Genomic DNA, 122500 nt, shown 5'->3' on the forward strand with positions numbered 1-122500 from the left:
ACTTTGGCTATTCAAAAATAGCAGATCTACAAGCTCATAGCGTGTCACTTCTATGAGCTTGTAGATCAAATATATATATCAATTTGGGGGTCCTTGACACGAAAGAGTTTGAGAACCATTGCTTTACAGGTCTGTAACTCTGGGGAGTTATATCATATGGGGGGTCCTTGAAATTTAAAAGTTTGAAAACCACTGATAAAGCCTATGGATAAAATCATCATGACATCACCACAACCAATAATGTATTTTTGGGTAGATAACTCCGGCAGCGTGGCATTGGAGCGGTATTCTTCATTAACCTAATTTCTGGAAGAACACAACACGACACTTGATGATATTGCTATTGACTCTTAGAAACATATATATTCTTTATATTTTGTTCTAAAAAGACAAACTAGACATTTTTTTCTTCACCCCAATGTTAAAAATGTAATTTAGATAGCATGCTATCCTATAGTTTCAATGGACAGATTATTATTTCGATAGTACATTGTTTTTAGACTGATGCTAGGTTCTTGGGTTTACCTGGGATCCTAGTTTCTTGAGGCACCTACTACACGGTTTCTCTGCAACCTACGTATGCGATCACCTTGCTTAATGTAAGTCACTCTGGATAAGAGTGTCTGCTAAATGCCTAAATTGTCAATTGTGAAATGTAACACTGGCACGCTGCATGCAGCCTTCCCTGGCACGCACGACAGACCATGCACAACGGTTCCATAGCACCACAATGTAGACAAGTCGGTAGCTGATATATTGCACTTTTACCTCACCCCATAGGTATGCTCTTAGTTGCTTGTTTGAGAAGAGAATGCACTTAAGACTTCTGGTGATTAGTTTTTTGTCTTGCCTACCTTTGTTGAATGCACTTATTGTAAGTCGCTTTGGATAAAATGACTGTAATGTAATGTAACGTAAGTCCCCAGGACTTTTTTGAGTTATAAAAAATTGTTCACCCCCAAAATGATTTTCTTTCTATCGATTAGTCACCCCATGGAAACTTGAATTCATGGATTTTTTGTTTGTTTTTGTCGCATTCCTAAGCCAATAATTTGATGACCAGCGACCCGGTAGGCAGCGGTTCCGGTAGGAGACACAAAGGAGACTCTTTGTGTCTCCTACCGGAACCGCTGCCGGTCATCAAATTATTGGCTTAGGAATGCGACAAAAACTAAAAACTATCCATGAAGTCAAGTCTCTATGGGGTGACTAATCGATAGGAAAAAAAAGTCATTTTGGGGGGTGAACTATCCCTTTAGTGTCTGGCTGTACCACGTGCTGTTTATATTTTTGACTAATAAAGTATTCGATCAATCAATCGATCAAAAGCGACTGACCTGTTGGTAGTGTGCGTGGGAGCTGAAGGGCTTGTAGCGGTGGGGGTTGAAGCCAGAGGAGGCCGCCCCCCCCCTGCCCGTGTCCGCTGCCACCGCCACCCGCCCTCCGGGGGGGTCGAGCTGCTGCTCATGGCGGCCGCTGCCGCCTGGCTGCCGTGCTGTCGGCCGCGGCGCGTCGTCACCGCGTCGTCGCCATGACGCCGGCGGTGGCCCCCCTGCCCCCGCCGCCTGAGGGGGGGGGTCCGGGGGCAGGGGGGCCCGCCGAGGGGGGGGCCGGGGGGGACAGGTGGAGGAGGGGACGAGGGGGACGCCGCGGCGGGAGAGGAGGGAGGGGGAGGAGGAGGAGAGAGGGGAGAGGAGGAGGAGGAGGGGAGAGGCGGATTCACACACCGGGTCCAGGGTCCCGGGGGAGAGGAGTCTGATGCATCCAGAGAGGGGCTGGGAGAGACCACCGCCTATGCACCGCTGCAGAGACACAACATGGGGGGGGGGGGCATTGCATTAGAGCAGGGTCTTTTTTTTTCAGGCCAAGGACCCCCTAGCTGAGAGAGAGATGAAGCAGGGACCCCCTCTATAAATGCCAAAAATAGCCGACACACAAGCTCACAACGCCTCGCAGTGTGTGAGCTTGTAGATCTGCTATTTTTGGCTAAAGTTCTCCTCAGAAAAGGGATGCTAGGGTTCAAGTCGTTAATGTAATTGTAAAAAAAAATCATATCACACAAAGATTTGGCGGCCCCCCCTGTAGTAACTCTGAGGACCCCCTAGGGGTCCCGGACCCCCTGTTGAAGACCCCTGCATTAGAGCAGTGGTTCTCAACCTTTTCAGGCCCCCCCAAATAATCCTATTTGAACTGGGGACCACCCCCCCCCCCCCCCCCCCCCCCTGACAAACACTTGGAATTGTAGGAGTTGAGGCATTACATTTAGTTTGACTCTGTTCCACAGATAAACACTGTGAATATAGCCGATCTTCAAAGCGTTGTGAGCTTGTAGATCGGCTATTTACACAATGTTTGCCTCTTTCTTGTATTTGAACAGTTTTTTTGGTATAGTTTGCTGATTATACTTTTGATGCAGTAATGGTCTTATTTCTTTTCTTTCTTTCTTTTTTTTTCAGGTATTAAAAAGGTCTTAAAGGTCCTTAAATTGTCACTTCACTGTCATCTCCCCCAAAATCATGTGGAGACCCCCCCTGCGGGGGTCCCGAGTCCCGACCCACAGGTTGAGAACCACTGCATTAGAGCAGTGGTTGTGGGGTTCCAGGGGGGTCCCCAGTTACATTTGTTAATATAGCATCACAACCACTTTAAACCTATTGTATAGGCCTACTTAAGGCTGTTCAAAAATAGCAGATATACAAGCTGCCATTTTTGAAAATAAAAGTACATTTTAATTTAATTAAAAAAATGTTTTTAACATAAATCTTCTCTTCTGGGGGTCCCACCCCTTCCTCCCGGGCACACATATTTTCATATTTGTTCAGGCTTAAAGAGGTCAAAACAGCCAGCTCAAAGCTACATGAGCAAACATGACTGTGTAGACCACGAAATGTGTGACATCTAATATGCATTGTAGCCTATCTCTCAGATGGTGTGTAGGCTATAAGCACTGATTACAAACAGGACTTTTGTGTTTATTTAGCCTTCTGGCTGGACTTTAAACCAACATGGCAACGCTTCTAGGCTATGGTTTCTCTCTCTCTCTCTCTCTCTCTCTCTCTCTCTCTCTCTCTCTCTCTCTCTCTCTCTCTCTCTCTCTCTCTCTCTCTCTCTCCCTCTCTCAGCATAATTCATCATTCATGTGAAGTGCAATTATCTCAATGATGATGAATGCACACACGGCCGGTAAAGCGAGCGAGCTGGTGGCGGGGGTTATATTAAGATATAGCTAATTTAAACAAATTCTTCATGGTTCATGGTCTGGGGTCTGGTGGTGGTGGCGTGTGCCTGTAAAGTAACTAAGTATATTTACTCAAGTATTTCCAATTTTCAATACTTTTACATCTACTCCACTACATCTCGGATCCAAATATTGTACTTTTACTCCACTACATTTATTTGAACACTTTAGTTACTGGTTACTTTGTAGATTTTGATTATTATTACAAAACATACATTACCCACTTCAGCCCTATATACATTTCGGCCATTTGAAAACAGCAGATCTACAAGCTCACAATGCGTGCGATGCAAGGCATTGTGAGCTTGTAGATCTGCTATTTTACATTAAAAAACTTGAAATGGGACATTCTGCATAATGAGTACTTTCTACTTTTGGTACTTTAAGTAGGCTACATTTTTATACCAAATACTTTTGCACTTTTACTCAAGTACATTTTTGTATTTGACTTGTATAGAGTATTTCTAAATTGTAGTATTGATAGTTTGATACTTTTACTTTAAATAAAAAAAATTGAGTATTTTTTTCCACCACTGCCTGTCCCGTCCTGCAGCCCGGATTGGAGCAGGCACTGAGCAGCCAGACAGCAACTAGATCCTGATTGCTTTCAATTGTCTTCGATCGCACGTCCCGCAAGGGAATTCTGGAACGGGGTCATTGTGAATGAGTCCAGCGCGCTTTTTCCCCCTCTCCTCTCCTCTCCTCTCTCTCTCTCTCTCTCTCTCTCTCTCTCTCTCTCTCTCTCTCTCTCTCTCCCCTCTCTCTCTCTCCTCTTTCAATAAATAACCCCCATTCCCATTCACTCCCGTCACAGAGCAGAGGCCCCGGGTCTCCAGTTTCATTCTGTATAGCATGTCCCGTCCTGCTCTGCATACTAGTCTACGGTCGAATACCAAAAACACTCGCCCCAAAATACAGTCGCCCCGGGTCAGATCCGTCGACCTCGGAACGGTCGCCACCAGGTATTCCTGAACCGTAACCTCAGTAAGACTATGCCTAAACTTAACCTTATTCCTAAACCTAACCTCAGTAAAACTATGCCTAAACCTAACCTTATTCCTAAACCTAACCTCAGTAAAACTATGCCTAAACCTAATCTTATTCCTAAACCTAACCTCAGTAAAACTATGCCTAAACCTAACCTTATTCCTAAACCTAACTTCAGTAAAACTATGCCTAAACCTAATCTTATTCCTAAGTAAACTCAGTAAAACTATGCCTATTAAACTTAACCTTATTCCTAAACTTAACCTCGGTAAAACTATGCCCAACACTAAACTTATTCCTAACCTTATCCTCAGTAAAACAAATAGAGAAGAGAATACAAGAACCGCTGGGCTGGGGGCAACCGGTCCGCGGAAAAAAATGGGGGCGAGTGTGTTTTGGGGCGAGGCTTCCGGATACCGTCTGGGTCTAATCGCCTCGAGTCGCTGTTGCTCCAACAGGCTACACACACACACACACACACACACACACACACACACACACAGCTAAATCCTCAGCGTTATTATTACGTGTCCATTTATATAACTCGCTACTAATGTAGCCTAAAATGTAATCAAATAGCCCACGGGTCCATTTGGTGACATTGTAGCCTACATTCTCGTAGTTAAACCAACCGTACATGCAGCCTATATATATATACAGAAGCGGGGCTTAGGCTCCGTTCACACTGGCAGCTACAAAGATACAAAAGCATACACAGCATAATTTGTAGATTTGTATCTTTGTAGCTGAAGTTGAAACCAGCTCAACTTTTTTTTTGTAGCTGCTGTAAAACGTCGGATGTATCTTTGTATCTTCATGTCGCTGCATGGCTTCTGTTGAAAACGAATGGTATAGCCTGTAGCTTTGTAGCTGCCGGTGTGAACGCGGTTACGCGAGGCGCCATAATAATAATAATAATAATAATAACGGGACTCTCAATGCCGCGCGGGCATTCGCCTCCTGTTGACGCCATTCTTCTGTTCTATCTCTATTCTCTAGGGTCTAACATTGTATATCATACGCGTATAGACCATTAACTACCTACTGTCTATATACGGACCAATGCAAAGGCTGTAGAGTGTGTTTGAATCGGTTTGAACACATGCACACCGACCGTGGCTATGGTAATATATACATATTTAAATATTTACAAATATCTAGGGTCTGAAATTGTATATCATATAATATATACACGTATGTATGCCATTAGCCTACTTTCTAGGACCAATGCAAAGGTTCAAGGCTGTGTGTGTGTGTGTAGAGTGTGTTTGAACCGGTTTGAACACATGCACACCGACCGTGGCTGCACTGCGCCGCAGCCAAGCGCACACACACACTCAACACTAAAATAATATATTCTCCACAAAAAAATATATATTTTTAAACCTGAACCAACATTTCACCATCAATGCACACATTCATTAACAATTTGTCTTGAATTGATGATGCGATCCATACGGTCTAAAAAAATATACCGATCCTCTGCAATGCCTTCATGATTTTTGCATGCATTTGTATTGTATTAAAAGCGGGCTTTATTTGCTCCTTATTATAACGCTTACCTTGTAGAATGTGGCCCCTATCCTGTGTCCTGTGGACGGGGGGGATAAGGTGTCCGAACTCCCCACAAGTAGCACCAGGCCTGTATAGATGATTAAGTCAGTCATTAAAAAATCCAGAATGTGGGTCCCTGGCGTGGGCTTTCTGTTCCTGTGTGTGTGTGTCCTGTGGAATGTGTGGCTGATATTGTGTTCCTCTCCTTCTCTCCGTGTGTGTGTGTGTGTGTGTGTGTGTGTGTGTGTGTGCGTGCGTGCGTGCGTGCGTGTGTGTGTGTGTGTGTGTGTGTGTGTGTGTGTGTGTGTGTGTGTGTGTGTGTGTGTGTGCGTGTGTGTGTGTGCGTATGTGTTGTTGGCTTTACGGTAGGCTGTTCCTCCGGCCAGTATAAAAACCCCGATGTTCGTAAGAGCTCCGCCTTTCCCCGCTCAGAAGGCTCTTCCAGTAAACACACACACACGCACGCACACACGCACGCACGCACACACACACGCATGCTCTCTCTCTCTCTCTCTCTCTCTCTCTCTCTCTCTCACACACACACACACACACACACACACACACACACACACACACACACACACACACACACACGCGCACGCACGCACACGCACGCTCTTGGCAGATTGCCAATAAATAATCAGTGTGACCTTTAGCGGACTGTTTCCTGGTATTGGTGGGTTGTGGGTTCCCTTCTCTTCTCGACAAGGTGAAAAAGTTAAAAGCAGAACATCATTATTCATGGCAGAAATACAGAATATAATTTATCGACGACATCATGGGGGCTGAATAGATGACGGCATACCACGTTTACACGCAAACCACACGAATATGGGGCCAAATGCAACTATAATAGCTAGTATGGAAGTCCATATAGGTCCAAAAAATTACAAATAAATACCACAATTAAATAAATAGAAAACGCAATGAAATAAAACACATAATGCAATAAATAAATACATGTCTTTTATTTATTTTTATATTTAATTGCATTTTTTTTTAAATATCATCATTATTTATTTCATTGTGGATTTTATTTATTTCATTGTGGTATTTATTTTTTTATTTTTGGACCTATTGACTTCCATAAGCTAGTGCAAGCAGCCCACTTTATTACACTTTATACTCATTTATTATGCCAGTAGGTTTGGGTGACAAGAAAGCCACCATTGACTTATAATCATACTATTCAAAATACACTTTAATGATAGAGGTAACTACTCTAAGTTGCTTAATGCTTTTTTTTATGTTAAACTGCACTTTTCATTTGTTCACGTTTTGGCACATATTGTCTTGTTTTTGTTCTGTTATTTCATTCGATTTGTTTGTATATATAAAGCATATAATAATAATAATGGGCTAATAATAATAATAATAATAATAATAATGTAATAATATTAATAATTATAGTAGCTGACTTGACCGCAGAATTTTTAGATATGATCATTTACTTCAGAATTCAGCCACGAGAGGTCGCACTTAACTCCTTTCGATCAACGAGTTTTCATTATAAACTATAGATTAAAAAGAGGAAACTTATTTGTTAATAATAATAATAATAATATTAATAATAATAAAAATAATAATAATAACAGTAATAACAATAATAATATCAATAATAATAATAATAGTAATAATAATAATAATAATAAAGTGTACATGTTCACAGAATCAGAGTTAAATATTCAGTGGTGGAAAAAGCACTCACATTTTTTCCTTAAGTAAAGTATTGATTGATTGATTGATTGACTGAATACTTTATTTAGAAGTTTGCAGAGAAACAAAGCACATGGAAGTACAGTTCACAATACAAGGTCAACTTAATAGGATTGAAAAAGCCCAGAAAAGCTGCAAGGGCTCGTTTCAAATGGGGTCCTCAAAAACAGACTGGCCATTGTGTGGGTCGAACCCACGACCTTGGCGTTATTAGCACCACGCTCTAACCAACTGAGCTAAACGGCCATACAGTATTGACGATGCAATTTAGAATTACAACGTTACAAGTAAAAATCGAGAATCCTTAATGTAGTTGAGTAAAAGTACAAAAGTATTTTACTCAAGCACGTTTTCAATTCCTGACTTTTACTTGTAACAGAGTATTTCTACATTGCAGTATTGATACTTTTACTTAAGTAAAAAATGTGAGTACTTTTTCCACCACTGACCTGTTGATAAAGTTGTGTATTCAAACTGCTGCCTGACTGCTGCTGCTGGTCAGCGTTGCCATGTTGACTTATTATAAGCGATTTTGGGCTATTTTCAAATAGCTGATTGCGTCTTTTGGGCTTGTTTTCCTAGACCTGGTTGCTTATCTCTCTCACAAAACCTGGCAACACTGCGCTGCTGATAGCAGCAACAATGGCGGCTCCCATGTCGTGGAGGAGGCTGGTGTCCTCCGTGTACACACCGGCCATCGCCGGGGTCTTCACCCGAATATCTGACAGGTTATTCGGGTTACGGGACAGGAGGAGAGGGTAAGGAATGACTTAGATCCAGAGCAGGCCAGAGAAACACCACATAAATGGCGTCCATGGGCTTGTTTACTGTGTCTAGCCCTGAAACATGGCTGTCATATCATGACAGTCATGACGAAACTTCAACCTGTTCTTTTCAGTTTCTCCATTTACGGCCCGTACATCTACATAAACGTTCAGATTACAAATATAAAGTATTGACCCCATGGCCACGGATGTTACAATTATGTACGGGTCCTCAGAAGTACACGTATCATGCCGTATTGTTCAATAAAAAGCATTTTAACCCGATTGGTGGCCATTTTCTCAACGTTATAATGTATCAGAGTGCAATACCCCTCCCAACCAATAGGGTCGCGTAGTTGAATGTATATGGGGAAAAAAATGGAAGAAAATGGCCACCGATCGGATTAAAATGCTTTTTATTGAACAATACGGACGATACGGGTACTTCTGTGGTCCCGAGTAGAATTTTAACATCTGTGGCCGTGGGGTAAGCACTTTATATTTTAAATCTGAACGTTATTGTAGATGTACGGGCTGTAAATGGAGAAAGTGCAAACACCAAGTTGAAGTTCAGCCATGACGTGACGGACTAGCGTCGTGTGATCCATGGCTAGTCTGTCACCCTGCATCTCTCCTCTCCTGTTTACGAAACAAGAGTCAAAGTAATTAATTACACAGTACCTCAACAACCATATCTATTATATACATTTTTATATTTTAGGCTCAGTTCATGTCATATCTGGATGCTATGTCGGTGTAATTAATGTTTTTCCCCCATTCATTTTGCAGCAGTTGGCCTGGTTCATCATGTTACATAATTGCTGTAACATTGTGTCCTGACTGCAAGGCATGTTCCCATAGTAGTACACTACACACCTTGCAGTGGTGGGAAAAGTACTCAAATCATTTCTTAAGTAAAACTATCAATACTGCAATGTAGAAGTACTCTTGTTACAAGTAAAAGTCTGGAATTCAAAATGTACTTGAGTAAAAGTACAAAAGTATTGGCATCAAAATGTACGCAAAGTACCAAAAGTAAAACTATGCAGACTGTCCCATTTCAAGTTTTCAAATCTCTTGAAAATAGAAGATCTATCAGGTAATGTATGTTTTGTAATAATAATCGAAATCTACAATGTAACTAGTATCTAAAGTTTTCTTATAATTGTTGTGGGAGTAAAAAGCACAATATATATATTTTGTAATAATATTTTTTATTTACTTTTTCTTTTTTCACAGAAAGCTGTGGCATAATTGTATTCAAATAAACAAACTGGAATGATATACATTAAAGACATAATACAAAGAGAACAAACAAAAACACAAAAAACAAAACGCAAAACAATAACAAATAAAAGGGAGGGCAAGCGGCATACTACAATGACCATACGACTATAGATACACACGCAGTTAAACATTCATATACAAAGAAACACACAAGAGCACATCAAAAGGCAAATTGTAAGAGTACAACCGGGGCTTTCCAATCCAAAGAATCACTTTCCAATCCAAAGAATCACTTCCCTTACAAATCAAAAAGCACAATATTTGACTCTGTGGTGTTTCTCAAGTAAAAGTAAAAGGTATAAACATTTTGAAACACTCCAGTAAATTAAAAGTACCTCAAAATTGTACTTAAGTAAATGTGCTCAGTTACTTTCCACCTCTGACACCTTAAGCCCTAGCTCTCTCCCCAGTGCACTTATTATTATGATATAACTTGTCCTTTTCAAACCCTTCTCAATATGCCAATTATCTTCCCTTTATATGATCTCCCAAGCTTATTATCTCTAAAGAACAGAACACTGTGTTATAGTACTCACCTGAGCTTAATTTGATCTGGGAATAGCCTACTTGTATGGCATCATGTAACATGGAAATTGACTGTTGTGCGTTGGTAGATTCGCCTCTGGCATGGCTGGTTTATAGCGACACAGATCACTTAACCACAGATTTAAGTTTCATATATCCGCTCAATTAACGTGGACAAACTTTAGACATATAAATGACAGCCCTGCAGGCAAATCTGGCTGTGATTCTGTAGTGGTTGGTGGTGGATATATGGAATACAAATGACGCTCGTCCCAAAACAAGCTCGCCCTGGTTCAAATCCGATAACCTCGGAACGGTCGCCAACAGGTATTCCTAAACGTAAACTCAGTAAAACTATGCCTAATCCTAACCTTAACCTCAGCAAAACAAATACAAGAGTACAAGAACCGCTGGGGGGCGAGTGTGTTTTGGGGCGAGTCTTCCGGTTACCGATGTATGTAAAGGGTGATTGATACCAAAAATAGCAGATCTTTAAAGGTATCATGACATTCATTTTCACTTTTTTTATTTTCAATGTTTTATTTGGGGTTTTATGACCTCAATTACACCCAAAAAACCTGAACTTAAAACATTCAGTGGATTTTCTGTGGTCTGGGGTTTTCTGAATAATTAGGCTGAAAAGTAATCTGAGCTTGGCCCTTCGACAGTGAGGTCACTGTCGAATAATCCCGCCCACTCTCCTCCTCGCCCCTCCCCTCCCCTATCCTTTCCTTTGGGGGGGGCGGAGCAGAGGCGATGATTGACAGGCAAAATCCCTCACCAGCGACACCCGCAGGCAAAGATTTCTTTTTTCATTGCAGTTGAAAAGGCTTTAGAAATGTGAGAGAAAAACACCTGCCATGGATCACTGGAATGGAATTTTCACTTAATACTTTTTGTACACTTTTGAAGGACCAGGACAAAGACTTTGAATGTGGTGTAAAAGTGAATGTCATTAAACCTTTAAGCTCACAAGTTCACAACGCGTGAAAATCAGCCATTAAGTGAGATGCAATGCCTTTTATAGGAAGTGCAATTAGAGATGTTATGTCCATCACATGGTTTAAATCAAATCATCAGACCAATGGAATCCGGTGCACACACACACACACACACACACACACACACACACACACACACACACACACACACACACACACACACACAGATTACAATGACGTACTGAATAGTTCTTCTGTTATAAACACATCTAGCCTTACTTTATTCACTTTAGTCTCCATTTCTCTGCAAAATTCCCTTTTCTTGGCACCCTAGAACAGTGGTTCTCAACCTGTGGGTCGGAACCTCCAGGGGGGTCCCCACATGATTTAGGGGGGGGGGTCCCTAGATGACAGTAAAGTGACAATTGAATGACTTTTAAGACCTTTTCAATACCTAAAAAAAATTAAGAAAAAAGACCACTACTGCATCAAAGGTAATCAACAGACTTGTAACAGAGAGAGGTCCTCTGTTACTTCTGCTTGCACATGTAACCCTTACTTATTGAATGACATTTGCACTTTTATTAATTTGCACAGTTTACCTTAGTGCAATAGGGAGAGAGCAATATATTTGTAGTGTGATGTTGTTATTGAGTTTTGATTGAATGCTTAACATTACCGGTTGTGAGTTTCAGTAGATTGGGCTGGACCATAGTCAGGATGTCGGTGGGGGGGGGGGGGGGGGTTGTGATGTGCGTTTGCAATTGCTAATATTTATGTTGTAGTATAGTGCGAAGGATGAAGAATCATTATTTTTGTAGTTCATAGAGATTTGTCATGTATTTATGTGGGTTAAATGTATAGGTATATTACTGTATTTATTAAGGTTTTAGATTTAGAATACACCCCTTGTAATGGCGCAGTCCAGGCTCATTAGCTGCAGCTTGGTTTAATATTTTATTTGGACTCATAACTGGCCAGCCTGCGTTTTGTAAACGGTGCTCTTATCATTCTACCATCAATCACCCTCTATCTTTGGCTAGTTAATAGCCAGTAACTCTTTGACCCTTTGGGGTCAGGTAGGAAGCCTAGTACCTTGCATAAGGTTGCCGTCATTGAGCCAACCTTTGTAGTTTGCAATGATGACTGCAATAAAACTCATGATGGGGTTTAGCCCAAGCTATGAACACAAGGAAGCCATGGTGCAACAGTTAATTATTTAATTGGTTATAAAAACGTATCGATTATCGCTCATTTAATACAATAATTGATTAATAATCAACGCCTGTTTTTGGCATGTCATCATTATAGGTGAAAAGTTTCAATAATGTAAAAAAAAAAAATCCATTTGTATATTGGCTTTCTTGGCCTATTGTTGCACAACACAGTTGCACGACAAAGTATAAAACAACACTTAAGTGGTTATTAATTTGTTTATGTATATATAAATAAAAATAAAACATGCTTCTCGGCGCCAGCGATCCAGGCACCTAGGCTGAATGTAGCCTGACAGCGTGTCACAGGTTCGAGTCCCGATCCCGACGGCCATTGCGGCATGTCACTCCTCATCTCTCTCTCCCCATTTCAATAAAGGCATAAAAACCATAGACGTATAAAGGTAGACGCCTCCTCCGCCTCTGAGGCGTCTTGTATCTCGGGCGGCATTTTGGAGAAGGCAAGCTTCCTGTCTGACTACTGGCCAATCACAGCACGTCTTTTCCAGGACTTGTCAGAATCTAGTTGTATAAAAATATATCGGGATGTTTTTATACGACTAGATTCTGACAAGTCCCGGAAAAGACGCGAACAATGAATTGCAGAGGCCAATGAAGTATCTAGGTTTCTATATCTATGATAAAAAAAAACACGCTTCTTGATTATAAGATTAATTGGAAAAGTAATGCATAGAATAATCACTAAGAAGATGAAAATCGATGGTTGCAGCCCAATAAGAAAGTCGTCTTTGCAGCAGTTATAAAACGATGCGTCGTCACATTAAACTGCATGTGATTTGATTGGAAAAGAGCCCTTAAAACCGCCGTGAAATCCCCCTTCCTTCCACATGTCGATGCAAGAGCTCCAGCGAGGCATCGTCTCATTGTCCTAGACTAGAGCCTCCAGGGGCGTTGTGTGCGTTGTGTGTTGTTTGAACTGGGTTCAATGTTTTTTGTCTCTCCCCTGATGGTTTCACTCAGACAGTTTCTTTAAGCTGTTGTTTTGCTCCTATTGTTCTCTCCTCGAACCCGAACTCTGTGTCCCCAGACTGTCAACAGCAGCCAGCCAGCCCAGTGATGGAAGAAGTACTTAAGTAAACATTATCAATACCCTATTGTGGAAATAGTCTGTTACAAGGACAAGTTCGGGCATTCAAAAATGTTCCTTGAGTAAAAGTACAAAACGTCCTATTTCATACGTTTTCAAATGGATAAAATTATTTAAAAAAATCCGTTGAAAATAGCAGATCTACAAGCTCAGCATGTGAGCTTGTAGATCGGCTATTTGAAGTATATAGGTCTGAAGTGGTTTTGTAATAATAATCTAAATCTACTACTAAAGTTTTCAAATCATTGTAGTGGAGTAAAAAGTACAATTATTTGCCTCTGAGATGTAGTGGAGTAAAAGTACTGAAAACTGAAAATACTCCAGTAAAGTAAAAGTTACTTTCCGCCACTGACGGCAGCGCCTATGAAGACAAAATAATGCAGCGAAATGACTTCTGACTGCATGTGTGTGTGTGTGTGTGTACTTATTTTATTTGACTATACTTGTGAGGGCCAGATGTCCTCACAAGTATAGTAGAATTTGAGAAAGAGACATTGTGAGGATAAGTTTCCTGGTCCTCCTCACTAGAGAAATGTTATTTTTATGCTTGCAAATATTTGTGGAGTTAGGCTTTAACACATTTAGGAAAAGAGTCAGGTTAGGAATAGCTCTTTTGCGTGTTCGGTTTAAGGGTTCGAGGAGGCTCTGGTGTGGTCACCCCCGAAAATAGCCGATCTACGAGCTTGTGAGCTTGTAGATCGGCTATTTTGTGTGTGCGACACAGGAGCGCAACTGAGTTATAACTCAGGCTTTTAGGGTTAAACATGTTGATGTCCTCCTCAAGTACAGTAATACAAAGTGTGTGTGTGTGTGTGTGTGTGTGTGTGTGTGTGTGTGTGTGTGTGTGTGTGTGTGTGTGTGTGTGTGTGTGAGAGCAATCTGGGAACCCATTGGCAAAAAAATCACAGTCTCGCCTGAGGTTCCAGCTCCATCCTACTTCATTTAATGTGGTGGCAGAGTCAGACTTGTGACGGATGCGGCAGAGAGAAAGGGGAAGAAATTGGGGTGAATTGAAGGTCACTAGACAGAAGCCACACACACACACACACACACACACACACACACACACACACACACACACACACACACACACACACACACACACACACACACACACAGACAGTAATCATCAAAACCATATGTATTTTGTGGTCGTTGGCCTGGGTTTCTTTTGTTTTTCACTTGATAGATTAATCGATTATGAAAGTAATTAGTTAGTTCCTTACTCTGTTGCTTGATTAAATAACCACTGAAGAGACCTACGGTATTTTATTTCACCATTGTACAATGAAGTATATTCTTCATCGTGCAATGGTGTTGTGTGGTGAAAGTTGAAGAGCTCACAAGCTCACAATGTGTAGCAATTAGGAGACGCGTTGAACAACATTTTCCACAGTTTTTGTACGTTTTAGAATATTTTTGGGAGCTTGTAGATCTTCATTTAAAAATCCTTTTGGAAAATATTTTCCTATATTGACATGCTCAAAATAGGGATGCCACGTTGTAAATGGTTTAAAAAGAAATCCAACGACTGTGTGAGTGGGGTGACTGAGGTAGCGCTTCGTTTCCCCTTCATCCCGCTGGCTCTGCCGGCTGGGGCGCATGCCATTGTTGGACTGCGATGTTGCGGGATCAAATCTGCATCACAAGCTGTTGTCTCACGTGCATCTCATGCCACTTTTACGATCTCTAGTCTCGTGACAGTGTTCTATTTGAAGACTCAAATCTGCGTGCTCAGCAGGTGTGCTGTCAGGTAACAGGAGTGTATTCTTTACTCTGTGCCAATAGGATACAGAAATAACATAAAAAAAACAATTGTGTCAAGGTTCCCACGGTCATGACATTCCTGGAAATATTTTTAGAATTTGAAAAAAAAAAATCCAGGCCTGGAAAAGGTTTGGAATGAATCAAATGTTTTGGAAAATGTTTGGATATATATGGTTTTGGTCAAAATTTTATATATGTAACATGGTACAATTTAGTGCTGTGCTGCACGAGCTGAGCGGCCTAATTTATACAGGACGTCACGTGACAAAAATAATAGATCGACAAGCTAACAACGCGTTGCACTGTGATATGTTGTGAGCTTGTAGATCTGTTATGTTTTTTCACGTGTCCCTTTCACTAGAGTCTATCTTGGGGCATTGATAACACACTGGAGTAAGAGCCTCATTATTGCACCATATGAGTGAACCAATCTACAAGCTCACAACGCGTCGTGAACCAAGGTGAACACGACGCGTTGTGAGCTTGTAGATCGTCTATTTTCAAATAGCAGTATATACTGTATGTTGAAGTGCTCTTGGCAGGGTCCCCACGGTCATGAAATTCCTGGAAATATTTTGAAATAGAAAAAAAAATAATCCAGTACTGGAAAAGTTTGGGAATTGATCAAAGGTCCTGGAATTTATCAAGGGTCCTGGAAAAATATTTGGCTATGCATTGTTTTTGGCTATTGATTTTGTTAATACAAAACATTTTCATAAACATGTATAACATTACACGAAATATGTAACATAAGTAGTTTTTCGCCGAACGGGCTGTGTGATGGCATATATTATTTAAATAAAATAAGTCATACGGTTGCCATAATGAGTCTTCCAGTGAGCTATGCCCTAATTTTGCACGAAGTTTTTAATGAAATTGTACTATTCTATATTCTATGCTTTATTTTTGCTACACTGCCTATCTTTGGGCATTCTACATAGGAGTAAGAGACACATTATTGCGCTGAATGATTGTTATATAGGCCTGGAAATTGGGCTAAATATTCTGGAAAAGTTTTGGAAAAGTTTTGGAAATTCATTGCTAAAAATGTGTGGGGACCCTGTCTTGGTCTTGGCCCCTTCTTTTGGGCTCGTTTTCATGAACCAGGTTGCTTATTTCTCACTGGCCACTGATCTCTTACAGGTCCTCAGTGCTGCTGCTGGCCCCCCTCCTGGCGGAGTCGGACCCGGCCCCTCTTCACATCTCCAGGCCCACCGGGACCCAGGGAGCGGATGGCAGCCTCCACGCCCGCTTCAGCTGGATGGCGGAGCACGTCCCCGCCTTCAGGGTGCCAGGCAACCACGTGCACATCCTCACCTCTCCTGACCAGTTCTACCAGGCTATGAAGGTCTGGTGTACAGTATATATAATTCAAATTGTCTTGTGTACTGCCTAGAGTGATAGAAATGTATTTGTTTTACACATGTCGAGGCCTTAACAACAGCAATTAGGCAGGAAGTCAACATTTGCTTCACACCTCATAGGTCATGTGTGTCCTCGACCATGGCATTGTAGCAAACAGTTCCAGAGTGTCTGTGACAGATAAAAGTGTCTTGTTAAAACAAGCTCCCCCAAAGCTCGGTCTCTGGTCACTTAATTGAGTCGTGGGTGGGGTGAGAGAGTGACACAGTAATTGATTTGGGGGGGATTTGTTTTTCCAAAATAGCAGAAATAGCAGATGCCCACAGTGCGAAAAAGTAATCTATATAATAATCTCTAAGACAATACTTGATTGTTCTTGTAGCCTTAAAGGCCACTCCACACCAATGATTTGCCATGCAACTCCTTGCAACCATTATCCCCGATGGCAGTTGCAAGGAGTTGCATTGGTGCGGTTGACCTTAAAACTGTTTTGTTGCGACTAGTTGCATTGGTGCTGTTTGGCCTTAAGAAAGAGAAGGGAGAGAGGGATAGAGAGAGACAAAAGCTGACAGCACAATAACCCCAGCAACACTGGGAAAGCTGATAACGCAGAGCTTGGCGGCTTATTGTTCTGCTTGTAAATGTATAAAAATGATATGGTTGTCAGAGAGAGAGAGAGAGGGTAGGGTGACATAAGGGTGACAAGCTGTTAAGGGTGGGGGTGATGCGTGCTTTTAAAAGAAGTCATTCATAGTCACTGCAGAGTGCAGACTGTGCTCTCGCAAAATCGTCTCTGTGCATAACTGTAGTCCCAGACTAACAGTTATGCAGTTACAGAGCCTAGCTATTTGTGACAAAGTGAAGTGACAGCTGAGACAGCTGTGTCACATGTGATGCATGTGACAACAAGCTCGTCAAACTATCCCACATAGGCAGTGGCAGTGCTGATCAAATGTGAATCAAGATTCTGTTATTGCCTTTCCTATTTTTCAGATGTTTTCAGAAACATTTACGTTTGGCTGTAAAATGAGATTGTTTGTTACTTGGCCATGTTGAATACGGCAGAGCAAGATCCAAGCATCACCGTGGCTGGATATGATCCAGGTGCTCGGTCTATTAATCAGAACTTGCGACCGTCTGTTATTCGTAACGGCAGTGGTTTGCTATCACGAAATAACAGCCCGCAGAATCGAACATTCAACCAAGCCATGTGATGGCATGCACACATCACCTGAACAAAGGCACCTCAAATTGTGCATTCGCTTTTGTATTTTGTATTTTTAGTGCCATTGTTACTGCTGTTTTTTATAGATTTTTAATGTTGTTTTTTGCAATGTCTGTTGTTGCTGCAATGTTGAGTCAAAACCCAAGATGTTTTACTCTCTTATACTTGTGTAATAGGATACAGCCATGTATAATGGGAGGATGTAACAATAAAAGAATGTTGAATCAATGAGCCAACCCTCAACAACCAAAAACATGACTGCAGTCATGCTAAGTATGCTTTTAAAGTGTCTTGTTACATTGGCGGTGGTTTGATTTGAGTTTTCTATTTCTTTTTTATTCTCCTCTGATGTTATGACATGTTGTTTGTTTTCTCAGGCACGTATAAAAACAGCCAAGAGGAGAGTGGTGATGGCCTCGCTATATCTGGGAACAGGCCCCCTGGAGCAAGACCTGGTGAGAGAGAGAGTGTGTGTGTGTGTGTGTGTGTGTGTGTGTGTGTGTGTGTGTGTGACTGTGTGTGAGTGTGTGCACACTTTGGTTTCAGTTTTAGAACTTCACAACTAAGGTGTAGTTAATGGAGCTCTTCACCCAATTTTCTGTTTTCTATATGTTCATATATCTGGTTGACGATTCATTGTCACACAAAAAAAATGTATTAACGATTTAATTGTGTTTTGGCATTGAACATTGGAACATATGAACACAATTTTTATTTCCGTTTGGTTTTTAGGCTTCATGATCGCAAATTGCACTGGGCAGATATGACATAACTTGAATACAAAGAAATGACTGACACATTTATATTTTTATACTTTCCAAAAACATGTAATAGTAGTGGAAATACAGTAGCTGGTCTACAAGGTTACAACACGTTCGTGACGTGTTGTAAGCTTGTAGATCTGCTATTTTTTTTAGTTATTTTTTTTACTTTGTTTATTGGATTTTCCACAGAAGCATTCAGCATCAAAAGTTGGCACTTGAACAGACACATAAAAGCTTCCTCCAGTGCGATCCATCAAATACAAAAAATGTCAGTAAACAGATTGAATTATCACCCCAAAACATACAGGAAATACAGGTAATATAAAATATTATAAAACAGATAATCACAGACAGAACAAAACAACAAATCAGTCAAACGGTACATATCCATGACACATTTAAAATCCACATCACAACACTCCTGCCACAGCAAGCCCATCATATCAGCGTTCCACCAGACCTCACGTATCCGTATCCCCAATCAGAGACGGATTCAAATTCCGGACAAATTGAAAGAATGGACCTCATTACCTTCCCAAACTTACTGGAGGAGCCAATCAATGAGAATCTTATCTTTTCTAGTTTTAGACAGTGCAAGATGTCTCTTCTTATCCAATGAGTGTGAGAGGGGGAAGTAGGTGATTTCCAAATATTTAAAACAAGTCTCCTAGCCAATAGTGACAAAAGCCAAAACATCCTTTTCCAATTTAGAGAGCGAGGGCAGTAAGGGGGAAAACCCCAAACAGAATGATTTTTTCTTTTTACATGGAAACAAGTATGACGATTATGCAAAAATAATTGTGATTATCTCAAATAATTGCGATTATGTAATAATTGTGACAGGCCTAATGCTCATTATAAGATGCCACAATCTCTGCCAACTCACTCCGTCTCTCACTGGTGGGCTGTTGGACCGGTCTTAATTAATGGATTAAGTAAAAATGTTTAGTACTTTTTTCACCACTACCTGTGGTGGTGGTTATTCACGCTGTCATAAGATAAGTGGGTGTGTGTGTGTGTGTGTGTGTGTACATGCACCTGTAATGACGGTTCCTCACCTGTTGGTGTGCAGGTGGACTGTATGGAGGAGGCACTGCAACGCTCACAGGAAGACGGGGACGCCCCTGACCTCAAAGTCTCCGTCTTGTTGGACTACACACGTGGCTCGCGAGGTACGTGCGTGCGTGGCACCAAGTATGCGTTTTGCACGAGGCTGATTTGACGTGTCATGCCGCTAAAGATAAACGTCTACTGAATCTGTCTGGGAAAAACCCTGGGCCCTGGCATCAGGAAAGAAACGGGTTAGATTAAAAAGAGAGATTAAACACATACGAAACTAGCCGAAAGTTGGCTATTGACCAATTTCTCAACCTCTTAACTCATTCAGTGCCAAGTAAATAAAAAAATTATCGATTTTCTTACCTTTTTCAAGTAGTCACAGAATATTTATCTCCAGTATGACTGGATCTTTAAGTAATAAGTTAACCAAGAAGTGAATGGAGCAGCAAATCTTCGGATCACGTTATCTTGGGTTCTGGACGTTTTTCCCGTTTTGTTTTTTGGACGTCTTTGACGTCAATGGCACTGAATGAGTTGAGAATAAAAAAAAAAATTAAACTATATTTTTCAATTATATAATACATGACAACAGTATGGCTCTTGTGTAAATAAAATGCCCATAAACAAAAACAGAGCAGACAGACATCACATACAAAACATACACATACACAATAGCATTATTAAAAAGAAAAACAAAACTAAAATTAAAAAACAGCGGAAAAAAAAGACCGACATGGTCATATTAAACAATACAATTACCGGTCATTTGGTAAATGTTACTGTTTTGTTTAGGATACTAAATCAGTCATTGTTAAATGTAACTGTATTGTTTAGGATATTAAACAGGGTCATTGTTAAAGGTAGCCGTAGTGTTCAGGGGGTAACCCCCAGGAAAAGGAAACCTGCTTTGATTGTTTACATGACATTTCTATAAATCAGCATATTGTAGGGAGTAACCAGGATACAAAACTAAAACACACTGATTCTTATGCCTTTGTCTGGGTTTGTGGTGTGTATGTGTGTGTGTGTGTGTGTGCAGGCCAGGTGAACTCGAGGACCATGCTGCTGCCTCTTTTGAAGCGCTTCACCAGTCAGATGCGCGTCTCTCTGTACCACACGCCCGACCTGAGGGGTCTGCTGAAGCTCCTAGTCCCCCAGCGTTTCAACGAGACCATCGGCGTCCAGCACATCAAAGTCTACCTGTTTGACGACAGCATCATCATCAGCGGGTACGTGGCGGACGGTCCACTGTTTGGAGGCCTTTTTACTGCATTCAGAGGCGGGGAGTATAAGAAAGAAAGTTTTTTTTTTACTGCTGTACCTCAAAAATCTATGGTCTTTTAAGATTTAAAAACTTTAAACTTCCCACTCATAACATTTTCAAAAAAGATTTACTTAGAATTAATTTAACAGTTATTCTTCGGGAATTAATCAGCTGATGCAAGTGCATTGCCTTTTAATAGGGATGAACTTCAAACTTCCACTTTATTGTCACATCACAGGCTCCCATCATTTATAGTTTCCAGGAAAATAGCGGTATGAGTAGAGTAAGATAGAAACATACATAGACATATGGTTAGAAGAAGTAAATATACAGTATAAAATATCAGCAGATACTGTGTATATACAGGCATACTTGAGATTAAAAATGTGTGGGAACCCTGTATATACATATGGTGAAGCAATAGAACCGATATGGAACATAGACTTTGTGTGTATAGTCTTATACAGTATGCAGTTGAGATATCATTTAGCAGCATATACTGTATCAGGCATGTCAGTGTACAGTAAACATAGGTTTCAGTTTGAATACAACAGCAGCAGAATGCTCCTTACAGTTTTATACATACATTAAAGAAATCCTGTGTGGCAGCCAAACAGAGAAAAGCAACATAGAACAATACAAGTGATAGTGAACCTGCTGTGGAGATGATTATCAAAGGCTCTTTTCGAAGCTGGCTTGACAAAAGCTGTTGTGAACAGACTGATTGTATTGAGTACATGTTAGTTTCTCTCAATCTCATGTCAAATCGTATTTTCCTATTTGATCTACGTACTTTGAATTGTCAATAGCCTTCAAAAACACACATTAATGCTCAACAGAGAACACTGCGTTTTAAAAAGTGCATTAGAAATGCAGTTTTAGACTTTTACCGTTATACCAGTGGTGTAGTCTAGGTTTTTTTCTGAGGATAGGCTGTGATTATTCCCTCCCACACACACACGAGCACAGTCGCCGATTGAAATAACCTTTTAATAGGCCTGCGTAGTCATTTTGATTATTAACCCACAGTATCAAATTGCATTCTCTTTACTTGCATACTGGGGATACTTTCTAGTGTTGCCATCTGTACAGTACAAAATAATTATCCCTGCAGAGCTCTGTAGTGTACATTTAGTTAATTCATAAATCCATCATCAGCCACTGTGTTGTTATCCAAGTGTTCATATCCTTGGACTGCTTCAGAAAATCTTTCTTTTAAAAGTAGCCTACTTAACCGGTCACACACACTACCATGTTATGTTAATTTGCGGTGTTGCCATGTGATGTGTGTGTGAATGGTTGTTTCTGATCAATGCATTTGATCGTGTATGTACTTAACGGTCCCTGGCAGACTTACCAAACTGTAGATACATATTTTAAAAGAGTACATACTGTGTGTAAAGTGTCTTTTCCTAGACTACACCACTGCGTTATACTTAAAAGTACATTTAAGGCAGTTCCTTTTATGCTTGGAAATGGTACTTCAAGTAGTAATACCAGGAGTATTTCATTTTTTTTTCACAAGCAATTTCCTAGTACGATAAGACTGCTGCAGATGAGAGGAGATGACGTGATTCATTTGAACTGGAATATTGACCGAAAGCTCTGTGATGCTTGTGTTGTCCTCGTAATGTTTGTGTATTTATCATTTCCCCTGTCTAACCTCGATCTCTGCGCTGTCCCCACTGTGTCCAGGGCCAACTTGAGCGACTCGTACTTCACCAACCGACAGGACCGCTACGTGCTGCTGGAGAACTGCGCCGAAGTGGCCGACTTCTTCGAGGAGCTGGTGGAGGCCGTGGGAGACGTGTCCCTGCAGCTTCAGCCGGACGACTCGGTCAGCATGCTGGACGGCATGGTGCACCCGTACAAAGGTAGACGCTCGGCCAGCATGCTGGACACTAGGGCTGTCCCCGACTCAGTATTCACAGCATCTAGTCCAGTGGTTCTCAACCAGTGGTCCGGGGACCACCAGTGGTCCTTGAGGGGGTTCCAGCTATTGGAGAGTTGGTAAACAAATGGACCCTTATCAGATCCTTAACTCTTGAGTAAAATGAAACCAAATGGACCCGTAAGGGTCATTTTACGCTCTCAAGAGTTACATTACTGTTAAACATCTGCATTACTTAATTTACAAGAAGTCTACACAATTAAAGAATGTAGAAGAATTGTTATTTTGACAAAATCTTATCCAACGATAAGTTTTGGGTCTGAGAGTCTAAATCTCATCAAATGGTGGTGTGTGGCTCAAATGACGAATAAATAATGGACCTTGATATGAAATGGGTTGAAAACCACTGATCTAGTCGAATCAGAGTCGGGAGTTTCATGCGACTCGTCGACAAATCGATGATTCGTTTTTATATAGAAAATAGGTCTTAATGACCTTATTGAAGGCTACAATTGCAAGTTATTTTTTTAACATTTAAAAGCAATGAATCCGTTAACTGCATGACGGCAGACTGCTTATTTTGATTGACAACAATCCTGTGTAGGACTACATACAGTCCTGAGCACAACGCTACTGTATCAAAGAGCTATGTGCACATCCACTGGTGCAAGACCAAATAAATGACAGTAAAGAGAGAAGACCAAAATGTTGTGTACCTGATAATTGCACTGCTAACCTTTTATCAGAGCTACAGCTGTGTGGATGTCTCTTTACCGCAGCGCTACTTTATCCAGCATGAGATAATTAACACCACTCACCTATTATGATTACTAAACTGGTTTTATTTTTAAGTCTACTTTCAGGAAGTAGATGGACTAAATTAGAAGTACATGACACATCAGAGCTCCGCACCGCACAGCCTACACTAGTAACTGACGCTATGAAAATAATAGACTCAAATCAAATAATTTGCGTCGGCAGAATAGCAGCAACATAGGTTTTTAGAATGATAATACCTAAACATCGTCATCGTAACATGCTGTGTACATTTATGTGTTTAGGAAATAGAGCACTAGTCGTCACAAATCACAAATTGGGACCAAGTGCTTCAGTCATGAGATTTTATTTTGCTTTATTCGATGCATGGTGAATATGAGGTCACACGGACACACTGACTGACTAGGTCACGCACGCCTGTCACAGTTTAAAATGTATTTTGACAGTTCATGGTCGGTTACGCTCTCGTCAGCCAGTGGAACTGACAGATGGGTCTCATGATGGAGTCAGATGTTGCTAATGGAGCGTGAAAGTGCTGACAAATAAGTGTTCTTCACAGAATGAGTGCGTACAGTGTGTGTGTGTGTGTGTGAGAGAGAAGCTAAATGTTGGAGCAAGTTGGAGTTACTGGATTCTTGCGGTTGGCTAGCAGTGTAACTGAATGTGAAATTGTCATAGTTTTGTGTTTTCAACACTCTGCGTGTTTGTCTAGAGCCTGGCCGGCGATATATCAGTCTGGCAGATGTATCAGCCATTATTTTACTTTTTCAACGACAGCTCTGCAATTATAATAATAATAATAATAATAATAGTAATAATAATACTACATCACACTTATTATGCTTATTATCAGCATCTCTGCAGCTAATTTGTCCAAATTGTAACCACTTTCAACCTGGCGTCTATTTTGGGCATGTCATTTTACTATAACGACATGCCCAACCAGTTTGTACTTTTGACATGCCTATAATAATTAATTATAGGCATGTCAAAACAAGTACAAACTGGTTGCGTCTGCTATTTTTTGATAGATTTATTGCATAAGGCCTAAGTGGTTCAGTTTAAAGTTCACTTTATGTGTGCATTTTATTCACTTGTTTGCTTGTTGTTTGCTTGTTCATTTTATAATTCAAATTTATAATATCAAAAATGTATTTGTGTTTATTATTTTATTTCTGTGTGTGCTCTTAGGTTAAATGTTCTCAAATAGAAACTTGTATCAGATCCAAGTTTTTATAGTTTTGAGAAAATATCATCCAAAGCATTTGTAATCGGTCGTCTAGCCCATTGGTTCCCAAAGTGGAACCCCCTCAAGGACCCCCAGGGGTCTTTCGTTAGATATTCAATAAGTCTGCGGCCAAATAGACATAGATTTGGGGGTCCCCGACATGAAGAAGTTTGAGAACCACTTTGGGATTGGGATCGTCATCGGACCCAAAAAAAACATCGGTCGGGCTCGTGTGTGTGTGTGTGTGTGTGTGTGTGTGTGTGTGTGTGTCTAACTGGATCACAGACTGCCAGGATGTTGGACAGCGGGTTGAATGACATCATGTCTGCAGTTGAAACGGACACCAGAAATAGAGTAGTGATGTCACAATGTTTCTGGGAGACGGTTTGGACTGGGAAGTAGCGCGCGTGCACACACACACACTGGAAGACGTGCACTTAGTCCTGTGTAATGATTCTCTCACACACACACACACACACACACACACACACACACACACACACACACACACACACACACACATACACACACTGGGAGTCCTGTGTAATGATTCTGAAAGACACACGCACACACACAGTGAATTTGATAATGAATGGTGGTCGGAAAGGTGATGGAGAAGACTCGGCTTACAGTAAAATAAAGGCTGACTCTGCATTTCCACTGCTTCCCAATCCTGCTCTGTGACTCACAGCGGGAAGTGGCTGCAGGCGCCTCTATGATACACACACACACACACACACACACACACACACACACACACACACACACACACACACGATAGCCGATCTTCAAGCTTGTGGATATGAACCTATTTTGCATAATCGTCACAATCGTTTCCATGTTGAAAAATGATGTTCATACATGTTCAAACATTTTCCAAAAATAGCAGAAATAGCAGATCTACAAGCTTACAAGAGGTTAGGGTTGTAAGCTATTTCTGCTAGTTAAAAAAAAAAGTCTTTGTATATATATTATTATATATTTATAAGTTATTTGTCATATCCCATATATTCCCTGAAAGGGCCTAAAATGCAAACTGAAATTAAGTTCCAATGTTCAATGCCAAAAACACAATGAAATCGTTAATCGCAATTATTTGTGTGACATAATTAATCATCAACATACATTTGTAATCGTGACGGCCCTACGGCCATACAGTACTTTTTTCATCCTGTTTGGTGACATTAGGTTAAATTGTGCGTCTCCTTTATCTCTCTCGCTCCCTCTCTTTCCCAGGCAACCGGGCGGATTTCTCGTCGTCGGCCAACGAGCGGATCATGGAGGTGGTCAACTCGGCTCGAACGCGGCAACAGATCCTGAACGTGGCGGACGAGGACTCCGAGGACGAAGGAGGGGCAGGGGAGCGAGGCGGCGAGGGGGAGGAAGACGACACCTGGGTGTTCCCGCTGGTGCAGATGAAGCCTCTGGGGATCCAGGTGGACGAGCAGATCACACAGGTGTGGATGACGGTCATCTGTGATGTGTATCTTTGATTTATCACTCCATGATTGGGCAAGGTTTCAGCCAGTTAAATTACTCAAACCAAAAAAAATATGTTAAAGTCAATTTGTGGAGTTACTTCCTTGGCCTACTGACCTTGCGCACACACACACACACACACACACACACACACACACACACACACACACACACACACACACACACACACACACACACACACTTCTAGGCAGCTTGGTGACTGTGGCAGGTGCTATATATGTAACTATACGGGAGAAGGGACTTCCCATCGCCATTGGGCGGGGCTTTCACTCTATAGGACTTGGGAAACCCCTTCGGTGGGGGCGTTGTCACATTCTAATACAGCACGAAAACCCCATTGCAGCACCTGCCTCTCGGTGGCTTGCCTCGCTAATCATTGGACTGCCAACCCCAACCTCCTGGGATCGAATCCCGCTGCCGGCACTATTTTTCCAACAACCACAGATTTTTTTTCCCGGACGATAAAGTATAGTTTTTGACCGCCGCACCGTCTCAAGCGAACTTGAACCGTGAAGAGGCACCGCCGAGCGAGCTGTAGCGAGCGATTCGCCGTGCCGAACGCTGCGAAGTTCACTTGAGGCACAGAATCGTAAATCATGTTTTTGGGGAGAGCGTTTGGCCCCAACTGCCATTCAAAGTGACTACTGGCCAATCACAGCGCGTCTTTTCCGGGACTTTCCCAACTCCTGTGCACTCAAATAGCTTGCGTGGCAGATAGAATGATGTTCCATAGTCGTTTTATTTGTAGGTTGGTGAATGATGTCCCATAGGGTTTCTCAGAAGCTGAGCCAAGGTGCTGCAAGTGTTGACAGGAGCTGACATGTGCTACACACGGCGTGTCGTATACTTGCACATGATCTATGGACTGTGGAACCGGTCGGACGTATACTGTCAAAATGATCCATTTGCTTCTTCCCCTATATTCCTATTTGGCCGTGATGCTCTTGAATAGGCCTTGTCTATAAGCAACCTATGCAGTCAGTATTTTGTGAAATAAAGAGCCAGCAAATACATTATGAAGTGAATTTTGTAACTTTAACCTATTGAGATCGTGAAAGCATCTGTGTAATTTTAGATTTCTGCGGCTATTAAAAAATAGCAGATATTCAAGCACATAGCCGCGCTACGAGCTTGTAGATCTGCCATTTCTACAAATCTTTGAATATATATATATTGTTTTTCACTCAAATCTTTGCTTCCGGGGGGGTCCCTGGAACAACATATTTTGAGATGGGGGTCTGCGGCCAAATACATATCATTTTGGGGGTCCTTGACATGAAAAAGTTGATATAGCAACATTTTTTCAAAGTTTTTTCAAAAAACTGTTTGAGATTTGCACAAATTGTCATGATTTTTCAAAAAGATACTATGAGCTTGTATATCTGCTATTTTTTGAATAGCCAAAGCAAACTAAAATGACACAGATGCGTTCCCGGATTGAATTTTTGACAACTGAGTGGGTTATATGACTTCAGCATGCTCTTCTTATTTGGAAGAACAGCTTTTATGTCTCTCAGTGAAGGAAAATGCTTCAGTATACCAGAGCTTCATTGGGGAGACGGGGAGTGACACGCAGCAAAGGTTGTCGGGATCGGGATTCGAACCCGCGACACTAGCAGCCTAGGTGACCTGGACCGCCACGCCAGCCGTCCGGCCCGTAGGCTATAGTTTTAAATGTGTAGAATCTACGACAGCTGCTGTCACGTGCCGTTGTGTAACACATCACACCTCCGATTCCGCAAGCCCAGCAGCATGCAATGTACAAGCACACACACAAACACACACAAACACACACACACACACACACACACTCAAGCACACACACACACACTCAAGCACACACAATCAGGGGAGGCTTTACTGCGGCTCTGCTTCTGTGTAGAAAGGCAAAGCCGGCATTAATTGCAGCTTTTCATCACGCCAGTGTTGCACAATGACACATCTCTGTGTAAAAGTCACCACAGACTGACATGCAAGGTGAACGCAATACCAGCCGCTCTGTTGTGGCTGCTTGTAATAAGCATTTTACATGCTTGTGTAATGATTGTGAGATTGTTTCTTAGAAAGCCACACCTGTCAGTGTCAGGTGCCTTAATTACATCAAAAGGAAATGAATGCTCGCCGATACGAATGGAAAGGAAACTTGAGAGAACTTGAGAGAGTTTCCATTAGGACAGATTGAAAATAACTTTATACTTGACATTTAAAGGGATACTTCACTTTAGGGCCGGGGACACATTTAAAAAATATATTAAAAATAAATGAAAAAAGTTATGGAAAATTCATGGCCCCCTCACGCATTAGAGTGTCCTACTAATGTGTGAGGGGGCCATGAATTTTCCATAACTTTTTTCATTTATTTTTAATATTTTTTTTAAATGTGTCCCCGGCCCGAGAGTGAAGTATCCCTTTAACATTTAACCATTGAACCCCAGCATCCCTATATGCCCGGGGGAAAATTTGACAAAAATAGCCGATCTGCAAGCTCACAACATGTCACGCTGTGAGCTTGTAGATCTGCTATTTTTAGGCGATGAGATTTGGTGTGCGTAAAAAGAAAAAGAACGCACCAAGCACAGTGCAACTCGGGTTATAGGGGCCTAAGTGGTTAAACTGAAGTGTTATTGATAAATTCCAAATATTATCACAGTATTCTGTGACTTCCCTGGACCAGCATCACAGCACCCTTGGGCATTGGTTCTCAAAGTGGGGTCCCGGGGACCCCCAGGGGTCCTTGGGGTGGGGTTCAACTTCCAGGGGGTCCCTAACAAAACTAGTTAACATAGCCTCACAATCATTTTAACCACCGTATCTATCCATTTATATGTTGGCTGTTCAAAAATAGCAGTTCTACAAGCTCACAGCGCGTCACTTCGTGGCGCGCTGCCAGCTTGTACATCTGCTATTTTTGAAAATATTAGAAAAATATCAAAAATTTAAAATAATTTAGTTTTTTTTTTAACAAGTCTCCTCTTATGAGGGTCCCTGGAACAAAACCTTTTCAGATGGGGGGGGGGGGGGGCTGCAGTCAAATACAGATCAATTTGGGGGTCCTTGACATGAAAAGAAATTGAGAACCACTGCCCTAGGGTGCCACGGCACCCACTTTGGTTCAAGAGGTTTAACCCATTTAAACCTGAGACCAATTCTAAAAACGCCTCTTAACTCTTTTCCTGACAAAAACGCTTATAAACGTTTTTGAGAATTAAGCTATTGCCTGCCAAAAACGTTTATAAACGTTTTTAATATATAGTTTTTTTTCTAAAATTCTTTATTTTTCTTCACAAAGAACCAGGAGATAGATTTGCTGCTCCATTCACTTAAATGTTAAAAAATAAACTGAGAAAAAGGTATGAAATCGTAAAAAAATGCTGGCAGAGGCTGCAAACTGTTTTAGAAAACCCCTGGCAGTTTAAGTGTTAAATCCTGACCTAAGTTTTCTGAAAAACTTCAAATATTTATTAAAGAATTGCAAAAAACCTACGTCGCAATATACTGTACATTGCAACAACAACCCCAAAAGAGGTTCCCGTCTTGAAAGGTATAGTTACAAATAGGGGTTCCCGCCGTAAATGGGTTAATAATAACGTTTTTCCACAGCGTCTGCTGACGGACGCGGGTCCGGACGCCACGGTGTTCCTCACGTCGGGCTACTTCAACCTGACGCGGGCCTACATGAGCCTGGTGCTCGGCGCCGGGGCCGACTACCGCATCCTCACCGCCTCGCCGGAGGTCAACGGCTTCTTCGGCGCCAAGGGCGTGGCGGGCGCCATCCCCGCCGCCTACGTGCACATCGCCCGGCAGTTCTACAGCAAAGTGTGCCAGCTGGGGCAGCAGGAGCGGGTGCACCTCCACGAGTACCACAGGCCACAGTGGACCTTCCACGCCAAGGGTGACCCCACACACACACACACACACACACACACACGGTTGTATTACTATACTTTGGCTATACAAAAATAGCAGATATACAAGCTCATAGCGCGGCACCGAGTGCCGCGCTATGAGCTTGTAGATCTGCTATTTTAGAAAAATCGTGAACATTTGTGCAAATCTTTTAACATATATTTTTTTAAGCGAAGATTTCTAACTCAAATCTTCGCTTCTGGGGGGTTCCCTGGAACAAAATATTTTGAGATGGGTGGTCGGTGGCCAAATACATATAATTTTGGGTGGTCCTTGACATGGAAAAAGTTTGAGAACCACTGATATAGCAACATAACGTTTTTCGAAAACCCGTTAGGATTTAGAAGACATTTGTAGATGCGTTCCCACGTTGAATGGGTTAATTACGCCAAGAAGAAGCGATTTTATGAATACCATTTTTTTTTTTTTTTTTTTTTTTCCCCCCCCTCAATTTAGTCGTTATGCCAATTGATTCCTGCCCCCCACACATTTCTGTGTTGTCACTACTGTTGTTATCCTACTGACTCACACACCAGTGAGGAGGAGCCCCCACCGAGAGGACATAGAGCCTTCGTCCTACTCCTCCCGCCCAACACTCCCTGACATGACAGCCCTGCTAGAGGTGGGGCTTTAATCCATTAAGACCGGGAACGCATCTGTGTCATTTTAAGATTTATTTGGCTATTTTCTTTGCAGATCTACAAGCACCGAGAGCCGCGCTACGAGCTTGTAGATCTGCTATTTTTTGTCTCAACAAATGTCTACATTTTTCTGAGAGACTATTGTTGCTATATCAGTGGTGCTCAAACCTTTTCTTGTCAAGGACCCCCCCAAAATTATATGTTTTTGGCAGCCGACCCCGTCAAAATATGATGTTCCAGGGACCCCCCAGAAGCAAAGATTTGAGTTAAAAACGTTGTTAAAAAAATAGATGTATTCAAAGATTTGCACAAAAATGTTCAAGATTTTTTTTAAATGGCAGATCTACAAGCTCGTAGCGCGGCTATTTTTGAATAGCCAAAGTATAATATGTGTTCCCGGATTAATGCTATTTAAGGATAGCTATGTTGTTCAGTCGGTCGGGTTCACCACCCGAACAACATTTCTCCAAAAAGACTGTCTGGGTTGCCGTGGCAGTTGCTGTTGCACTTTCATTCTCCCCAGACAATCTTTGGTGACGCAATGGCCTTTCCTCTAGCGCCACCATTAGGCCAAAGGTTCCAATTGCACAATAAAGTCTAATGGGACAGATTGCGTGCTGAATGCATTCATGCTCCCTCGATGACGAACCCTAACTATTTGAGTGATCCCGTGACCTATCCTCTAGTACATTTTGGGAGTTTCCTTCCTGCAAGCTGCTGACTTTCACTCCACTACGATTTAAATAGAAATATTGTATTTTTGACTCTGAATTTCTAGGAAGGCACTCTTGGGAGCCAAACTTACACAAAAATATATTACGAAGTAACCACTTAAAGGGATAGTTCACCCCTAAAATGACCTTTTTTCTATCGATTAGTCACCCCATGGAGACTTGAATTCATGGATTATTATTTTTTGTCTCATTCCTAAGCCAATAATTTGAGGACCCTCCTTTGTCTCCTTTGTGTCTCCTACCGGAACCGCTGCCTGTCCTCTGGTCATCAAATTATTGGCCCTAGGAATGCGACAAAAACCAACTAAATACTAAGCCCCTATTTCAAAATATATTGAAAGGGTTGCTTTTTAATTTGTACCTGAATACTTGAGTATTTACTTATACTTTGTCACGCTACTGCTTGCGGGCTCCAGCAGTGTGTAGCGTGAGAGAGAGGCTGGCTTTGTACAGTCATCCTGTCGTAGCCTCAGGACAAGGATGCACACACACACACACACACACACACACACACACACACACACACACACACACACACACACACACACACACACGCACCCTCTCATACTTTGGTTTTGGACAGACTCCGGGGATTTCTGCATGTGCTTCCTTTTTAGCTGTGGTTTTTGGCCGACTTAACCCATTAAGACCGGGAACGCATGCCGCGCTATGAGCTTGTAGATCTGCTATTTTTGAAAAATTGTGAAAATGTGTGCAAAACATTTTTGACTCTCTTACAACTTCTGGGGGTCCCTGGAACAAAATATTTTAAGATGGGGGTCCACGGCCATATTATTTTGGAGAACCACTGTCCACTGATATTATAGCAAATATGTTTTGTTTTTTAAAACTAGACATTTGTAGAATCCCCAGAAGCAAAGATTTGAGTTACAAATGTTCGCTTTAAAAATACATATAGCCAAAGATTAGCAAAAAAAAATCACGATAAAAAAAAAATAGCAGATCTACAAGCTCATAGTGCGGCACTCGGTGGCGCGCTATGAGCTTGTATATCTGCTATTCTTGAATAGCCAAAGAAATCTTAAAATGACACAGATGCGTTCCCGGTCTTAATGGGTTAAAAATCCCTACTGGAAAACGTGGCTTCAGATTATTATTTTTTTTTTTTAACATTACCTCCTTTTTTTATTCCCCCTCTTTGTTCCAGGTCTGTGGTATTACCTGCAGGGCCAGGAGCGGCCTTGCCTGACTCTAATTGGCTCCCCTAATTTCGGTTACCGCTCCGTTCACCGCGACCTGGAGGCGCAGATCGCCATAGTAACGAAGAACCAGGAACTGCAGGCCCAGTTGCAGGAGGTACTAACTCTGTTTCTTTCCAGAAGTGATGACTCATCAGTCCTCCTGACTTTGATGCATTCACAGACACACAGTCACACACATACTGTACATGCTTATTACTTTATGACTCGTTTGAATTTGTTCATTTGTTTAACCCTTAACCTCAACCCTCTCTGCTACATGCCAAGCCTTAACCTTTAAAGGGGTAGTTCACCCCCAAAAAATAATTCTATCGATTAGTCACCCCACGGAGACTTGAATTCATGGATATTTTTTGTTTTTTTGTCGCATTGCTAAGCCAATAATTTGATGACCAGCGGACCGGTAGGTTCCGGTAGGAGACACAAAGGAGACTCTTTGCGGAATTGCTGCTGGTCATCAAATTATTGGCTTAGGAATGCGAATGCGAAAAAAATAATATCCATGAATTCAAGTCTCCATGGGGTGACTAATTGATAGAAAAACGTGGTTAAATATCTGAAAATACACATTAACACATTGAATGGCAGAGTTATTTCAGATTTTTTAGCTGTTTTATGCCAGAGGTTTTTCATTGAGAAAAAAAAAGTACTCAGGAGCCGAGATACAGAATTTTTAAGTTTTAAGTTAACAAGGAAGTGGATGGGAGTCTAAATCTTCAACAAATCATATCTCCTTGGTCTTTGGGCCAAATTAAATTTTTTTTTTTTAAATGTTTTTTGTTTTTTTTCAAAAAACGCATATATGCGTTCTTGGCACTCAAGTGATGGATTCAAAAGAACGCAAAGAACGCATATATGCGTTCTTGCCTGGCACTCAATGTGTTAACATGAATCCAAAATACACTGAAGATTGTGCTGTCAAACCAATGAAACTATATGGAATCTATGAAAAAGCTGTGGGGGGTCCCTGCTTCATCTGTCTCTCAGCTAAGGGGTCCTTGGGCTGAAAAACGTTGAAGACCCCTGTGGTAAAGAATGTAAACACACACATGCTGACATGTGTGTGTTTGCATTGTTTGTACAGTGTACAGGAGGTCCGCTTGGTCCCCACAAAGCTGGAAAACAATGTAAACACATTGTGTTTGACTCTGTGTGTCCTGTGTGTCTGGAACAGAACATGTTATACATCAGTGGTTCTCAACCTGTAGGTCGGGATCCCCAGGGGGGTCCCCACATGATTTTTGGGGGGTCCACTGATAGTAAAGTGACAATTTAATGACTTTTAAGACCTTACAACAAACTATACTATTAAAAACTGGTAAAACATTAGCCAAATTTATAAGAAAGAGGCAAAAAGTCCCCAGTTCAAATATGATAGTGGCCTGAAAAGGTTGAGAACCACTGTTATACATGAGGTCTGCATGGTCCCCACAAAGCTGTACAAACAGTGTAAACTAAACACACTGTCCTTTATACTCTGTCCTGTCAGGAACAGGAGATGTTGTACATGAGATCCACAGAGGTGTCCAGCTCCACGTTCGAGCGCGCCGACCGCCACGTCAAGCTGTGGGTTAAACTGGTGACGCCCCTCATCAAGAACTTCTTCTGAGATCCCAGCAAGGTACACAACACCATTCCCACGCACGCGTACACGTACACAGAGTAACCAGTGTTGCCAGATTCTGTGAGAGAAACAAGCAACCAGGTCTAGGAAAACCAGCCCAAAAGAAGCCACTATGGGCCACATGAGCACTTTAACATATATCAGCTATTTGAAAATAGCAGATCTAAAAACTCACAACGCGTCGCAATGCGACGCGTTGTGAGCTTGTAGATCAGCTATTTTCAAATAAAATCTTGCAGGGAAATTATAATAAGAAGATCTGGCAACCCTGAGAGTAACCCGGGGCAGAGCGGCCAGTGGTTAAGAGAGGCCGTCTGGTAAGCAGAACTTCTGGTCACTGGTTCACCTCTTGGCCCCCGGTCTATGTGGCAAAAGCTGAATTCCAATTCTCAAATTTCTGCCTCCGTCATCTGTCCTCCAGCATGGCGGTGTTACGGTGAAATTGGTGACCTGCCGAAATATGTGACCATCGTGTAGACATCACATAACGTCAGTGTCTGAACGTAAATCATTGCGATTTGTTACACAAATCTTGTCTTCTGGGGTTCCCTGGCATTTTCAGATGGGGGTCAAAAAATACATAACATTTCGGGGGTCCTGGGCACAAAACAGTTTGAGAACTACTGATTTAGAAGGCTTTTTGTCTCCGCCAGGACGAAAGGCATGGCGAGAGTGTATGTTTTGCACCTTGTCCGTCCGTCCGTCCGTGTGTCCGTCCGTCTGTGAACAGCTAATCTCTGTTGGCTTGATCGCAGCGAAACTGTGCACACACACTCCCTGGCTGCCAATTCAGAACCTCTGCACCAAAATCTTCACATGGGCCTGTTATATATTTTTGGTAGACTCGGCCTCAGGTTTAAATGGGATAAGCAGATTGTGGCTGGGGTGGTGAGTGTCCTTGATGTTCCGTTCAGCCTTGACTACACAGCGCTTCTCGTATATTCCCCTGGCGGGAGCAGAACTCACCTCTGACGATGCACTGGGCCGTCCTCACCGCCATCTGGTCTGACGATGCACTGGGCCATCCACACTGCCTTCTGGAGTGCTTTGTGTTAGAGGGCGGTGCACAGTGTTGCCAGATTTTGCGAGAGAAACAAGCAACCAGATCTATGAAAACAAGCCCAAAAGAAGCGACTAGGTCACATGATCACACATGTGCCCTATAGGTCCTGACACAAAATATTTTCAGATGTGGGCCCGCGGACAAATTCATATTAATTTGGGGGTCCTTGTCATGAAAATGTTTGAGTACCCCTGGTTTAAACAACATGTAGAAAGCACGCCCAAATAACCAACTGAACTTTAGAAACAAGCCCAAAAAAACGCAACGACTAACAATATTTACAAGCAACTTTACAGAAAGACAGACCCAAAGTTGCTTATAATAAGCAGAAATGGCAACACTGGCGGTGCAGTTCCCATACCAGATGGCGACGCAGCTCGTCAGGACAACCTCTGTTGTAGCTGGTGCTGTTTGTTGACATTCATTTACATTAATGCATTCATCAGTGGACACTGTACTGAAAGTGCGATGGCGAGACCGTTTGAACCACTTAACCCCCTCTAGATGTAGTAAACTGAACCTGAGTTGGCTCGGGTTCAAGTGATTTAGAACTGGGGTCTTCAACGTTTTTCAGTCCAAGGGCCCCTTAGGTGAGAGAGAGATGAAGCAGGGACCCCCCCCACTACATATTGTATAAAATTGTGTTGCAGATCTTTTTCATAGATTTCATAGATGGCTTCATAGACTTGCTTGACAACACTGTCAATGTGTAGCGTTGTGCTGGCTTCATGTTAATATATTTCCCCTACACCAAACCTCTTTGCTGAAAATAGCAGATCTACAAGCTCACAACGTTGTGAGCTTGTAGATCGGCTATTTTCGGCTAATGTTCCCCCCAGAATAGAGGGATGCTAGGGTTCAAGTGGTTAATGTACAAAAAAAAGTTCCTATCACACAAAGATTTGGTGGCCCCCCCTGTAGTAACTGTTGAAGACTTGAAGAAAATGGAATCGCTGCTTCCGGTTCCTTGATCACACAGAACACAGGAGCAACAGATAAAAAGTTGACGGGACAATTAGGGGTGTGCCGATATATCGTCCCGCAATTTTTTTTTTTTGTTTTTTTTTTACAATAATAATAATCAGGCATGCAAACAGCCCCGAGGTGAAAAGGGTGACAACATGTTTTTTTTCGGGTCAGGTGTCACACTATTGCCCTATTTGGATTCAAAACGGCTATTGTAGCTGAAAAGCTACAAGTTTGCATGTCTGAATAATGCAAAAACAGAATTATTTGTTTGCATTTGCTTTTTTTCTCCCCCATATATTTTCATTATAAAAAAAGTGCGTATCGTATCGAAATCGTATCGAAGTTGTGAGCCCAATATCGTATCGTATCGTTTCGTGAAATTAGTGTATCGGCACACCCCTAGGGACAATACATTTGGGTTTCATTTAGGATATCGTGGCCACTACAGAAGCTCTTGTCTACACAACCCAAGCTTTGACCCAAGTTCAACATCACTTTAAGTACATGTTTTTACATATCCACTAAAAACTACTGGTGACTGTGTGATGAGTTGGTTGTCAGAACTCATTGACTCCCTCGCAGCCACTTGGGTTTTCCTTCACATGCTGTTCCTCTAAACACAAACAGAAAGGCAGACCTTGTGTCAAGCAGTCTGTGGTTTCTTAGAAAATGTCTACAGTCATTGTGGTGCGTCCCGGTTCCAGTGTTGGAAGAAGTACTCTGTTTTTTTGTAAAAAGTAAAAGCAGAAATACCACAATGTCAAAATAATCTGTTATAAACCCATTAAGAACTAAAGGCTGATTCTACGAATGCCCTCTAAATCAGTAGTTGTCACACTTTCAAGATGTTTTAAAAAACTGAAAAAAGAGATGAAGGAGCGCATCTGTTTGACTAGAGTAGAAATCCCCAACAAGGTGCTCTTTGGTACAACTGGGTGACAGAATTGATGCAAAAAAAGGCACTCTAACAGGAAAAGTTAAAAAGTCTTTAATAGTTTGGCTAATGCATAGCAAATGTATTCTTGCTATGCATTAGCCAAACTTTTAAAGGCTTTTTAACTTTTCCTGTTAGAGTGCTTTTGTCTAATCCCTTTTTTTTTTTGCATGTTTTCAAAAATGTTCAAAAAAAGCAGATGTACAAGCTTGCAGAGCGGCACGAAGTGACGCACTGTGAGCTTGTATATCTGCTATTTTTGAATAGCCAACGTAAGAATCTAAAATGACACTTGATGCTCTCCCGGTTTTAATGGGTTAAAAAGGCCTATATTTAAAAGTGTGCTTGAGTAAAAGTGCTGACATCAAGATGTACTTACAGTACTCATTATGCAGAATGTCCAATTTCACAATTCTTTTTCAACATTTTATCCAAACGTTTCAATGTGTCACTGGTCAGAAGAACTGCAATAAATAAATAAGGGATCAAAGTGTTCCCTTAAATTCTTTTGAGCAGTACATGTTCAAAAGAATTACATCTGCAAAGAAACTAATAACTAAAGTTTAATCATTGTAGTGGAGTCAAAAGTACAATCTTTGCCTCTGAGAAGTATCGGAAAATGGAAATACTCAAGTGAATTAAAAGTACCCCAAAGTTGTACTTGAGTACAGTACTTGAGTAAATGTCCAGCACTGACCTTTTCCTGCACTTCCCAGAAGATTGGGCTGATTCACTTCCATCATGGACTGAGTCATTCTGGTAAAAGATGTACCGATACCATGTTTTCCGTCCTGATACCGATTCCGATGCCCATAAATTGCGTATTGGTCGATACCGAGTACCGATCCGATACAGATTGTGTAATTAAAAACATTTCTAGGACAGTGGTTCTCAAAGTGAGGTCAAGGGACTCTCAGGGTTCCTTGGGGGGGGGGGGTTCCAAATGGACCCTTACAGGTCTGAGAGTGTACAAATGGAACCAAATGGACCCTTACAGGTCTCTAACTCTGAGATTGTACAAATGGAGCCAAATGGACCCTTACAGGTCTCTAACTCTGAGAGTGTACAAATGGAACCAAATGGTCCATTTGGTTCCGTTTGTACACTCTCAGATAACTCTTTATGGAGGTCCTTCAAATGTAAAAGTTTGAGAACCACTGATATAGGAATATATAAAAATTCCATGAATAATTGTTCAGCTACAAGTTAAAATAATAATTTAGATGTAGTGCAGCTGTATAAAATAGTCGTGCAACATCAACTGAATCGTTCAAAATATTACTGTAAATGAAACCATCATGTGATAAATTAAGAAGAGGGTAGCTCTGGGTGCTTCATGCTCTGGGTGAGCAACTTCATTGAAATGAAAGGTGGGGGTTATACTGTATAACTCCGGACAAGACCAGAGAAGCAGTGGTGGAAGTACTCAGGGTTTTTTTAAACTTAAAGTTGCACTATGTAACTTTCCACTTCTACCCCGGATTTAAACCCGGTTTGAACCACCGCTGCCAGGGAGCGGCTGGCACGGCGTGGCAAGGTTAGAATAAGGTCACACTTTAGAGGAAGCCGGCGGCATGATTAAGACAGTTTCTGGTAATCCTTGGCGGTTGACTTGAAGTTTGAGTGACTGTCATAGTTCCTAGCTACCTACCGTATCATCAATCAAGCTCTGTTCTGCTTCACTGATTGGCCAAAAGCAAACAATGTTTGTTTGAGCGTTTTGCTCCCACACCTGTTTGTTTTATCAGACAAACGGCGCATCCAAACTTTGTTTTCTAGTCGCACACCGCCACCTTTCCCATGCCATTGTTTGGCCAAATGGGACACTCACAAGTAAATATCCCTTTTATTAATACATTTTATAATGTAAAAAAAAATTCCTTTTTTGAAAATTATTATACTTTTACTTAAGTAAACAGTCAGAGTACTTCTTCTCCACCACTGAGGTGTGACTATACGGTCCAGATAGGGCTGTTTGTTTCTTTCACAGCAGGAAGTGTTTGGGGCTCAGATAGAGCAGGAAGCACTCGGCTATGGGGGAGAGATAGTGACGGTAATCTGGCGGTGGCTGATTGCCACCTGAGACTATGGGTGTCGCAAAGACAAAGGCTCAAAGTGAATGATCCTCTGCCAGAGAGGAACAATAGCTAAAGCAACAGCCATTCAACACTCGTACGCACACGCAGACACTTCTATTTGTGGTGCTGTGTTGGGAAATGTTAAGGAAGTGCATTGTTTTACCGGCAAGATGACACAAACAAGACGGGAAAAGGGTTGTGCTAGTTCCTTGACCTTTGAACTTGACCCTGAATTTTATTTTGTTTACACCAGGGGTCTTCAACGTTTTTTTCAGGACCCCCTAGCTGAGAGACAGATGAAGCAGGGACCCCCCACTACATATTGTATAAAACTGTGTTGCAGATTAAACGTTTTCATAGATTTCATAGATCGTTGGATTCATGCTAATGTGTATTTTCAGGTAGTTAACCTTTAATATTTAGTCAACTTGACCATTGGCTCTGTACTTGGTCTGCTCTTTTTTTCCCTCTACACCAACTCTCAGAAAATAGCCGATCTACCAGCTATCCAGGGGGTCCCCAGCAAAAGTAGTTAAAATAGCGTTTATATGTTGGCTATTCAAAAATAGCAAATCTGCAAGCTCACAGCTTGTAGATCTGCTATTTTTGGAAATAAATAGACAAACATCAAAACTGTTTGGACAATTTTGAATCATTTTGATTTTTTTTTACACAAATCCTCTCTTCTAGGCTTTCCATCCCTGGCACAAGTCATTTCGGGTGGGGGCCCGCGGCCAAATACATATCAATTTGGGGGTCCTCGACACAAAAAGCAGACTGACTGAAGTCACAGGCTTGTAGTGCTGCACGATTCTTGCTCAAATGTGAATCACGATTTTCCTCCATAAGAATTGAGATCACGATTCTCACACGATTCTCTTGTAAATATAAAAATATTAAGCAAAAAAAAAGAATCATGTGGATCTTGGAATCCACATGATTCTTTGGCGATGTTATGCTTTATTTCAGATAGTTCAGTGTAGAAAGACAGGAAGCCAAGGACAGAGACCCTGGGTCCTTGGCACTAGAGTTCTCCAATTCTGCCCGAAACCGACCCTACCCGACTCCACCCGACGTTTTCGGGCCGAGTCGAGAATGTATGACAATTAGTCGGGCCGAGCCAAGCCTCGGGTTCCGTGAAAAATGTAATAAAACCTTTTTGGGTTTTCACGCCTAAAAGTATGGTAATTGTTCGGTTAGGGCCGGGCCTTCATTTTCAGCCCCGTTGAGAACTCTGCTTGGCACCCACTAGGAGCATTATGGTCTGTGTGCTCAGGCTGAGCCAGCAGGCATATGTGACTGATGTGAAGGGTAACTCGATCTCCGCTTTGTATATATTCGGAGCGTAACACTATTGTCTGGTTGCTGTTTGGTATCGAATGATACTGTGACATTATGTAAGCTTGGGTGGCATCTTCTGTATTTAGTCCTGCCAAAAAAACGACAAAGAAGTCATTGTAGAATGTGTCACCTTGTCTAGCCGACAATGCTGTCTAATGTGCAGTTAACCTACTTTAGACAAGTGTCGCTGGGTTTCACCACGCGGTGAAACCCTGGCATCCCGATTCTGGGAACAGGCGAGAATTCCGAGAAAATAGCAGATATACCTTTCTTCTTGTAAAAACAACGAACATAAAACGTACGCATTGAAGCTTTAATAGGACTTGACATGTGTCAACACACCTGTGTTTTAAAGCCTCATGGATGATTTAATGTCTTAATGCGGTCTGCCTGTTGACTGTAACTGGGAGACATTTAGCTCACTACTAGCAATAGTATTCTACCTGCTTTCTTTTATTCTAAAAGTTGGGAGTGGAAATAATAATGGGTCAGTTTACTGTAATATCAGCTTTTTTTTGGTCCCATATTTTGGCCACCAGGGCGCCCAGAGCCGTTGACATAGGAGTTGTGCCATCTCCGTTCTCCATCGGCCCACAAACGTAGCGCTTGTGAGTTGTGACGCATCATTGAACGCAACTCTAGAATTGTATACGTGGCTCACCTGGATCCAGAACCTACTCATAATCATAATCAACACATTCTCTAATGGACTTCTGCTTTTCAAAAAATAAATCTACATTGCTGACTACATCTATACAATTTACACGATCAATATACAGTAGGGCAGTGGTTCAGGGAACATTCTGGGTTCCTTGGAGGCGGCATGTTTAAATGGACCCTTACAGTTCTGTAACTGTGAGATTGTACAAACGGAACCAAATAGACCAGGGGTCTTCAACAGGGGGTCCGGGACCCCTAGGGGGTCCTCAGAGTTACTACAGGGGGTCTGCCAAATCTTTGTGTGATATGATTTTTTTTTTCAAATATACCACTTGAACCCTAGCATCCCTTTTCTGACTTTAGCCAAAAATAGCAGATCTACAAGCTCACAACGCCTCGCAGCACGAGGCGTTGTGAGCTTGTAGATCGGCTATTTTTGGCAAAGAGTTATAGGTGTAGAGGGGGAAAAAGAGCAGCAAAGGTTTATCTGAAACACACTTTTATACAATATAGAGGGGGTCCCTGCTTCACCTCTCTCTCAGCTAGGGGGTCCATGGCCTGAAAACGTTGAAGACCCCTGAAATAGACTCTTACGGGACCATTTACGGGTCCATGTGGTTCCATTTGTGCACTCTCATAGTTATGAGGGGGGTCCTTGAAATTAAAACGTTTGAGAACCACTGCAATAATAGATTACAGTCAAAGTTGATGGGGACAGTTGGGAGGAAGCCCTGCAGTGTCTGGGGGGGGGCTTTAACATACAAGGAAGGGTCCAAAAAACGCCCGGTGGGGCGCTGCTTTTTTTTCTTTCTCTACTAGTTAGCTTAATTCCCCTTGTTGTTACCCTGAAGGATGATGCAAAAAGCCTCGTCAGCAGGTTTTTCACCACCACGTGTGGTTTTATGTTTTTCGTTGCGCTTGTCATATGCAATCACAAAGTACTGATGCAGCACCACAGGCCATGACGGTAAAGACAAGCCACAAAATCGCTAGCAGAGAACAGGCCAAGTGGTCCTCTAAAAAAAAGAAAGAAGTACTGTTTATTTGTTCCACACCAATCCAACCAAGGACTCCTTCACAGACCTGAATAGAAAGAACTAGAACCCGACCGATATATATATATATATATATACAGTACGGTATCTGTCTGGGTGATATATCCAACATTATTTGACAGACTTTGAGTGTTTTGTGTACTCTTACGCTTCATGACTTGTCAAATGTGCCATTCTAATCTATGCACTGCTCCTTTCATCTGTATCTGACGGAGGACAAAAACAATAATAATAATAATAATATTCTAATCTATGCACTGGTTCAAGGGTTCAAGGTTGTGCTTTATTGTTACAGGAACAACTTAATTTTAGTTTGGCTTCCTGGTCCTCTTTTCTCTATCTGACGGAGGACAAAAACAATAATAACATTCTAATCTATGCACTGCTCCTCATCTCTATCTGACGGAGGACAAAAACTATAATAATATAATTCTAATCTATATGCACTGGTCCTCTCATCTCTATCTGACGGAGAACAATTGTTGTTATTGTTGTTGGAGCGGCGCTCCGACAATAACAACAGCGTTGGCCGTTTCTGAGAAGGAAACGTCTGTATTGCCAGACGTCTATTGTTAGAAAACACTGACACCAGGTTGGAGCCCCTCCAAAACACTCTCACCAGCACTACTCCTCCACTGGTGGAAAGTAACTAGTACGTTTACTCGAGTACTGTACTAATTTTTAGGTACTTTTACTTAACCCATTAAGACCTTCTACTCAACTACATCTCGGGTCAGATATCGTACTTTTGACTCCGCTCCCCTTTATTGAAAAACATTCTAGTTACTTTGTAGATTTAGATTATTAATGCAAAACGTACCTTATCCACTTAAGCCCTATTTTATACTTCGGCTATTCAGGAAAAGCCGATCCAGAAGCTTGCAGCGTGTAGATCTGTTATTTTCTAAACTGACACATTTTGAAAGTCGATAATGTTTTACTTTGGTTCTGTAAGTAAGTATTGATGCCAATTCTTTTACTCAAGGTAAAATTATGAATGCAGGCCTTTTTTTCTTTTACTTGTAGCAGAGTATTGTGGTATTGCTACTTTTACTTAAGTAATACATCTGAGTACTTCCACTGAGCAGTAATATTTCTGTGTGTGTGTGTGTGTGTGTGTGTGTGTACTCATTCATTGAGTCTCACCCACCATGAAATGCTGAATGAATGAATGCTGCTGTTGTGGCAGCCAGCTGCTTCTAATCTGTACCAGGCTGCCCCCTAGAGGACGCACTGTGACTATACTCTACGACTTGACTATATGGCGGGCAGTGGTTGTTAAAAGTTTTTAATTTCAAGGACCCACGGTTTGGTATGCATTAGACCAAGACCATTAGACCTTTTTAAGGGTGATTTTAAACCTTGGTTGCATGCCACCGTCGCATAGGCTGGTAAACCATCCCGGTCACGTGAATTGAATTCACATTATCATGTGTCTTCTTCTGCAGACTGGTCTGGCGCTGGGTGGGTGTTTTGCAGAAACCAAAATGTTGGAATATCCAATCAGCCGTTTGTCAATCACAGGGCCCTGGGCACAGACGCTGATCGGGTCTTCCACTTTTTGTTTTGTTGCAAAAGACCCACCCAGCGCTTGGGGCCAGATCGGTCTGCAGAATGAAGACGCGTGATAATGTGAATTCATGCGACCGGGATGGTTTACCAGCCTAACCGTTGCACACCATAGATAGCCCCTCTACAAGCTCACAACGCATCGCAGCTTAAATCGTCTAGTTTTGGTGCTAGACGCAGCACGAAAACAAGGTATAAATTGTTTGCGGCCTCTGTGGATAGCTTTAAAGCACAGCTCAAGACCTAATTCTTCACTCTTTTAGTTGATTTTTAAATCTCTATGTTGTTATTCATGTCCTCACCGTTTTGCCTGATTCACTGTCTTTTTTGCTATTATTTTAATGTTTTATGCTTTTGCTTTTCTTTTTTTGCTTCGTTAAATTATTTTCACTTTTTCTGTAATTGTATTCTCGCGCTGTAAAGCACTTTGATGTCATGAAAGGTGCTATACAAAATAAAGTTCATTATTTGTATTATTAAATTAGGCATTAGCAAGTAAGGATGACCTTTTTAGTGGTTTTAAATGAGAAAAATGAAAACTCAAATAAGTCATAACATAATAGAAAACAAAAAGTTTGTTTGCTTGTTCATATTTTTGTGTTCTCTCTCTCTCTGTGTGTGTGTGTGTGTGTGTGTGTGTGTGTGTCCTAAAGCAGGAGGCAGACTCCAGCCGCCACCCACTGGGTGGGCTTCTCTCTGGTGATGGTGTTGATGGTCCAGGTGATGATGTACAGTACGGTGCCAGTCCTCTCATGCGGGTCTTGTAGACTGGACACTCGTACTGGCGGTACTGGTTCTCCTGGTGGCCCACGCTCACCGACCTGACGAGGACCACCGACATGTTGGGGCGCAGGGAGAGAGGGGGGGGGGGGGTGCAGCTCCTTCAGACGCGCCTCGGAGATCACTCCCGTCTGTGTGTCCCAGCGTACACACACACACACACACACACACACACACACATATACACACATATACACACGAAAATCCCTGTCATCATTCGAGGTCTTGCACCTGTTCATCTCCAGCATTGTCCCGTCTTTGTATCGGTTATGCTTGATTTATACATGATTGTGCGCCATTGTCATGCACAGCAGTGGTTTTCAACCTTTTTCATGCCCAGGACCCCCTAAATTGATATGTATTTGGCCGCGGACCCCCATCTGAAAATGTTTTGTGCCAGGGACCCCCCAGAAGCAGAGATTTGAGTTAAAAAAAAATTGCTTTAAAAATATATATATATTCAAACATATGCACACATTTTCAAGACTTTTCAAAAATAGCAGATCTACAAGCTCATAGCGCGGCACTCGGTGCCGCGCTATGAGCTTGTATATCTGCTATTTCTTAATAGCCAAAGCTAAGTGGTTAAAATGATTATGACGCTATGTTAACTAATTTCGCTGTGGACCCCCTGGTACCCCCTCAAGGACCACTGGTTGAAAACCGCTGATGTACAGGAAATGGCCGATCTACAGCACAACCAAGCTCACAATGCGGGCTTGTAGATCGGCAATTGTCATGGCGCGACACCGACGCACAACCAACTATATAAATCAAGCCTGAAGGGCCAGCAGTCACACTGAGCACGATAACGGATCACGGTAACTATAAATGTCATTTTAAAAGAAATCATCCTAACTCAAATGGATGGCAGCGTCCACCCCACAGCTTTAACGACAATGATAGTCGTGGACGATATCGTTTGGATCACTTTGAGCACGATTTTATGAACGATGGAAGCATTGGCGGTCATTGGAACTCCAATCAAAAGGACATCTGGAATGCGGTCGGCCTCACTGGCCTTCGGAAAGTTTTGTCATTAACGGAGATGAGGAGACTGTATTATGAATAGTCACCTCCTCCTTATAATTAATAAATAAAACCGATATCCCCGTCTTTCAGCACCACAGAGGCGGAGACATCCGTCTCCCCCTCTCTCCCTCCGTGTGAGTTCTGACAAACAGCTGGACATCTGGTGCACTGTTTACATAAAACACGTTTATTTATAGAGCACATTTTAAAAACAACTTTCGTTGTACCAAAGTGTTGTACAGAACAATATCAACAGCAGCACAACGGAACAAACGATAGTAAAACCACATAAACAGTCATCAGTAACGTCATCAGACGGCATATATTATAACCAGGGACCACGCATGAAACCAAAGCATCATCGGACAGAAACCATAAAATAAGAGCCAAAATAACATATCTTAACATTATCGTTCTTGAGTGTTGACGCTAACTTAACCAATTTAGACCTGAGGCCGATTCTAAAAACACCTTCTAAATCCTAACCTAAAGTTTTCTGGGTGAAAAAAACTTTAAAATTTCAAGTAGCTATATCCATAGCAAAAACTAAGCACATTGTGGGCCTGGCCATGCCCACCGTATGTATTTGTCCGCAGAGTCGCAGACCACCATCTGAAAATATGTGGTATTACTTTTTTCCCAATATTTTTGAGCTCACAACGTGTTGTGATGTGACACATTGTGAGCTTGTTGATCTGCTATTTTCAAATAGCCGATCAACAAGCTCACAATGTGTCACATTGTGCCTGGAAGTGGTAAAAGAGAATAACAAAGTATAGGCATTTCAGGTCTAAATGAGTTGATTATCGTTATAGTTATCATGCTCGGTGTGAATGGGCTGCACAAGTCAGTGGAACTGCTCTGTTTACTATACTTCTCAGCTGTTATAGCAGGTTTATACTGTAATAACGATAATGTCTATTGCACACGGTATGTATGTCCGGAAAACATTTCAACATTCAAGAGGGCTTTGTCACCCCACTCATATACAGGTTATAAGCAGCGAAAAAGTTGGGTGTGGCATGTTCCGCAAGACTGTGCTAAAGCAAAACACACAGTTTCTATTGCACATTATGTCTACTGGTGTGTGTGTGTGTGTGTGTGTGTGTGTGTGTGTGCATGCAATCTATAATAGCAGCGGTTCTCAACCCTTTCCGGATCAGGGGGGGCCCACTTTAAAATCTCAAAAAGTGTCTGCGACCCACCCATCTGACCACTTAACACGGCTGCCGTGTTAAGTGGTCAGATGGGTGGGCCGCGCGCTTTGTCTGAGCATGATTATTTTAATGAGCAATCAATCGATTGGGTTGGGATCAATGGAACTGACATAGTATTGTATAACGAATCTTAGTGTTTGACAATTATTTGGGGGCCCCTCTTGTGTTTATCCCCGCGGGAATCGCTGCTACGAAAGCAATAGGGTATAGTACAGTGGCGGCCATTTTCTGGTGCCACAGATAGAAAACCCCTTTAGGGATTTCCGAAAATATTTCTATAAATTATTTTAAGCCTGGAACCAAGCCATTCAGGCTCCTCCTGGTGAATCATAAAAAATATTTCAATATTTAATTACATTATATACTATATTGAATGAATACCCTATTTTTTGGCGGTTTTCAAATATCTTTTGACAGAATCAAATGATTCACCAGACTTGGTTCCAGGCCAGAAGAAAACCTCCAACACAGAGAAAAGACCCAGTTGGAGTATACTGCCGTATACGTCCACTGGGAGAGGATGTGGAATGTTGTATTGAGAGGATCGGTAGCACCACAATTCAACTGCATCCTCCTGATGGCCTCAAAGCAAACCGTAATGGGGAATTTAAAGAGACACATTAAAACCACTCAAATGGAATTGTTAGAAGATGTTAACATGCCGCTGGTTGAGGATCTCATTCGTTGTAAGAATGGTCTACTTTTTTACTGATAATAATTTATATAAATATTTTTCGGAAATCTCTATGGGAAAATAAAATGGGGTTTATATCTGCGGTACCACAAAATGGCCACCACTGCTTTGCCCTATAGACAACATGTCTTTTTTCTTTCTTTTTCTTTTTACCTCAGTAGCTCTCTCTCTTGGTCTGTCCCTCTTGAGTGAGTGAATAATCCTGTAATAATGTGTGTTGGGGCGTTTGTTTTTCTACTCAACCTACCACCTCATGACACTCATTAAAAGTGTGTATGTGCTACTGTAATCTTCTTTTTGTAAATTAGGGGAAGATGTCATTCGTGGATTTTTAAAAACTATTAAAAGGTGTGACTTGAGTTCTCTCGACTCTGATGTTTTTACTGTAAGTGTATAGTATAGTCTCATGAGACAGACCCGTTTTAAAAACGTCCCATAATATTCAAATGTTTCTGTCATAGTCATACATTTCAAACAGAAACTTTTAGAGAAAGAATAAGAAATATTGTACTTTTGACTCCATTACATTTCTTGGAAGGGACGCTTGGCACCCAAAACTACAAACTTATATTATGCATTTACCAGTAAAAGCTATATTTCAAATATAGTGAAGATGGCCAATCTACAAGCGCACAACGCTGAAAATCTGGTATTGGCACTATTTCCCAATTATATTCCAATGCAGCAATGCTTTGATATTAAAAAGAAAATGGACTTAGTAATTTGTACTTTTGAATACGCATTGTGAGGTTTTGTGAGGTTCTAGATCAGCTATTTTCTAATGGACAAAGTATAAAATGTGGCTTAATTGGTTAACGTATGCTTTGTAATAATCAAAATCTGCAAAGTAACTTGTAACTAAGTTTTCAAATAATTGTAGTGGAGTAAAATGTACAATATTTGTCACTGAGATGTAGTGGTAAGTATAAACTATCAAAAAGGTTTTAACCACATTAAACCCCAGCATCGAAAAAACAGCAGGAAAATAGCTTATCTACAAGCTCACAACCCGTTTACATTGTTTGTAACACGTTGTGAGCTTGTAGAGCTGCTATTTTCAGCAAAGATATTTAATGTAGAGTGAAAATGGAAAAGTCAATAGTATAGATCCCTGAGGATACAGGGTTATAGAGTGGCTAAATAATCCCGATATTGATTTGAGGAAGTCATGTCATGTTTATGAATTGAATACCAAGGACCTCAATGGAAACGAGGCCGCAAGGACTTTTTTGGACCGACCTTTTAGACAAAGTGTTTTAAGTGTACTTGTTTTACATTTCTGCCTAATAAAATATTCAATCAATCAATCATGTCGCCCAGGCCTACTGCTAAGACCAGTTCAAGATTTTCATCAGCGGACGCAGCTTCAGCCACCATTGCTCCCTGGGGATCCTGTGGACAAAGTCGGTCTGCTCCTTGAGCTCCGCGACGGGCTGGAAGACCAGGTCCCCGCGCATCCCCAGCACACAGCAGGAGTCCTCGGAGGTGGCGAGCACTCTGCCTCCTACCGACGTCTCCCGCAGCTTCTCGGAGATCCACTGCATCGCCCTCGCCGACATCTCGATGGCGAGGTTGCGGTCGAGCGGAGAAGGCGCTCCGCCCTGCTGCATGTGCCCCAGCACGTTCTTCCTGCAGTCGAACGCCCCCTTCCCTTCCTCGGAGTACAGCTGGTAGACGAAGTCCGTCGTGTAGTTCTCGTGACTGTTCTCGTTCCTGAGGACCAGTTCCCCGTGAACGCTGTTCTTCATCTTCTCCGCCAGGCGCTCGACGTTGGCCTGCAGGTCCCTGATGTCAAAGGGCTCTTCGTGGATGTAGGCGTCGGCGGCCCCCGCGGCCAAGCCTCCCACGCTGGTCAGGTAGCCACAGTAGCCCCCCATGGTCTCCACGATGAACACGCGGCGCTTGGTGCCGCTGGCCGACTGCTTGATGCGGTCACAGGTGGTGGTGACGGCGTTCATAGCCGTGTCGGCGCCGATGCTGAGGTCCGAGCCTGGCACGTTGTTGGACATCGTGGCGGGAACCATGACCATGGGCACGCAGAACTCCTCGTGTTGCCCGCGCGCCGCCGACAATTCCAGCAGTGAGACGTAGGCTTCGAATCCGCCAATAACTAGCAGCGCATTTATGTTATGCTTTCGCATTTGCTCAGCAATTTGCTCAATGTGTTTGGCAGGAAGTGTTCTTCTGGTTCCCAGCAGGGACCCACCTTTGACTGTCCATCCGCCCAGATCGGCCCATTTGACCTCCTTGATCCGTCCCTTGTAGAACCCCTCGAAGCCATCGCTGACGGCAAACACCTTGTGGCCCTCGGAGATGCCCACTCTGATGGCAGAGCACACCGCGGCGTTCATGCCCGCTGCGGGCGAGCCCACGTTCAACACGGCCACGTTGAAGTTGGTCGCTAGCTCTGATTCTGGTTTACGGTGAGACAGTAGCTTGTATGTCCTCAGCTTGTTTTCAAAACTTCTTCCACGGAGCTTGAGGGCGTCCTCGAACCTCCTCTCATCCATGGCCTTCTGCAAATCCTGAGTCATCTGAACGCACTCCATGAGAGGCCGACGTACTGTCTCGTTGCCAGACAGACACACCACACAGGCTGGAGTGTCGTCTTTTGTCTCAAGCAGCGCTAGGACCGCCTCCACACCCATGCGACTGGCCAGGATGCGGTCGAAAGCAGATGGGGTCCCTCCTCTTTGGACATAGCCGAGGACCGTCACCCGAGTGTCGAAGCCCAAGCATCTGACGACAAGATCCTTCACTACATTAGAGGTGATGGGCTTGCCGTGCCCGTCGACGGCTCCCTCGGCCACTATGATAATGTTCAGTCGTGTACCCGTGGAGCGATTCGCGGACAGCTTCTGACACATCATGTCCTCCCAGCCGTCCTTTGGGGGCATCTCGGGAATCAACACCCAGTCTGCCCCGCACGCCTGGGCACTCACCAAGGCGAGGTAGCCACAGTGCATGCCCATGACCTCCAAGACGAATGTCCTCTGGTGACTCTGCGCGGTGGTCATGATGGCATCCACCACCTCGATGATTCGGTGGAGTGCAGAGTCGGCACCGATGGTCATGTCGGTCCCGCAGAAGTCGTTGTCGATGGAGCCCACAACGCCCACGATGTGCAGAGAAGAGCACTTGCGAACGGTGTCCTCGTGGATTAGACCTTGGTCCGACAGTTCCGCCAGCAGCCCGCTCCACTCCTCCCTGAATATGTTGGCTCCGATCAGGCTGCCGTCTCCACCGATGACACACAGGTTGGTGATGCCGCGCTGCACCAGGTTGTGGGCGGCCTTCCGTCGGCCCTCGTGGGTACGGAACTCTTGGCAGCGGGAGCTCCCGATAACCGTGCCACCCAGTTGGAGCATGCCGGAAACACTTTCCTGCGTGGCCTCCTTTATATTGTCCCCACCGTCCACCATACCCTGATACCCCTCGTGAATAAAGTAAACTTTGGCACCTACATGTATTCCCATTCGAACCACGGCACGCAAAGCAGCATTCATCCCTTGAGCGTCCCCTCCGCTCGTCAGCACAGCGATGGCTTTTCCCTCTCCAGAGAGTTTCTTTCTGCTGTCCGACCAAGTCATGTTCACATGTTTTCAGTTTGTGCTTTGATATAATGAAACTGAATATCACAGCTGTTACCGTTTTGATTAACTCTAATTATGGTCACTACGCTACACATCTTTATACAGTAATGCCTTGGCATGGCTCATGGCGTAACGCAGAACGCAAACCGTTGCCCAAATATGGACTTTCAGGGAGATGAGAGCAGCACATCTGGGTGCTTTGCCCTGTGTCGTTCCCTATCGAGTAGATATCCCTTTTTTCCATTTCCTACAATTTTTCTAAACTATTTCAACAAAATAAATGGGTGAATCAGTGCCACCTGTCACTTCCACTGAAGTGTATGCCTCGCATCGAGCCCCAGAGGTGCCTTTTTCACACAGAATGTTCCTGAGTCTTCACAAGGCTGGAGCATGGGTCTTCAACATGGGGTCCGGGAGTCAGAGTTACTACAGAGGGGGCCACCAAATGTTTGTGTGATAGGAACTTCTTTTTTACAACTTGAACCCTAGAATCCCTATTCTGGTGTCAACAACAGTTGACAAACGGATGCACAAGACTGCCGTCTCTGCGTATTTTGGCAGCAACAGGAAACAGCCAGCCAATGGAGACTATCGGGGGCACGGTTTGGATTACAGCGGCGCTCCGGGGGGCGGGGTTTGCAAAAACCTCCGGTTAGTTACAAAATCATGCATCACTGTTACATATACAAAGACAAACGTAGTGATTGACTGATAAAGTTTTTGAAGTTAGTTGAATTGTCTCACATGCATTTGCTACATTTCATTTGATCAGATAATGTGCAAGTCCACACACAAACAGATGTACAGATGAACAGTGAGGACTGCGGATGAAAACTAGCATCTTTGCTAATTCCGGTGTATTTACGTCTTGACGTTCATTAATATGCATTGTCCTGTCCAAATAAACAAATGAATGAATGTAAATCGATGTGATGCGTTGTTTGCTTGTAGATCTGCAGGCTCTTGGACAATATAATATAATATTTTGCAGGCAATTCATACACCAGTGCTACCAGTGGAAAAGAAAGTGTGGACTGGAGCCCTGTCTGATCTGAAATGACTACTGACTGTTTTTTTTTATAACTCAATTTTTATTGAAACAAAGGGTTTTCAAAAGACATGTACACATACAAGAATACAAGACAGAACATAAAAGTGGGGGGGGAAACAAAAAATAAAAACATGACAGTACAAAAACAATAAAGATAGGAAAAAGGCTGCATTTTTCAATTGTTACTGTTATTTATTTTAGTTAGTCATAGTTATACATTGTCTGTGGGCTGAAAGAAAGATGACCACTTTTCCCAGTTTTTTTGTAATTTGTCCTCTAATTATTTGTAGTCTGAGTATGTAAGTTAGTCTTTCCATAATGTACAGTATATTTCCCCTATAATGTCCACCCAATTGTCTTTGGTTGGAGGATCCTGTTGGTACCAGCGACGCGTGATCGCTTTTTTGCTTGCTGCTAGAAAGATTTTGATTAAATATTTGTCATGTGTCAAAAAATCATCAGGAATATTTCCCAATAACAACAAGGAACAGGTCTGAGGTATCTCAAAACCTAGAACAGATTCTATGGTGGAGTGAATATCTTGCCAATATTTTTTAATTTTGGGACACCTCCAGAATATATGAGCGTGGCCCGCTTCCATGTGGCCACACTGTCTCCAGCATGGTTGATCTGTTTTTAGTTGCTTTGACTTAATTTTAGGTGTTATAAAAAAACGGGTTAAATTCTTCCAGCAGAACTCCCTCCACATTCTTGAGTTAGTTGATGTATACTGTGTTTTGCACATTTTCCCAATCATCTGTAGTAATATTGATCTCCAAATCTTTTCCCCATTTAGTTTTAATATATTCTGTGGAGTTAGTTCTGGCTGATACCAGGCTCTTATATAATTTAGACACTGTTCTTTTTGACTCCTTTTTATAGGCCTGGGTAAATACCTGTAAAAGATCCCCATTCGAGACCCCAGGTATCCGGTGGTCTCAGACTACTGACTGATTTGACACATTCAGTTTCTGCTATTGCTTTTACCTGTCCATGCCTCAAATTACTTAGGCTAATATTTAGAACCTGGAACCCAATTTATTTCTACAAATAAAAAAATTCATTTATGTAATATAGATAATAGTTTTTTGAAGAAACTCATTTAGTGTTTAACACACGATCAACAGGCAATGGATTTGTGATGTATATTGTGAGAGAAAAAAAAATATATTATATATATACCGTAATTTTCGCACTATAAGCCGCACCTGACTATAAGCCGCAGCAGCTAAATTGAATGTTTGGAACATATATAAGCCGCACTGGACTATAAGCCGCGGGTGTAAAATCCATAGATTTAGGAGGTCCCCTAGTGGCCGTTAGCTGTAAAAATCCATAGATAAGCCGCACCGTTATATAAGCCGCAGGGTCGAAAAATTGGGAAAAAATCGCGGCTTATAGTCCGAAATTTACGGTATATATATATATATATAAAATATCTGTTATACACACGCGTACCTTGTGTCTGTATTTGTAATGAATGCATAAAGAGTATGATGCCTTTCTTTTTTCTTACCTTGTCTGAACTCCACATTTTAAACGATGGTCCTCAGTTGAAAGCAGAACAATGTCCTTTTCTATTTCAGTGTCTGGTCGTCATTTATTTCCCACGCACTGTAGCCAATACCTGCTGCTCGTAGAGCTACATTTCGTTTTCACTTCGATTTGAAATTACGTCATTGCACCTGAAGTGTCTGAAGTCCACATTCACACACGGTTTCATCATCTGTGCTTAATGGGTTTACTAGTAGTTCAGCTATTTTCACTATCTGTGGAACAGTCCAAACTAAATGTAATGGCTACAATTCCATGTGCTTGTCAGGGTGGGGGTCCCCAGTTAAAATGTTGTTTTGGGGGGGAAGGTGAACAAGTAAAGCTTTGGAACCCTTGATTTACATTGATAGTGCTCTCAACTTGTGTCAAGTCTATGACGAAGCCATCTATAAAATTATGACAGTTTAATCTGCAACGCAATTTCATGTATCGGGGGTCTCTGCTTCATCTCTCTCAGCTATTAAAGGGCCTGAAAAACATTAAAGACCCCTGTTTTACAACATGGGCATATCTTTACTTTACTTTACTTTATTTGTTTATTTAGACAGGACAGAGCATATTAATGAACGTCACATGAACGTAAATATACCGGATTTAGCAAAGATGCTAATTTTCATCCGCAGTCCTCACACAAAACATAAAAACATAAAAACAATAACATCAGAAAACAGACAAACGGTGAAATACAATTACATTACATCACATAGCCTAAAAAAAACTAAAATATGATCACAAATGGTTGCAGCTTTGGTTTTCAAGCAACCATCTTTTCACATTGAATTTAAAAGATGGAAATGTAGCACAATCCCTTATATGTAGAGGAAGGCCATTCCATGCTACACAACCCTGTACTGAGAGGACATTTTGACCGAAGGTTGTTTGCCGGTGCGGCACTTCACAATCTCCTCGAGTGGTTGCTCTGGTACTGATTCCTCTTTCAGGCTTCCTTTTAATGAATTCCCTTAGGGGGGGCGGGCACAGACCATGTAAGGTCTTGTATATGACCCCAACCTATCTGAAGTTCAATCATTAGCACAGCCCATGGCTCTGAGTGGGCTAATCTTAACTAAAGCAAACTAGTATGCTACAAATTTAGGAATATCTCAATGTGAAGCTCACTTGAAAATTCTTTGTCGCACATGTCAAAACTAGATGCCGTGCTTATCGTAATAGGCTATCAATCAAAATGTATTCATGTCGAGTAGATTAGAAAATAAGGTGATTAGCAATGCATTAGAACAGAAGGTTTGAAGCCAAGTTAATTCTCCATTTAGATAAATTATGAAAACTAATTTGTTAATAAGGGCCATCGAGCTAATTAAGAATATTTATCAACTGTACTTTCCAAGCTATCAGACCAGTGGACCGCTTTCTGAACTGTTTACAACCACTGTATCAAGTCTGGAAAGTGAAACAGGTGAGCCTTTATTCTATTTGTTCAACTATAAATGCAACTGAGATACGTGGCTAATAATGGTAAACTGGTCTCCGAAAACCTCATTTGTTTGTTGAAAAGGAAAAACTTACCATTCAATATGTTCACCAAGATATTCTTTATTTGCTTGTGTCTAAATTTATGCAGCCATGGGTTGTCGCTAAGTTGCAGATGGATGGATCATAAATTCAGACAGTACAGTGAAAACTCGTTGCTTTTGCTGGATAAACTGGTAAGTGGCCTTTGGTTATAGCTGCTCACAGGATAATGACTGAAAACTGTATTCTGTTGACATCTCACACTAGTTGTCAAATATGCAAAATGTTTGTGTCAAACTATAGGGTGGAGCTTATACAGAGGAGGATTCTGCAGTTCCCTTCCCACATGGCATGTACTCTCATGCATTAAACGCATCGGTAAGTTCTGAGACATAAAATGTCTTAATTATTTTAACATGGGAAACGTGGGGTAAATATATCTCCATCCTTTTCATTCTGAGACTATGGCCTCAGTAAACCTTGAATGCCAACACTTTATTAATGGCATAGCAGTTATGCAGGGACAAATTAATAGTAGGCTACTACACCTCCAGGAGCTGTAGTAACCACCTCCAATCATACTTAATAATCAATAATTAATGATATTAATTATTGATTATATGTCTGATTGTTACTGTTCTGGAGCTGCCTAAATGACAGAATAGCCTGCCCTGTAGCTATTGAAGACCTACAGTATGCTGATGTAGGCTAGTCAGTAGTTCATTAGTAGTTGTTATAAAGGACACCGTGATTATGTCTCTGTCTGTGATCAATATTCATTAGATCTATATTTATTAGTTAATAGTGCTATCACCTATGAACTGTGGTGGAAAGTAACTAAGTACATTTACTTAAGTAATGTACTTAAGTACAATTTTGAGGTATTTGTACTTTATTTGAGTATTTACAATTTCCATTACTTTTACTTCTACTCCACTACATCTCAGAGGCAAATATTGTACTTTTACTCCACTACATATACTTGAAAACCTTAGTTACTAGTTACTTTTCAGATATAAATTATGATAAAATGAAACACACATTAACCACTTTAAACCTATTTTAAACCTAGGCTATTTGAAAATAGCAGATCTACAAGCTCACAACGCGTCGCATCGCGACGCGTTGTGAGCTTGTAGATCGGCTATTTTCAAATATTTAGTACTTTTACTTTTGGTACTTTAAGTACATGTTGATGCCAATACTTTTGTACTTTTACTCAAGTAAGTTTTTTATTCTGGACTTTTACTTGTAACAGAGTATTTTTATATTGCAGTATTGGTACTTTTACTTAAGTATGGAATTTGAGTACTTTTTCCACCACTGCTCCTCATACATAAATAGATGAAATGCTGTAGTAGCCTAATTATTGAGGCGTTAACGTAGGCTATGTTAATCATTTAATCAATCAAATCTACAAAGTAATAGTGTTATGTTACACTTTTAGCACTATTAACACTATTAGTTTGTCACTGCATTGTTACCTGCTATAGAACAGATAAGTGTTAACTTGAAGACAACATTTTGTATTATGTTCTCGGTATGCATACGTACGTAATGTAATAATATACCTCTACTGTAGTGGTTTATCAGCAGTTTCTTTCTGTTCACAGCCCGAGGACAAGCTTGCCTTCATTGTGCAGACTATAGAGGAGATGGCTGAGCTATTTGAGGAGGACCTGGACTCCGTGTCGTGGATCGACAGCAGGGTGGAGGACTTTGTTAATGTCTTAGTCCAGCAGGGAGAGGGCCTACACTCCTGTGTAAGCATTGTTGTTAACTTAAATCCTGTTTTATCATTTAAAAAATGGTCGAAAATAGCCTAGATCTACCTCGCCTTTGAATACATTCTAGGTACTAGGGGCCGTATTTTTTTTGTGAAATCCTGAAGAGATGTAAAATAGGATATTATACCACATATTATACCACAATTGTGTTATATATATATACGCCCTCTGGCTTCAGACTACAGCATGCCAGTGCCAATAACTCAGTCCTTAAGTGTATTATTATTTGAATGGAGAACTAATTAAGCGTTGGATTAGTGAGATGACCAATTATGGTCTTATTCTGTTGTAGATGGTGAATCGGAAGAAAAAGAGCAGGAAGCTGCACTTGTACTTCAAGAGGCTGTCACATCATGTCCTGGAACAGATGGTGAGAATAATCTAAGAATAACCTCCATTTTGTCTCTTTTGATTGAGGGTTATTAATATAGGCCTTGACATTTTGTTTATTAACCACGTTCAACCTGGCGTCTCTATTTTGATTATTATTCTCGGTGAGCATTTTCAAACGATTTCAAAAATGGCAGAAATAGCAGATCTGCAAGCTCACAACGCTTTGCAATGCAATGCGTTGTGAGCTTGTAGATCAGCTGTTTTCGCTATTCATTGTATGATGAAGTGCAATAACCAGTTAAGACCCCGGGGACCCCTAGGGGTCTTTGAGAGGGTTCCAATGAGCCCCCAGCGAAATTAGTTCATATACTGTAACATCAAAATTTGTTTAACCCATTTAGACCTGAGGCCGATTCTAAAAACGCCTTTTAAATCCTTCTAAAAGTTTTCTGAAAAACGTATAGTTATACCTTTCAAGCCGTTCCTGGCTTGAAAGTTATAACAACGTATAGGTGTAACAGGTCTAAATAGGTTAACAACGTTAACCCTATATAAATTAGCTATTTCAAATCTACAAGCTCACAACGTGTCGCATTGCAACACGTTACTTGTAGATCTTTTCTTTTTCAAAAAGTCTGAAAATTCTTGAATATATTTGTTTGGGGTCCACAGCTAAATACATATTCATTTGGGGGTCTTTTACATAAAGGTTTGTGAACAGCTGCTCAACACTATTTCCTGTGTGCAGGGTCACAGCGCTGAGGCCTGGGAGTTGATCAGGAAGGAGATCAGAAATCACCTGCTGAGACTTGACCTGCTGGCTTCTGCCACATTCAACGCAAACTGAAAACTCACATTGTTTGACACTCAACCTTTGCATTTCTCTTGAATTTTATGTATTATCTAATTTATTTATTTTTATATTCATTTATTTATTGGTCCATTTATAATTTATTTGTTGAATAGTGTTGGATTTACCAAAGTAAGGTAGATATATTTGCTAAATAATTTCTTGTAGTACTTGCTATCTTATTTATTTGTTGCATTTCAATATACAGATGCCACAAAATACATTTTGTATGTTTATTTTTATATGCTATTCATTTTAACCTGTTACAGCAATTAAAACGAGATGAAAAGGCAGTGACTATTACTATTCCTTTCATATAAAATCTTTATTGTTTTTCTATAATGCGAGAGTGGAGTGCATAGCTCGACCGGGCTGGGTGGCCTACCCAGGGTTGTGTAATAAGACCTAAAAGGCATGTATTATGTTGTATGCATTTACTTGCATAGTAAAAAAAATGTTTGGGTAAAATGACTGGGTATGTCATGGCAGGATTACGTCGATTAGAATCTCTTCTAGGTGTAAGCATATGTGTTGCTGTGTTTAAGATGGGATGTTGTAATATTGGAGAGTAAAGCTGTCAGCTTATGATAGTGGCATTGTTTGAGTAATTAAGTAAGTAGCCTTGGGAACCAAGGTTCCAGAGCCATGTGGCCCATAGGTCAGGAGCATATCTCCTGTTTCTATAGTGCAGCTTTATGTAGCCTACAAGTACATGGAAATGATGCTTGTATGTCACAGGCGGTACAATCCAACAACCCTTGATGTTGAGTGCCAAGCAGGGAGGCATTGGGTACCTTATAGTCTTCTTTGGCAAGACTCGGCCAGGGATTGAAACCCAGCATCCCAATCATTGTTTGAGTAACAGAGCTCAGAGTTAGAGTGGCGGAATTAATACAACTATTTGTCATAGCAGAATTGGATGGCATAGTTATACACTGCTCAAAATAATTAAGGGAACACTTTGACCCCTTAATTCTTTTGAGCAGTTTTTGTTAGCAGTATGTACACAGTTGCTTGATTGATTGAAATGTTTATTAGGCAAAAGAATGTAAAACAACACAGTTACATTTATAATACATTTGTCTAAAAGGTCCGACCAAAAAAGTCCTTGCGGACTTGTTTCCGTTGGGGTCCTTGAATTAATTTCATAGACATATATAGTAGCAACCAAACAGTTCAATCAACATAAGAAACAGAGAAAAAAATACCACTATGTACAAAAAAAGCATCATGAAAAATAAAATAAAAGTATGTACAAAAAAAGGGGGGGTCATCTGTCTACAGGGAAACTGGTACTACCTCCTCTTATGGCCTCCAGATAGATGAGTTTTTAGGGCTGTTTTGAATGAGCCCAACGAACTGCATTTTTTGAGGGATGGGGTTAGGCTATTCCATACCTCGGTGGCTGAGAATTTGCCCATGTTTGTTTTATGGGTGGGTGGTACCAGATTGTTGTTTACGCTCCCTCTAGTTTCGTGACTGTGGGTGTCACTAACTTTTTGGAGGTATTTTGACAGATAAGCGGGTATAGGGGGCATTTCGGGCAAATCTGCATTTACAATTTTGAAGACCAGTCCCATTTTTAGTTGTTTAACCTGGTCTTCCACCCTGAGCCAGCCTAGGCTGGTAAAGTGAGTGGGAGTGAGGTGGGTCATGGACCCCAGTCCGAGAAGTAGTCGAATCAGTTTGTTTTGGGATGTTTGAAGCTTAGTCTTCAGTGACACTGAGGTGTTGGAGTACCAAGAGGAGCAAGCATAGTCAAAAAGGGGCTGAATCAGGGCCCCTGAGAGGGTCCTGAGGGCCTGAGGGTTGACAAAAGGGGAAACTCTGCCCATAAATCTGGTTCTCTGGTTTACTCCTTTGACCACCTTTGTTGCCATGCTTTCTCCTGTGAGGTATTTGTCAAGAATACATCCCAAATAGGTAAACTCGAGAGATGATTGTGTCATCGACTTTGACCTTGAAGTCATTAACCTACAAGATAGTACAAACAGCAGAGGGCGCTGTTTTTCATTCTCATCTTGGCTCTGGGTTCCCAGATTGGCTGGCGAGTGACTGTGTAGAATCTCCAGACAGTTCATGTCCCTCCGCGTGGAAAACAGGGCCAGCAGGTAGATTAGGGTCCCGTGGGTTCGCTGCATTGTGCACCGTGTCCTGGGCAAGCTTCAGCCCGAACGGATCCGGCCGTGCGTCCTCATCTCCAACCGATCCAGCCCCGTAGCGCACCGATCCCCATGAGGCCGCCGCTCCGGTGAGGGCTGGCAGCCTACTGGCGTCTGCGTTCAGTTGCCCCACGTTCGGTCCACTCACTGGTGTTTGTTCCGGGACCAAGTTGGTTGAAGGGGCGGGGTTTAGGTGTACATCGCCGGATAGCAGAAGTAGAATCAGTAGTATTCTATAAGCATACCACCGACCTCTAATCCACGTCTTTTGTTTGTTGTTGTTTGGTTTACCGTGGCAGCATTCCTTTGGTCTGGTGGTGGAATGAATCATAAGGTATCCATACCCGAGGAAATTCAACCTCTGTGTTTCATTTAGAAGCGTAGAGTGGTCATCTGCTATTTTTTGCATTTGTTTTTCCGCATTGTTCATATAGAGCACCGAAGTCTGACGTAATTTACACATCCTTTGTTTGTCTACCTGGTTCGCGGTTTTCCACCCCCATTCTGAATCCCATAGACGTATTTAATATCGCGTCAAATAAGAACTGTGTTCCAAAAATAAACAAATGACCCCGGCGTTTTGACTCTTATGGACATGAAGCATCAACTGACGGTGAGAAAACGCCAATGTTACTTCCGCCGAATTAGTTAAATATTCGCCAGAAACAGACTGTATCAAATATAAGTGACTGACTATCATAAACGATACAGAGCCTCCTCCCTGACAATATCGCCGAGACAGTTTGTTTATTTTTGGACCACAATTCTTATATGAGACGATTCTATGATGACCCAATGTTATTCTCCATAGAGAAATGACTTTACGAACCTGGGGATGAACGAGTGACGTCAGGACTTCGGTGGTCTATTAAAGCATTGTCCCAGTGGGACCAGCAGAAACCAGCAGTAAAGCAGCAGTGCGCAAACATTTCGATTATTTCTGCGCTTACAGTTTAAAATGCTTCTTTGTTCTAAGCACCAAAACCATAAATAATTGCGGGATAAAGCAAATTAAAGGAATATGTGTGGAGCCTAACAAACCACACACCCTCGGCTGCCATGTTCCTAACACGTACCTAACATACCTAACACCATGCCAAAAGTGCATAATTTGTATGATTTTTTACATATTCCCTCCTAACTTATAGCCATTTATTTATTTATTTATTTATTTATTTATTTATTTAACAGGGACAATTCACATTGATCAACATGTCAGTTATTCACATCCATGTAAATGAGCCAGAGTTAGCCAGAGTTGGCTAATTTTCATCTGTAGTCCCTGAGCAGGCTGTTAAAAAGTGGTGGCATAGTTATCCATACAAAAACAGACATCATCAATACAGTACAAGACAAATAAACATAGTACAGGAGACAACAGTAAAATAAAATAAAAATTAAGCTCCCAGCAGCCATTGCGGATGCCACCTTGAAAAGAATGCCTTTCCACATCTTAGATTTTCCTACATTTTAGTATGCTTTTTAGCATACCCAATAGTAACAGAATCCATTGGAAAGCCTCCCGTTTGCAGTAAAAAATAAAAAATACGCTTTCTCTACTCAACAAAACAAAGACGGTTTTATGGAGTTGAAAGCCAACTCTACTAAGTGGGGACACTCTGAGCCCCCCGCCTCATGTCTAAAATATACTTTTTGGCCAGAGAAGAAAATATTTCACCGGAAGGAAAAATCTGGTCAATAACAAAAAATCCATTGACCAGATCTGTAGAGGGCGCAGTGGAGTAACAAAAACAATATTTTTCTTCCGGTGAAATATCAGTAGTTGGGGTCGAGTTGAGCCACGCACATATATCGGAGCGCCTGCATCCATGCGAGTATGAATAGTGCCAGCCAGGTCAACCGGTGTTGGTTCTCTGCTGGTTTCACCCTCAGCACCCTGTCCAGTGGCTCTATGGGCTGTGCAATCTGCTTGCTCCTCTGGATCCACCTGTGTTCCACAGGGTCCTCCTCTCCCTCTGCCACAATCCACTGTTCATCAGTGGGGGTTGGCAATGAAAAAAAAACATTTTGACAAAAAATATATCCTGTGATCCCACCACTGCCACCATATGTCAGGCACCAGAGTTGGTCTGCAAGAGAGACACCAGGACACACGTGTAGTTTCTTTAAAATGTATTATTTTTGTCTTTTATTTTCCCAATAACCAATAACCCAAAACAAAAGTGGACAAACAGAACTGAACTTCACATCAAGACTGACTTAACCAAAATGAGACATGAGGGGAACATATAATAGTGGGTGATCAAATACAAGACAAGACAAGACAATGAATAACATTTAAACACACTACAAATAACTACAACATAATCCACTACCACACTAACTCATATTCCATATTCATATTCAGATCCTATCTGTCGGACAGGACCTTCTCTGTCCAGTTGGGTGAATTCTCCTCATCCACAGCCCCCTCTTACCTGTGGGGTCCCCCAGCTCTATTCTGGCCCCCCCTAATTTTTTTATTAGATATACATCACCAAACCTAGTACTGTTTGTTTTTTAAATACAAATGTTTACTTCCTGTTGATTTCGCTATTTGTATTAAGAAGAAAACCCGGACTGGATCCACGGATCCGGATCCGGATCTTCAAATAGTAAAATCAGCAGGAAGTTGACATTTTTATTAAAAACATAAACAGTACTGGGTTTGGTGATGTTCTATATTGTCTGAATCAGCTTTGTTTGTGTTTATTGACGTGCTAAAAGAGTGACTTTGAGATCTGTTTCACCGTACAATGTAAGTCAATGAGTGAATTATCAATTTCTAATCAATGGAGCAATTATTTTAGATTTCTTGTCCACCTTTGGAGTTACATCATGGCAAGGTAACTACACAACCCAAACCTCTACCAAAGTGGTCTTTCCCTTTAAAATACTGCTATTTGCTTTTAAATCTATAAATGGTCTGGCCCCTATATATATGGCTGAACTTATAACGCCCCATAATCCACCCAGAGCTCTGAGGTCTGCTGACCAGTCGCTGTTGACAGTGCCTTCAAACCTAACCCTCAAAACCAGAGGCGCTTTTGCGGTGGCAGCCCCAGAGCTGTGGAACAACCCCCCCCCCCCCCCCCCCATCAGAACTGCTCAGTCCATTGATATTTTTAAGTCCTACTTAAAACTCACCTTTTCTCTCTGGCTTTTAACAACATCCAAAACTAAAATGTTCCTGTTTTTAACTCCTGTCGAACATTTCCTACCTTCTGTGTACATAGGTGTAAATATACTGTGTTTTATACATGATTATATTATATATTGATGTATTGCTTTTTTCTTTTCTTTTTTTTACCTGTGCAGCACTTTGGTCAACTAAGGTTCTGTAAAAATGTGCTCTATAAATAAAGTTTGATTGATTGATTGATATTAAATAAAGAAACTACATACAACTGAAACCTCTGCCCCTCACATTATGCATAGAGACATGGTGCAGTCCAATTACTCAATCAGCTCCTTATAAGGACATGTGAAGCAGCTGGTCCTTTCTTTGGTCAGCCATCTAAACTCCAGCCCTCATCCCATCTGATACTCAACAAAAACTAAACTAGAAAATGTGCTCCTCGGAGCACAGGTCTCCGCCAGTACTGTTCCTGATTAATCCCGTCTTACCTATTTATATTACATATTGTCACGTGTCACTTGACCAATTTTAGCTTGGCTGATGGAAGCTCACTTCAAAAAGCACATTTGCTATTTATAGGTTTCTATGTCATCATGCGTCTCGCTAGCCAATCGGAGCATTGGTGACAACAATATTGTCACGTGTCACGCGAAGCTGGACCAATGTTAGCTTGGCTGAGACGGACACACACACGGAAGGACAAGAACGAAAACATACTCTCCACCTCTGGCGGAGACAATAAACTTAAATACCAATTAAATGACTCCTGATAAAACAACTTGACCCTGACAAAAGAGAACTTAAAGGATGTACACTCCAGTCAGTAACTTTATCATCAAACTTTCAATAAACAGAATGTCATTTAAGCGGTTGTGTGTAGTCCTTTATGTTTGTAGTATGTTGTTAATAAAGTGTCCACCATGTTTTACCAACTTTGTGTGGCTGCTGGTGTGGCCGTCACACAACGATATAAAATACAATACCAATAGGTATTATTGAAGTGGAGAAATAATCAACCGAATTAAGTTTCCAAATGTACACTTTTTGTGTAAACATTTTAGACTTAGAGTATCCGTATTTGCTTTTTTTTCGATACTAACTTTCACTCCACTATATTTCAAAGACAAATATATTTTCTTTTGATTCCACTGCATTTCTAGGAAGGCTGTGACTCGTTACTTTTATGTCTTCTTTCTTTTCTTTAAAAAAAAATGCTGTGTTTCACGGGAGAAAACCAATCACAGAACCTGCTCTCAACTGGGATTGATGTAAAAGCAGAAATACGTCTTCCAGGTCTATCCATTGATGCTATCCCTCTTTCACTCACACAAAAGGCGGTAATGGCAGAGGCAGGAGCAGAACGCGCTAGTCTGACCAGCTCAATGAGTCTGACAAACCAGATCAACCAGAACACACATATCTCAAGTCAATGTTTGACATTTTGGGAATGAGAAAAGGTTCATTTATTTTCAAAAGTTGACTATGTTTACTGAATGTTTATTGAGTATTTTTAAAAGCATCTACTTTTGAATACTTCAAAAGTACATGCTTTTGTACTCTAGTGATGTTGAAAATGTGTGGTATTCCCCTTTACAGTAACTTGAAAAACATATTGTGTAGCTAATTACAATTTGAAAATATTTGGGCTCTCAGCCTCAGGTGATGTATAGCTGAAACCAACAATAGCCACACATTAACCAACAGAAACATGTTGGCTTTGACATGGTAATGTGTGTTTCACTTCCAATTGAATTGTTCTACAGTACTTTCAAATGGTTTATTGGGGATGAATATGAAGTAGTTCCGGTAGATTAGTAGATTTGGTGGGGGGCGCTCATTAAAAATAGATAAATAAAAAAACTAGCGTCATTTGTATTGTTGACCTATTTCTACCATATAGTGCAGGTTTCGTTCAACTTGGACCCCTCTGTCACATGGTACTATTGTTTGTGTCCAGAATCACTACGCCGCGGCAGCCTACTCACCCACAAAATACATGACACAAAAAATAGTACCATGTGACAGAGGGGTCGAAGTTGAACGAAACCTGCACTGTAGAAATAGGTCAACAATTCAAATGACGCTAGTTTTTATTTATTCGTTTATTTTTAATGAGCGGCCCCCACCAAATCTACTAATCTACCAGAACTACTTCATATTCATCAGAACCGGACCAGAACTCTGACCACGGGACTCGGGCAATCAATTAATACCTTTGCAACCACTAGATTCATGGCAAGTATTTCCTGCAGCTTTAAGTCCAAAAATGTGAACTAATCCTTTAAAGGAGGCTGCAGATACAAACAGAAACACAGGTAACATGCCTGAGGGAGAGCTGCAGGGCCATTGGTGATAAAGGTTTAGCCTGTTGGAGTTCTTCACTGGTGTAAAGTAACTAAGTACATTTACTCAACTTTACTTTACTTTACTTAAGTATTTCCAGTTTTCTGTACTTTTACTTCTACTCCACTACATCTGAGAGGCAAATATTGTACTTTTACTCCACTACAATTATTTGAAAACTTTTGTTACTAGTTATTTTGAAGATTTAGACAGTAGATTTATAATATAAAACAATTAACAACTTCAGCCCTGTTTTATACCTAGGCTGAAAATAGCAGATCGCAGAAAATCGCAGAAATCGCAGAAAATAGCAGATCGACAAGCTCACAACGCGTCGCGATGCGACGCGTTGTGAGCTTGTCGATCTGCTATTTTGGTACTTTAAGTACATTTTGATGCCAATACTTTTGTACTTTTACTCAAGTAATTTTTTCATTCCGGACTTTTACTTGTAACAGAGTGGTACTTCTACATTGCAGTATTGATACTTTTACTTAAAGTTGTACAATGCAGAATCACAAATAACGATTTTTAGCAACCTCTGCTGGTCACTACCGTCACTGCATACAATTTCCGTTGTCCCCGATTACCCAGAATTCCATTCGTTTTCACCGGAAGCCGGAAGCGTTTCAAAAAGCGATCTTTTAATTGTTTTATACTATCTACGGATCGTTTCTCTTAGCCAGTGGAGCATTAGTTACCATGAGCTGTGCTTTCTTTTTCTGTTCTTTTTCGATCTTCCAATACTACATTCTCTTAAAATCAGCGTGAGGTTCCTTTTTGATATTAGCGCGATAGTTCCTGGCCAAACAGGAAACCGTTGCGGTAGTTCCTGGCCGACGTCATCCACGACGTCATGACGTTGGCCAGGAACGTCATTTTCCCGGGAAAGTCCCCCCAGTCCACTTTCAATAGAAAATATATAAATAAAAGGCTTCCGGGGGTGAAATTCATGGAGTGGGTGTTGTGAAACTTTTGCCACTCACAAAAGATATACAATTTAACTTTAGTTTTGTTGAAAACGTTACCTAGTATGCCTTTAAGTAAAACATTTAAGTACTTTTTCCAGCACTGGAGTTCTTAGCCGTTTGGGTTGTTTTGGTTCTTAGAGTTTGCCTTAAGTGTTTATTTTTCATTCTCATTTTTCTCAAAGTCTTTTGTTTTTGCATCTGAATAAATGAGAAGTTTTTTAATAATTCTACAGATTCACAAACAAACGTAGTATAGGCTACCACAGAAAACTAAACATCTCTGTGCTTTATTGTCACAAATTGCACCCTTCTACCATATGAATCTGTCATTCATAATTGTTGATGTAATTCACATGCACTTAAAGGGATATTTCACTTTCACATACTGTATGTTTGGGTCATTTTAACGTCAACTCATGCTTTTGTGTTTCACCTCAGTTTTTAAGATGCTTGATTCAGTATTTAGATATTTGATATTCATCTTAACAGACACGACCCCTTCCCATTCTAACTCCATTTAAACCATGATAGATTCATCAGAAACACCCGTCCTTGGTTCTGGTGACTGATATTGTCCTTCTAGAGGCTGAGGAGACGGTGTTTTTTCAATTACTTTTTCCATGTATTATTTCTCTATTTTTTTCATTATTGTTTTTTTTTTCATTACCCCAAAACATTATAAAAAAGTGATCTCCTCAGCCTCTAGAAGGACAATATCAGTCACCAGAACCAAGGACGATGTTTTCAATGAATCTAACATGGTTCAAATGTAGTTTGAAGTTACAATGGGTTTGTATAGGAAGGGGGCGTGACTGATAAAAGGAATATTAGGGATGCACCGAATATTCGGCCACCGAATATATCCGTCCGAATAAGGCAAAACGAAAAAAGCATATTGGTTTTTCAGCCGAAATGATTTTAAAACAAAAAGTGACTTCTACAAAAGGAATTGCAGGAATGGCAGGCGGCAGGCCTAATATTATTAAAGGGATAGTACACCCCCAAAAAAATTAATGTTTCTGTAGATTAGTTACCCCATGGAGATTCATGGATATTGTTTTGTTTTTGTCTCATTCCTAAGACAATAATTTGATGGCCAGCGGACCGGTAGGCAGCGGTTCCGGTAGAAGACACAAAGGAGACTCTTAGGGCGGTTTCACACTGGATCCGTTTTCATTGAAAACGTTTCCCAATTCGAATGCTGGCCTCAGTGGCCTGCATTCACATTGGGCATAGATCCTATCGCACCACAGAACACATGCATATACACCCCCGATCCTACAGGTGGCGGCGTGCACATAGTGTTTCCCCTGTGGACACAGACGTCATCAACTATGCGACAATGTTTGTGCTGGTCGCGCACAAATATGCGTTTAAATATGTTGAAAGCAAGGGGGCGGAGTTGCGGCTGGTGAGAGAGTCTGAGCGCACTGAGGGCAATGAGCGCACAGAAGTCAGAAGGCTGTGTTGTTGACGGACAACGGATGCACGCTTATGAGAAACGACATAAATAAAACCTGGTGAAACACTTGTGTGCATTAGCGCAAGATGAGGATAAAGGAAACATTCAGTCTAAATGTCCAGTTTGCTATTCCTTCACAACTACTACTAGGCTACTTTTGTATTTGAAACTTTAAATTGCTCTAAATATGATAAACTTTCACGACAGCTTCAGTACAAAAATATATCATTTATGAAAAGGCAACTATAGTAGCCTATACAGTGAAGTCGGACTGAATGATATATATATATATATATATATATATATATATATATATATATATATATATATATATATATGCGCCCTGTGCTCTCCTTTTTCTCTATGAAGAAGTACAGTTGACACAAACGCATTCCGCAACGCTGCCTGTCTGTTGTTTAATCTGCGCATCCGCGCATTACGTGCAGATCTCATCCTCTGGACTGCAAAGCCATAGCTGGTCATGTAGGAAGGTGTGCGATAGGATCGCGCTTGCCATAGTCTCCAAAGTAATAATAATAATAAGAGAAAGTTCACTTTTGGTTATTTAAAAAGAGTCTCCTTATTTTATGTATTAATTTATGATTTGTGGGTCCAGCACTGTGTGTAAAAAAGAACTGTGGGGACGTGCATCTCCTGCCTTTGTTCATATTTAAAATAAAAATGTTATTTTCCAATGCAAGATCTGTGTGGTTATCTGCTCTATATTGTAATATAAAAAATAGCAGATCAACAAGCTCAATGTGTCGCATTGCACCGCATTTTCAGCTTGTAGCTTGGCTATTTTTGCTACTTTTGTGTGACACTGTATGACAATAGGGCATTCATTTATGATGAAAAAGCATTAAAAGTTGCAATATGGGATACAGGGTTTCTTCCTAACAGCAAAGATATGTAGTAGAGATGCGCGGATGGCCTCTCATGGTCATCTGAATCCGCATGTACAAATTAATTATCCACCCGTTATCCAACCGCAATAATTATTTTATCCAATTTAAATATCCGCACCAACCGTTTCTCCCGTATGTCAAAATATTATTATTTTCTGGTATTCCCCGTTAGTTTTAGTAGGCTATTAGTTGTGCGATGCGATCACAAAATGCATTGATTTAGCCTATGGAATGTCGGTGTGTCTTTTTTCTTTTTTTCAAACCGGTGCTGCGCTGACAGACGGCATCCAACATACAGGCGTCCAACACATGCGGCATCCAACCGGTTGGATGCCGCAACGGTTGGATTCCAGCCTACAGACAGCGGTGGAAAAAGTACTCGAATAATTTACTTGAGTAAAAGTACCAATACTGCAATATAGAAATACTCTGTTACAAGTAAAAAGTCCAGAATTAAAAATATACTTGAGTAAAAGTACCAATACTGCAATATAGAAATACTCTGTTACAAGTAAAAAGTCCAGAATTAAAAATATACTTGAGTAAAAGTACAAATGTATTGGTATCAAAATGTACTTAAAGTCCCAAAAGTGAAAGTACTAACGTGTTTGAAAATAGCAGATCTACAAGCTCACAACGACGGTCGCGATGCGACGTCGTTGTGAGCTTGTAGATCGGCTATTTTCAAATAGCCTAGGTATAAAATAGGGCTGAAGTGGTTAATGTATGTTTTATAATGTAATCATTTATATCTGTAAAGTAACTAGTAACTAACATTTTCAAATAATTGTAGTGGAGTAAAAGTTCAATATATGCCTCTGAGATGTAGTGGAGTAAAAGTAAAAGTATAGACAATTGGAAATACTCCTGTACAGTAAAAGTTCCTCAAAACTGTACTTAAGTACAGCACATGAGTAAATGTACTTAGTTACTTTGCACCACTGCCTACAGAGAGCACTGCTCTGCTGTGCTACTGCTTGGTGTGGATATGTTACGGCCATGGTTGAACCCCTGTGGATTGATCTGCGACGTGTTTTTGTTGGCTGTTTTTGTCGAGTTTATATACCGTCACCTATTCCAAATAGCGGGCCACTTCCGTCTAACGGTACGCTTGCTTTCACATTGCAGCTACCGTACCCGAAAACGCATGATTCGGATCCGAGACTGCCTCCCGAGGTGGTTTCGGAAACGGAACGGTTATCCGTTTCGCGGGTCGATTTGCTACATTCACACTAGCCAAGCGGTCTGGGGTGCGCACTCGGGACCTGAGTGTGAAACGGCTCTTAGTGTCTCCTACCGGAACCTCTGCTGGTCATCAAACTATTGTCTTAGGAATGAGACAAAAACAAAACAATATCCATGAATTCAAGTCTCTATGGGTGACTAAAAAAAGTCATTGTGGGGGTGAACTATCCCTTTAATGCATTTTGGCTATGTGCAATAATGCAACTGCAGACATTATATTTCCTTTTGTTAGGCTATTCAATATTTGTTTTCATTTCTTGAATTAATATTTATTTAATTTGCAATAATTCAACTGTATGGCATGCTAATGTTTTGAGACATATTGTCTTTTATTACTACACTATAGTAAATAAATCATTCTACACAATAAATAAATCTATAGGTTTTAAATAACTGATCTCAATATAGACCCATAGTGATTATAAGTTTTGCCATAATCATATAGCTCAACCCCTGCCCCTCCCTTTTGTTTTGTTTACCTTTCTTTTATAGTTATAACCTTTTTAACTAGTTCTTTCTAATAAAGTCGTTTTTATATTCGCTCTGTAAAGCAACTTTGAGTATCTAGAAAAGCGCTATATAAATTGTATTATTATTATTATTATTATTATTATTATTATTATTATTATTATTATTATAGCTCTACAACAGAGGCACAGCCATGACAGCAATGGTACAAAATATAATTCAGTTTTCGGGCAAGAATTTTCCATTCGGTGAATCCCTGATGAATATCAAATATGTAAATAGTGAATCAAGCTGTCTGGAGTGTCACAAAAGCCAGAGTAGACGTGAGAATTACCCCAAACATGTTTGAAAGTGAAATATCCCTTTAAACCCTCTATTCTCATTTAAATAGTTTCCTGGACTGCTCCAAGAAAGAACCCAAATCTCTTTGTTCACAACGATGCGTTGTGAGCTTGTAGATCGGCTATTTTTGGGGAATGTTCCCCCCAGAATAGGCATGCTGGGGTTCATGTGGTTAATGCTATTCATAATGATGTTTTCATGTTTGTCAAGGTACACTAATGTTTTTCTCTCTCTCTCTCTCTCTCTCTCTCTCTCTCTCTCTCTCTCTCTCTCTGTCTCTGTCTCTGTCTCTCTCTCTCTCTCTCTCTCTCTCTCTCTCTCTCTCTCTCTCTCTCTCTCTCTCTCAGGATATTGAGGAGATTCAGAGGGCCATGCAGTATTCTCCACTAAGTAAGAATATAAAACTATCTTAAACATTCCATTACTGTGATCATTTACAGGTAGGGTGATATTGTGTGTTAAATAAGTGGTAAATAGCTCTACATGCTGTCATTAATCATTGTTATACAGTGGTGTTTTGGTCGCTTCACGGGACACCACGGCGTTCCACTGGTAACCTTTCACCCCCCTAGGTTCACGAGACAAATACCCAAATGTCTAATTTGCATAACAGGTTTACCGGTGGTGGTGAGCGTGCGCGCGCGTGTGCATGTGACGTCATTAAAATGCCGTTCCCCTGGAAATAAAAATCACCATTAGTAAACCACTGGTTATATCAGGGGTAGTCTCACGTGGCCAGACTATTGCCTCCCACAATGTTCAAATGTTTCCGGTCATACAGTCTGGGACTCAGAAGCTCTGATCATGATTAGAATATAAACCGGATATGAAGCCTCCTCCCCACTTCCGTTTGGTCTTTACAGTCGCGCACATTTATCCTAATATAAATACAAATCATCTAAGTATATTTATCTTGCTGCTTAGCAGAAATGGAAATTAAAAAATAAAATGTAAAGATATTTTAAAATATATTTTCATGAACGGAAGTGCCAGTTTCCTCTCTCGGATTTGGGGAGGTGTAGTTCCAGACTCTATAAAGCATTCAGAGATTGTGGCATAGTTGTCTGGCTACGCGAGACTATATCAGAGGTGATGCAACACTGATGATGTAGAGGGCCACTATATTTCCACACTCACTCCAGAGGAACACATTACTTATACTGTCAGGCAGACACCTCTATCTACGTATTTTAACTTTTTTCTTAATTTAATGCCATATTTCGAGGTCACGCAAAAGTAGCAGAAATAGACGATCTACAAGCTCAAAACAAGCTTGTAGATCTGCTATTTTTGCTATTTTTTAATTGGAATCCTAAAAAGTATATTTTTTTATCTAATTTCGATTGCATTTAGTTTATACTTAGTTAACTTTATGAACTTAAATACAAATACATTGGACATAAAAAAGACAATAAAATTGTAATACTAGTCATTAAGCTACTAATAGACTGAAGTAATTAAAGCGGGTCATGATTGGAATTGTAACAGTCAATAAAAACAATAACAAATCAATAATATATCAGTATTCTGATATTAACCTGCGGACCGCATTAAGTGAAGGTGGGGGCCGCATGTGGCCCCCGGGCCGCCAGTTGCCCATGTATGATCTAACTGTATGGAAGACATTATACAGTGTGCTAGGAACAGTTGTGTTCAGTGCCTTGCTCAAGGACAATTAAGACGTGATGCCAGGAGGAGCCAGGTTCAAACTAGAGATTTACTGAATAACGGGGACTGAAAGGATAGACTGTACTTGTCTCATAGCTACAGCCATGTGACAGCTAGCATTGAAAGTTTGTCACATGGTCAGGTGGTCAATAATAATGGTTTACAACTATAAAGGGCCTTGGGTATTGGGGATGGTGTTTCTAGTCATTTAAAAACGTATTGTGTGTCTCTAGCTCAAAAAATTTATTACAAATGTTTTTTTTAAATCACATTTTTAAATCACATCCCATTGACAACCAACCCTGTGCATTGTGACAAGCTACCCCGCTATGGGGTTGGTTGTCACACTGTGTCAAAGTCACTTTTATGGCTAATAACTTCCTGATAGAATAAGTTATGCGGAAAAAGGTTATACCCATTTCAAGCCAAGACCGTAAGCTTCATTCTGATGTAGGAGTGATTATCATCAGATGAGTTGTTGATGAGCAATTCAAGTCAGAGTAAAAAGTGTGACAACCATCCTTGGTCTCCCCTAGTAGATAAATCCACGGATGAAATCGAAAGTAAAAACATCAGTTTTCAGCAACTGCACGGAGGAGCAGGACAAGATAAGATGGCGGTTCATTCGGTCTCATTGTCACTGTTTGTTAAATCATGGATGTGTATATGTCTACATGTTGATGTGGACCAGCTGTTTCAACACATGACAGCCAGTGTTACATTGCTCATTGCACACAGTACCACGACGTCCGCCCAAATATTTTTCAGTAGCACGCACACGCACTTGTACCGATTAAAAACAACCCTTAAGTTCAGTCACACCTCAACAAAGCTTACAAAAGCTGCCGACTGCCGGGTGTCCGTGTGAATTAACATAGGTGTAGTGTAGGTGTTACGCGACGTGCGCGATACGTCATTAAAATCACCAATGCAACACTGGTGACAGGTAACGTCAACTTAAACTACGTTACATAATCTTCAGTCTCTACAAATACTTTTCAGGAGATGGAAAAAAGGGGGAACAAAGAAATAGAGAAAAATGGGTTCAATGTAGTTTGGCTATTATTTAGTCACAATATTTGTTCTATTTTTGTGTGACTGTATTGACGGAATAACAGTTCAAATGTGGAGGTTTCTGCCCGACAACTGACGAATACAACTTTACAGTCACAGACAGGGAGGGGCTGGGAAAGTAACAAAGTTGTATTTAAAGTTGTACAATGCAGAATCACAAATAACGATTTTTAGCAACCTCTGCTGGTCACTACCGTCACTGCATACCATTTCCGTAGTCCTCGATTACCCAGAATTCCATTCGTTTTCACCGGAAGCCGGAAGCGTTTCAAAAAGCGATCTTTTAATTGTTTTATACTATCTACGGATCGTTTCTCTTAGCCAGTGGAGCATTAGTTACCATGAGCTGTGCTTTCTTTTTCTGTTCTTTTTCGATCTTCCAATCCTACATTCTCTTAAAATCAGCGTGAGGTTCCTTTTTGTTATTAGCGCGGTAGTTCCTGGCCAAACAGGAAACCGTTGCGGTACGTCGGCCAGGACGTCGGCCACGACGTCATGACGTTGGCCAGGAACGTCATTTTCCCGGGAAAGTCCCCCCCGTCCACGTTCAATAGAAAATATATAAATAAAAGGCTTCCGGGGGTGAAATTCATGGAGTGGGTGTTGTGAAACTTTTGCCACTCACAAAAGATATACAATTTAACTTTAGTTTTGTTGAAAACGTTACCTAGTATTACTTTAAGTTTCCTTCTTTTGTTGTTGCTGTGTTTTTCCCCTTATGAGATAGATACAACTTATAAACGTTACATATTGTACATATTCTACTTAGTTAGCTACGGACAGGGAAGGGAGGGGCTGTAAACATTTTGTACGTTTATGATGACTTGAGTTTTTTTCCGCCCTTGTGAATATCTGATAATGAAACAGTCAAAAAAATATATATATATCTAAATTAATATAACATATTAATCCTTCCTCTGTTCCTCATAGGCCCCCCCACACACACACACACACACACACACACACACACACACACACACACACACACACACACACACACACACACACACACACACACACACACACACACACACACACACACACACACACAGACCACTGCTGTGGTTCTCAAAGTGGGGCCCAGGGGGTCCCCAGTAAAATGTGTTAAAATACTGTACAAGTAGAATCAAAATCAGTTTAGCCACTTTTAACTTATAAACTTATATATATATATATATATATATATATATATATATATATATATATATATATATATATATATATATATATATATATATATATATATATATATATATATATATGTATAAAATACATTACATTACATTATTATAAGAGCTGTAGATCTGCTATTTTCAAGAAGATCTGCCTGCCAATGCTCCCATTGTCTGGGAGGACGTTGCTCCCCATCGCCTGGGAGGCGTTTGAGGCACTGAAGCCGTTTAGGATAATGATAATAATACTAATATGGTTCAGTCTCTCCTGCTGAACCATATTATTATTATCATTATCCGATACAGTTTTATCATGCAGGAGATTTCTGGCTCCTGGCTTCACATCTACTGCACCAGCAGCATGTGTTTAGTTGTAAACTGATCAACTCCTCCTGGCGACTGCAGAGAAACTCACTAAAATAAATCCATCCAGATCCAGTGGTCCGGGCTGTGAGTCTAGACTGATCTGGGTTATGACGGTTGATGATGCCGAAGTTAAGCACTTCCATCACTTTGATACAAGTTATTTAGCACTCAGTGTGAAGGGACGTTTGTGATAGGCAGAGCTGGATCACTGAATGGGCACGCCAGGCCCAGGCCCACTGGGCCCAGACCCAGGCCCACTGGGCCCAGACCCAGGGGCCCAAAGCTCATGGGGCCCATGAGCTTTCCTTTGAATTTTATTTTCCTTGTGGACAATGTGGACTTTTACCTGTGAAGTTTCTGCCTACTTTTTCTTTCCCCTTTTTTTTCACCAATCTCATGGATATACCGTAGTTAGACTGTATAGACTGATGTCCTGCATGTACTGTAACATACACAACAAACAATAGATTTGATGTTTTAGGATCGTACTAGCAGATTATACGTTCATTAAATGAATTGTGTCTAACATTTATATTTCTTTGTTTTCAGTGTCCTGATAGAAACAGAAGAAAACAACTGATTGTTACTAACCCTTCCATTGGTGAGTCATGCTTGATGTGTCACTTCTGTCTGACATCTTGGATTGAGTCATGAGATTGAGAACCACTGATATAGCAACATATGCTGTTAGGATTTAGAAGACATGTGTAGAATCAGCCTCAGGTCTTAATGGGTTAAGTGAACAAATCATTTATATCTAACCCTAACCCCTATTCTAGCTTTCTTATTATTTTAATGTGGTTACTGTGCACCATCTAGTGGACTCATTGTAGAACTACACCACCTGAACTCTGATTTGTGACTAACCCATCCCAAATGATACAGGAATCAAACATGGAGACAGGTGATCATAGCTTGATCAAGGACATTCTGGAGGAGCTTGGAAGCGATGAGTTGAACAATTTCCAGTTTCAACTGCAGCTGCCTGGTAACCTTGAAGGTCACAAGCCGCCCTCAAAGTATCGTCTAGAGCTGTCTAAAGATGACAGGATTAAAACCACAGAGCTGATCACGCAGACCTATCACAGTGATGCGATTCAAGTCGTGGCTAATGTTCTGGAGAAGATGAGAAGGATTGATCAAGCGATTCCTCTCAGAGGTAGGTGGAAATCAATCAATCAATCAATCAATCAATGTGATCAAACGATATTGCCATCATGATATCGCGCTAACGACAATGTCTTGATTGATTGAACACTTTATTAACAGTTTGCAAAAAGTACAGAGGTACTACAGTTACAGTTCTACAATAATGCTAAAAGGATAACACAAAAAGCCCTAGGAGTTTGTTTCCATTGAGGTCCTGTGTATTCAATTCATCAAGACATATAAGACATACAATAATATGCAAGAAATCATCAATACTAGGAGCAATAAAAGTATATTCACATAACGTGTGTGTGTGTGTGTGTGTGTGTGTGTGTGTGTGTGTGTGTGTGTGTGTGTGTGTGTGTGTGTGCGTGCGTCTATCCAGTGAGGCAGGTGCAGAAGGTGGTGGCTGCCCAGGACAAGGCCTCTCTGCTGGTCAGGCTGGAGGCCCTGGATCTGCAGGGGGTCCAGGCCGCCAACGCACACAGGTACCTGGACCAGCTCACTGACAAGGTACACACACACACACACACACACACACACACACACACCTCACCACCTGCTGAGTCTTTGATTAGACAGCGCTCTGTTATTGAGTTCAGAGGTCATTATTGAAAAATAACACACCAATGAATTCACTGATTGACCAATCAGAATCAAGCATTCAACGGACCGTGTAATAATGTGGTTTTGTGTGTGTGTGTGTGTGTGTGTGTGTGTGTGTGTGTGTGTGTGTGTGTGTGTGTGTGTGTGTGTGTGTGTGTGTGTGTCCTATTAGACGGTGGTGTTGGACAGAGAGGAGATCCAGAGAGTGGTCAGCTCATGTAATGATGCAGCCAAGGCTGAGACACAAAGTAAGAACCAGGGTCCATTTCTGGTGGCAAGCTAGAAGTCTAGTTGTCTAGGTCCTGTTCAAAATTGCAGACAGGTGTTCTTTTATGGCGTAAAATTAATTCACTCCCATGTCTGTGCCAAATCGGGGGGGGGGGTTTCTCACTCTAGTGAAGTAGTTTGACAGGTACATGGTCACTGGTCCCTTGAGTACATTGTAGACCAGGTCCATTGCAAGTTGCTGGACTCTGTCCTCTACCCTGAGCCATCCCACCCTAGCATAAGGAGCATGGGTTAGGTGAGTCCTAGGTGTAGTAGTTTTATAAGTATGTTTTGAGAGGTCTGTAGTTTTGGTTTTAATGCCTTTGAGGTGCTATAGTACCATGAGTTGCATGCATTGTCAAAATGATATTGTATTTGTGCTCCAGCTAGTGTCCTCAGTGTGTTCCTACTGACCAACGAGGAGATCCTGCCCAAAACTATTATTCTTTGGTTGACTTTCTGGATTATCACCGGAAATCTTTTTTTTATCTAAAATACAACCCATATAGGTAATATCTTCTTTCCTTGTGATAACATTGTCACCCACTCTGATCGTAAAGTCTGTGGCCTTACTGAGGTTCATTTTGGACTGAAACATTTGACCCAGGTGTAATGATAGATTGACAGATTTTACCGAGCCGAGTCATCTGCAAACCAGAACAAATTGCAGTCACATGCTGATGTCATGTTGTTAACGTAAATTAGGAACAGTTAAGGCCCTAGTATGCTTCCTTGAGGAACACCACAGCTCACTGGGAGGAGGAAGGACAGGGTTCCGTTCACCTCCACCACCTGTTCTCTCCCCTCCAGATAGGATTCATCCAGTTCACTGATCAAAACTGATTGATTGATGTACTTTATTTAGTAAGACATGAGAACCACAGTACATGGGAGTAGAAATTCACAATACAAGGTCTACTAAACTGGAAGACTCATTAAGCACTGAGCTTGTTTAAGATGAGATCCCCATGCACACAAATCATGATGACATATAAGAGACGGACGGATATACACACTACTATACAGAACGTCATACAATCAGCTAACAGGTTACTGGTATGAATAGTGAAAAATATGTACAAGAGAAGAAAAAAACTGGGAGGGGGGGTTGGGGGGGTAGGTTAAGACTTAGACAGGGGCCATTTTCGAATTGCAGCCTCCTGAAGGTGTATCTTTAGGGCAGTTTTGAAAGTGAATAGGGTTTTACACTCCTTTACTCCTTTTGGTAGGGCATTCCACATTTTTGATGAATAGCATGAGAACGAGTTAATTCCCTTTGTTGAGCCAAATCTGTGTTGAACATGATTTCTTGGAGCTGCCGCTGGTGTTATGATCGTGGCCTTCATTAACGTTTTGGAAGTATTTTGACAAATACAGGGGGATACCAATGTTGTGGTGTATCTTGAAGACCAGGCCCATAGCAAGTTGCTGTAATCTGTCCTCAACCCTAAGCCATCCAATCCTAGCAAAATGAGCAGGGGTTAGATGGGTTTTGTGATTGAGGCCAAGAAGTAGCCTTACTAGTTTGTTTTGGGATGTTTGGAGCCTTGTTTTTAAGGCCTTGGAGGTGTTGTGATGCCATGAGGAGCATGCATAATCGTAATAACCTTGTATGAGGGCCCCTGCAAGAATCTTCAGAGTATTCTTACTGACTAGACGGCCAATCCTATACAAAAAGCGTGTTTTTTTGGTTAACCTTTTTGATCACTCTTTCGGCCAATTTGTTACCGGAGAGGTTTGCCTCCAAGATGGAACCCAGGTAGGTAATTTCCTCCTTTCTTGTGATAACATCATCACCCACTTTGATCGTGAAGCTCTCAGCCTTGCTAAGGTTAGAACTGGACCCAAAGAGGATGGATTCAGTTTTACCCAGGTGTAATGATAGTTTGTTGTCGGAGAGCCAGATACAGATCTTGTTGATTGACCGATTGCCTTATCAATCAGTATAGAGTGATTTAATGCCTTCAAATGCCTTCTGGAGGTCCAACATGACCATGCCACAGTATTTGCCCGAGTCCACCTCACATTTGAAGTTATCGATCAAATATGCCGGGTTTCAACACAGCAGTCCTGCCCCGCAGCACACCACACCGCCCAAATGGCCTCGCACCACCTCGTTACGACCCATACCTACCGTTTCCATAGCACAGTAGTAACACAAACACAGTGGAGTCTTTCAACCATTCTACGCAGTTACACGTGGGAGACATCTCACTGAGAAGATCCAAAATACATATATAAAAAACCGTACAGTCAGTTCTACAATAATGCTAAAAGGATAACACAAAAAGCCCTGGGAGTTTGTTTCCATTGTGGTCCTGTGTATTCAATTCATCAAGACATATAAAGACATACAATAATACGCAAGAAATAATCGATACTAGGAGCAATAAAGGTATATTCACATAACAATTGTCAAGTGTGTGTGTGTGTGTGTGTGTGTGTGTGTGTGTGTGTGTGTGTGTGTGTGTGTGTGTGTGTGTGTGTGTGTGTGTGTGTGTGTGTGTGTGTGTGTGTGTGTGTGTGTGTGTGTGTTGGTCCATCCATCCAGTGCTGGCTGCGGTGAGGCAGGTGCAGCAGGCGGTGGCTGCCCAGGACAAGGCCTCTCTGCTGGACAGCCTCAGGCTGGAGGCCCTGGGTCTATTGAGGGTCCAGGACGCCAACGCACACAGTTACCTGGACCAGCTCACTAACAAGGTACACACACACACAGACACCTCACTGCCTGTTGAGTCTTTGATTAGACAGCACTCTGTTATTGAGTTCAGAGGTCATAATATTGAAAAAATAACGCACCAATGAATTCACTGATTCACCAATCAGAATCAAGCATTCAACCAAGGCGTGTAATAATGTGGTTTAATGTGTATGCTGTCATGTGTGTTTGTTGTAGACAGTGGTGTGTGTTTAATGGATACACTGCATTGTGTGTGTGTGTGTGTGTGTGTGTGTGTGTGTGTGTGTGTGTGTGTGTGTGTGTGTGTGTGTGTGTGTGTGTGTGTGTGTGTGTGTGTGTGTGTGTGTGTGTCCTACTAGACGGTGGTGTTGGACAAAGAGGAGATCCAGAGAGTGGTCATCTCCTGTAATGCTGCAGCCGAGAGACAGAGTAAGAACCTGGTGCTTTCTGACAACATGCCTTCTGTCCACTTCAACATGTCCTCTGTCCACTTCAACATGTCCTCTGTCCACTTCAACATGTCCTCTGTCCACTTCAACATGTCCTCTGTCCACTTCAACTGCAGGACATCGTAATGACCTGGTCTCTGGACACTGACCTGGACACTGTTGTTCAGAACTATAGGCGGTAGCAGACATTTTAACAGTATTAATGTTGTAACATTTACTTTACTTTATTTGTTTATTTAGACAGGACAGAGCATATTAATGAACGTCACCTGAACGTAAATATACCGGATTTAGCAAAGATGCTAATTTTCATCCGCAGTCCTCACACAAAACATAAAATCAGAAAAACATAACATCAGAAAACAGACAAACGGTGAAATACATTTACATAACATTACATAGCCTAAAAATAAACCTAAAATATGATCACAAATGGTTGCAGCTTTGGTTTTCAAGCAACCATCTTTTCACATTGAATTTAAAAGATGGAAATGTAGCACAATCCCTTATATGTAGAGGAAGGCCATTCCATGCTACACAACCCTGTACTGAGAGGACATTTTGACCGAAGGTTGTTTGCCGGTGCGGCACTTCACAATCTCCTCGAGTGGTTGCTCTGGTACTGATTCCTCTTTCAGGCTTCCTTTTAATGAATTCACTTGGGGGGGGGGGGCGGGCACAGACCATGTAAGGTCTTGTATATGACCCCAACCGGTTTGAACTTTTTGAAATTGTCGAAGCAAAAAAATGTGAGCCTCCTGACCGCCTTACAATGATGATAAGAGTGAGGCTTCCTGTCAAACACCTTGAGCGCACTTTTGTAGAGCTGTTCAATGGGTTTTAGAATCGTCACGCCTGTGCAAGACCAGTTTGTAAAACAGTATTCAATGTGTGATAGGATCATACAGTGAAGATACGATCTGGCAGCTACAACTGTCAGGAAGGGTCTAATTTGTTTAAATGTTGTTTAATTGTTTAATTTTTAACGTTGAATTTAATCGTATTTGTGACTTTCTTCACATGTTTTTTAAAAGTTAGGGTTGAGTCTAGTATGACTCCGAGGTACTTGAACTCTGGGACAAGTTCAAGTTCCTCCCCACCCAGAAACACATTTGAGGACTCCAACACAACTGGTCTTTTGGTCTTTAACAGAACTACAGGCATGTGCGTGTGCGCGCGCGCGCGCGTGTGTGTGTGTGTGTGTGTGTGTGTGTGTGTGTGTGTGTGTGTGTGTGTGTGTGTGTGTGTGTGTGTGTGTGTGTGTGTGTGTGTGTGTGTGTGTGAGAGAGAGAGAGAGGGGGGGGGGTAAATTTCTTGTGGCAAGTTAGAAGTCTAGTAGTCTAGGTCCTGTTGAAAATTGCAGACAGGTGTTCTTTTATGGTGGTTTTAAAAGAGGGTAGAGAAATGGACAAGGGAGTCACTTTTTGAAGGCTGTTGGTAGGGCATTCCACATTTTGGTGGCATAACAGTAAAATGTATTAATTCCCATGTTTTTGCCAAAACCTGGGGGGAACGTCATCAGTGGAGCTCCCTCTGGTGTTGTGCCCATGAGCGTTTCTCACTCTAGTGAAGTAGTCTGACAGATACATGGTCACTGGTCCCTTGAGTATCTTGTAGACAAGGTCCATTGCAAGTTGTTTGACTCTGTCCTCTACCCTGAGCCATCCATAAATAACATTTGATTTGATTTGATCCCACCCTAGCATCATGAGCAGGGGTTAGGTGAGTCCTAGGTGTGATGTCTAGTAGTTGTTTGATTTGTATGTTTAGAGAGGTCTGTAGTTTTGGTTTTAATGCCATGAGGTGAATGCATAGTCAAAATGATATTGTATTTGTGCTCCAGCTAGTGTCCTCAGTGTGTTCCTACTGACCAACGAGGAGACCCTGCCCAAAACTATTATTCTTTGGTTGACTTTCTGGATTATCACCGAAAATATTTGTTTAATCTAAAATACAACCCATATAGGTAATCTCTTCTTTCCTTGTGATAACATTGTCACCCACTCTGATCATAAAGTCTGTGGCCTTACTGAGGTTAATTTTGGACTGAAACATTTTACCCAGGTGTAATGATAGTTTGACAGATTTTACCAAGCCGAGTCATCTGCAAACCAGAACAAATTGCAGTCACATGCTGATGTCATGTTGTTAACGTAAATTAGGAACAGTTAAGGCCCTAGTATGCTTCCTTGAGGAACACCATAGCTCACTGGGAGGAGGAAGGACAGGGTTCCTTTCACCTCCACCACCTGTTCTCTCCCCTCCAGATAGGATTTCATCCAGTTCACTGATCAAAACCGATTGCCTCATTAATCAGTATAGAGTGATTTAATGCCTTCAAATGCCTTCTGGAGGTCCAACATGACCATGCCACAGTATTTGCCTGAGTCCACCTCACATTTGAAGTTATCGATCAAATATGCCAGGTTTCAACACAGCAGTCCTGCCCCGTATCACACCACACCGCTCCGGTCCAAATGGCCTCGCACCACCTCGTTACGACCCATACCTACAGTTTTCATAGCACAGTAGTAACACAAACACAGTGGACTCTTTCACCCATTCTACATAAAAAACCATACAGTCAGTTCTACAATAATGCTAAAAGGATAACACAAAAAGCCCTGGGAGTTTGTTTCCATTGAGGTCCTGTGTATTCAATTCATCAAGACATATAAAGACACAATAATATACAAGAAATCATCAATACCAGGAGCATTAAAAGTATATTCACACACGTGTGTGTGTGTGTGTGTGTGTGTGTGTGTGTGTGTGTGTGTGTGTGTGTGTGTGTGTGTGTGTGTGTGTGTGTGTGTGTGTGTGTGTGTGTGCGTGCGTGCATGCGTGCTGGTCCATCCACCCAGTGCTGGCTGCGGTAATGCAGGTGCAGCAGACTGTGGCTGCCAAGGACGAGGCCTCTCTGCTGGACAGCCTCAGGCTGGAGGCCCTGGGTCTGCTGGAGGTCCAGGACGCCAACGCACTAAGGTACCTGGACCAGCTCACTGACAAGGTACACACACACACACACACACCTCACCACCTGCTGAGTCTTTCATTAGACAGCGCTCTGTTATTGAGTTCAGAGGTCATTATTGAAAAATAACACACCAATGAATTCACTGATTGACCAATCAGAATCAAGCATTCAACCAAGCCTTGTAACAATGTGATTTAATGTGTATGCTGTCATGTGTGTTTAATGGATACACTGCTGTGTGTGTGTGTGTGTGTGTGTGTGTGTGTGTGTGTGTGTGTGTGTGTGTGTGTGTGTGTGTGTGTGTGTGTGTGTGTGTGTGTGTGTGTGTGTGTGTGTGTGTGTGTGTGTGTGTGTCCTATTAGACGGTGGTGTTGGACAGAGAGGAGATCCAGAGAGTGGACAGCGCTCTGTTATTGAGTTCAGAGGTCATTATTGAAAAATAACACACCAATGAATTCACTGATTGACCAATCAGAATCAAGCATTCAACCAAGCCTTGTAACAATGTGATTTAATGTGTATGCTGTCATGTGTGTTTAATGGATACACTGCTGTGTGTGTGTGTGTGTGTGTGTGTGTGTGTGTGTGTGTGTGTGTGTGTGTGTGTGTGTGTGTGTGTGTGTGTGTGTGTGTGTGTGTGTGTGTGTGTGTGTGTGTGTGTGTGTGTGTGTGTGTGTGTCCTATTAGACGGTGGTGTTGGACAGAGAGGAGATCCAGAGAGTGGTCAGCTCATGTAATGATGCAGCCAAGGCTGAGACACAAAGTAAGAACCAGGGTCCATTTCTGGTGGCAAGCTAGAAGTCTAGTTGTCTAGGTCCTGTTCAAAATTGCAGACAGGTGTTCTTTTATGGCGTTTGAAAGAGGGTAGGGAGTCACACTTTTTGATGGCTGTTGGTAGGGCATTCCACATTTTGGTGGCATAATGGTAAAATTAATTCACTCCCATGTCTGTGCCAAATCCGGGGGGGGGGACGTCATCAGTGGAGCTCCCTCTGGTGTTTCTCACTCTAGTGAAGTAGTTTGACAGATACATGGTCACTGGTCCCTTGAGTACATTGTAGACCAGGTCCATTGCAAGTTGCTGGACTCTGTCCATCCCACCCTAGCATAATGAGCATGGGTTAGGTGAGTCCTAGGTGTGAGGTCTAGTAGTAGTTTTATAAGTATGTTTTGAGAGGTCTGTAGTTTTGGTTTTAATGCCTTTGAGGTGCTATAGTACCATGAGTTGCATGCATTGTCAAAATGATATTGTATTTGTGCTCCAGCTAGTGTCCTCAGTGTGTTCCTACTGACCAACAAGAAGATCCTACCCAAAACTATTATTCTTTGGTTGACTTTCTGGATTATCACCGGAAATCTTTTTTTTTATCTAAAATACAACCCATATAGGTAATCTCTTGTTTCCATGTGATAACATTGTCACCCACTCTGATCGTTAAGTCTGTGGCCTTACTGAGGTTAATTTTGGACTAAAACATTTGACCCAGGTGTAATGATAGATTGATGGGTTTTACCAACTGAGTCATCTGCGAACAAGAACAAATTGCAGTCACATGCTGATGTCATGTTGTTAACGTAAATTAGGAACAGTTAAGGCCCTAGTATGCTTCCTTGAGGAACACCACAGCTCACTGGGAGGAGGAAGGACAGGGTTCCATTCACCTCCACCACCTGTTCTCTCCCCTCCAGATAGGATTCATCCAGTTCACTGATCAAAACCGATTGCCTTATCAATCAGTATAGAGTGATTTAATGCCTTCAAATGCCTTCTGGAGGTCCAACATGACCATGCCACATCTTCATAGCACAGTAGTAACACAAACACAGTGGAGTCTTTCACCCATTCTACGCAGTTACACGTGGGAGACATCTCACTGAGAAGATCCAAAATACATGTAAAACAAAAACGGTTGGCCGTAATTTATGGTGACTCGTGACGATCAAATTGTCCGCTGTTTGACAATGTGTTTGTAGCTGTTGGTTATATGTTCTTGATGCTTCTTGGAATCTCGACAACTGTGCTGGCAAACAAAATACAGTCTAATCGACCTGCATTATGAGGATTTTGTGAGGATTGTCCGACCAATCAGTAGTCACATGTCACAACAAGTCCCCTTTGGCACCAAAAGAACCTCGATGGAGTGGGGCCAAAAGTGGCACTCTTTTCAGACACTTTTGGCCCCACAGAGCCCACTTTGGCCCCACAGAGCCCACTTTGGCCCAGGTCCTTGTAAATGGAAACGACGGCACTTGTTTTTAGTAAAAAATGACTCTCTGGCCATGAAATTGGACACGCCTACTTTTCAGGGGGCATCTCCATCAAATTGTGGTAACTGTCATTTTCAGTTTAATATTTTTGTTGAGTGGTTTCTTTGGGGTTCCTAGAAAGTCAAATAAAGATGGCAAATTGTTGTTTAAGTAGCTAATTATTGGCCAAAACAGGAAATGGCTATAATTTAGCTTTTAGTTAAAAGGTGATTTAAGAGTCTAAGTCCAGAAAGTAATCTATTACCATGGTGCAGTCAAGCAACCTTTCCTCATTAACATAATTTGAATAAATTATACAAAAGTGTGATACAAACCAGGAACTAGCTATATTTTTTGCTTTTCATTGTGAAAGGTGATCTCACAGTCTAAGTATGTTTGGGTGGATGATAATGTAATCTCTTCCAATAACTAAGTCATGCAACCTTTCCTTATTAGCATAATTTGCATATTATGTAAAAATGACCAATTATCAACATGCAAACAATATAAACATTATAATGATACTAGTCTTGGGGCAACAAAATAGTCTATTTTGTTTGTTTGATTGATTGATTGAATATTTTAATAGACAGACATGTAAAACAGCACGAGTACAGTCAGTCAAACACTGTCTAAAATAATTCTATATCATCACAAATAAAAACATTACAGAGTAGAAAAGAGGACGGGGGTGGGTAAAGTAAGGGGGGGGGGTCGCCTGTCTAAGGGAGAAGTGATAACTACCTCCCCCTTTGGCCTTCTTACTTTCTAGGAAGACCAATAATCAAAATATACCACTCAAATACAGCCACCACAATTTCATGGATAGACCCCTTAAAAATAAGCCGTGACCAATTTCATGACCAGATAGTCATTTTACTAAAAGCAGTAGTTGGAATGGATTCGGCACCCCAAAAAAACCTAATTAGACATCCTTCATATTGGCAAATTCTGTGCCCAGGCCCCAACTTTGATTGGCTCTCACAATGTTTCCCCGGAGAGTTGGGTTGGAACTAATTGAGAGGTGTTAGTAGTAGCACCAATTTTAGAACTCTAGAACAGGCTGTTCACATAGTTATTTAAATTTCCTCTGAAGATAAAGGACAGCAGTCACTAGTTCAGGAGGTAGTGACTGCTGTCCGATAGGTAGTTCACCGTCTGCTTTGGTTTAGTGTCCATGTTTTGTTTGCAGATATTTTTTTTAAATTTTAAAGACAGGAAAAACTAGGTCTTATGCACACCTGATCAGCTCAGAGACGGTGCGTAGGAAGGGATCAGATGAAAATCTAATAACCCACACACCGTCTTCACTTGAACAATAAGGAGAACTTTTATTAAGGTCATAGACCTTCTTCAGGCATTTGAATTTTAAAGACACACATGTGTATAATATGACATTTTTAGGAAACGCTTCCTACTCTCGTTAATTGACTTAAAAATCTCAAAAAAGATGGAAAAGACAGAGGGTGAACTCCAAAATATTGTGACTTTACTCAAGTTAATTTATTAGTTATTTGTAAATAGTGAGGTGACTTTGGACTTACACATCTAGCCAATCACACTTGACTTTATCACACCCTTTGCATGAGAGACAAACTCTAAAACATACCTGGGCCATTTTGTAATCTGTTCTTTTCTGTACTTGTGTCAGAGTCATGGGTGTGCAGCATTGCAAATTCACACACATGCATGCACGCACGCACGCACGCACACACTCAAGCATGCACGCACGCACGCACGCACGCGCGCGCACACACACACACACACACACACACACACACACACACACACACACACACACACACACACACACACACACACACACACACACACACACACACACACACACACACAGCTCCACTATAAGCCTCAGCCTGAGAGAGCTCAACATCTTACAAAACTACTATTTTAGTAATAAGCCATATTGCAATGTGGTAGTGAAAGAATTAAGCACTTTTATTTCCCTGCCATATAACATTTCATACAATAATGGATTTATTTTGTTATTTATTCTTACAGACATCCCAGCTTCGTGTTGGAGAGGACTATTCGATAGTTGTTGCTGTTACGGTGTGTTGAAGCTTTAATTGAATCCATATGAATTGCTGACTCTAAACACTCTTCTATCACCTGTGTAGACTACAGGGAAACCACATCAAGTCACTAGGCCTATATGTCTGGTCAAAAATGTATTTATTATGAAACCAAATATAATACAATCAATTCATTGTATTTCTTCATCAATCATTTTGTTTTATAAAAATGTGTATGCATGAAATAGTTTTAGTGAACTTTCTTTTAGATGTAGTGACGGAATTGGCCAATGGGGGCAAAATCAAGTAATAATACAAACAAAAATAATAATTATATATAATATATATATGTATATACATATGTATGTATGTGTGTGTGTGTGTGTGTGTGTGGTGTGTGGGGTGTGTGGGGTGTGTGTGTGTGTGTGTGTGTGTGTGTGTGTGTGTGTGTGTGTGTGTGCGTGCGTGCGTGCGTGCGTGCGTGCGTGCGTGCGTGCGCACGTACGTACATACATACATACATACATACATACATACATACTGTATGTGTAATGGTAACAATGATATACATACTATGTATATATAATGATAACAATGTGAAAATGTAAATTGTCTCCACTGACCAATCACTGTCGAACATCTCTACTTTTACAGAACATGTCAAACCTTCTTGATCAAATTGATTGATCAAACATGTGTTCATGTAGTAAATGTATGTGTGTTTGTAAGAGTTAACATTATGTGTATTAACCTGTAATCTTTCTCCCCTGTAGGTGTGAAAAATAGTCGTGATGCAGGTAAGATAAATCCATGATGTACTGAGTTCCACTGCATGCAATCAACTGCTGTACTGCATATGTCATTTTATTATGGTTAAACAAAATAGAGTATACATAATATTTATATATATATATATATGTATTTGCTTAAGCAACAATTTAATAAAATATAATATTCATGAAGTGTTACCACACATACTGTAAGCTCCAGTCAACGGGTTAATAGTTCCTCAAGTGCATATTAACACATGATTTTACTCTAATGTGTTTCAGAGATGAATCCATTGGTGAATCCAGCAGACCAGACTTCAGGTAAGTCTTCTGTTTTATTATCACTCTGTATTCTGAGGTGATTCATTCTACTGGTGGTTCCTAAGTCTATGTTGGTTTAAATCTCACAACTACTACTACTACTACTTTTATGTTTACATTTCTCTAAATTTAAACTTTCAAGAAAGCCTAAGTACAAACATGGTTTATAAAAAGGCTGAAGTCAGAATTATTTTGTGTATTACTTATGACTGAATGACATGAGTTGTAAGGGCTGTGTCAACAGAAAAGGTTTTTGTATCTCTTGGTAATTTGTATGTGGGTATTATCTGGCACATGTAGCTATCTTATTTCTTAAAGGGAAATTGTATTCAGGTATCGATACACACGGAGATAGACAGGAACGCCCAGGAACGCCCCATTCGATTTTAGCTTGGGGGAAAACAGAACGATCTGCCTCATAGAGTTACATCATACACGATCGTTTGGATCACTTTCAGAGCTATTTTATGGACGATAGAAACATTGTCAGCCAAGAAAAATCCATCAGAAGGACAGCTGGAACACAATCGTCCACTCGCTCTCAGAAAGTTGACTTATTATTAAAATATATAGATATATAGATATATAGACTAAAAAGACCAAACATTGCCAATCTATGAGCTCACAACGCGTCGGAACGTGACGCGTTGTAACTGTGAGCTAGATTGGCAATGTTTGGTTTATGTTCCCCCCAGAATACGTAAGCTGGGGTTCATGTGGTTTATCAGATTATCCTTATATCTTATTGCATGAGTCAAGTTTCAGCACAAGCACCACTGAGATCGGAGATCTGTTTCCCTCTCTCCATCTTCGTCTGAATACCAAAACACTCGCCCCAAAACACAGTCGCCCCGGGCAAACCCGCCGGGATACACCTGGTATTCCTAACCTTAACCTCAGTAAAATTATGCCTAAACCCAACCTTATTCCTAAACGTAACCTCAGTAAAACGGTGCCAAAACATAACCTTATTCCTAAACTGAACCTCAGTAAAACTATGCCTAACCCTGAACTTATTTCAAACCTTATCCTCTGTAAAACAAATACAAGAATACAAGAACCGCTGGTCGGTGAAAAAAAATGGGGGCGAGCGTGTTTTGGGGCGAGTCTTCTGGTTACCCTCCGTCTCCCTCCGTGTTACAAAACATGTTTACATATGCACAGTGTTTAATCGCCTGGTAGAGACACTAATACAAGATATGATCAATTAAACTTACCATAATATCAAAACCCAACAGCCATTAAGTCACCAATAATGTTTATAGTGAATTTGAAGTACAGTTTAGAGACTGTTTTGTGAACGGCACGTACCGACGCCATTATCATTTGGCGAAGTGCGCCATTTAATATCATGCAGGATTTACACACTGCTTTAGCTCCGTGTTCATTACCAGATTTACAATTGGAAACACTACCCTTCCTCTTCGCCTTGCCTACTTGTTGTTAACTAGTTGTACGAACTCTTGCTTTATTGTTGTATTGTTTTATTGGATCTTGTTTAGTCGATACACATATTTGTTTTAGCTCTTGCTCATTTGATTTTGCTATTTTGTAGGTAGCTGATATATTGCACTTTTACCTTAGCGCTAGGTATACTCTTGGTTGCTTGTTTTAGCTGAAAATGCACAAGAGACTTCTGGTGATTAGTAGTTTTGTTTCCCTACCTATGTTGAATGCACTTATTGTAAGTCGCTTCGGATAAAAGCGTCTGCTAAATGACTGTAATGTTGAACTGTGTTTCCAAACTGTTATGGCGTCGATGTCTCCTGTACTTGGAATTCACTAAAACGTGTTCTATAAACATCATTGACGTTTAATTGATCATATCTATAGAAAATGTAATAGTCTCTCTTACCAGGCGATTAAATCAGATAACCTCGGGCCATTGTGTTGTGTTGGATCCTCTGTCCAGTCAGGACAACATTCCAATCGGACTCTTGCTTAATTTGCTAATGTAGCGTTCCTTGTCAAGTGGCAACAAGGTTCTGTGCCTGTGATCTGGCAAGCCATGACGCCTGCTTTTTAAATTGGTATACTTTTACAGCATATGAGTTTGAAAACCCCACATACCTCGGTCTATACCAGCTGTGGGAAATCTGTGTTTTCCCCCAAGCCGACTCCTCCCCCCTAGGTACGACCCACTGATGACACTACGCCGTGTGCATCTATGACACTGCAAAATAACTCAATTTAATAAGAGCTTCTTACAGTAGAGAATGTGTTATCATTCTGGACCGAACATGCTCAAACAGGTCCGTGGTCTAACAGATGGTCTAATGGATATAAAATAACACACACACCTAATATATACTTTACTACTGATGCCATGACATGAATTCCCCTCCAGGGGTCAGTAAAGGTCTATATTGTATTGATGGTCCATATAGTAAAATGTTGATATTGAATTAGAAACATTGTGCTGATTTTCTATGAATTAAACAAGGGATCGGTTGATGAAATACAGCAGTGTTGGAACAATTTATTTACAGATAACAAATTTTATTTGTCACTGATATAGTGGAACATGTTCTGCAGAATGTCTGTGTTTGTTTTCTCCTTTGTTAGTTTTGGTGCTGGTATTGTTTGACTCCAATCATCTAGTGTCGCTTGGTATTGTCGAGTATCGCCCAGTTCAAATGTTGGGCATTTTTTCTCCCTTTGGTGTGTTTCTTCGTCGTTTGTTGTTTCTTTGTTTACGTCTTGCTGTCTTAAAATCTGCATCAGTATGCTGTTTGTGTTAACGCTAATGGCTGGGGGTGGGGCGTGGCCTCCCAGGCCAACGGGGGCGTCGCCAAATTGACCAAACCCGGTGGGAATGGGAGGGTCACGTCCAAGGAGTACACTGTTACAATGTGACAGTGTAAAGGTGTACTCCTACTACTTCTGCAACTTTGTTGAGTTTGTGTGTATGCTCCAAGCAGCAACACTGCCCCCATGGAAAGATGCCAGGTTTGTCCCTTCAGAATAAGGCCCATGGTGCAATGGTACGTAGAGTGGCAGCATTATTTGGTGTCAGCCCTGGTACCATTTACAAACAAGTTCCGTGAGACTAGTGAAGTCAAAGACAGACCGCAAAGTGGCCGTACCAGGAAGAAAACACCCCAAAAAGACTGGTTGATTAACTGAGGGACCATAGGCTTTTTATCTTCCAGAGATCTCTGTCAAAGTAAGTTGCAAGACCCATGCTCAGGTGCCAGTCACACACCTGTGACTGGCACTCACCGGCCAGCAGGTGTGTGCTGGCAGGTCGCTCAAAACGACAGCGATTACCAACTGAAGCATATTGGGGTATTTTGGCAACTTTTTTGGAGGCGCTACCCACACGTTTAGCTGTGTTGTTCATTCCACGATTGCACGATCCTTACAAGTTATACCTCATTGTGAAGGTGACCATGATAAAAAAAACTATATAAAATACGAGAAATAATCGGCCAAGTTAAGTTTCTTAACTTTGTGAGTTTTAGTTAGCTAAATCAAATTTGTATGACATATAATAATTCTAGCCCCTCTAATTCATAGCCTTGCTATGCTATTAGAGAGCCAAAACTTTAAATGATGCACCAATTAAAACATTGTTGCTGTAACATGATCAACACACTTCAAATGATGAATTTATAAATACATGCTGCCATTGTCTTTCTTTCTGTCTTTCTTTCTTTCTTTCTTTCTTTCTTTCTTTCTTTCTTTCTTTCTTTCTTTCTTTCTTCATTTATCAGATCTCATAACAAATGATGTAGAAATCCGGATTGTGATGGTGGGGAAGACTGGAGCTGGAAAGAGTGCCACTGGAAACACCATCCTGGGTTCTGAATCATTTAAAGCCGAGTTTTCACCCATTTCTGTGACAAAGACCTGTAGTCAGGCCAGTGGTGTAGTGGATGGTAGAAAGGTTTCTGTTATTGACACTCCAGGCTTGTTTGACACTGGGTTCAGTAATACTGAAACCATTAAAGAGGTCAAAAACTGTATTACCTGCGCTGCTCCTGGTCCTCATGTGTTCCTGTATGTGATCAGTGTAGGGAGATACACAGAAGAGGAGAAGAACGTTGTGGCAAAGATTCAGAAAGAATTTGGAGAAAGTTCAGACAAATACACCATGATTCTCTTCACTTATGGTGACCAGCTTGAAGGTCAAACAATTCAAGAATTTGTGAAAAATTCTACAGAACTAAATGAATTAATCAGCAAATATAGTGGTTTTTATCATGTCTTTAACAACGAAAGCAAGGATCCCTCTCAGGTCACTGAGCTGCTGAAGAAAATCAACCAGATGGTGGAGAAGAACACTGGAAGCCACTACACCAACCAGATGTTCCAAGAAGCAGCAAGAAAACAAGGTGAGAGAAACCAGTCATTACTCATTAACTCTTTGACTGCCAGAGTAATAGTATAATAGTGTGCCACTGCTACCAGCAAACCCCATGGAACCCCCTCAAGGACCCCTGGGGGTCCCCGGACCCCCTTTGATGATTAGTAGTGTAATGTACATGTAAACTCTTCACAAAAAGTTCGGAAACTTAACTTCGGTCGATTATTTCTCCCCTTCAGTAATACCAATTGGTATTTTATTTGATATCATTTTTATCATTCATTAGTCACTTTTACAATGTGACCGTGTGCCAGTGAGCATGGGTTCTGCAGACCACGAAGTGGCCGTACCAGGAAGACAACACCCCAAGAAGACAACACCCCAAGAAGACTGGTTGATTCACTGAGGGACCACAGGCTTTTTATCTTCCAGAGATCTCTGTCAAAGTTGCAAGACCCATGCTCAGGTGCCAGTCACACACCTGTAACTGGCACTCACCGGCCAGCAGGTGTGTGCCAGTCACAGGTGTGTGCCAGTCACAGGTGTGGCAGGTCGCTCAAAACGACAGCGATTACCAACAGAAGTATATTGGGGCATTTTGGCAACTTCTTTGGAGGCGCTACCCACACGTTTAGCTGTGTTGCTCATTCCACGATTGCACGATCCTTACAAGTTATACCTCGTTGTAAAGGCGACTAATTTTAGTTTCGTTTCGTTTATTTCAGTCAATTTTGTGGTAACATTATATTAATAGGAAATAAAAAATAAAAAAAGGTTTATCAAGAAAAGATAACCACATTTTTGACCAAAAATCTAATCAACGATAAAAACGATTTAAAAAACAATACCAATTGTTATTATTGAATCAGAGAAATAATAGGCAAAAGTTAAGTTTCTGAACTTTGTGAGTTTTAGTTAATAAAATGAGTATGAAATATAACTAGAAAAAGTGCTCCTCGGAGCACAGGTCTCCGCCAGGTAATCGCAAGCTGCGTTCATGGCATTTTGTTCGAAGCGGACCAATCCTGCAAACTTTGGAAGCCAACCTTAGCCAATGAGGATCGAATCTGGAAAATCGGACAGATCCGGGTTGATCAAACGACTATACTGTGTACCGATTTGCATGACGTTTGGATTAAATCTATAGGAGTAATATACATTTTTTTGCACAAATCGGCCTCCTGGTGGCGCCATAACAGGCCCATGTGAAGAATTGAAAAATGTCTTTCTTTCTTTCTTTCTTTCTTTCTTTCTTTCTTTCTTTCTTTCTTTCTTCCTTTAGTTCTCATAAATGATGAAGAAATCCGGATTGTGATGGTGGGGAAGACTGGAGCTGGAAAGAGTGCCACAGGAAACACCATCCTGGGTCCTGAAGCATTTGAATCCAGAGTTGCAGCCAACTCAGTGACAAAGACCTGTTATAAGGCCAGTGGTGTAGTGGCTGGTAGAAAGGTTTCTGTTATTGACACTCCAGGCTTGTTTGACACTAAGTTCAGTGAAGATGAAACCATTCAAGAGGTCAAAAACTGTATTACTTGTGCTGCTCCTGGTCCTCAAGTCTTCCTGGCTGTGATCAAACTAGGGAGATACACAGATGAGGAGAAGAACGTTGTGGCAAAGATTCAGGAAAAATTTGGACAAAGTTCAGACAAATACACCATGATTCTCTTCACTCATGGTGACTCACTCAAGCTTAAAGGTCAAACAATTGAAGAATTTGTGAAAGATTCTCCAGAACTACGAGACTTAATCAGCAAATATAATGGTCATTATCATGTCTTTGACAACAAAAGCAAGGATCCCTCTCAGGTCACTGAGCTGCTGGAGATAATCAACCAGATGGTGAAGAAGAACGGTGGAAGCCACTACACCAACCAGATGTTTCAAGAAGCAGCAAGGAAACAAGGTGAGAGAAACCAGTCATTACTCATTAACTCTTTGACTGCCAGAGTAATAGTATAATAGTGTGCCACTGCTGCCAGCGAAAACGAGCGATTTTACTGTACCTTTAGAACAATTATGGAATATTCTCTGTGACTTCCATCCTCATGGAGATCAGCTCATTACACACACAGGGGTGTTGTAGTATAGGGAAAAATACAAATTGTCCGGTCGCGATCCTCCATTCCAGAGGTATTTTGATTATTATTACAAAACATACCACTTCAGCCCTACATACATTTCGGCCATTTGAAAATAGACGATCTAAAAGCTCACAATGCGTCGCGATGCGAAGCATTGAGAGCTTTTAGATCTGCTATTTTCAAAAGATTTTTATACATTTTTGAAAACTTGTGAAATGGGACATTCTGCATAATGAGTACTTCTACTTTTGTACTTAGTACATTTTTGTACTTTTACTCAAGTACATTTTTAATTCCGGACTTTTACTTGTAACAGAGTATTTTAACATTGCAGTATTGATACTTTTACTTAAGTAACAAATGTGAGTACTTTTCCCACGACTGATAGCGAGTACCTTGACAAGGCAGCCTCTCTGAGCACCCAGAAACCTGAGACCCCTGGTCCCTGTGTGTCTCATGAAAGGGTTTATGTTCATATATTGTATGGCTATTTTGATTTATACCAGGTACAGTACATTTTGCACTTAATGCTGCTATCTTGTGGACTGTTAGTTGTGTGGATGATTAATTGTCCAACAGTGACTGAATATATATATTTTTAAATGGTATCTTTTGTTGAGTTTTTATTACACAATACTTACTCTGACCTTTTTGAATCCTGCACTTGACAAATAACCCAAAGTATGAAAAAAACTAAAACTAATAAAAGCTAAACTAAAACTAAGCGTTCTCACAAAAATAGAAACTAAATAAAAACTATCAAACCCGCTCTAAAAACTAACTAAAACTAACTGAATTTGAAAAATAATTGTCAAAACTAACTAAAACTAACTTAATTAGAAAAGAAATGGTCAAAACTAACTAAAACTAAACTATAATGAAAAATCCCAAACTATTATAACCTTGAAAAGAGTCTCTAATGTGTGTAGCGTTGTCCAGGGTGATTCAGGGAAGGGAGAAGAGTCTAGGACGTCTAGAGACTATGTTTTGCACCCTGTCCGTCCGTCCGCCCGTCAGTCAGCCCGTCCATCCGTCCGTCTGTGAGCAGCTAATCTCCGACACCGGCCACTCGCAGCGAAACTGTGCACACACATTCCCTGAATGCCAGAGCAGAACCACTGCCCCGAAATGTTCACATGGGCCTGTTATAGTGCCACCAGGAAGTCGATGTATTGAAAAACATCAATCACATCACGCAAATCTGTACACAGTATCTCTATAGTCAGTAAATGAAACAGGTCTTGGCTAAGATTGGCTTCTAAAGTTTGCAGGAATGCTCTGTTTGAAACAAAATCCCTTAAATCATGAACACAGCGTGCAATCCGTGAATCCGTTATTATGTAAGCATTTTGGTATGAAAGCCAGCATTCTTGATCCTGTGTCATACAAACCAAACCGCGTGTAAATCGTTTGAGAACTCAGTGAGTTGTGGTGCTTTTCATGCCTCAATAAGCTTGGTTTATACTTCAACACACGACAATATCGCACATAGAAAATCGCTGATGTACAAACGCACAACAAGTCGTCTCCACTTGTGGAGTGAGCGAGTGAGCAGAGATTTGAGTGTTGGAATTTGGCTAAAGGAGTATACAGGCAAGCAAACTTGTAGCTTTTCGGCAATTTTGAATCCAAATAGGTCATGTGTGTGAATCGTGCGACCCGTCCCGTATTGCTGTTGGCAACCCTATAACAGTTATACAATAATGCTAAAAGGATAACACAAAAAGCCCTGGGAGTTTTTTTCCATTGTGGTCCTGTGTATTCAATTCATCAAGACATATAAAGACACAATAATATGCAAGAAATCATCAATACTAGGAGCAATAAAAGTATATTCACATAACGTGTGTGTGTGTGTGTGTGTGTGTGTGTGTGTGTGTGTGTGTGTGTGTGTGTGTGTGTGTGTGTGTGTGTGTGTGTGTGTGTGTGTGTGTGCGCGCGCGCGTCCATCCATCCAGTGAGGCTGGTGCAGGATGCTGTGAGGCAGGTGCAGAAGGCGGTGACTGACAAGGACGAGGCCTCTCTGCTGGACAGCCTCAGACTGGAGGCCCTGGGTCTGCGGGGGGTCCAGGACGACAACGCACAAAGGTACCTGGACCAGCTCACTAACAAGGTACACACACACACACACACACCTCACCACCTGCTGAGTCTTTGATTAGACAGCGCTCTGTTATTGAGTTCAGAGGTCAATATTGAAAAAAAAGCATTCAACCAAGCTGTGTAATAATGTGGTTTAATGTGTATGCTGTCATGTGTGTTTGTTGTAGACAGTGGTGTGTCGTGTGTTTAATGGATACACTGCATTGTGTGTGTGTGTGTGTGTGTGTGTGTGTGTGTGTGTGTGTGTGTGTGTGTGTGTGTGTGTGTGTGTGTGTGTGCGTGTGTGCGTGCGTGCGTGCGTGCGTGCGTGCGTGCGTGCGTGTGTGTGTCCTACTAGACGGTGGTGTTGGACAAAGAGGAGATCCAGAGAGTGGTCATCTCCTGTAATGCTGCAGCCGAGAGACAGAGTAAGAACCTGGTGTTTCTGACAACATGTCCTCTGTCCACTTCAACATGTTGATTGATTGATTGATGTACTTTATTTAGTAAGACATGAGAACATCAGTACATGGAAGTACAAATTCACAATACAAGGTCTACTAAACTGGAAGACTCGTTAAGCACTGAGCTTGTTTAAGATGAGATCCCCTTGCACACAAATCATGATGCCGATTACCCATTAATTAGTATTAGTAGTGTGGTTGCCACACAAGACATTAAGTCAAATTGACACATTGGGAATCGTGTGCTTGCATTTTGCTAAGTGATATGTTTTAGAGTTTAATTCATTCAAAACCCACAAATTGCTTCTGGGCAACCACACTTGCAATTTTCCTAAAGTGCATCTTCCTAGTATTAACATTGTTCTTGAACAATGTTAATAAACAATATTTCAAACTGCATCTCCTCCCACAGTTTTTCCCCCAATGTTGTGCCATATCTCAAAATGACCGTCTTGACCTGGAATCGTGCGCTTGTATTTTGATAAGAGATTGGTTAAATAGTTTAATTGATATTGATTTATTAGTGCATTAAAGTTCCCCATCCGCTTTAATGTAAAAGTGAAAAAACTCAAATTCAAGTATTTTTTTCTCAGAAACCGTAAGAGCTAGAGTTACCACATTTGGAGGGGAGGTTCATAATTTAGTCCAAAATTATTTTAAAAAAAATCACACCAATCGGCCACATGGTGGCGCTATAACAGCCCCCTTTACGTTTTGGCCTATAACTCTTGAACCGTAGGTCGTAAAATCAAATTTTCTTTTCACCTGGATTCCTTGGGTCACGACGCATCTCCCCATATAGGCCACGCCCATTTGCGTCTGGATAGATTTTTTGATATTGATTTATTAGTGCATTAAATTTCCCCATCCACTTTAATGGGAATTGCAAAAACTCCCATTCAAGTATTTTTTTCTCGGAAACCATAAGGGCTACAGTTACATGACTTGGAGGGGAGGTTAATAGTTTATTGCAAAATTATTTAAAAAAAAATCACACCAGTCGGCCACATGGTGGCGCTATAACAGCCCACTTTACCTTTTGGCCTATAACTCTTGAACCGTAGGTCGTAAAATCAAAATTTCTTTTTCCCTAGATTCCTTGGGTCATGACGCAACTCCCCATATAGGCCACGCCCATTTGCGTCTGGATATATTTTTTGATATTGATTTATTAGTGCATTAAATTTCCCCATCCACTTTAATGGGAATTGCAAAAACTCCCATTCAAGTATTTTTTTCTCGGAAACCATAAGGGCTACAGTTACATGACTTGGAGGGGAGGTTAATAGTTTATTGCAAAATTCTTTAAAAAAAAATCACACCAGTCGGCCACATGGTGGCGCTATAACAGCCCACTTTACCTTTTGGCCTATAACTCTTGAACCGTAGGTTGTAAAATCAAAATTTATTTTCCCTAGATTCCTTGGGTCATGACGCAACTCCCCATGTACGCCACGCCCATTTCCGTCTGGATAGATTTTCCGCCATTTTGAATTTTCTTCAAAACACACTTTTAGCTCCTCCTCCCACATATTTTGTCCAAATTTCACAAAAATCGGTACACATGATCTCTGGACCCATGCGATAAACGTCTCCAAGCTGAATTTTGATAGTCCTTACGGTTCGTCCTTAAATGGCTTCCAAAGTTAGCGGGAGGGGCCCGTTTTACAAAAAAGGCCAAAAATCACAAACGAAACCTCCAGTCAATCCCAAATTTGAATCACATGTCAAGGGTGGTTTACTCAACAGATCCCCAAAAGCATTTCCACTTTGATCCATAGGGGGGCGCCACAAATGCGCAAAATGTAACCGTTTAATGCAAAAACATTATTTCGGGGTGGATCGATCCTCTCAAAATGAAACGCAAGTGATCTCATGAGAGACGTGACAATGTAATTGGCGCAGCCTCCGACAGTATTCCTCCCAGCGTATTCCTCGAGTCCCGGCGGCCGCAGCCCACGACCGGCGTCGGCGCAACCACACTTTGCAATTGCCCTGAATTGCGACGCGTCTAGTTAGTGTGGTTGCCCTAACAGGGCAACCAGACTATTGTTATAGAGAAACTGAAAAACTTCAAACCGCAGATTTCCCCTAGATTCCTTGGGTCATTACGCAGCTCCCCATATAGGCCACGCCCATTTGCGTCAGGATATATTTTCCGCCATTTTGAATTTTCTTCAAAACACACTTATTGCTCCTTTTCCTTCAAATTTTGTCCAAATCTCACACAAATCGGTACATGTCGTGCCATACGTCAAAATGACCGGCTTGACCGGGAATCGTGCGCTTGTATTTTGCTAAGAGATTGGTTGCATAGTTTAATTGATATTAATTTATTAGTGAATTACATTTCCCCATCCACTTTAATGGAAAATGGGAAAATGAAAAAACTAGATTTCAAGTATTTTTTTCTCAGAAACCGTAAGAGCTAGAGATACCAGATTTGAAGGGGAGGTTCATAATTTAGTCCGAAATTATTTTAAAAATAATCACACCATTTGGCCTCATGGTGGCGCTATAACAGTCCACTTTACGTTTTGGCCTATAACTCTTGAACAGTAGGTCATAGAATAAAAATATTTTTTCCCCTAGATTCCTTGGGTCATTATGCAACTCCCCATATAGGCCACGCCCATTTGCGTCAGGATATATTTTCCGCCATTTTGAATTTTCTTCAAAACACACTTATTGCTCCTTTTCCTTCAAATTTTGTCCAAATCTCACACAAATCGGTACACGTGACAAACAAGGTTTCTACCTGACAGACTATGTGTTGGAATAAGTACTCAGATTGTTTACATAGGTAAAAGTATTAATACCAAAATGGAGAAATACTCTGTTAAGGTAAAAGTCCTATATTCAACAATTTACTTGAGTAAAAGTAAAACTATTGCCATCAGAATACACAAAAATAGTTTATTTTACTACTTTCCATGCAACCACAGCTCTTCTCCTTCCCACAAGAGCTCCAAGTATGTTTATTTCTATTAAAATTTTGATGTTGATCTGAAGCCTGGACAATTCATTTCCAAATACAGTACTTATATATTTTCTTTATTTTGTCATTTGTTTTGCTCAAAACTGAATACAAATGAATACACATGATCTCTGGAGTCATGTGATCCAGATGTATCAATCAGATTTTTGCATATTCCATTCCGATAGTGTGTATTTCCAAACGCACTAATTTATGCATACTTTGTAGATCAGATCATGATCAAATGACTTCTTGTGTTTACAGAGTCTCCAGTCAATGACTCACCATCAGTGCCTCCAGGGAGCAGAAACAGAAAGGACTATTTAAAACGTGAGTAGGCTACATGGTGATCAGTAAACTGCATTTACACAAACCCTTCATACAGTGACATTGTTTGGATACCAGTAGACCAGTGGTGGGGTTTTGGGACCCCCAGGGGTCCTTGAAGGGGTTCCAGGGTGTACTCCCCTCCCCTCCCCTCCTCTCCTCTCCTCTCCTCTCCTCTCCTCTCCTCTCCTCTCCTCTCCTCCTTAAGCATTTCCTAATACGTGAACATTCATGGAAAATATCTACAAGCTCACAACGCATCATGTTATGATACGTTTTGAGCTTGTAGGTAAAAGTCCTGTATTCAACAATTTACTTGAGTAAAAGTAAAACTATTGGCATCAGAATACACAAAAATAGCTTGTTTTACTACTTTCTACTTCTACTCCACTACATCTCAGAAGCAGATATTATACTTTTTACTTCACTATAATTATTAATTTAGTTACTTTACATTTAGATTATTGTTACAAAACATGTATTAACCACTTCAACCCTATTTCATACTTCAGCCTTCAGCTATTCCAAAATAGCAGATCTACAAGCTCACAATGCATCACATTGTGAGCTTGTAGATCTACTTTATTCAAAATAGTTTGACACATTTTGAAAACTTCTGGAAAAATAGAAGTTGTGAAATGAGTACTTTTACTTTTAATACTTTAAGTATATGTTGATTACTTTCACTCAAAGAAAAAGACTGTAACTTTTAAGATTTATTTGGGCTATTCAAAAATAGCAGATATACAAGCTATAATAGCTCATAGTGCGGCACAGAGTGCCGCACTATGAGCTATTTTTGAAAAATCGTGAAGATTTGTGCAAATCTTTGAATATATATATTTTTTTTTTAAAGCGAACATTTGTAACTCAAATCTTTGCTTCTGGGGGATTCTACAAATGTCTCCTAAATCCTAACAGTTTTCTGAAAAACTTATGTTGCTATAATATCAGTGGTTCTCAAACTTTTTCATATCCCCAAAATTATATGTATTTGGCCGTGGACCCCCCGTCCCAAAATATTTTGTTCCAGGGACCCCCATGAAGCAAAGATTTGAGTTACAAATGTTCCCTTTAAAAATATATATATTTTCAAATATTTGCACAAAATGTTGACGATTTTTCAAAAATAGCAGATCTACAAGCTCGTAGCGCGGCACTCGGTGCCGCGCTATGAGCTTGTAGATCTGCTATTTTTGAATAGCCAAAGACATCTAAAATGACACAGATGCGTCCCAGGCTTTAATGGGTTAAAATTATTAAAAAGGGTGGGGGGGGGGGGATCATGGTAGTTTTTTCTCTCTGTTTGTTGTGAGGATTTTACAGTTGCAATGATAAAATGCCTGTTCTGTTATATGCCCCCCCCCCCCCCCCCGCCTCACACAGACACACACACACACACACACACACACACACACACACACACACACACACACACACACAGGCTAAATTACCTCACTCCATGTGTCTTCATTAAAAGTCGCTGTGGCAAAAGGATTACCCCAAGCCAAGCCGTTTCCATTGCCTACGTTGCATTAGCTAGCATGCTAGCTGATAGCGTGTGTGTGTGTGTGTGTGTGTGTGTGTGTGTGTGTGTGTGTGTGTGTGTGTGTGTGTGTGTGTCACTCAGTGAATGATGTGTTTAATGTTTATTGTGTTATTCTCTCATCAGATTTCTCTCATCTCAAACTGGACACAAACACAGCACACAGTAACCTCTCTCTGTCTGAGAACAACACGGTGGCGACAGGGGGGAGGACAGGTCCTCCTCCTCCTGATCATCCTGACAGGTTTTATTACTGTGCTCAGGTTCTGTGTACAGAGGGTCTGACTGGACCCTGTTACTGGGAGGTAGAGTGGAATGGAGAGGTTTTTATAGCAGTGACTTATGGAGGAATCAGTAGGAAAGGAAGTGGTGATGACTGTCTGCTTGGACACAATGATAAGTCCTGGAGTCTGTACTGTGATGATTACAGTTACACTGTCATACACAATAGAAAGGAGACTGTCCTCCCTGTCAGTCCCTCTGGGCGCTCCAACAGAGTAGCAGTGTATCTGGACTGTCCGTTAGGGAAACTGTCCTTTTATGAGGTCTGTTCAGACTCACTGACTCACCTGTTCACCTTCACCTTCCACAACACATCCTCTGAACCGCTCTATGCTGGGTTTGGGTTAGCCTACCTCTCCTGCCCCTCCTCAGTACGTCTGTGTGAGTAGAGATAGAGAGTCTCTATGTGAGGAGGACACCAGGTCTCCATGGTTACTCACCATGTTAGTGACTCTAGGGTTGATATGTTTAACTCTTTCCTCTCCTACTGCTGTGAGCATGTTGTTGGTTGACTACTTTACTCTCATGCTGTGGTGGGAAAAGTACTGCATGTGTTTACCTAAGTAAAAGTATCAATACTGCAGTGGTGGAAAAAGTACTCCAATTCTTTACTTAAGTAAAAGTATCAATACTGCAGTGTAGAAATACTCTGTTAAGTAAAAGTCCAGAATCCAAAATTGACTTAAGTAAAAGTACAAAAGTATTGGCATCAAAATGTACTTAAAGTACCAAAAGTAAAAGTGCTATTATGTTTGAAAATAGTAGATCTACAAGTGAGCTTGTAGATCGGCTATTTTCAAATAGCCTAGGTATAAAATAGGGCTAAAGTGGTTAATGTATGTTTTATAATGTAATCATTTATATCTGAAAAGTAACTAGTAACTAAAGTTTTCAAATAATTGTAGTGGAGTAAAAGTGCAATATTTGCCTCTGAGATGTAGTGGAGTAGAAGTAAAAGTATTGGAAATTGGAAATACTCAAGTAAAGTATAAATACCTCAAAAATTGTACTTAAGTAAATGTACTTAGTTACTTTCCACCACTGCAATACTCCGATGTAGAAATACTCTGTTACGAGTAAAAGTTTGGAATTAAAAAATGTACTTGAGTAAATGTACCAAAAGTAAATGCAGAATGTCCCATCTAAAATGTGTAAAAGTATTTTAAAAATAGCAGATCTACAAGCTCACAACGCGTCGCTCTGCGACGCGTTGTGAGCTTGTAGATCTGCTATTTTCAAATAGCCAAAGTTTAAATAGAGCTGAAGTGTTAAATGTATGTTTTGTAATAATAATCAAAATCTACAAAGTAACTAGTAACTAAAGTTTTCATATAATTGTAGTGGAGTAAAAGTACAATATTTGCTTCTGAGATGTAAGAAGTAAAAGTATTGAAAAATGTAAATACTCCACTAAAGTAAAAAATCCTAAAATGTGTACTTGAGTACAGTACAAGTAAATGTACTTAGTTACTTTCCACCACTGCTCTCATGTTGAACTTTGTAAATCACTCTGGATTCAAACATCTACTAAATGTCTGCATTCATTCATTAATGACATTCAAATCATTCATTGTTCATATATTGATTCATTATTACATCATTATGTTATTGTTGTTTTTATTTGCATATTCATTCCATATTATTGTCATTCTTCACATGTTATTGTATGATCATCTGTAGATGTTTAATTGTTTAATAAATGGATTCTTAAAAGTCTGATATTGTTCATGTGTATTAATATTCATTGTGTTGTCATGACAACATGGCCTCAGCTCATTGGTCATGGTTGTTATTTCATGATTACAAATGTAGAGTAATCCATTACTGGTTGATTACAAATATAATGTAATCAATACTATTTGATTACAAATATAGAGTAATCCAATACTATATATACATTATAGGTTTAATAATAATAGACCCTGGTTGCTTATTTCTCTCGCAACAATCTGGCAACAAAGCCAGAACTGGAAGGACGGACGGACCGGAAGCGGAAGCAGCGTGAGGCGACTGTCTGTAGTCTCTGGTGGGTTTGTGATTCTAATAGAACTACATAATGTTTCATTTAATACAACATTCATTTAGAACTTAGTTACTTTACACCACTGTTAATACATATAATGCGTGTTATTACCAGTGGTGTAAAGTAACTAAGTACATTTACTCAAATACTGTACTTAAGTACAATTTTGAGGTACTTTTACTTTACTGGAGTATTTCCAATTGCCTATACTTTTACTTCTACTCCACTACATCTCAGAGGCAAATATTGTACTTTTACTCCACTACAATTATTTGAACACTTTAGTTACTAGTTACTTTGCAGATATAAATGATTACATTATAAAACATACATTAACCACTTTAGCCCTATTTTATACATAGGCTATTTGAAAATAGCAGATCTACAAGCTCACAACGCCCTGTGAGCTTGTAGATCTGCTATTTTCAAACATGAAGTACTTTTACTTTGATTTTGAAGTTCACTATTGACTCATTTTGTCCACACGGGGGCGACAAAAGACCGTTGAATAAAACAGATCTATAGACCCCTGAGAACCAATGCTCTAGAGAGCACTGGTTCCCAAGCTGGGGCTCGGTATCCACAGGGGGGTCCCCAAATTATGTTGAGGGGTCCCCAGATGATTGGCTTAAAGGAGCAGTTCACCCAAAAATATGACTTATTTTCAGTGGTGTAAAAAGTACTCAAATGTTTTACTTAAGTAAAAGTAGCAATACTGCAAAAGTCCAGAATTCAAAATTGACTTGAGTAAAAGTACCAAAGTATCAAAATGTACTTAAAGTACCAAAAGTACTAAAATGTTTGAAAATAGCAGATCTACAAGCTCACAACGCGTCACGATGCGACGCGTTGTGAGCTTGTAGATCTGATATTTTCAAATAGCCTATGTATTAAATAGGGCTAAAGTGGTTAACGTATGTTTTATAATGTAATCATTTATATCTGAAAAGTAACTAGTAACTAAAGTTTTCAAATAATTGTAGTGGAGTAAAAGTACAATATTTGCCTCTGAGATGTAGTGGAGTAGAAGTAAAAGTACTGAAAACTGGAAATTCTCTAAGAAAGTAAAAGTACCTCAAAATTGTACTTAAGTACAGAACTTGAGTAAATGTATTTAGTTACTTTACACCACTGGTCCCCAGATGATTAGCTTAAAGGAGTAGTTCACCCAAAATATGACTTATTTTCTACCAATTTATCACACACCCCTTGAAGCATTGAATTCAAGGCGATTCTTTTTCCTCTTCTTTTTTTGACACATTCCTGGCCCAGTAATTTGATGAGCGGGTGTATTTCCGGTTGGAGACTCAAAGAGACTCCTTTGTGTCTCCTACCGGAATGAGACAAAAACTAAAAAAAATCTCCATGAATTCAATGCTTCATGGGGTGTGTAATTGATAGAAAATAATGTCATATTTTGGGTGAACTATCCCTTTAATGTCCAACATAGTTCTCTCACTCAACAGTAAACAGACCAACATACAGTATAAGTGTATATTCAGGGTATCTGCACATTTGTAAAGATACTATTTCATGACTTCTAAGACCCTTTTAATTCCTCTACAATGAAAACAAAAATAAACTAATGAGAATATTACTACGTCAAAAGAAACCAACAAACTATATAAAGAGACTATATAAAAAGATAAAGAGATTCAAACATTGGCTAAATTGTCTCAGCCTCAGCCAAAAGCAGTGGTGGAAAAAGTACTCAAATTCTTTACTTAAGTAAAAGTACCAATACTGCAATATAAAAATACTCTGTTACAAGTAAAAGTCCAGAATTAAAAATGTACTTGAGTAAAAGTACAAAAGTATTGGCATCAAAATGTACTTAAAGTAACAAAAGTAAAAGTACTAAATATTTGAAAATAGCCGATCTACAAGCTCACAACGCGTCGCGATGCGACGCGTTGTGAGCTTGTAGATCTGCTATTTTCAAATAGCCTAGGTATAAAATAGGTTTAAAGTGGTTAATGTATATTTCATCATATCATAATTTATATCTGAAAAGTAACTAGTAACTAAAGTTTTCAAGTAAATGTAGTGGAGTAAAAGTACAATATTTGCCTCTGAGATGTAGTGGAGTAGAAGTAAAAGTATTGGAAATTGGAAATACTCAAGTAAAGTACAAATACCTCAAAATTGTACTTAAGTACAGTACTTAAGTAAATGTACTTTGTTACTTTCCACCACTGGCCAAAAGCCTCAGCCTTTTCCAGATAACTGAATTTGACTTGAGACACATGGCATTGCAAACATGTTTACTTTCTCCACTTGTGCTGCATTACAGTGCAGCTTTCAGACAAATGCCAATCAAGTTGCTCCTGGGTCTGGGGCACATGATGCCAGCAGCCCACCTAGTGAACCTGGGGGGCTACAGGGCTACATCGCCAGTGTGGATTTAGACCCAAGGCAACATGGTTAACCCATTTAGACATCTGTGTCACTTTTTTGGATTTGAGCCCCAAAAAAAAGCATTATTTTACACTTTGGCTATTTAAAAATAGCAGATATACAAGCTCATAGCGCGGCACCGAGTGCCGCGCTATGAGCTTGTAGATCTGCTATTTTTGAAAAAATCTTTGCTTCTGGGGGGTCTCTGGAAGTAAATATTTTGAGATGGGGTCCGCGGTCAAATACATATCATTTTGAGGGTCTTTGACATGAAAAAGTTTGAGCACCACTGATATAGAAACATACGTTTTTTTCAGAATACTGTTGGGATTTAGAAGACATTTGTAGAATGGGCTTCAGGTCTTAAAGGGTTAAGGCCAGTTATACCTTTTCCCTTCCACTTTGGCAGATGTTAGTTGTCGGTGATAAGCCATGACGCACTGAAAATGTACTTCGTAAATTTGTCATTTTGAATACTTGAGTATTTATTTGAGTACAGTATATACTGTACTTTGCCCACCACTGCCTGAGGGTGGCTTTAGTCTACTAGAGGAAAGGCCATATGGTTACCAAAACCGGCTGAGTTCCCCATTCAGGGAGAACCACAGGGGTGCTTGAGGGGGGGTCCAGGGGGCCCCCAGCAAAATGAGTTAATATAGCATCAACATCAGCTTAACCACTTTAAACCTGAACCCATTTAGACCGGGAACGCATCTGTGTCATTTTTACATTTCTTTGACTATTCAAAAATAGCAGATGTACAAGCTCATAGCGCGGCACCGAGTGCCGCGCTATGAGCTTGTAGATCTGCTATTTTAGAAAAATTAATGAACATTTGAATATTTTAAAGCGAACATTTGTAACTCAAATCTTTGCTTCTGGGGATCCTATAAAGGTCTTGTAAATCTTTATTTAAAATAAAAATAAAAAATAACTTATGTTGCTATTTATCGGTGGTTCTTAAACTTTTTCATGTCAAGGACCCCCAAAATGATATGTATTTGTGAAAATATTTTGTACCAGGGACCCCTAGAAGCAAAGTTTTGAGTTTTAAAAAAAGAGGAAAATAGCAGATCTACAAGCTCATAGCGCGGCACTTGGTGCTCATATGAGCTTGTAGATCTGCTATTTTGTAATAGTCCAAAGAAATCTTAAAATGACACGGATGTGTTCCTGGTCTTAATGGGTTAAGTACATCCTCACCATCTTGAAAAATGTGCAGATTTTGAACTACACAAATCTTGTATGGGGGTCCCTGGCACAACATCTTTTCTGATGGGGGTCCACGGTCAAAAACATATTCATTTGGGGGTCCTTGCACAGTTTGAGAATGGCTGTAATAGAGCTGTAGTGTTTTTTTAAACACTACACATGTTTTAATGTAAACATTTCAGAAAATGTTTTCAAACATGTTTAAAAATAATTTCAGAATAATAGTAAAAAAAAAGTCCATACATTTAAGCGGATCTACAAGCTCACAACGCAGCACATATAGCGATCTTGTAGATCTGCTATTTTCACTATTTCTAAAATAGGACTTGAGTGACTATAATGTATTTTGTCTAATAAGGTTGGGGACCACTGTACTGTAAGAAACAATAATAAAAATGTCTCAAAGTAAAAGAGCCATAAGTCGTCATAGAAATGATGACGCACGACACACGTGTATGAGTCAGGAGATTTGTGATGCTATGACACAGTGACCTGTATCTTGCGTCATAACCCACATTTTACCAGCGGTGGAAGTATTCACATATTTTGCTTAAGTAAAAGTAGAATAACCACAACATAAAAATACTCTGTTACAAGTAAAAGGCCTGTGTTCAAAATGTTACTTGGGTAAAAGTACAAAAGTATTGGATTCAATACAGTTAGGCAGGCATTTAGGCATGCAGGCAGGCATGCAGGCATGCACGCACATTTAACATCTTTATTTGCGTTCACATTTTAACAATAAATTCTTGAACACAAACAATAGTAGATGCACAAACTTGGAAAAAACTCAGCGACAAGTATTTCAGAATACAGATCACGGGTACAGGAAGCATCACCTCCTCCATGTATGGCGACTGCCAATTATCACAGACATTGAACAGAATTTTGCCAATGCCTTAGCTTTTGGCTTTGGCATTCCTGCAATCTGCAGGCCTCTCACAACTGATTTATGGACATTACCGAGGCTTCCAAATATGAACACAAGCAGTTTACATTTGTAACCAAGCTGCAAGATAGCATCCTTAAGACGTTGGTACTTAAGCACCTTGGTAAGGAATGCCTCTTCCAGGCTGTGATCAAATGTACATGCCACTTCCAAAATGGTCACTTCTCTACTGTCCTCATCAACAACAACAACATCTGGTGTATTAGCTGTGACATCTGAAAAGGCATCATTTTCATTATTGCGCATGAACATGGCAGTTGAAACACAAGAGTGCTTATACATTTTGGCAGATGATGAAACATAGGCCTATGAACTTATGTCCTTAGCTAATAGGTCAACAATTCTGTCATGCCTAGCAATGTACTGTAGGACAAGTGTCAAAACATTTCCTCGTAAGTGAAAATCCTGTTTTGACTGTGTGTAAAGGAGTCTGTGGACTTAATAGAACAATCTTAATTTGGTTATTTTAATGTTTGTCTTTCATCTTGAGTTATACTGCTTACTTTGTACAGCTCATTGGATTGTGAAAGTGATTAAATAGAAGGCAGATGGACATGTTTTGCCACAAGACATTGCCTTGTTCCCACTTCACTGTGCATTGAATTAGATTCTCAAAACATTAATACATAAATGTATTGATATTTTTAAACATACAGTAGATCAATTTGTGCGTGGTTTGTGTGCACAAGGTTCTTAGTTTGAGACCAGCTGGTTAAGTATTCATTCTCAATTGCATCCTCCTCCATGTCAGGTGGCACAAGAAATAAGGTCAGGGGTTTACAAACCGAGGGTTCAAGGTTCAAAGCTCTAAAACAACTATGACATTTAACTGGTGTGATTGGAAAAAGAAAAAAACATTCAAATCCCTTAATAAACAGCTGTCAAATCAAACTAATACTATATATTAAAAAAAAAAAAAAACTTAAAAGGAAATCAAAAAGGAAAATGCTTAAATAAAAAAAACTAAAACACATCGCTTAAAATGTAAATTTAAGCTGCATCCGGCCTCTGCATGCAGGTGGGCTCCCTCCATGTTCCTCTCCCTCCTACCGGAGCTAAAAGAGAGCGTGAGGAGGAGGGAGGTGAGCTGCCTCAATGCATCTCGCCTTACAAAGACCAAAATTAAAGATTTACCAGGACCAAAATTCAAATCCCCAAACTTCAGCTTGTGAAGCCTTTCCTTTTCTCGTGCACCACTTTCACACTGATTGGATGTTCGAGGTCATATTTGAGGTTGAAGGGAGAGGTGGCAGGCAGGTGAAAAGATGAAAACCCACAGCAAACACCTCTCCCCCTGACTGAATCTACAGATCCACCCACTGATGATCAGGGTTCATTATGAGACAACTGAGATTTAGGTTATTGCTTAGACACCTGGGGCCTGTTCCTCGAAAGGTGAATTAAATAAGCCTGGATTTAAGTCAAATCCAGGCTTGACAAAGTCGGGTCCGTATAGCCCGATTTATTCGGTTCCTGGAACGCCAAGCCAGGCTGAAAAGGAGCGACTTTGTCGAGCTAGGCCTTGTCAAGCCAGGCTGTGTCGAGCGAGGATAATGAAGCCAGGCTTCACGTATTTCTATAAAAGACCATGAAAGTCGATAGCAGAATCCTTGAACTTGACCAATCACGGAGTCCAAACCCAGAGCAGCGTTCTTCTCTGTGGCTGAATAGCGGCACTGCAGCAGCTCATGAAATCATACAAGGAAGTAAAATGTATTTAAGCAAGAAAGGAAACGCGACCGCAATAAATAGATCCAGGGAGAAAGCGTGGCAAAGTATTGCAAGCACACACAGAGTGTGTGTGTGTGTGTGTGTGTGTGTGTGTGTGTGTGTGTGTGTGTGTGTGTGTTTGAGACGGACGGGCAACGGGACGGGGGGGACGGGACGGGGCGGGGGAGACGGGGGGGGGCTTGTTGACCGCGACGGGGGCCGTGACGGGATGAGCGGGGGGGACGTGACGGGACGAGACACGCAATAAATAACCCCACATTTGCAAGACCACTTTGGTAGAGGTTTGGGTTGTGTAGTTACCTTGCCATCATGATGTAACTCCAAAGGTGGACAAGAAATACAAAATAATTTCTCCATTGACTAGAAATTGATAATTTAAAATATGCTCCTCATTGACTTACAAAGAGGCTCCTTTAAACCCGTAACTAATAATTTATATATATATTTATATATATATATATATATATATATGTGTGTGTCAGACATTTTTTTATAACATTATTTTTTTTTTTTTATTATATTATCAAACATCCAACAACAAGATGAACTATAGTGTTAACTATAACAGAGTGACAATTACATATCACATGAGTCATTGTGAAACAATTATGATTATGATTCATGGTCACACACTATTTCAGTAATATCATTAATTTGATTATATCTTATTGTATTTATTTCATTTTATTTGAATGCAGGGTCATTAAAATGAGTCCATATACAAACACATGTTTTGAATCAACTGTGGAAAACTTGAAGAACAAGGCACTGGATTAAGTAAGCTTGGCTGTTAGCCTGCTCCTGACCAGCCTGACCAGCTTCACAGCTAAATTGCCATGGTAACTAAGGTAGGCTTGCTTAAATTCTCTTTCGTGGAATCGGGTCATGGCTAAACTTAGCCAGGGTGAACTGGCTAAACTATTCTTCAAGATAATTCAGCTTTCTAGGAACCGATTCAGCCCTAATCCTGGCTAAATTAAGCCAGGATAGGGGTTAAAGCCAGGCTTTAGCTCTAATTCACCTTTTTGAGGAACAGGCCCCTGCTTTGCTAGCCTGGCATGGCCAGACTAATATCACTGCGTAGATATTAGTCTGGAATCTCTGTGCGGAATCTGCATTTCCGAGGGGCAAATAAAAAAAATGCCTCTGGGGATAAACCCGCCCCATATTTGCATACTGGGCCCCGATTGGTCCCTCACAACTTCGGAGCAAGAGAAATCCAATCTCTATTGAGATGGGCCAGACCTATACTCTGCCGAGTTTTTTGTTTGTTTTGCAATAGCAGATAAAATAATAAATAAAAAAAACCAAAATGCATCTCTGACTGTCTTTGGAGCCTTGGCCGTTCGAGCCTTTTCACAATCTGATTATAATCTACATGTAGTTTTCTTAGGCATAGAACAGATCAATAACAGGAAGGCAAAGTAAAAATCAAAGTCCAATACACAAAGTGCATGATAAAACATGTATAAGGAATAATGGCACTAGAGAACGCAAAATGCTTCTTGTGCAGCCAGGTGCTAAACATATAATGTGTATCGCGGGAATTAGTGCTTGTTGATATGACTTGAAACTGATATAAGATACTATCTCTGTATCTAAAGTCTTGTTATATGATTCAGCATATTCTCAGCCAACAAGAATTAGTAAACAAACTGCAGTTTGTAGAGATGGCTGACATGTTGCTTGGCTGAAAACTGCCTGAAGAACAGTAATCAATGACAGAGAACATGTGAACTAAACCATTATTCAATGTCTGCTTAATGCTCAGGATGAAATACCACAACTCATCATCATGGTGTACCTGTGTCCCTTTTGATATGGAGAGTTCTGTATCTGTCTGTCTGTGTCCCCTTTATACCCATATATGGTGATTGCCAGACCCAGGAGGTCAGGCCTACATGAGGCTTTGTCGGTCCCTCTTTCGTCCATATATGGATATATTTGTCGGTCCCCCTCTCCAAACGGTTTCGTCCATACATGGTGCCTACTTGTCCCTCTTTTTGATTGGCCAAGCTTAGTGTGACGTAGTGCTCTGTGCCCATTTAGAGCAGAATTAATTCTGGGTCTGGCAGAACCAGGTCTCCTGGTCTTGTTTCTGTATCTGTCTGTCTATGTCCCCATTATGCCCATATATGGTGATTTCTGTATCTGTCTGTCTGTGTCCCTTTTATGCCCATATATGGAGTTCTGTGTCAGGCATGCCCAAATACGGTGTCTAGGCCAAACTAAGACGTCAGTATGACATCATATTGATGACATCAATACTCCATAAATGGGGATTTGCGGTTTTACCAATAGTTTTTGGAGATCACGGCCACAGGTCCTTGGCGATACGCGAAGTCGATATGGGCATATTGGTCGGATCAGCGGTTCTGGTACCGGAACTCCATTTATGCCTATATATGGGCATATCAGTGGGAACAACAAACCAGAGAAATCACGGTTCTGGAAATGTCATTTTCACGCCATCCAGGTTTGTTTAGGTTGACATGGTCACCCAACATGTCTGAGTGGGTCCAGGTTGCATTGTTGTCACAATACTTAGAGACTAATTAAGTCAGACACCATGGACTCCATATTTGGGTATGCCTGACATGGGAACTCCATATTTGGAAATGGCCGACATGGGAACTCCATATTTGGGCATTGCTGACTCATCGTGACCTCATCATGATGACAAGAACAAACACCGCCAGACAGTATATAGGCAGCACATTCTCAGAGGTCAACCTAAGCTCTCCACAAATCGATATTGCAGACTTTACGACTCTCTCAATACCCTTGCTGGTCAACCGAAGCCTTCGCCACGAGCCAACATAAGTTCTACTGATCGAAGCATCACTGGAAAAAACAAAACCAGTCCTGATCTCCTAGTCAAATCAATTCCTGTTTCCTAATAACATTTCACAGGCACTGTGGGAAAACAACAATTCAGGAAATGGCAATGGCATTCAGGAAATTCCTTCCCACGCTTGACCGGGTGCTGGTGGAGCGTTTGGCAGCAGAGACGGTGACAAGAGGTGGCATCATGCTTCCAGAGAAGTCCCAGGGCAAAGTGCTGCAGGCTACAGTGATGGCAGTTGGACCTGGTTCTGTCAATCAGGAAGGGAACCTGCAACCAGTCAGTGTGACGGTTGGACAGAAGGTCCTGTTACCAGAGTACGGTGGAACTAAAGTCATTCTGGAAGACAACGACTACTTCCTCTTCCGTGACGTAGATATTTTGGGAAAATATGTCGATTGAGACATTTTGCTGTCATAGATACCCCAAAAGCAAACAAACCACCCCCCATAAATAAATAAAAACTAAAGTAAACAAAAAGCGAACCAAAAAAAGATATAATAAAAAAATATCCTTATATTCAAATATATATATATGACGGTGGACGTCACAAACGTAAAATGCATGTGGGCATGCCCATATATGGGCATATACTGATGACATCAGCGATCGTTCTCCATATATGGGCATCAAAGAGACAAGGACTGACATATTCAGAGATCCGGTTGTCCAGAGCCACAGATCCTATGCCGCCATGCCCATATATGGTTCATGTGCACATGGGACCGACCGGCCGCTTAGCGCCCCGAACCTCTAGTTTCCTAAACTCAGCTGATTGGCCTCAGAGCACCTTCCAGTGGCCCGTGGAGATGCTGCCAACATTTTAAAATTATTAATTGAAATATATAGATAGATTTCCTCATTTTAGACATTTACAATTTGTTTTACACATTTCAATTTTGCTGAAAATTACTGTCATGTTATCTTAGATAATCTTTTAACAAGCACAAATATATGCCAATAAATGTTCACAACAGTGATTTGCAGACCTGTCACAATGATTTGCACAGTGCTGGTCAGCAGACTGTGGGCCGACTTCACAATGCCCTGAAAACAGACAGAATTCAATATACGTATGGACAAAACACAATGGAATGGCTGCTCTCTGTGTATCCTTTTTCTCTGTATTTTTATGTTTGATATTTGAACTACTATATATGTCTATGAAATTAATTCAAGGACCCCAACGGAAACAAGTCCGCAAGGACTTTTTTGGTCGGACCTTTTAGACAAAAGTATTATAGATGTAACTGTGTTGTTTTACATTCTTTTGCCTAATAACATTTTCAATCAATCAATCAATCAACCTTAATTAGAGATTAGTAATTAATCTCTGAATGGAAAATAAGAAAAACATAAATTAGAATTAAAAAAATGTGTATGCAGGCCCTGACCATCTTGACATTACACATACAGTACCCAGATTCGTACAGAAATAACTGAAAATGTATTTTAGAGCGCAATTTGGACCAAAGAAAAATTGTATCTCACTCACCAGCGCATAGGGAGGACCATGCTAACGAAATTTAGCGCGTTAGCATCGTCTATTTAAATAAGGGTTTAAAGGCTCTGTGAGGCAGCCTGAAAAGATAAAAAAACGTTTCACTGTTTCAGCCCAGCAACCCTTTGTAAAGCATAGGCCACCACCTAGGTTGCACATGAACTCTACAGCCGCACTGAGGCCACTGCTGGAAAGCATCCCAGCCCAAACATTAACGTAACTAATAATTGGGCGGTGCGACCCAGAAATGACCATAATAATCCTAAAACGGGAGAAAAAAAAGAAAGAAAAAAAAAACATGTCCACAGTAAGATGAACATTTTAAAGTTTGAATGGGGGTTCTAGGTGTAAGTAAAATACAAAAAAGCAATTCAAAACCACAGAGAGACATAATGTGAGTAGCTGAGAGATGGTGTAGGGGTCTAAAGAGTGGTTTCTCAGCACAGAGGTTCCATGTTCAAATCCCAGTTGTCCCATGTTTCCATGTTGTAGTACTTTGACATTTTCAAGGCCAAAATACAAAAAAGCGAGTCAAAACCACGAAGAGACACTGGTTGACGGCCCAAAGGTGCGTTGGCGCAGTGGTAGGGTTCGGTATATCTTGATCTTGATCGGTTGCCTCTGCTACAGACAGTTGCAGGTTCAAGTCCCATGCCATCAATGTACACGGAGGACCATCGGGGGGACTGCGTCCCTCCCCTGTTTCCTGATAGTTAAAGGTGGGGGGTTATGTCTGAAAGAACTCTTCCCAGCTAAAGTGTTACAGAAGAAATTTTAATACACATTTATAAGGGAAAAGGGTACAAACCCTTGGCAGGCTACTACACCTAGAACCCCCATTAATGTTCAGATTACTGTGGACATCTTACTGTGGACATGTTTGCCTGAAAAGGAATCTTTGAAAAGTTCAGAGATTTATAATGGAGGCCGATGGGACCTCAAAAAAACACTTTCACCTAGAAAACTCACAGTTCAAACATTCCACCTTACTGTGGACATGCATCCTATTAGCCTGGGCAGCATTCCTTTTCGGGTATATGATCCGGTCGGGAGCGGAAGTAGCCCTACGTCACCAGGCGCGTCATCCGCGTCATCAGCGACCGGATCGCGACAAACCGGAAAGACGTCTCACCCAAAAATAGGTCCGTCCTATAAAATCCTTGATGCGGCGTAGTTTCGCTTATTTTTTAAATATAAATGTGAGTGTACTTTCCGGAGACTATTTAGCGTCTGTATTATCCGTATTATCCCACGGGGAAATTCGATTCCATTTAAATAGGGATTGGGGAACCAAAACAAAGCGGCACCGCAAAACCGCTTTATTTGCAAGACAGTCTTTTATTATGTTATTCCTCATTTTGCTGGTTTCCCCTGAAACCCCTTTACTGTTACAGAGTTGAACTGTCTTAGAATCTCTGCTGATGATGTGGCCATAGCTGAATGGTTAGAGAGCCTGCCTGGCAAGCCATAAATCCCAAGTTCGATCCCAGGCCTCAGCAATGTGTCAAAGTGTCCCTGAACAAGACACTTAAAAGAATAGTTCACCCAAAAAATACTTATTTTCTATCAATTACACACTCCATGAAGCCTTGGAGTGAGATTTTTTTGTTTTTGACACATTCCTGAGCACAGACTCAGACATATTGGTTGGATGCATGGCGCATATAATAGGCTATCGCATTGTAGATTAGTAGGCGATAATTCCAATATTCACTATACACTCTGCATGTTTAAGCCTAACTGAATTATATATTTATGGACGACTTGTGCATTTAATTTGTCGGCAATACTTTGCCACGCTTTCTCCCTGGATCCATTTATTGAGGCCGTGTTTCCTTTCTTGCTTATTACACATTTTACTTCCTCGTATGAAAAATGTATATATATTTCAAAGATATGCACACATTTTCACGATTTTTCAAAAATAGCAGATCTACAAGCTCATAGCGCCGCACTCGGTGCCGCGCTATGAGCTTGTAGATCTGGGAATCTCGCCTGCCCTGGGAACGCCACTGTTCCATGAGCTGCTGCAGTGCTGCTGTTCAGCCACAGAGAAGAACGTCGCTCTGGTTTTGGGCTCCATGATTGGTCAAGTTCAAGGATTCTGCTATCGACTTTCATGGTCTTTTATAGGAATACGTGAAGCCTGGCTTTACCATCCTGGCTCGACACAGCCTGGCTTGACAAGGTCTAGCTCAACAAAGTCGCTCCTTTTCAGCCTGGCTTGGCGTTCATGGAACGGAATAGACCAGGCTGTACGGACCAGACTTTGTCAAACCTGGATTTGACTTAAATCCAGGCTTATTTAATTCTCCTTTCGTGTAATAGGCCCCGGGTGAACCAGAAATCACAGATTGAGGGTTTAACTTTGCCTACATGAAATATTCGAGACCCTTATGGAAGATGCTTCTGAACATATTGCTAGTTTGACCACGTCAAATGCTCTAATCTTAAAATAATAACTGAAAAAAAGCCTGTCTACAAGCTCACAATGCGTCACAGACGCAATTCCTGAAAAGTAACCGCTTTGGACATACAAGGTTTCCAACCAACAGCAACGACATAGTAAGTAGAGTGACTATCTATGGTCTACATAATGACTATTGTGTAACACATAAAGAGCAACACAATGTATCACATTCTCCACAATAATGGACGTGTTTTAATGAACAACATGAACAAGTCAAATTCATAGTATTTAAAATACTGTCATGTATCGTTATTATGTTCATTGTACATTATGTTTCAAAACGGAATCATCTGCATCGTCTGTATCTCTAAGCTGTGTTATACACAGGTCTGATTCCAGTCAATAAAAACAGCTAAACATAGTGCTCCATTGTTGATTTTCGCCATTAAGAACGTTTAGAGAAACCATGACAATATGGAAACAAATGAATTATTAAATATGATGAGTACATTCTGAAGTAATACAATTAACCACATAGAGATGAGCTGTTATTACAGAATTATTCATAGGTTTGAGGCCGTCTGATTGGACAGTTAGGGTTTAATCACAAAGCACACAGTCTTAAATAATAATTACAAGTTTAATTTACCGTATGATGAGATCTAATTGATTCTTCATTTTCTTTTGTGTGTGCTCACGTGTGTGTATTTTTTCTGTATGTGTTTGTGGGCCACGTGTGTATCCGTCTTCAGGCCTCGCAACGCCGGTAGAAGTGGAAGTGATAGTCTGTGAAGAGCACCCCCATGTAGTGACGATCGGTACTGCAGTCTGCCTGACCCTATACAGACAGACAGACAGACAGACAGACAGACAGACAGACAGACAGACAGACAGACAGACAGACAGACAGACAGACAAAACACATGCCCCCATGAGGATAGTAGAACCATAGATAATTGTAATAAATAGCATGAAACAGACAGACAGACAGACAGACAGGCATTGTGTCCCACAGACGTACCGCCACGGTGGACCTGAAGTGATAGGAGCTGTGAGACAGGCGAGACACGTGGAGAGACCATTCATGTTCCCCCTGCAGACAGACAGGTAGAGAGACAGACAGTCAGTGGTGGACAAAGTAAAAGTATCAATGCTGCAAAGTAGAAACACTCTGTTACTGTGTAAGTAAAAGTCAGATATAAAACATTTACTTGAGTAAAAGTTCAAAAGTATTGGCATTAAAGTAAAAAAGTTTTCAAATGTATAAAATGTATAAAAAATCTTGTGAAAATAGGCGATCTACAAGCTCACAACAACTAGCCAAAGTGCATATAGGGGCTGAAGTGGTGAATGGTGGTATGTTTTGTAATAATAATCAAAATCAACAAAGTACTAATGTTTTCAAATAATTGTAGTGGAGTAAATAGTACAATATTTGCCTCTGAGATGTAGTGGAGTGAAGTAAAAGTATAGTAAATTGGAAATACTCCAGTAAAGTAGGCTAAATGTACCTAAACATTTTACTTGAGTGCAGTACTTGATTACATGGACTTACTTTCCACCACTGCAGACAATCAATCAATCAATGAATCCATCCATCCATCCATCCATCCTTACCTGTGTGTTGGTAGGGTATCTGGACATGGCGACAGAGTTGATGTCCAACACAGAAGAACAAGCTGCCGTCTCGTCAAAACTACAGAGATAGACCACCAGCAGCTCTGTAGAACTACAAGACCCATCATCACAAAGTCATTAAAACTGCAGAGATAGACCACCAGAAGCTTTGTAGAACTACAAGACCCATCACGTGCAAGTTGTTAAAAGACACAGTCAATAAATCGGTAAACCAGTTAGCCAGGCACGTAGTCAGTAAACAAGCCCGTCAGTCAGTCAGTCAGTCAGTCAGTCAGTCAGTCAGACAGACAGACAGACAGACAGACAGACAGACAGGACTTACTTCATCGACAGAGTCACTCTCATGTTAACAGGCACATAGGGACTGATGGGGACTGTATAGTTATATCTGCCAGATCTACACTCGCACATACACACACACACACACACACACACACACACACACACACACAGAAAATAAGCATCAACATAACGTTTCCATTGATAGCCAGACTCTCACTACTTGCTTGGCCCCCCACACGGTCACACACACAGAGAATTAACCTGAATCAAATATTCAAAATAAAGACTAGTTGAATTCTGTGTGTGTGTGTGTGTGTGTGTGTGTGTGTGTGTGTGTGTGTGTGTGTGTGTGTGTGTGTGTGTGTGTGTGTGTGTGTGTGTGTGTGTGTGTGTGTGTGTGTGTGTGTGTGTGTGTGCGTGCGTGCGTGCGTGCGTGCGTGCGTGCGTGCGTGCGTGCGTGCGTGCGTGCGTGCGTGCGTGCGTGCGTGTGCGAGAGAGACAGACTCACCCACAGCTATCTGTCTCACAGTATCGACTGTCGATCACATGCTCGTTCTCTTTAATCAGAAAAGACTGGATGGTTGTATTAGTCCCTGAGTGACAGACAGACAGACAGACAGACAGACAGACAGACAGACAGACAGACAGACAAAAAAACAGAAAATATCAAATACAGATACTGTACAGTATAATTTAATAATATATTTCTCAAAAACTCTATTACAAATGTACAAAATTGTCCAAAAAAAATCACAACAATAGCAGATCTACACGCCCACAATGTGTCACATTGCAATGAGCTTGTAGATTGCAATTTTGGGGGGAAACCCATGGAAACCACTAAACTAGTGGGGAAATCAACTGGTTACGCTCCAACAAGTTATCATTAACCCCTTCCAACCTGGTGAACCTATTTTGTTTATGTCATTACAGGCAAAGATATATATTTTTTGAATAATAGCAAAAATAGCAGATCTCTCCGTCTATCTACCTGAATTAGTGCCTTATATGGTCTCTGCCTTCGGTGTGTGAATGTGTGCATGAATGGGTGAATGTGATGTACATTCACTTTAGAGAAAGGCATTATATAAATGCATAATCTACCATTTTATAACGTAATACGTACATATTTTAACCAATTAAAACCGAGGAAGCATCTGTGTCATTTTAGATTTTACATAAAAAAACATACGTTTTGCTATCTACTGTAGGTAGCAAAACGTATGTAAAAAAATATCTATATCTTTTTTTTTACACAAATCTTCTGGGCGTACTTGGCACAAAAAGTTTTCAGATGGGGGGGGTCCGCGGCCAAATACAGTACATATCATGTTGGGGGTCCTTGGCACGAAAAAGTTTGGGAACTACTTTAGAAGGCATTTGTAGAATCAGCCTCTTTCTCTTTTCCCACATTGTCAAGACAATCACAACACTGCAGTATTCTTTAGATATAAAGTCACAACTGTGAGGCATTTTCTAAATGCATTCAAAGGGGGCAATCGACATACAAATGATGCTGATAGGACATCCTTAAAGAAAATAGTGATGTAAACATTGACACGGTTAATCTATAAACAGACAGACAGACAGACAGACAGACAGACAGACAGACAGACAGACAGACAGACAGACAGACAGAAGGTTATGTGTAGTTTGTTAAACTCACAATCGCTGGCTTCTCTCAGTTTATCAAACAACCGCTCTCTGCCCTCATCTGGAGACAAAACAATAATTACATATACAGTATATAGCCTGCCACTGGATTAATAAAGGGCGTGGTGTACAGTAACTGTGATATTTTATTGTTAATATAAGTGTTAAATTGCTCTATATTCTGACAGTAATCATCGCTGTATAGAGTTTGTTCAGTAACAGGGGTCTCCCTGTCTCAACAGCTCTTACATGTTCACTTCTCTACATTCTGTATATATATATATGTTACAGGGTGAATGGAGAACCAGGTAGATTGAAGAAGGCGCGTTCGTTTTTACCACCCACCCAGCAATTCTGTAGAAGCAACACTAGAGGGAGCCACAAGCCAGGCTTGTGCACAAACATATGGCTGCGACCACACACACACAGTCACACACACACACACACACACACACACACACACACACACACACACACACACACACACACACAAGCGCACACACACGCGCTCATGCTTTTTTTGGTTTATTGAAAGCAGGACTGTTAAGATACTTTTATTGTGTTCTGGCTTTTGTTTTACTTTCTCCCTGACACACACACACACACACACACACACACACACACACACACACACACACACACA

At 41.0% G+C, this 122500-nt stretch overlaps 5 protein-coding genes across 6 annotated transcripts in view; 3 read left to right on the forward strand and 2 right to left on the reverse strand.

The window, feature by feature from the left end:
- The first annotated feature begins 8120 nt into the window (after window positions 1–8120).
- On the forward strand, window positions 8121–45223 carry LOC308081491 (CDP-diacylglycerol--glycerol-3-phosphate 3-phosphatidyltransferase, mitochondrial-like). Of its 2 annotated transcripts, none has more exons than XM_080457866.1 (11): window positions 8121–8253; window positions 16245–16449; window positions 18066–18143; window positions 19525–19624; window positions 20551–20740; window positions 22471–22649; window positions 25908–26128; window positions 29772–30063; window positions 32621–32769; window positions 34162–34293; window positions 44619–45223. In XM_080457866.1, exons 1-10 carry the CDS (start codon window positions 8138–8140, stop codon window positions 34279–34281), a joined length of 1650 nt encoding a protein of 549 aa, XP_080313992.1. In that variant the 5' UTR covers window positions 8121–8137; the 3' UTR covers window positions 34282–34293; window positions 44619–45223. The 2 variants fall into 2 exon arrangements, with proteins under 2 accessions (XP_080313992.1, XP_080313993.1); XM_080457867.1 differs by having other exon boundaries at window positions 44622–45223.
- Window positions 45224–49016: 3793 nt separating this feature from the next.
- Window positions 49017–51245, reverse strand: LOC308081493 (ATP-dependent 6-phosphofructokinase, platelet type-like; the record flags this gene model as incomplete). Its single annotated transcript, XM_080457869.1, has 1 exon — window positions 49017–51245. The coding sequence occupies exon 1, from the start codon at window positions 51192–51194 to the stop codon at window positions 49017–49019; it is 2178 nt and encodes a 725-aa protein (XP_080313995.1). The 5' UTR covers window positions 51195–51245.
- Window positions 51246–51807: 562 nt separating this feature from the next.
- LOC308081489 (interferon a3-like) lies at window positions 51808–58326 on the forward strand (the record flags this gene model as incomplete). The annotated part of the gene is made up of 4 exons (XM_080457864.1): window positions 51808–51915; window positions 56973–57122; window positions 57439–57516; window positions 58228–58326. The coding sequence occupies 4 exons, from the start codon at window positions 51808–51810 to the stop codon at window positions 58324–58326; spliced, it is 435 nt and encodes a 144-aa protein (XP_080313990.1).
- A 56143-nt stretch (window positions 58327–114469) lies between these two features.
- Window positions 114470–114775, forward strand: LOC308081492 (10 kDa heat shock protein, mitochondrial-like; the record flags this gene model as incomplete). The annotated part of the gene is made up of 1 exon (XM_080457868.1): window positions 114470–114775. The coding sequence occupies one exon, from the start codon at window positions 114470–114472 to the stop codon at window positions 114773–114775; it is 306 nt and encodes a 101-aa protein (XP_080313994.1).
- A 4217-nt stretch (window positions 114776–118992) lies between these two features.
- Window positions 118993–122500, reverse strand: part of LOC308081490 (myelin regulatory factor-like protein) — a gene marked incomplete at its 5' end in the record, with an annotated part of 7268 nt that continues 3760 nt past the window's right edge. The window contains 6 exons of the mRNA XM_080457865.1: window positions 118993–119122; window positions 119306–119377; window positions 119902–120013; window positions 120245–120319; window positions 120713–120797; window positions 121871–121918. Coding sequence (XP_080313991.1) covers window positions 119033–119122; window positions 119306–119377; window positions 119902–120013; window positions 120245–120319; window positions 120713–120797; window positions 121871–121918 — 482 coding nt within the window. The remainder of the gene's footprint in view (window positions 119123–119305; window positions 119378–119901; window positions 120014–120244; window positions 120320–120712; window positions 120798–121870; window positions 121919–122500) is intronic.

This window comes from Gymnoscopelus braueri (assembly GCF_963280865.1).
Source record: "Gymnoscopelus braueri genome assembly, contig: SCAFFOLD_195, whole genome shotgun sequence".
In the NCBI taxonomy this organism is placed as follows: Eukaryota; Metazoa; Chordata; class Actinopteri; order Myctophiformes; family Myctophidae; genus Gymnoscopelus; species Gymnoscopelus braueri.

Bases quoted from the DNA above. Each gene is read 5' to 3' on its own strand.
- LOC308081491 (XM_080457866.1), top strand. From the start codon at position 8,138: ATGGCGGCTCCCATGTCGTGGAGGAGGCTGGTGTCCTCCGTGTACACA. The intron at 8,254-16,244 runs GTAAGGAATGAC...GATCTCTTACAG, and splicing joins TTACGGGACAGGAGGAGAGG to GTCCTCAGTGCTGCTGCTGG. The intron at 20,741-22,470 runs GTACGTGGCGGA...CACTGTGTCCAG, and splicing joins GACAGCATCATCATCAGCGG to GGCCAACTTGAGCGACTCGT.